Raw genomic sequence first — 144179 nt, forward strand, 5'->3', positions numbered from 1 at the left:
AAAATCCAAGGAGGCAACTGGTATTTATTGCAACCTTCCCAGCTGGCTCCAAGTAGCAAAGTCAATGGCGAAAGTCAGATTAATTTAATGATTGTGTGATTCACTTAACAACCAAAGGGAAAAAAGGATTATAAATCTTTTATATTGAATGCAATCACTTGTATATAACCTTGCATATAATCACTTAATAACCACCTCAATTAGAAATTGAATTCTATCCCAATTGTGGTGGTGAGTATACCAGTCTTGATAATTCAAAGACGGGCTACAAAAAAGGTGGAAGGTCTTAAGCATAAAATTTATCAGGAAAGACTTAATGAATTCAATCTGTATAGTCTGGAGGACAGAAGGGAAAGGGGGGACATGATCCAAATATTTAAATATGTGAAAGGGTAAATAAGGTTCAGGGGGGAAGTGTTTTTAATAGGAAAGTGAACACAAGAAAAAGGGGTCACAATCTGAGATTAGTTGGGGGAAAGATCAGAAGCAACGTGAGAAAATATTATTTTACTGAAAGAGTAGTAGATTTATTGGACTTCTGTGCCGCCCGATCCCAGCGGGACTCAGGGCGGCTTGCAACGATAAATAGTACATACAATAAACAAGGAGGGACATGATCCAAACATTTAAATAGGTGAACGGGTTAAATAAGGTTCAGGAGGGAAGTGTTTTTAATAGGGAAGCGAACACAAGAACAAGGGGGCACAATCTGAGATTAGTTGAGGGAAAGATCAGAAGCAAAGTGAGAAAATATTATTTTACTGAAACAGTAGTAGATCCTTGGAACAAACTTCCAGCAGACGTGGTTGGTAAATCCACAGTAACTGAATTTAAACATGCCTGTGGGTCATTCTGATCATTGCATGATTCACCTTGTACCTGCTTACAAACAAAGATTTAAAGCCACAAAACCAATAATTAAATCAGTGAGGACTTGGACTGAGGAAGCAAAGTTAAAGCTACAGGCTTGCTTTGACTGCACAGACTGGAATATTTTTAAAGACACCTCTGCAGATCTAGATGAACTCACAGATATTGTAACATCATATGTCAGCTTCTGTGAAGACCTATGTGTACCAACCAGGAACTTGAAAATATACAGTAACAATAAACCTTGGTTCACAGCCAAACTCAAGCAGTTACGTCATTCCAAAGAGGAAGCCTACAGAAAAGGTGATAGAATGCTGTACAATCAGGCCAGAAATATATTAACAAGGGAGATCAGAGCAGCAAAAAGGAACTACTCTGAAAAGCTAAAGAATCAATTCTCAACAAATGAACCAGCAAACATGTGGAAAACTCTCAAAAACATCACCTGTTACAGCAAACCACCTTTCCAGGCTGAAGGAGATCAGCAATTGGCAGATGACCTGAATGTGTTCTACTGCAGGTTTGAAAAGAAACCTCAACCACTTATGTGCACAACCTCCATCCCAGACACACCAACAACAGCTAAATCTTCTACAATTGAACCCATCCCATTGTGTTTACAACCCCTAGTGATCACAGAAAAGGAAGTGAAAGATCTATTTCTCAGACAGAAGCCTGGAAAAGCACCAGGCCCAGACAAGATAACTCCTTCTTGCTTAAAAGTCTGTGCTGACCAATTGGCCCCCATCTTCACCCAAATCTTCAACAAATCACTAGAGTTGTGCTATGTTCCTTCCTGCTTCAAACGCTCGACTATCATCCCAGTGCCAAAGAAGCCCTCCATCAAGGAACTGAATGACTACAGACCAGTTGCTCTAACATCTGTAGTTATGAAAACCTTTGAAAGGCTAGTGATGTTGCATTTGAAAGCCATCACGGATCCATTGTTAGACCCCCTGCAATTTGCATACCGAGCAAATAGATCAACAGATGATGCTATTAATTTGGCTCTACACTACATCCTTCAACATCTTGAATCTCCAATGACCTACGCCAGGGTCCTCTTTGTGGACTTCAGTTCAGCATTCAATACCATCATACCGGACATTCTCTTAACCAAACTAAATCAGCTAGCGGTACCTGAACACACTTGTAAGTGGATCACAAGCTTCCTAACAGACAGGAAGCAACAGGTGAAGCTAGGAAAAATCACATCAGATATATGTACAATTAGCACAGGTGCCCCCCAAGGCTGTGTACTTTCACCACTTCTCTTCTCTTTATACACTAATGACTGCATCTCATACGATCCATCTGTTAAACTACTGAAGTTTGCAGATGATACAACAGTGATTGGACTCATTCGAGACAATGATGAATCTGCATACAGACGGGAAGTTGAACAACTATCCTTGTGGTGTGACCAGAACAATCTAGAACTGAACACACTCAAAACTGTAGAAATGGTGGTAGACTTTAAGAGAAACCCTTCCACCCTTCCACCTCTCACAATACTAGACAACACAGTATCAACTGTAGAGACCTTCAAATTTCTAGGTTCTATCATATCTCAAGACCTAAAATGGTCACCTAACATCAAAAACATCATCAAAAAAGCACAACAAAGAATGTTCTTTCTGCGCCAGCTCAGGAAGCTCAAACTGCCCAAGGAGCTGCTGATTCAGTTCTATAGAGGAATCATTGAGTCTGTCATCTGCACCTCTATAACTGTCTGGTTTGGTGCTGCAACCCAACAGGACCGACACAGACTTCAGAGGATAATCAGAATTGCAGAAAAAACAATTGCTGCCAATCTGCCTTCCATTGAGGACCTGTATACTGCACGAGTCAAAAAGAGGGCGGGTAAAATATTTACTGACCCCTCACATCCTGGACACAAATTGTTTCAACTCCTACCCTCAAAACGTCGCTACAGAGCACTGCACACCAAGACAACTAGACACAAGAACAGTTTTTTCCCAAACGCCATCACTCTACTAAACAAATAATTCCCTCAACACTGTCAGACTTTCTACTAAATCTGCACTTCTATTCTACTAGTTTTCCTCATCATTCCTATCACCCATTTCCTCCCATGTTGACTGTATGACTGTAACTTGTTCCGTATATCCTAAGATTTTTATTAATATTGCTTCTTCATTGCTTATTTGACCCCTATGACAATCATTAAGTGTTGTACCACATGATTCTTGACAAATGTATATTTTATTTTATGTACGTTGAGAGCATATGCACCAAGACAAATTCCTTGTGTGTCCAATCACACTTGGCCAATAAAATTCTATTCTATTCTATTCTATATCCATCCTAAGATAAAATACAGGAAATAGTATAAGGGCAGACTAGATGGACCATGTGGTCTTTTTCTGCCATCAATCTTCTAAGTTTCTATATTTCTATGAAAATGAAATTGTTAGCTTCCAGTGAAATAGTTAATATAAAATCCTTTATTGTCTTTCTTAACCAAGATAGCTTTCCTGTCAAAAAAAAGAGTTAGATTTAGATTAGCATGAATATCTGAATAATTTATAAAATCTTTTATTTTATCATGGATTATGATGCAATACAGTACATCAGCCTTCAGCAAGATGCATTCCAGTTGTTTTCGGATGACAGTTCCCAGAATTCATAAGGTAATCAGGGGAAGTTATTCTATCCTGGCACAGGTATGCAACATAGGTTTCTACAATTGTTCTTTTAAAAGGCAAAAAATGTGAGCTATCTCGTCAAAAGGCTTTTAACAGAGGGAAATGTCATGAAATGTTATCATCATAATCCATCCCCTGGCTTTTATGAAGATCCACCTTTTTGCCACAGTCTAAAGCAGTGTTCCCTCTAATTTTTTGGGGGGGTGGGCGGAAAAGTATAGTGTCTGAGCGGCAGTCCCTTTGGGACTGGGCAGCACAGAAATAATAAATAAATAAATAAATAAATAAATAAATAAATAAATACTGTGTGTCTATAACAGTGAGCTCATAATAGGGCAACTCTATCAATATCAAAATGCCACTTAAATAGTTGAGCTAGTTTCAAACTAGATTTTGATTTTCTTTCTCTCTTCCTTACTCCCATTCTTTTTCTTTCTCTTTTCCTTCCTCTCTTTTTTCTATCTGTTTCTCTCTCTTCCTCTCTTCCTCTCTCTCTCCTTCCCTCTCACTCTTTCCCTCTCGGCTTCTGGGCAGGTTTGGAAAACTCTGAGTTGATGATGATTTTTAAGGGAGCGATTGCTCACTGCTCAGCTTAGCGGGAACTATGGTCTAAAGTGGCTGAGAGTCAACTTGTTTTCCTCTTGTTTCTAACTTCAGCCATGCATAGTTCTTGTTTTGCTCTTGGCAGCTTTGAAATGACATATCCTCATTCCATTTTTTCCATTTTTTGGGGACAGAACATTAGCTGACATTCCTCTGGGCTGCTGGCAATTTTTCTTCAATGTTTGTAGGTCAGTGGCTGGTGTTTCCAAAAGAGGTCCCTTCGGCAGTCAAAAAAAGATACTGCTGACGTCAAGGTGTACTAAGCCTAAATCAAAACATGTCTTTGGACAATATTTCATAACTTATAGAATAGTGATGGCTAACCTTTTTCTCATCGTGTGCCGAAAGCACGTGCACTGGTACCCATAATGCAACGTTTGCCCAGGTTCGCCTGGTGCACCAGTTGCGGCCCTATCTGGACCGGGACTCACTGCTCACAGTCACTCATGCCCTCATCACCTCGAGATTCGACTACTGTAATGCTCTCTACATGGGGCTACCTTTGAAAAGTGTTCGGAAACTTCAGATCGTACAGAAAGCACCTGCGAGAGCAATCATGGGCTTCCCTCGGTATGCCCATGTTACACCAACACTCCGCAGTCTACGATCAATTTCCGGTCACAATTCAAAGTGTTAGTTACGACCTATAAAGCCCTTCATGGCATCAGACCAGAATATCTCCGGGACCGCCTTCTGCCGCACAAATCCCAGCGACCGATTAGGTCCCACAGAGTTGGCCTTCTCCGGGTCCTGTTCACTAAACAATGTTGTTTGGCGGGTCCTAGGGGAAGAGCCTTCTCTGTGGCGGCCCCGACTCTCTGGAAGCAGCTCCCCCTGGAGATTAGAGCTGCCCCAACCCTCCTTGCCTTTTGTAAACTCCTTAAAACCCATCTCTGCCATCAGGCATGGGGGAATTGAGACATCTCCCCCAGGCCTATACAATTTATATATGGTGTGTTTGTGTGTATGTCTGTTTTAATAATGTTTTTTTTTAATGTTTTTAAATTATTAGATTTGCCATGAATTTTTTTATTATTGTTGTGAGCCGCCCCGAGTCTACGGAGAGGGGCAGCATACAAATCTAATAAATAAATAAATAAATAAATAAATAAATAAATAAATAAATAAATAAATAAATAAATAAATAAATAAATAAATAAATAAATAAATAAATAAATAAACATGCATGCCACCAGGCAGTATGGGGTGGAACACATTTCCACCAGCGGAAATGAAGATACGTGCGCAGCTCCAGCTGATCGGTGGCTGTCACTTCCCGGATTACCGGTCTTGGCTCAGCTGCTGCATCTGAGCTCCTTGCTTTTTTCCTCTTTCCTCCTTCCTGGCCTCGGATGAGCTTCCTTCTGTCCTGCTTGGCTCCTCTCTAGCCTCATGCGGCCACCTCCCGCCTGAGGTGCAAGCAGAAGGCGTGGGTGGAAGCGACGCTGGCAGCATTTATGCTTCTGGCAGCACCTGTTCGCCTAGCTACCCAGCCTGAGACGGGAGGCTGACCCAGGAAGGAAAACGCGGGAAACGTGAAGCTAATTGTCACCCCAGCGAGCGACACTCGGAAGGTTGTAAGTCGAGGGCTTAGTAGTTGACTTGAAGGATGATGATCATTCAAGCTACTCCCACCTGGTCACATGGCCGGCAGTGTGGCTTAATGGTCACATGACCATTAAGCCACACCCACAAAATAAGCCACACCCAGTGTGGCAGTAAAATTTTTGGCTGCCCTTTACTGCATGCCACACACACTGCCTCCCCCCGTGCATGGACATGGGCCCCCCATATGCACGCATGACTAGGGTGGGATTAAAAAATCCAGAATTTCCAGAGAAGTCCCTTTTTTGCCATCTCCAGGTTCACAGAGTCTGGAAGTTTGGGGTTTTGTAAAAAATAGACGAGGTCAGGAGTTTGAAACTCCCCAAGTTCTATGTGTTTTATTTTATTTTTTAAAAAATTTTTAAATGCAAGAAAAGGTTGGGCTCGAATCACGGTAAAGAGATTTACCAGAAAGAGGTGGTTGCAATAATTTTAAATTGAAATGTTTTAATACGTACAGTACATATGTATGTATGTACGAACACATGCATGTGTGTGTGTGTATCACATGTTTTTGCTGAATTTTTAAAATTAAGGGAGATAAGGATAGCACTATTTTGGCCTTGTTCTGGCCTCATCAGCTAGCCATACCCTTACTGGGATTTGATCCTATAGCTTCTATATATATTAGATAGATAGATAGATAGATAGATAGATAGATAGATAGATAGATGATAGATAGATAGATAGATGATAGACAGACAGGAAGGAAGGAAGGAAGGAAGGAAGGAAGGAAGGAAGGAAGGAAGGAAGGAAGGAAGGAAGGAAGGAAGGACACTCTGACGGAGCTTCTTCCCACAGCCCGGGGGGGGGGGGCGGTTCGAACTCTGTGAGAGACCCCGCGCGCGCAGAGGGGCGGGCTCTGTGAAGCAGCTTGTAGGCGGTACTTCTCCCGCCCTCGGTTGCCATGGAAGCGGCAGCAAATCACTCGCCGTCTCCCGCCCCGCTTGTGATTGCTATGACAGCGGGGAAGGGCGGGGTTGAAAGATGAGGCCTAGCCATCCTGCACGCGTTTAGGGGGCGGCGCATGCGTGGGAGCCTCCTCCTCCTCCTCCTCCTCCCCCCCTCCCCGCAAAGCCGACCCGGTCGGTGCGGACTCGGAGGAGGAGCCGCTGCCGCCGCCGCCGCCTCTGCCTCTGCTACAGTAAGAAGTCAGGCCGGTCGTCGGAAGGGCAAAGACGGAGCCAGACAGCCGCCGTTGCCGCGCCGGCACCGCCGTGAGTGAAGGGAAGGCGGTTGGCGGCGGACGGGGGGGGGGGGGGGGGACGGGCAGGACCACAAGAGACGGAGATGCTTTCCCGCGTCGCCTGCGGGCATCGGGGGAGGCGGAAAGTGCCCCGTCATGACCCCCCTTTGCAAGTTCGGGGGAAGCTTTTCGGCCCCCCGTTTCCTGCTGCGGAGGCAAATTCGGGGCTCTATTCGAGGCTGCGGGGGCCGCCGCCGCTCGCCTTTCATAAGCGGCCCGGCGTGCCGTGGCTCCCCCCCCCCCCTTCGCGAGGGACCGGCTCGCCCTCATCCCGCTTCTGCTCCTCGGAGGCGGCGAGAGGAGCAACCATCCCGGCCGCCTCCTGGTTGGTCGGTCGGTCGGTCCTGCTGGGTCGCCAGGTGGGACCTGCTTTGCGCGCTGCAAGGCCGCCGTGACTCGGCAGAGCGTCCTCGGGGACGGGGAGGTGAGGATGCTCCATCACCGAGAGGTGGCAAGGCGCGATCTTTCCCGGGAAGAAGCCTCGGCTGCCAGGGAGAAAGGGGAAGAAAAGAAAACACCAAACACCCACCAGCAGCTTTCTTTGCTGCGCCACGGATGTCGCTGCAAGAATTTAATTTATTGGACTTCTGTGCCGCCCGATCCCAGCGGGACTCAGGGCGGCTTGCAACGATAAATAGTACATACAATAAACAAGGAGGGACATGATCCAAACATTTAAATAGGTGAACGGGTTAAATAAGGTTCAGGAGGGAAGTGTTTTTAATAGGGAAGCGAACACAAGAACAAGGGGGCACAATCTGAGATTAGTTGAGGGAAAGATCAGAAGCAAAGTGAGAAAATATTATTTTACTGAAACAGTAGTAGATCCTTGGAACAAACTTCCAGCAGACGTGGTTGGCAAATCCACAGTAACTGAATTTAAACATGCCTGGGATAAACATATATCCATCCTAGGATAAAATACAGGAGTATAAGTGCAGACTAGATGGACCATGAGGTCTTTTTCTGTGGTCAATCTTCTATGTTTCTATGTTTCTAAGTCAAATAATGATTAGTAAGAAGGTGGCAACCAGACTTAGTAAAAAGTAATAAGAAAGGGACACCTGGACTTCTTGCTCGTGGAAGCTGGGAAATGGAGTCTTTGCCTGTCTGCATCTCCCGCTCTCAGCCTCTGTTTGGCAGGTTCAAAAATTTGGGGTGTGGACCATGCGGGGATTTCTAGTTTTGTGTCTCTTTGAGTCTCGTCTGTCTTCCTGCACTGACTTGGTCGCTGAGGTCTGAGAGAATTTAGAAAGATTGAAGTTGGCTGGAAAACAAAAGTCTTGTCAGTAAAAGTCAAAAGTCCCAAGTCTGGCATTCCTGCAAAACTGGGTGCAAATTAATTTGAGTAGGTTCTGAACATCCCAGTGACGACTACTACTATTACTACTACTACTACTACTACTACTTATTATTATTATTATTACTGTTGTTGTTGTTGTTGTTGTTGTTGTTATTATTATTATTATTATTATTATTATTATTATTATTATTATTATTATATGTGATTTATATGCTGCCCAACTCCCAGAGAACTTTGGGCGGCTTACATATTACATATCATCTAAAAAAAAACCAATGTAAAAGATAGTTTAAAACCCCCCAATAAAAACATTCACACTTTTTGTGGCCCGATCTGGAAGATGTATTATTTACTCAATGGCCTCAGGCCTGGTCCTTAAGGCTTTCCGGAAAGCCAGTAAGGTGGGGGCAATACAGATCTCAGGATGTAGTTGGTTCCAGAGAACCGGTGCTACCACAGAGAAGGCCCTAGGTTTTTTTACAAGGCCGTTTGTGATGATTTTTTAAAGCAGCAAGTCATTGATCACCGGCTGAGATATATATGATTATATTCCTAGCCTTGATTATTGATATGTGAATATACTACATGCAGAGCCATACCTGCTGGCACGGGAGCTGTTGCCCTAGCTCAGCTCCAAGGTGCATGGGTGTGCATTGGCAAGCTGATTTTTGGCTCTGGGAGAGGGTGTTTTTGGCTTCCAAAGAACCTCCAGGGGATGAGGGAGGACGTTTTTCCTCCCTAGGCTCGCCTTTGGCACCTGGGAAAGGCGAAACCCAAGCCTACTGGGCCCACCAGAAACAGGCTATTTCTAGCCTCCAGAGGGCCTCCAGGAGGCGGGGAAAGCTGTTTGCCCCCTCCCGAAGCATTGAATTATGGATGTGAGCACTCGCGCATGTGTGATAGCGCACTTGCATGCTCTTTCGGCACCCAAGGAAAAAAAGGTTCACCATCACTGATCTAGCCTGTAGGTACAGAGGTGACTGAGTAACTCTGGAGACCTTGGGAATGCAGAATGGCTAGTCCACTGGGTTAGATGGCCTCACTCATCAAGATAATGCTACACAGATACAGACAGACGATTCATATATGGTTCAATTAAATCCATCCTAAAGTTTTTTAAAAAATCCCGTTTCCCCAAATTTAAGTTAATACATTCCATCTTCTGCGTGGAAAATAGGTACTTGCATTAAATTGTTATAGGCATGATAGTTTTATTTAAAAGACACATTTATGCACGCACACATACATCAATAAAATATTCAGAGCAATGCAACATCTGGAAATTAAGTTCTTTGATGAAGTATTCTGGGTACATATAGTAAATACTGTATAGTCTGGTTATGGAATGAATACATTTTCTGGATTCTCATGCATTAAATCATAAATTGACAGGTTGGAATAGATTAATATGCTAAATCATACAAACCCTGAAGCAAGTTAATTATAATTTTTGTGAATGACTGATGCATATTTATTGTAATTTTAAGTTTAGTTTAAGTTTAATCAGATTTGTATGCCGCCCCTCTCCGCAGACTGTTGTTTTCACATAAACACAACCTCTGGGAATTGAGGAAAATCAAGTAATCTGTTGACAAATTTACCCAATGCTATTTATACTGTTTTCTACTTTTTGATAAAGTAGTGTGTGTGTGTGTGAGAGAGAGAGAGCGCACACACACCTTCAAATCTGTATTGACTCCTGGTGATTGCCTGGACAAGTTCCTGTAAAATTGAAGAAGTTGTTCGTAATTGTCTTCTTCCTACGTCTGAGAGAGAGAACTGGCCCAGAATCACCAGACTGGCTTTGGGGTGGGGGTGGAGGTGTATTTCTTACCTATTTGTGGCATATTTTGGCAGATTGTGAGCTGGAGCACCATTACAAGCTGGGAATTGGTCACTTCTGGACTGTATTTTAATACTGTATGGCTAGTCTTTATGATCACAGTTTCAACTGGAACTTCCATCACTAAGTGATGTGGTTGTTAAATGAACCATGCCTGACTTTTCAACCTTTTTGCCTTGATTGTGAAGCAACTGTTCTTAAGTAAGTCTGGTTTGTCCCATTGACTTTACTGGTCGGAAGGTTGCAAATAGAATTGCATGAAGTTGGGAGGTGAAAAGTTCATAAGACGAAACAATGTTTCCCATAGGAATCAATGGAAAAGCGATTACAGTGATCCCCCGAGTTTCGCGATCTCGATCATTGCGAAACGCTATATCGCGATTTTTCCACCCGATGACGTCACTCCCTTCCTTTCTCATCTTTCTTTCTCTCTCTCTTTCTCTATCTTGCTTCTTCCTCTCTCACACTCTCTTCCTCCCTCTCTCATCTCTTTCTTTCCTTCTCTCTCTTTCTCTATCTCTCCCCCTCTTGCTCTCGAGCGGCAAGCGAGCGGCCGGGCGGGCGGGCGATCTTGGGGTTTCCCCTTTGCCTGGGCGGCGGGAAGACCCAGGGAAGGTTCCTTCGGCCGCCCAACAGCTGATCTGCTCCGCAGCCTGGGCAACGGGGAAACCCCATCTTCGGCTCCTCGCTGCTGCCGCGCTGCGGAGCAGATCAGCTGTTGGGCGGCCGAAGGAACCTTCCCTGGGTCTTCCCCGGGTCTTCCCCGCCCCCCACACGCAAACTCCACCATCTGCGCATGTGCGGCCATGGAAAAAGGGGCGCGCATGCGCAGATGGTGTTTTTACTTCCGCACCACTACATCCTGAAGAATCGATTATCGCGAGGGGTCTTGGAACGGAACCCTCGCGATAATCGGGGGATCACTGTAATGTGTGCAAGCCCAAAATTCACCCCTTTTGCCAGGCCGAAGCGCCCGTGTTTGCACTGGTGGGATTCCCCTGAGGCTCTCCTCCATGGGAAACCCCACCTCCAGACTTCTGTGTTTTTGCGATGCTGTAGGGGAATCCCAGCAGGGGAATCCCAGGATCACAAAAATGGGCGCTTCGCTGGCAACAGAAGTCCGGAGGTGGGGTTTCCCAGTGAGGGAAGCCTCAGCGAAATTGCAGCATCGCAAAAACATGAAAGTCTTCGAAACCCCACCTCCAGACTTCGGTGTTTTTGCAATACTGCGATTTTGCTGAGGCTTTTTTCACAAAGCGCAAAAACAGGCGCTTCGTTTGCAACGGAAGTCCAGAGGCGGGGCATCCGAGCGATGGCGGCGGGTTCATAAGGTGAAAAAAGTTTGTAAGAAGAGGCAAAAAAAATCTCAAACCCCGGGTTTGTATCTCGAAACGTTTGTATGATGAGGGTTCGTAAGAAGAGGTATCACTGTACTAAGTGCAAGGACTGGTCATAAGTTACTTGTATTTATGCCGTCATAACTTCAAACAGGTCTTAAACAAATTATCATAAACAAATGCTACATATGCTGGTCAGTTTGACAGTGTACCTGATGTACGTGGTAAGTAGATGAGGTTTCATGACAAGAACATTGTTTCTCATAAATTCTGCAAACTTACTTGAGTGAATGCCCTATTTTAGAATTCCAGCGCATCTTCTCTGTCCTTGCTGCAGAAAGCAAGAAAAATCATGGTCATGATTACCTGTCAGATCCCACTTGATGTGTCTCTAGCCTTCCTATAGATTTCATTTAATTGTATTTTTCAGGATCTCTCGCTCAGTTCTTGCCTGGTATTCTTTCTGGGACTTGTTTTTCTTTGTGCTGTGTCATAAGATACCCTATGTTCTCCTGATAAGGCTGATTTAGTCTACCCATTTCCCTACTGGACAGGGGAATGGAGGTCAAGAGGTCTTTTGAATCCTCCTTGGGTGGAGGATGTAAACTTATCTTTTAGATACAGTATTTGAGTTAGCCAAATAAATCTCTTATGTTGAGTGTCTGTAATGTGACTCTATGAATTATATGAACACACTACTGAAAAAGTGATATGAGCGGTCTGCAATGGTTTCATTTATATGTGTGGCTGTTATATTTCTCCTTTGGCTTCTTGCTATCCTTTGATAATGGGTTCTTGCTTCAATTATGCTTAAATGGTGAAAGAGAAAGACTTTTTACCCTGCTGTGAAATGTTACCGACTATTCTGTATGACCCGTCTAAACTCCGTCTTCATCACCCTAGTATTGAGCTGCCATAAATATTTATGAGACTGGTTGATGGAATAATTGGTATTTAAAACTGTGGTGTTTCCTAAAGGAGCCTTCCTGGATTTTTCTGACTGTGCATGGCATTTAGTGTTTTGGAGAGAAATAGCTCTTGTTTATATTTGGCTGGTTATTTTATTTATTTATTTATTTTATTTATTGGATTTATATGCCGCCCCTCTCCGCATTGGATCCAAAGATGTACCCTCAATTGAGACTAAGAATTTCCATTAACTTGATACAGAACAAGGTTAAAGAAAGAGAGGAAAAAGTGGAGGAGAATTAGGTAGGTTTTAAAAATGTGGATATCAGAGATATAGTTGCTTGAAAAACTAGTGTTTGCTGCACTACAATAAACTTATAAAAAGAAGAGGAAACTGGAGAAAGGAACAGAAAATTTTGAAACAATTTAAAATACAGCTTGGAAAGTACACGATGCTTCTTGCTGAAGTATATATCTTTTCAAGAAAGTAACATAAGAGTTGTATGCTCTATGTTTGAACAGGCCTTTGTAATTTCAGATTTGAAGGCAGCTGTAGATTTTTTAGTTCAGACTTTAAACAGCTGCTAATGTATATCTGTCTGATCTTCTTTTGAAAATGTTTAAGAAATTTCTCAACCTCCCTTGGCAGCTGCTTCAGCCAATCCTCGCCTCATCCTCAGTTTCTGCCTCTTTTCCAGCAATGTTTTCCAAACTTGGGATAGGCAAAATTAAGGGCATCTTGCAATAAAGAATTTGAATTTTGGAGGTAGTAATTAAGTGCAACCTAATGGGAAAGGCAGTGAGAGATGAACAACTCCTAAGGAATGTGATTCATTTCTACTCTGTGCTGACCTCAAGAGAGAACTGCTGACAGTATAAATTGGGCTAAGCTGTCTACATGCTTTACTGGTGCTGGATATATTTCCTCCCCATCTTTCTTCAAGCTGGTTGCAAGTCAGTTCTGACACCCGGGCAGTGATGTCATTGTGAAGGACATATTCTGGACTACATGAATGTGGAGTCTATTAAGGAGTGATCTGAAGACTTATTTTCTCAAGCTATCATGCAAGACTGGACAAGAGGCAGAGCACAGAAGACCCCCAGTAAAGAATATCTAGATCAGTGATGGCAAACCTATGGCACGGGTACCACAGGTGGCACGTGGAGCCATATCTGTTGGCATGCGAGCAGTTGCCCTAGCTCAACTCCAACCTGCATGTGTGTGCTGGCCAGCTGATTTTTGGCTCACATAGAGGCTCTGGGAGGGCGTTTTTGGCTTCCAGAGAGCCTCCAGGGGGGTGGGGAGGGTTTTTTTACCCTCTCCCGGATCCAGGGAAGCCTGGGGAAGGCAAAACACGAGCCTACTGGGCCCACCAGGACTTGGGAAACAGGCTGTTTCCAGCCTCCACTGGGAGTGGGGGAAGCTGTTTTTGCCCTCCCCAGGCATTGAATTATGGGTGTGGGCACTCGCATTTGTGCATTAGTGCATCCACACGCTCCTTCGGCACCAGAGGGCAAAAAGGTTCGCCATCACTGGTCTAGATCCACGAGGCCATTGCTGCTATGGTAAAATATGCACTATTTGTGCATATAACAGCTAAGCATCCTTTTCAATTTCACTTCGATTGAATTATATTGCAAAGTGTAACATTCTAAATTTCTACTTGGTAGATTAATAGCTGGGCAATTCACTTGATTGTAATAAGATAATGTTGAGCGATAGTTGGAGATCTACTTGAAAATGTTAATGTAATTTTGGAATCAATGATTACAATTTGTTTAAATATGATGACACTTAGTTTAATTCTAAGACTAATTCAAAGCAGGACAATCAACTATCAATCCCAAAGGTGCCTTTTCTAGAGGCAACTGGACTTTCTGATTTTTTTCTCCCTTTGAAGACATTTTGCTTCTCATCCAAGAAGTTCCTTCAGCTGAAGAAGCTTCATGGATGAGAAGAATAATGTCTTCAAAGAAAACCCCCGAAAAAGTTCAGTTGCCTCTTGAAAAAACACTTTTGGGACAACCATGACCTGCATCATTGAAAATCTCCATAGACAACCAACTACCAATGTTATGTATTTGTGGCAAAAGCTGTTGTTTCAGGCCTCGTTTTAAGATATGGCTGCTCACCTGTAGTTCCATATGAAAAGAACTACAAGTTACAACCTTTGTTTGAAGGATGGTAACTCAGCAATTTCTGAACAAATCCAGCCAATGGTTTGCAGACACCATTTTGGCCATGGCAGTTGCTTAGTTAAGCTTGAGGTTCTGTGGCCTTATACAAAAATTCTAAAGACAGCTGCATGGGTTGGGAAAATTCCTCTTCCTTACTGTTACTACTACAGTTGAGTTATTTATATAGTCTTTTAATTACAAGATGCTTGGTCTTAGCCCACAGTCCTGTCTGAGAACATTTTTCCTCTCCCAGCAGTTGAAGAGAGCCTGATAAATCACTTACATGATAAATAGAATTACATTCTGGATTAGGTTAATTTGCCTTCATTCTTAAGTCAATTTAATTTTAGCTATCAATTGTGACCCAATATCTGTTTCCAAGAGAGTCTCCATCAGCTCAGATTCAGAGCATAAGCAGCATCTCTCTTATTTTATTTATTCATTCATTCATTCATTCATTCATTCATTCATTCATTCATTCATTCATTCATTCATTCAACTTCTATGCCGCCCAATCCCAATAATAACCAACCATTTATTTTTACTCTACGTCTGTAATAATAATAATAATAATAATAATAATAATAATAATTTATTAGATTTGTATGCCGCCCCTCTCCGAAGACTCGGGGCGGCTCACAACAATAAACTAATTTCCCACTAAAGAGACCTGTTTGTTCAGAAGTCAAAATGTTTTAGAAGACCAAATAAACAACCTGTGTTATATCATTCCACTATACATACTTTTGCCTCTAGCGATACTTTGCCTGGAATTTCAAACCTAGGCTAATTCATTGTTTCTTTAGCTATCATCCCTTCAAAGAGATGTAATTTTTCTCATTTCTAAAAGCCTTGTCCTTCAGTTTCTCTCCTTATGGGGTGTGGGTGTGTTGGGATACATAAAGAGATTTTATGTTTTGTGTGTGTGTGTGTGTGTGTGTGTGCTGTGATACATAAAGAGATTTTATATGTATGTAGTGTTTGTGTATATATTTGTACAGTATGTATGTATGTATGTATCTACCATATTTTTTGGACTATAAGACACACCGGTGTATTCCGAAAAGTAAGCAAGGAAAAAAGAGGGTTTGTCCTCTCCCAAGGAATACTCGGCAGGTATGCCAAACCTGTGCGTGCTCCATTTTTTGCCCACTTTTCATCTGTTTTTGTGAAAAATGGGATCCACAGAGGGTTTGGGAGGCCTGTAGGGTGCTACCAGGGGATGGCAAAAAAGCCCCCCCTTGCAACAAATGGCATATTTTTCACCCGTTTTTCACAAAAGGGAGTATTTTGCCTTCCCCAGCACTCAGAAACACTCTATAGGCCTTCCAAGCCCTCTGCGTACCCCGGGGCCACTTTTCACCTATTTTTGCAAAAAACGGGTATATAAAGGGGGGAGGCAAAACTGCCCCTGCTTTTCACAAAAATGTGGACATTTTTATTATTTTATTTATTTATTTATTATTTGGATTTGTATGCCGCCCCTCTCCGAAGACTCGAAGACTGCCTTCCCTCAGCCCCTGAGAACATTCTACAGGCCTTCCAAACCCCATTTTTGCTAAAAATGGGACGCAGCGGTGGGGTTTTGTGAAGCCAAAAATGGTTGTACAGTGGTACCTCGTCGACATACGAGTTTAATTCGTTCCAGATCCGAGCTGGTAAGTCGATCTAAAGGCATCTTGAACGAATGCCTTTAGACTTTGTTTTTCACGCCGAGATAATTGGAAGCAAGGAGATTCTTGCGCCACCTAGTGGAAGCTCGGCTCGTATCCCGAATTTGAGCTCGGGAGTTGAACAGAAATTTCGCTCGTGTCGCGGCTCGTAACTTGGAATACTCGCACGTGGAGCAGCTCGTATCTAGAGGTACTACTGTATTCGGTATATAAGACACACCAACATTTCCTCCCTCTTTTAGGGGGGAAGGGTGCATCTTATACTCCAAATGTTGTGGGGAGTTGGTGTGATGTTGGCAATTGCGGGAACAGCGACAGTGGTTGGCAACAGATAGCTGATCGGTGGTATTCCGTGAGACTGTTTCAATTGCCAATCAGAAAGGTGAAAAAACCATTGGCTGAGGACACCTGCCACACCTTGCTGCCTCAAAACTGCATCTCTCCTGACCCTGCCTCAACTGCCACCTAAGCCACTCCATGTCCCCTCATATGCCTAGGAAAGAGGTGCTGTTGCTATTCCCGCGCAAAGCCTGAGAGGAGCCGCAGCTACCATTGAGAAGCTGCCGCCACTACTGGCCGCTGCCAGACCACATGAGACATGCTGCCATTGCGGAGCCATATCTACTTGCACACGAGCCGTTACCCTAGCTCAGCTCCAATGTGCATGTGCGTGCCAGCCAGCGGATTTTCGGCTTGTCCGGAGGCTCTGGGAGGGCATTTTTGGCTTCCGGAGAGTCTCCAGGGGGGTGGGGGAGGGCATATTTGCCCTCCCTAGGCTCTAGATAATAATAATAATAATAATAATAATAATAATAATAATAATAATAATAATAATAATAATAATACAAGCATAGACATGATGCTGTGGCACAGATGATCCACTGGAACTTGTGCCAGAACTACCATTTACCAGTGGCAAAGAACTGGTGGGATCATAAGCCCGAAAAAGTGGTCGAAAATGAGCAAGCAAAACTACTGTGGGACTTCCGCTTTCAGACTGACCGAATTCTGAAGCGTAACACACCAGACATCCTGATTGTGGAGAAAAAGAAAGTATGGATCATCGACATCGCAATCCCAGGGGACAGCAGAATTGAGGAGAAGCTGCTAGAGAAATTAGTGAAATACGAAGATCTAAAAATCGAGCTGCAATGACTCTGGCATAAGCCAGTGAAAGTGGTCCCAGTGGTACTTGGCACGCTGTGCGCAGTGCCAAAGGATCTCAGCGGACATTTGAAAACCATCGGGATTGACAATATCTCCATCTGTCAATTGCAAAAGGCCGCTTTACTGGGATCAGCAAACGTAATTCGCCACTACATCACGCAGTCCTAGGTGCTTGGGAAGCGCCTGACTGGTGATGAAATACGAAATCCAGCATAGTGATCTTGTTTGCTGTGTTGTATTGACATAATAATAATAATAATAATAATAATAATAATAATAATAATAATAATAATAATAATAATAATAATACAGTGTTCCCTCGATTTTCGCGGGTTCGAACTTCGCGAATAGCCTATACCACGGTTTTTCAAAAATTATTAATGAAAAAAATACTTCACGTTTTTTTTCTATACCATGTTTTTTCCCGCCCGATGACATCATACGTCATCACCAAACTAATAATTTTTGCAAACAAATAACAAAAACAATAATTATTGTTAATAAATAATTATGTTTATAAATATCAGGATCACTAAGTGTCTTTTTCAATTGTGAGTACCGGTAATAATGGTGAATAAATGGTTGTTAAAGGAATGGAAAATGGTAATTTAGAGGTTTAAAGTGTTAAGGGAAGGCTTGTGATACTGTCCATAGCCAAAAATGGTGTATTTACTTCCGCATCTCTACTTTGCGGAGATTCGGGCGGTCTCGAAACGTATCCCCCGCGAAAATCGAGGGAACACTGTAGTAATGATAATGATAATAATATATAATAATAATAATAATAATAATTATTATTATTATTAATTAGATTTGTATGCCGCCCCTCTCCAAGGACTCAGAGCCTGGGGAGGGCAAAAAACGGGCCTACCAGGCCCACCAGAGGTTGGGAAATGGGCTGTTTCAGGCCTCCAGAGAGTTTCCGGGGGACGGAGAAGGCCATTTTTGCCATCCCCAGGCTCTGGATTATGAGTCTGGGCACTCGCGCATGCTTTCGGCACCTTTGGAAAAAAAGGTCCTCCATCACTGCTCTATGCTATGCCAATCAATTTCATGTCTAGTGAGGATGCCCACAGTGCATGGAGTCGAATGTACTTTGATCTGAGGCCCTGTTGGCATCTAGTTTGTGTGCAGATCAAGTGGTCACACTGTACAGTATTCTGACCTGAGATCTGCAGAGGTTGCTTTTTTGAGCATAATGTTAGTCTTTTCCAGACATTTCATGAACGACACTGATTGGAAACACGGCAGGTCATTATTTTCCAACTGCCTGACCTGAAAAACGGCTGAGAGAAATCTATAGGGAAAATGATTGAAGGTTACAGTCTTCCTTCTAAATCTGCTATTGTCTTGTCCTGCACCCCTTCACGAGCTTTTTATCGGAATAACTGTGTAGTGCTGCATGGTCTCCCCTATGAGATTGATTCCTGGCATACTGCCAAATTCTGTTTGGTTTCCTTTGTTAAAATGCATTTCTTGCTTTGTGCCACCCAGTTGAATGTTTCTGTCTTGGGAGTTGCATAAGCAGGACAGAGCCAATTATGTGACTGCTGACCAGTAAAAAAAAGGACTTCACCATTGTTGGGTGGAAATGAACATAGAAACTGTGTGAGTGGCTTTGAACATGAAAAGCCTCTGTTGGGTGGCACCTAGCATTCTCTTGCTTTTATGATGCTTTTTATGAAGACAAAGGTAAGGGGGTAAAGCTGTGCTAATAGACACCATTCAGTAGCCTCTAGCGCCAAACCAGTGGGTGCCTGGGATCTGGATTGAAAACGTCACTACAGAGCACTGCACACTAAGACAACTAGACACAAGAACAGTTTTTCCCCAAATGCCATCACTCTGCTAAACAAATAATTCCCTCAACACTGTCAAACTATTTACTAAGTCTGCACTATTATTACCACTAAACATCATTCCTATCACCCATCTCCTTTCAATTATGATTGTATGTCTGTAACGTTGCTTGTATTCTTAAGATTTTTATTAATATTGTTTCTTCATTGCTTATTTGACCCCTATAACCCCTGTGTTGGATCTCATAATTCTTGACAAATGTATATTTTCTTTTATGTACACCGAGAGCATATGCACCAACGACAAATTCCTTGTGTGTCCAATCACACTTGGCCAATAAAGAATTCTATCCTATTCTATCTATGTCTTTTTCCAAGTTGTTTCAATAAAAATAAAATTCTACAGACAAATTTGTTATGAAACCTTTATGGAATAGAATCTACTCCATAATTTGGCAAATGTCCAAAATAAAACAAAAGACCTAAATTCCTATTAAATGAAACAGATGAAAGTTCTATGAACTGCTGCAGGATTTATACATAGTCCTGTTAAATGCCAAATCCAACTTCTATTTCTGTCCCCATAATAATTGAATAGGCAGCACTACTATGGTCAGGAATTAACAATTGTTTTTCACAAGGAAAGATTCATTTTGCTACTTGTCTTCCAGTGTGGTACAGTACACGTTGTCATCAGTCATCAAAGGCTCTTTTAATTTCAACATAAAATTCTGCTTTCATCAGTTTAAACTTGAATGTAAACAGAATAGGTTTCAGGACAGATTGAGGTCTAGTAGCAGCAAATCGCAAAACAAGCATTTTTAAAAATATAGTTAAGAGAATATTTCCCATTGTTTTGAACATTTATGGTAAGATATATTCAAGGCACTTGTAGGACTTGTTAAGGTGGGCAGATGTTGTCCACTATAAACAAAAATGACATTCGGTTTTTTGCCACTCCCATTAATCCTTAGATCAGTGATGGCGAATCTTTTCGGCACCAAATGGCAAACTGGAGTGTGCATGCAAGTGCATGTGCTGGAATGCCAGAAACCAAAGACCAGCTGGCTGGTGCATGCATTCCGGTTTTTGGGCCATTTTCAGGCCATTTTTCCAGGCAGTTTTGGAGGGCTTTTTTGTGCCAATTACAGGACATTTTTCAAGACGTTTTCCAGTGCTCCGGCACCTGCAAAGACAAGCTGGCCAATGCACATGTGCACGCTGGAAACCAGAAGAGCAGCTGGCGACAGCATGCATACCCACAGAGAGGGCTCGGTGTGCTATCTCTCGCACGTGTGCCATAGGTTTGCCATCATGGCCTTAGATGTACCTTCATGTCCTGGGAAAACATCATTTATTTATTTATTTATTAGATTTGTATGCCACCCCTCTCCGAGGACACGGAGCGGCTCACAACAAAAACAGTACAAATCCAATACTAAAACAATTTAAAACCCTTAATATAAAAACAGTCATACATCTCATACAGACCATGCGTAAAGCGGAAGCAGCCCAGGGGAATCAATTACCCCATGCCTGACGACAAAGATGAGTTTTGAGGAGTTTGCGAAAGGCAAGGAGGGTGGTGGCAGTCCTAATCTCTGGGGGGAGTTGATTCCAGAGGGTCGGAGCCGCCACAGAGAAGGCTCTTCCCCTGGGGCCCGCCAGACGACATTGTTTAGTCGACGGGACCTGGAGAAGGCCAACTCTGTGGGACCTAACTGGTCACTGGGATTCGTGCGGCAGAAGGCGGACCTGACGATATTCTGATCCGATGCCATGAAGGGCTTTATAGGTCATAACCAACACTTTGAATTGTGACCGGAAACCGAACGGCAACCAATACAGACTGCAGAGTGTTGGTGTAACATGGGCATACCTAGGGAAGCCCATGATTGCTCTCGCAGCTGCATTCTGCACGATCAGAAGTTTCCGAACACACTTCAAGGGTAGCCCCATGTAGAGAGCATTACAGTAGTCAAATCTCGAGGTGATGAGGGCATAATTGTTGAGCGCTGATATCTTGCTCCGGCCGAATACTGTGACTTTGATGAGATGAATGTAGATTGAATGATTTTAAATGTTTCGGGGTTTTAAGAGTAAGTTTTAATTATTTGGATTTTCAAATGTAGCTTTTAGAGTAGGATTTTATATTGTTGATTTTGTATTCTTTTTATGCCGTAAGCCGCCCTGAGTCCCCTGGAGAAGGATGGCCTAGAAATCCAAATAATAAATAAATAAATGGTCATCTGAATCGATTACTATATAGAGGTAGTTCTCTTTCAACTGCAATTGAGTCCAGGATTTATGAGGCTAAGTAAGAAATTTGTGGTTTGTTTTGCCCCATTTTATATCTTTTCTTGCCACGTTTGTTTAGTGAATCACTGCAGCTGTTAAACTGGTAACCCAGTTGTTAAATGACTCGTGCTGTCCCATTGACTTTGCTTGTCAGAAGATCGCAAAAGATGATCTACCCCAGGACAGTGCAACTGTCATAAATATGAACCAGTTGTCAAGCATCTGAATGTAAATAATGTGATCATGGGGATGCCTCAATGTCCCATAAGTGAAAAATGGCCATAAGTCACTTTTTTCAAGTGCTGTTGTCATTGTGAGCACTCACTAAGCAAATTGTTGTAAGTAGAAGTTCATCTGTACTTCCCAATTATGTATAGGATTACATATTGAGATGGGTGGCTAGAGAAATAAAATAGAGATACAGTTTTGTAAGTTTGTATGTATATACAGCGTTCCCTCAATTTTCACGGGGGATGCGTTCCGAGACCACCCGCGAAAGTTGAATTTCCGCGAAGTAGAGATGCGGACATAAATATACTAATTTGGGCTATGAACAGTATCACAAGCCTTCCCTTAACACTTTAAACTCCTAAATTACAATTTCCCATTCCCTTAGCAACCGTTTAGATTATTACTCACCATGTTTGTTTATTAAAGTTTATTAAAAAAAATATTTATTAAGGATGGACAAAAGTTTGGCGATGACATATGACGTCATCGGGTGGGAAAAACCGTGGTATAGGGAAAAAACCAGCAAGTATTTTTTAATTAATATTTTTGAAAAACCGTGGTGTAGACTTTTCGTGAAGTTTGAACCTGCGAAAATCGAGGGAACACCGTACTTTTGTTTGAAGGGAAAAACAGCAGGCTTTATCTATGATGGGGCAGGATATCTCCATAATGAATGACGACGGATGGTTGTATGTTTGTTTTATATCAGTTTTTAAATTTTGTATTCATTTTTATATGTATTTTGGGATATTTTTAATTTTTGTGGTTATTGCTGTACACCTGCCTGAACCCATCAGGAGGTTGACAGCTTATAAATTAGATAGATAGATAGATAGATAGATAGATAGATAGATAGATAGATAGATAGATAGATAGATAGATTCATAGATGGATAGGATAGGATAGGATAGGATAAAATAAAATGAAATAAAATAATTTGAGAATCTGTTTAGGAACAAAGCACTAATCCTTCTGTATATCAGAAATGCTTTGTGGAAGCTTTCCCCTGGAAATTTCACATTGTTGCCAGATGAGAGCAGGCCTCTTCTATTCTCCCAAAAAGATGTAATAACTTCATCTTTCCTCTTGACTGAACATTTCTGCTTGGTTTTCACAAAGGAAATCGGTGTGATGAATTAGGTCTCCCCTTTGCTTTTAATAGGAGGGAGAGAGAGAGAAAGAGAGTGAATGAGGAAATGGGAACCACAGAAATTCTGAGTCCACAGCTGGGAATAATAGTGGCAAAATTCCAGCTGTGGCAATGTCTGCAGCTGTCCAGTACAAACAAGCACCAAGCTCGTCTTCAACCCATTATGTTCTACAGCAGCATGATTGGACCAGTGGTGGGCTGCTAGTTGGGCTCATCTCCGCGGCTCTGGAGGTACCGTGAGTTCATGCGGAATTATGCTTCTGCACCCGTTCAGGTAGCAAAATCGCGCACGGAGACGCAGGTGCGCCCGTGTTCCGGTGAGGTTTTTTGCTTCCGTGCACACTGGATTGGACAAGGTGGATTCAATCAATAATTCGATTTTCAAGTTAATAAATGGTTGATATAAACTAAGGTGCCTTTCTTTCAGGGGTTTGAGATGTCATATACAGCACTCCCTCCTCCAATTTCCCCTCATAATATAGGTAGTCCTTGACTTATAGCTGTTCATTAAATGGCTGTTCGAAGTTACAATGATGCTGAAAAAAGCGACTTAAGACCATTATTCACAATTACGACATTGCAGCATGCTTATAGTCACGTGATCAAAATTCAGACACTTGGCAACTGGTTCATATTTTTGATGGTTGCCAGGGTCCCAGGATCAAGTGAGCCACTGTTGTGACTTTCTGACAAGCAATGTGGTCTAGAGGTAGAGCTCTTGCCTTACAAGTTGTCAGTTTGATCCTAGGTGTAGGATCTCCTGTTTGGGCAGGAGGTTGGACTAGATCAACTGTAGGCAAAGTTGGCTCTTCTATGACATGTGGACTTCAACTCCCAGAATTCCTGACCTAGCGTGATTGGCTCAGGAACTCTGGGAGTTGAAGTCCACAAATCACAGAAGACTAGATGACCTGCAAGGCCCCTTCCAACTTTGTTAATCTGGTAAAGGTCGATGGGGAAGCCAGATTAACAATCCCATTACTAAATTAAAACTACAGTGATTCATTTAATCACTATGGCAAAAAAAGATCATAAAATGGGGCAAAACTCACTTAACGAACGTCTCACTTAGCGTCAGAAATTTTGGGCTCAGTGGTTGTCATAATTTGAGGACTAGCTATAATCATACAGTGGCAGTAGCATGCTGTGAAGTGACTAGTCCAGAATCACCCAGGGAGTTCCTGGGGCTGAAAGGATTTGCGTTTGGATTTCCAAAGTCCTACTCAGACATCCTAACATCTCCACTGCAGTATCTAGCCTACATTAATGGGCTTTAATATAATTTGTTTAAAATTTTCATAATCCAGCACAAGTGTTAATGCCTATTTTCTTCTGAAGTGTTAACTAGAATCAATTTTAAATAGTGTCAGATTTCGCTTCGTATAATCTGGGTTCTTTTATGAAAGAGAAGCAGTATACATCTGTTCATCGTTTTGATAACTGCTAATTCTTTTATCAGTGTGAAAAATAATCCTTACAAAGAGCCCTTTAACAGCATCTTTGCCTAGTCTATGGTTTTCATAAAACGGCACTGTTTTGGCGCAGATACTGGTTTTAGAGAATTTGTAAAAATTAGTAATGTCTAACTTGTTAGTAAGTAGTCTGGTAATTTTTAAATAGTTCATAATAAAGAGAAGGGGCATCTAAGATATTGATTTTGTAACAGTGAAAATATGCTGTCATAAACGTTTGATTTGTATGTTATTTTGAAGGTTGCACATATTTGTCTTTATATACAAACTTTCAATAAAAATTCTATATTAAAACGGATGCATTCTAATTTTCCTTTCTATTTTTTATTTTAAGGAAATCGTTTTTATCTGTTTTTAAATTCCATATCATATGGGTCAATGAAACCCCAACTTTTTGCATCTCCAACAAAGAAAATCTGATGTCTATGAAGTACATTTTTGGAGGCATCTAATATCTTTTGAATACATTTTAAAATAAATCAGCTTTAACCTTAAGTCTGTTGATACATTTTAAAAGAGATGAAGTTATTGATGGGGCATTATTAAAATTTTACAAATGTCCACTTTAAAAATCCTCTTGAGCTTTTGATAAAATATGTTACAGGTTTTACTTCTTTCATGAATACCATCATGGATTGCTTGGGTTTTGGTTGCAGAGGTCCAAGCAGGTATGGATAGATAGGAGCTCTTTTTGCAAAGACTAGAGATGAGAGGGAGGGGGTATTCTTGGCAGGTAGCAGCAGCAGCTTGTGAACCTGCTGGCTTTCCCATTGACTTTCTGGGGAGACTGGCAGAGAAGGTTACAGGGTGGCCATATGATTACAGGGCACTTGGCAATTGGTTGTAAATGTACACAAATTTCCAAGCAACCTGATCAGGATCACATAACTGCAGGAGTGTGTGGGCAATGTGATGATTCTGAGCAAGGGTGAAATAAATGCTCCCGGGTTGCTCGTGCCTGTCGGTTGTCGGAGAGCCAATTGTGAAGGGAGCGTGAGGTTCCGCCCACCTGCCTGGAACCTGCTATTTGGGTTCTTCTACCCTCTGTACATGTACAAATCATGTACATAGGCTTATAAAATGTATGCATGGTATGTCTGCCGCCCCGGGTTTTCGGAGAGGGGTGGCATATAAATCCAATAAATAAGTAAATAAGTAAGTACGTAGATTGGGGTCTTCAATTGGGGTTTTGTTTTTTTTTACATTACTTTTAGTATTAGATTTGTTCATATTGTCTTTTTGCTGTTGTTAGCCGCCACGAGTCAACAAATCAAATAAATAAATAAATAAATAAATAAATAAATAAATAAATAAGTATGTACGATTGGGGTCTTAAATTGGGGTTTTTTTGGGTTTTTTTAACATTACTTTTAGTATTAGATTTGTTCATATTGTCTTTTTGCTGTTGTTAGCCGCCACGCGTCAACAAATCAAATAAATAAATAAATAAACAAATAAATAAATAAATATGTACGATTGGGGTCTTAAATTGGGGGTTTTTTGGTTTTTTTTAACATTACTTTTAGTATTAGATTTGTTCATATTGTCTTTTTGCTGTTGTTAGCCGCCACGAGTCAACAAATCAAATAAATAAATAAATAAATAAATAAATAAATAAATAAGTATGTACGATTGGGGTCTTAAATTGGGTTTTTTTGGGTTTTTTTTAACATTACTTTTAGTATTAGATTTGTTCATATTGTCTTTTTGCTGTTGCTAGCCGCCACGAGTCAACAAATCTAATAAATAAATAAATAAATAAATAAATAAATAAATAAGTATGTACGATTGGGGTCTTAAATTGGTTTTTTTTGTTTTTTTTACATTACTTTTAGTATTAGATTTGTTCATATTGTCTTTTTGCTGTTGTTAGCCGCCACGTGTCCACAAATCTAATAAATAAACAAACAAATAAATAAATAAGTATGTACAATTGGGGTCTTAAATTGGGTTTTTTTGGGTTTTTTTTAACATTACTTTTAGTATTAGATTTGTTCATATTGTCTTTTTGCTGTTGTTAGCCGCCACGTGTCAACAAATCTAATAAATAAATAAATAAATAAATAAATAAATAAATAAGTATGTACGATTGGGGTCTTAAATTGGGGTTTTTTTGTTTTTTTTTTACATTACAGTGTTCCCTCGATTTTCGCAGGGGATGCGTTCCGAGACCGCCTGCGAAAGTCGAATTTCCGCAAAGTAGAGATGCGGAAGTAAATACACTATTTTTGGCTATGAACAGTATCCCAAGCCTTCCCTTAACACTTTAAACCCCTAAATTACCATTTCCCATTCCCTTAGCAACCACTGAGATTATTATTCACCATGTTTATTTATTAAAGTTGATTAAAAAAAGGTTTTTTAAAGGCAGACGAAAGTTTGGCAATGACATATGACGTCATCGGGCTGGAAATATTTTTTAATTAATATTTTTGAAAAACCGTGGTATAGACGTTCCGCGAAGTTCGAACCCGCGAAAATCGAGGGAACACTGTACTTTTAGTATTAGATTTGTTCATATTGTCTTTTTGCTGTTGTTAGCCGCCACGTGTCAACAAATCTAATAAATAAATAAATAAATAAATAAGTATGTACAATTGGGGTCTTAAATTGGGTTTTTTTTGTTTTTTTTTACATTACTTTTAGTATTAGATTTGTTCATATTGTCTTTTTGCTGTTGTTAGCCGCCACGTGTCAACAAATCTAATTAATAAATAAATAAATAAATAAGTATGTACGATTGGGGTCTTAAATTGGGGTTTTTTTTGTTTTTTTAACATTACTTTTAGTATTAGATTTGTTCATATTGTCTTTTTGCTGTTGTTAGCCGCCACGTGTCAACAAATCCAATAAATAAATAAATAAATAAATAAATAAGTATGTACGATTGGGGTCTTAAATTGGGGGTTTTTTTGTTTTTTTTACATTACTTTTAGTATTAGATTTGTTCATATTGTCTTTTTGCTGTTGTTAGCCGCCACGTGTCAACAAATCCAATAAATAAATAAATAAATAAATAAATAAGTATGTACGATTGGGGTCTTAAATTGGTTTTTTTTGTTTTTTTTTACATTACTTTTAGTATTAGATTTGTTCATATTGTCTTTTTGCTGTTTTTAGCCGCCACGAGTCAACAAATCTAATAAATAAATAAATAAATAAATAAAATAATAAAATAATAAATAAATAAATAAATAACAGAACCCAAATGGCATCCGGGCAGGTGAGCGGATCCTCACGCTCCTTTCACGACCGGCTCTACGATGACCGACAGGCACAAGCAAACCGGGAGCATTTCACCCCTGATTCTGAGGCCATAACTTCAATTAGTCATTATGCAACCAGCCATTAAGGAAAAAATAGCTGTATCATTGTTATTCATTATCAACATATTTCCTTTTGCCAACTTATTTCTTCCTTCTGTTTTGAAAGATTGCGCTATTAACCTAAAGGACAGCCAAATATGCCTAAATAGTTTGCTCAGGTCCCAAAATAGTCTCATCTGCAACAGATTCCGGAGTAAGCGACCTCCTTTCAAAAAAATAATAATAATCAAAAAACCTCAGGCAAGCAGCTGTGTCATAGTACTTCTCATTGGAACCTAAAAGACTCTGCACAAATGCCTACAATACATGTAATGTTCTTAAGCTTGTATGCTGTGTGGTTTGTTCCAACCTTGGCAACTTGAAGATATTTAGACTTCAACTCCCAGAATCCCCCAGCCAGCATTTGCTGGCTAGGGGTTTCTGGGAGTTGAAGTCCAAATATCTCCAAGTTGCCAAGGTTGGGAAACACTGCAGTGGAACATTTAACTATTTAAACTGTCAGAAAATACTATTCACCTTTAATTTCCCCCCTTATCCTCACTACAGTAAGTCAAGGTTGCATAGTGAACTTTCACTGCCAAGACTGACAGAGCAGAAGACAAAATTGAAAGGAAGTTTCTTGTACATGCAATACAGTAATTGATAGGGAACCTCTTACAAGGTTCTATTCTGAGTTACCTCCATCTCATTTTAGTGGGCATGCACAAGTGGAAATCCAGGATTGGATCTTAATATAATTTAGAACCAAAGGTGGTATTCTCCATAGTGGGTGGAGCTAACCTCCAAGAATGGGATGACACCGCCCCCTCAGCCAATGAGGACTGAGTCTGACAATTTGTATCTTCGTCCTCCTGCCAGTTCGGACCAGTTAGGACGAACCAGTAGTGTCGACCTGCTAGTGGGACTACCCGCCCTGCAGTGAAGGGCTGCTCATTGCGCGCGCTACCGATGCGCTTCTGGAGGTGGGTGTGCACACACCCAGAGCACGTGTGCTCACATGTTGGTGCAAGATTCAGCTTTTGCGCATGCACAGAAGCCGAATCTCATGCTTGCGAGCATGACATTTCGCCAATTTTTGGCGATTTCTTTGATGCCGTACATCCGTGGAAGCAAACCCCCCCCAAAATTGGCAAAATCTCACACATGTGAGTGTCCTTGCATAAGATTTGGTTTCCTGCGCATGCACAGAAGCTGAATCTTGCACCAACGTGCTTGCTCGCCCACCACTCAGCTGGAGCTGCACATGTAGTTCCATTTCTCCAACTGGGACTGCGCATCTGACTGTACCGGCTGCAGCCCAATCCTGCTGCCCTGGCGTTATGTCGTCCTTATTTCTGCATGTTTTGAAGCCGCATGTGAACTGGTAGGGAAGGTGTTGTGGTTAGCTCTGGCCCAGCTCCTGCCCCAAGCAATGTGGAGGTGGATGTGGGGGAGACATCCACATGCCGCAGGCCTGTTTTGCTTCCAGTAGAATCTGTCTTCTCTGACCAAGGAAGCGTGAGTGACAGGGAAGAGGGGAGTTTGGCAGACAGCCCAGGAGGAGATCAATGATCTGTATCATCCCTGGATTCTGAACAAGAATTAATGACACATCCTCGCACGCATAGAGTGATGCATAGGAGACAACAACTGAAGGATTATTACAAGAGAAAATGAGGCCACCTGTGGTTGGGTGGGGCTGCTGTAATTAGTGCTACAGATAAAAGTGCATCCTGGTGTTTTAGCCTCATGGCAGTTTATCTGATTCATTGTTTCGTCAAGATCGTGGTTTTTTGCTGTTCAGGATTGTGTGTGTGGACTCTCTGGACTTTAGAATTGGACTCAATTTCCCAGTTATTGGGTGAGCAATTGGACTGCATTTAACCTGTGCCTTGTGTGTACCAGAAAATCCCTTTGACATTTAAAAAGGGAGCTGTTTCTGTTTTTCTGTTTATAAAAACTTTTGGGTTTTCCTTTTATCGTGTGGTGTGTGTCTTCCTGGACTAATTACCCTGTAATTACGGGCGGTTGAAACACACCGGCAGAACAGAAGGTAAGTGAATACCACCTCTGTTTAGGATATATGTGAACATATATGGATACTTTTACCAAACTAGGTAACATCATCAGTGCTGTACTAGTCTGGGTAATAAAACATGTGCAGGAAAAAAAACAAGCACTCTGAGAACACCAAGGACTCCTCATAACATTGCTTCCTCCTCCTATTTTTTGTAACAATAGCCTGTATTTTACCAGACAATATTTTTTACTTTATTTCTTACCAGACCTTTTACCAATGGCCTGTATTTTACCAGACTTAATATGTTTTGTGCCGAATCTATTTAACCAGGAAACAATATTGAAGCGGTGTGAAAGTGATACTGTACATCCTTTTTGCATAATGGCATTCTGTGGAAGTACAGTAAGCCTTTTACAGGCTAGATAATGGTGTCCAGGGAATTGTTTATATTGTAGCAGTTATCCCTTAGTGATTTCCCCTGGCTTTATTCTCCTGGTGTGGAAAAGCTTGGGTTGAACTCTCCCAAACTGCTGTTTTTTCCCCTAGAATCGCTTGCACGGAACAGACGGGCTTGTGTTACGACTCATTGTACTTTGTTTCACCTGATATATTATTCTGCTGATGCTGCCAAATTCCAGTTGCAGAAAAATACCGTTAGCAAGAGATATCTCTATGCTGCTTCTAACCATCCTGGAAGAACCTGACTGATGAATGAAACCATCTTAAATTCACACCTGATAGCCACCTCATGTATTCAGTTTACTCTACCCTCATCCCAAGATTATCATCCGACTTCCCCACCCTTTGTAACAAGGAAAGTATTGACTGAGTCAATATTGGTGCAATATGTTCAGTAACATTAAGATATTGTACATTGTCACGTATACCGGTAGTTTAATTATAGGATGCAGAGGAAGTTCAGATAGTAGAAATCTTAGACACAGAGACTTCATTTTCTGAGCAAAGCTTATCGGAGCTAGGAAGATCTCTCTGGACATGAAGCCTCTATTGTTCAGATCTCTCTCTCTCTCTCTCTCTCTCTCTGTGTGGTTGCTCACGACTTGCGCTTATTTTTATAGAAACTTCTTGTGCAGACAATTATAATGATTGACTTAACCCAAAGGCATTTAACTAGTAACAGGTTAATATACAGTATACAGATAGATCATCTCAAGCAAGCAAGCAAGCAAGCAAGCAAGCAGGTGAGCGCATGATTGCTAGTTTAACCTTTTTGCTCTTAGCTAGAACAATAGAAGTAGAGCAAGTAACCGTTAAACTTAAATAGAACAGAGGAGCAGGATATTTGGTCAATATAATGACAAGATGGGTTTTTCATATCGTTGGCAATAATTGACAATAATCTACACAGATCACACTGCATATTACAGTACTGTGGAATTACAAGTAGTTGTAAAGTGTTCATAAAATTATTTTCATCATAGCAGGTGACTTTAAGATTCTTTTGCCTCTGTTTTCTGCTTTAATTTGTATCCCTTCGTCTATGTCAACCATCATGTGTGAAAACTGTTGTCTTATGTGACAATCTTTCTAGAGTGAGCTTTTAAAGCATGGTGAGGATAGGTATGTACTTTGGACTTAGCCAGTGGCTTTCTTTCATTGCAAGCCAACTTGTGTTTGGAGTTTGCCCTTACTAGAAACACTAATTATAAATACAGGTATGTCCTCACTTAATTATGGTAGTTGGTACTGATATTTCCATTGTTAAGCCATGCAGTTGTAAAGGGTGATGTCAAGTGACCGCACTGCTTAACAATGGATATTCTGGCACTTCCAGTCCCCATCATTAAGCAAATCACCATCAGTTGTTAAGTGAGGACATCACATGGTTACAATTTGTGATCTTTTGCCACTTCCCTATTGATTTTGTTTGTACAAAGCCATCACATATAGCAATCATGTGACCATGGAACTCTGTGATGTTTTAATGATGAGCTACAGGGTGCGTCCCAAAAGTAATGCAATTATTATTTTTAAAGTAATTTATTGAACAGATTTGCACAAACAATTAAAATTCTTCAAAGTACAGTGATACCTCGTCTTACCAACCCCTCTTCATACAAACTTTTCGAGATACGAACCCAATGTTTAACATTTTTTTGCCTCTTCTTCTGAACTATTTTCACCTTACGAACCTGAGCTGCCGCCACTGGGATGCCCCATCTCCAAACTTCCGTTGCCAGTTGAAGCGCTGGGATTTCCCTGGGAAACCCCACCTCCGGACTTCTGTTGCCAGCCGAGAATCCCAGCGAGGGGAACCTCGGGAATCCTAGCCCTTCGCCTGGCAACAGAAGTCTGGAGGTGGGGTTTCCCAGTGAGGGGAGCAGCAGAGGTGGGTTTTAAGAAGCTTACAAAAGGCAAGGAGGGTGGGGGTAATTCTAATCTCTGGGGGGAGTTGGTTCCAGAGGGCCGGGGCTGCCACAGAGAAGGCTCTTCCCCTGGGTCCCGCCAAGCGACATTGTTTAGTTGACGGGACCCGGAGAAGACCCACTCTGTGGGACCTAACTGGTCGCTGGGATTCATGTAGCAGAAGGCGGTCCCTGAGATAATCTGGTCCGATGCCATGAAGGGCTTTATAGGTCATAACCAACACTTTGAATTGTGACCAGAAACTGATCGGCAACCAATGCAGACTGCGGAGTGTTGGTGTAACATGGACATATTTTGGAAAGCCCACGATTGCTCTCGCAGCTGCATTCTGCATGACCTGAAGTTTCCGAACACTTTTCAAAGGTAGCCCCGTGTAGAGAGCATTACAGTAGTCGAGCCTCGAGGTGATGAGGGCATGAGTGACCGTGAGCAGTGAAGTGGGTACATCAGTTGTGAAACTGATGAGATCATTAAAAAGGGAAGTGATAATTTTAAAGAAAAAAGAATACAGTGATCCCCCGTTTATTGCGTCCCCAACCATTGCGAACAGGGTACTTCGCTATTTTTCAACCCGGAAGTCAAAAATACCATCTACGCATGCGTGCCGGGCACGCATGCGTAGATGGCAGCGGCTTCCCTGGGTCTTCCCCCTCTTGCTGGCGTCAGCGAGGAGTTTCCCCACCGCCCACGCAAACTCCTCGCTGCCGCTCGCCCGCCCTTCGCCTGCCCACGCCGTTCGCTCCCCCCTCTTGCTGTCGGGAGGGCGAGAAGCCCTCCCCAGCACCCGCTCGCCCGCCCTTCGCCCTGGCGGAGAAATTCCAGCCCCCACCTGGTCCCGCCCGATCCTCCTCCCTGAGGCAGCTCGCCCTCCCATGGCCGCTTCCTCCACCCTCTATTGCAAGCCTCTCTCCTCCCATATTCTGCCCCCCTCCCAGCTTCCAAGCCGCATTCGCCTTCCTCCGCCACCACCAGCATCCAGCTCCCGGCCAAGCAGCCAGGAAAGCCGAGCCGGGCGTGGCGGGGAACATCGGCGCGGGAGGCAGGAGACGGCCGCCGTCACCGCCATACGCGGCTCGGCTTCCCTGGCTGCTGCTCCGGTCGCCCGATCGTCTCCTGCCTCCCGTGCCGATGTTCCCTGCCAAGCCTGGCTCGGATTCCCTGGCTGCTTGGCCGGGGGGGGGGGGCTCGGCCGAAAGGAGCTGGAGACGCAGAGCTGAACACACCCCTTCATCCCCAAAGGCCGGCCTTTTTGTCTGGGAGGGAAGATGACGTGCCGGTGGCACAGGGGCGAGGGGCGGGAGGCAAATCGCTGCGTCTCCAGCCACTTTTGGCCGAGCCCCCCCCTCCGGCCAAGCAGCCAGGGAAGCCGGACTGGGCTTGGCGGGGAACATCGGCACGGGAGGCAGCTTCTGCCGGACATGGGCAATGGGCGGGACAGAGAAGCGGGGAGAATCAGGAGGCTCCTTTGGCAGCTGGGGGCTGCCTGGCTTTGTTGTTTTGGCTGCAGCGGGTGCCAGGCAGCCTCCAGCCGCCAAAGGAACCTCCTGATTCTTCCCGCTTCTCTGTCCCGCCCATTGCCCGTGTCCGGCAGAAGCTGCTGCCTTATTGCTCTTTGCCGGCGGGATGCAAAGTGCTGGGGTGGGAGGGTGTCCTGACAGCCCCCCCACCCATATGCTTCGCCTCCCGCCGGGCAAGAGCGCTCGGGTGGCAACTTCTTCTAGATACGGGCGATGTCCACGCTCTCTCTCGGCGCTTTCGAGCCGAGTCCGTGAGCGAGTTCGCTCCCGGACTCGGCTCGAAGGCGGCGAGAGACAGCGGCAAGGAACGGGCCTGTCCACGCTCTCTCTCGGCGCTTTCGAGCCGAGTCCGTGAGCGAGTTTGCTCCCGGACTCGGCTCGAAGGCGGCGAGAGACAGCGGCAAGGAACGGGCCTGTCCACGCTCTCTCTCGGCGCTTTCGAGCCGAGTCCGTGAGCGAGTTCGCTCCCGGACTCGGCTCGAAGGCGGCGAGAGACAGCGGCAAGGAACGGGCCTGTCCACGCTCTCTCTCGGCGCTTTCGAGCCGAGTCCGTGAGCGAGTTCGCTCCCGGACTCGGCTCGAAGGCGGCGAGAGACAGCGGCAAGGAACGGGCCTGTCCACGCTCTCTATCGGCGCTTTCGAGCCGAGTCCGTGAGCGAGTTCGCTCCCGGACTCGGCTCGAAGGCGGCGAGAGACAGCGGCAAGGAACGGGCCTGTCCACGCTCTCTCTCGGCGCTTTCGAGCCGAGTCCGTGAGCGAGTTCGCTCCCGGACTCGGCTCGAAGGCGGCGAGAGACAGCGGCAAGGAACGGGCCTGTCCACGCTCTCTCTCGGCGCTTTCGAGCCGAGTCCGTGAGCGAGTTCGCTCCCGGACTCGGCTCGAAGGCGGCGAGAGACAGCGGCAAGGAACGGGCCTGTCCACGCTCTCTCTCTCGGCGCTTTCGAGCTGAGTCCGTGAGCGAGTTCGCTCCCGGACTCGGCTCGAAGGCGGCGAGAGACAGCGGCAAGGAACGGGCCTGTCCACGCTCTCTCTCGGCGCTTTCGAGCCGAGTCCGTGAGCGAGTTCGCTCCCGGACTCGGCTCGAAGGCGGCGAGAGACAACGGCAAGGAACGGGCCTGTCCACGCTCTCTCTCGGCGCTTTCGAGCCGAGTCCGTGAGCGAGTTCGCTCCCGGACTCGGCTCGAAGGCGGCGAGAGACAGCGGCAAGGAACGGGCCTGTCCACGCTCTCTCTCGGCGCTTTCGAGCCGAGTCCGTGAGCGAGTTCGCTCCCGGACTCGGCTCGAAAGCGCCGAGAGACAGCGCCCCCCGGACCCCCAACCCGGGTTTGGGGGGCTGCTAGGAAGCCCTCCATGCCGGCAGCAAACAGCCGCGCCGCCCCCAATCTTCGGCTCCTCGCTAGCGCTGTGGGAGTAAAAACACCATCTGCACATGCGCAGACGGTGTTTTTACTTCCGCATCGCTACTTCGCGAAAACCCGCTCGTTGCGGGGGCTCCTGGAACGGAACCCTCGCAACGAGCGGGGGATCACTGTATATGAATCAATGTAAGCATAGAGGAGGTCTGTTTATTATGGTTGCTTAAGAGTTGACACCAAAGGTAAAGAATCAGTCAATCAATTAATACAAGCAAGAAAGGTCCTAAGAATTTTGTTGGTACATTAAAAAGAATTTTCCTACTTATTAGGTTGTACCTTATTGATTGCCTCTGGACAGAGATGTTCTGCATGTGCCCATAGTAATTGATTATAGATTTGAAGTGCAGTCAGTGCCTTACACTCATACCTATTGATGCGCTTCCTGACACCCTACGGAGTTCACAGCAGATATTTTTTCTTTGTGCCCTACAAAAGAAGCATCTGCCACTACCTAGGATTGAACTTTCAAGTTTCCAAGTTGGAGGGGGGTTTCTAGGCTACTATGCCACCGAGGAATGAGAATACTGTTTGTGTTAAATACTGCTCCACCAGACTTGGTGTTTGACCAGAGGCAAAAACAGCAAATGTACTTCTTTTTAGACGTAACAATATGGTTTTTTGTTGAACTATTTCCAAATCAGTAACAGGGATCAACTTTTCATTACATCATGTTCTTGATTTTTTAAAATCATTTTTATCATTTTAAAGGCTTGGTCACACATTTCTGTCCAAGAATGGTTATAGAAACAATTGTGTGCTGGGATGGACTTAGACTAAAAAAAACCCCAACGCTTTGATAACAAAAGAGCTGCTAGAAAATGTGATGAGCTGCCCACCCAGGAAAGTAGTTGCTGGTTTTCTGCTGCTATAAGCTATTTGTGGAGGACCAGAACATTGCTTGTTACTGCTAATGATGGTGGAAAGCCAGCAGCCTAAAGTTGACCTGTGAAGATAGGGAGGAAGTTAGAAGGAAAGACGTAGTATAATGAGGCTCTGCCCAAGGGCATTTTGGTACATAGTTGTTGGCTTAGCACTGTCTGCAGACCCTAGGCTTAAACTTGTTACCCATGGCTGAATTTCAGATCCTATGCTTCCAAGAAGTAAGGGCTAATTCCCCTCCCCTTTTTTTTGCTTGGGATAGAATGATGTTGCCAATTTTGCCAATACAGTAGTACCTCTAGATACGAGTTTAATTCATTCCAGACCCGAGCTCGTATGTCGGATCAACTCGGATCTCAAACAAATGGCTTTAGACTTTGTTTTTCCCCCGCCGAGATAACCAGAAGCAAGGATTCTTGCGCCACCTAGTGGAAGCTCGGCTCGTATCCCAAATTTGTGCTCGGGTGTCGAACAGAAATTTCGCTCCTGTCGTGGCTTGTAACTTGGAATACTCGCATGTGGAGCAGCTCGTATCTAGAGGTACTACTGTACTGGGACAACAGAAATGGTGCCTCTGTAGAAATTTGGAATGGGATCAAGCAGCATTATTTATCCTGCTTTACTTGTGGAGTAGCTGCAAAGAGGCAGCTGTTTGTACTGGGGCATAGCCAAGTTACCAGTAATGTTTAGTCTGCTGCAACTTTGGAGAAAGACTTCCATTTATTCTTGGAAATTAGGAATCTGAAATGGCAAAAGAGAGAATTCCATCTTACTGTCAGATTTAGAAGTCTTTCCTGATTAATGAAATGGACACCCATTCCTAGGATTTATTTATTTATTTTTTTGCTATTCCAGAAGTAAAAGAAACTTGTTTGCTATTTTTGAGTGTTTAGTAGTGAGGTGTCAGTTCTGCCATTTGATTGGCTAAGCAGGTGGAAGGCTTTATGACACACCCAGGAATTTGCTATCATTTTCCTACTAGTCTTGCTCGAACTTCATGGTGATTGGAGATAGGCCTGGTAAGAACCTCTGTATAGGTAACTAAATAGGTTTTCTTGAGCCAATTTCAAGAGGGATAAGCGGGCAGAGGGTAATCTTTCACCTGTAATAAGACCCCTCTGTGTTTTTCTAGCCACTAAACATTAACTGCTATTACTACTTCACTCTGCAGGACAGCCTAAACATGCCTTGTATTTGATCTCAAAGAACAACTGTGCGCTCTTCTTCAGCCTCATTGTATTCATACCCTGTGACAGCAGACCAGCATAGTACACACTAGTGCCTTCTGGTGGCACAATTAATGTGTGCAGACAAAAACTGGGCAATGCTGGCCCGAGGTGTGTGACTCCGTGGGATGCATCAGCAGTTGTTTGCAAATCTACAGAAGCAGCTTCCTTTATGAAAAGCAGAAGAGTAGAAGCCTTCTCATGTTGAATGGTCAAGTGTAAGTCTGATGAACAGAACTTGCACTGAATCAGAGGTGTTAGTGGTGATTGCTACAGTTTTGAAGAACACAAACTCACCTTTAGTGTTCTGATGCGTTCTGACTTCCATATTGTATGTTCTGGGATGCAATCTTTCTGTTTTATTTTATCTGGGTTTTACATGTAGTGGTTAAAAAAATAAACTGGCCTGTCTTAAAAGGCTGAATCTTGATGTGATCCTTTTCAAGCTAATCTCCCTCTGATTACCTCTTTCTCTGGTTGTTTTTAAGTGCTGCAGCCAAGAAATAAGGCTGTGAAATGGCATGCAAGTAAATTCTTCCAATTTTCCCTTAGGATCAATATATTAGTCACACGGCATGGATGGGAAGACTTTGGGACACTTATTTTTCCTTTCCTCACTTTTTTGTTTCCCTATGTTAAAAGTTCAGAGACTAGTGCAGAGACCTCATGGCATACTGTATTTTTCAGAGTATAAGACGCACCCCCACCCCCGCCTAAGAGGATGGAAATGTTGGTTCACCTTATACACCAAATACAGCCATTTTCAGCTTCCCAAAGCCCAGCCCCCACGTCCCATTTTTGCAAAAAAACGGGGTGCACAGAGAGTTTGGGAGGCCTGCAGAATGCTCCTGGAGGCCAGGGAGGACAAAACCTTTGGTGCGTCTTGGTGCGTCTTATATACCAGTGGTTCTTATAGTCTGAAAAATACGGTAAATTGTGCTTGTCTTTATGGCAAAGCTTAGGGCTTTAGTTTCTTACTCCCTGATAAGCCTGTGATGAATTAACTCCTGCTTTCCCTTCTTTTTACAGTTGGGGCATGGCCGTCAATGTGCATTCCACGTCTGTGACTAGCGAGAACCTGAGTCGTCATGACATGCTAGCATGGGTCAATGACTCCCTACAGCTCAGCTACACCAAGATTGAGCAGCTTTGCTCAGGTACTGTGACAGCAAAGAAACACACTAGTGAAATATTTTATTGGAAAACTGTTTCACTGGAACCAAGTTCATAATAGTTTAAATGTTCCCTGGTAGGGAAGGGCAGGATTTATTTATTTATCGAGCCTATAGATTGTTGCACTACCTCTTGTATATTTTTGCAGATCTGGGTTGCAAAAAATCTGGATGATCTCCAAATAGCAGCAAAGAAGTAATTAAAATAATGGTTGTGGGGAGGAGTTTGCCAATTTCTAGTGTTAGTCTAGATTTTTGCAGCAAGACATATTAGCCTTAAGTATAAAAATACTTGGGGTGTTATCTACTGTCTAATTTAGGGAGGAAATGACAAAGTCTTAAAACTACACTTCTACTTAAAATGCACATAATGCATACTGCCTGTAACTCTCAGTGAAAAGAGTAACACAGCTGTTGGGTTGCACAACTTGAAAGTTCAGTTGAACAACAAAATATTTAATGTATATGCACAATGCATATGCATTTGGAAACCTTCCTGAGAATGAAAGCCCACATCAGAGAATATACAAATACACATTATATGACATACACCAATCACCCACTAACAAGAAAATTTAAAACTAGCTACAAACTTACATAACAGGCAGGTTTCATCTTTTTTTTTAATGTCCAGTTTGTTGTCAACTTAGTGTTATATCAATAGTCCCATTATGAAACTAATATAGGCGCCTGACGTTACTAAGTTAGAAAAGTCCAACACAAATATTCAGGTTGATACTTCATACTGAATCCCATTCCTAGGTTAAGAAAATACTATTGTTACATAACATGCTACAACCAGACAAACCAGAATATAGCAATTGGATAGTTTTATTTATACAAAATAGATACGATGGGGTCCCATTATATATTGAAATGCAAACTACAAACCAATTTTAGCTTAGCATGTTGTATAAATCTAGTCAGCATGTTAGTATATGCGTGAAGCAGAGAGTGATGTACTTCACATAACTACACTCTCAATCTAATTGATATAAGGCAGGGGGTTGGACTCGATGACCTAACGGTCCCTTTCAACTCTATTAATAAAATAAAATAAAAAAATAAAAAATAAAAGTCAATTCTCCCCCAATAAAACATGTAGATTTTAATTGGGGTGGTGGTGATGTTTTGTTGAGAGAGAGGGAGAGTGCGGAGAGAGAGAGAGAGAGATTGCATTTAAGGAGATGAAAAGTTGAAGTACCTTTCTCTCCTTTCAATTAATTCCAATACTGCATAACTAAAAATATACAGTATTATTAAAATCAGGCAATACTTGAATCTGTATGTCTTGTCATCTCCAAGTGCTTTTCTCTCCATGAGAAAGTAGTTCAGAATTATTCTTTACATCTCTCAGCATGAGCTTAGCTAACTCTTTTTGGTCTGTATTATCTCCTCGATTAACTCCAGCCCATAGGAAAGGTGATAGAATCTCTACCTATCACTGGATAATGCAGTCATTTTTTCTCCATAGCTTAAAGCCCATTCATTTTGTAAGAATTTTTTTTTTAATGTGGGAGATAACTGGCCATTTTATTCTGAGCCTGGATACACTAAACACAAAATAGTCTTTGTGAGCTTTGATGCCTGGAACATTTTCTCTTATCTGTATTTTCTGGGATTTTTGCTGGCCAGGCAATTCTCTGGCCCCCAAGAAATTGACTAGTGCTCAAAAAGCCTGGGTTGTGCTTGTTAGAATTAAGAGAAAGGGAGTTGAAAATCCAATCGTTGTAGAAAGGATTCTGTTCTAGTTGTAAGAGGCAGCAGGTGTGGGTGGAAACTAGTTTGTGTGTGTCTTTCTGTCCTTGACAGGGGCTGCCTATTGCCAGTTCATGGACATGCTATTCCCTGGCTGCATTCACTTGAGGAAGGTGAAGTTTCAGGCCAAATTGGAGCATGAATATATACACAACTTCAAGGTGTTACAGGCTGCATTCAAGAAGATGGGTGTGGACAAGGTGGGTTTCTGCTAGACAGCAGGCAGATAAGAGTTTTCTTTTTGTATCATCAGTGTGTGGCTGAGGTTCCCCCACATAGGCTAAAAGAGACCTGCCTTTGCATAGTTAGATAGACTAAATCACTAGAGGGGAAGGCTTCTGTAGTGGCTCTTTCTTTCTCTTGCTTCAAATTTGGGCTGGCTTGTTCAGTAACTAAATGTACTGTGTCTTTTTGCTGTCCCGTGTAGAAATAGATACAGAAGTACCCCTAGATATGAGCATAATTGGTTCCATAAGGGAGCTTGTATCTCGAGGCAACTCGTATTCTGGAACAAATAACTTTTTCCCCCTCCGAGATAACCAAAAGCAAGGATTCTAACCAAAAGCAAGGATTCTTGCGCCACCTAGTGGATGCTCGGCTCGTATCCCGAATTTCAGCTCTGGAGTAGAACAGAAATGTCTCTCCCCTCCTAGCTCGTATCTGGAAATACTCACATGTAGAGCGGCTCGTATCTAGAGGTACTACTGTACTTGGTGTCCCATAGTTTCCTAGAAGTCTATCTTCCAAAGTAGGAATTGCCAGTGCGATGCATTCCAGGGAAAATGAATGTTCTTTCTCCAGAATAGCAACTTTTATACATTCCTGGAGTAGAATCTCAAGTGCTGTTGGCCAGCTTGTTGCTTGAGAGCACAAGATATATAAATGTAGAAAATAAATAGGCAACTTGGCCTGGTCTCTCAAAATACTTTAAGCTTCAACTGAACTCTGAATATAGTGATGTGAGAAGTGATGGGCATGCCTTGGTATGCCCGCATGACACCTCTGCTTTGTGAGCTGTGCTGGTTGCCAGTTTGTTTTTAGGTGTGATTCAAGATGCTGTTGTTAAATACAGTATGAAGTTCCACAGGGCATAAGGCCTGACTACTTGAAGGACTGCCTATCTAATATAGCATCTACCTAGCCAATTCAATTTTGCAAGATAGGGGTGCTCTGGCTTTCTTCAATTAAAGCCCAGAAGCAGCCCTTCTTTGTAGCAGTGCCTGCCTTCCGGAATGAGGTCCTCACTTCCTAAGATCTGGATGTCCCTCACTTTCCTTTTGTTGAAAAGAGCCATGAAGATTCGGCACTCTGAAGCTTTTGATTTGTTTTATTCCTAGTGGTCTGTTGCACTTGCCATCTTTTCTTTTATTAGGCTGGCAGTTTTTTCATACATGCTCAAAATTTTTAAACATAAAAATAATTAAAGTTATACATAAACATAATAATACAGTAATAGCTTGTCTTATGAACTTAATTGGTTCCAGGACGAGGTTCGTAAGGTGAAAAGTTCGTAAGACAAAACATTGTTTCCCTTAGGAATCAATGTTAAAGCAAATAATGCGTGCAAACCCATTAGGAAAATCCAAACTTTAAGGCTTTAAAAAAAACCCTGCAGGCGGACAAAGTGAAGGCTAACGGAGTGGAGACAGACAGTGAGGAGAAGTGAGGAATGGAGGTCCTAACGAAAGCTAACGCTGCCCCAAATCGCTCCCCCAAAAGCTTCGTATCTTGCCCCAAATCTCTCCAAAAATCTCTCCCCCAAAAGCGATTTTTTGAGAGATTTTGGGCAAGATACGAAGCTTTTGGGGGAGAGATTTTTGGAGAGATTTTGGGCAAGATACGAAGCTTTTGGGGGAGCGATATTTGCAGAAATTTGGGGCAAGATACAAAGCTTTTGGGGGAGCGATTTTTGGAGAGATTTGGGGCAAGATACAAAGCTTTTGGGGGAGCGATTTTTGGAGAGATTTGGGGCAAGATACAAAGCTTTTGGGGGAGCGATTTTTGGAGAGATTTAGAGCAAGATGCAAAGCTTTTGGGGGAGCGTTATTTGGAGAGATTTGGGGCAAGATACGAAGCTTTTGGACTGGTGATTTTAGCAGCGAGATGGGGTGAAGGAAGCGGCAGGCTAGGGGGGATTTTGGCAGCAGGGACAGCTGCGGGGAGCAGAGGAAGCAGAGGGCTAGAGGGGAAAGTGGCAGGGAAATGGGGCAGCTCCGGCGTTCCCCGCCTCAGGTGCAAGCAAAAGGGGGTGGGGAATTCCGGCGGGGAATTCCCATGCAAACAAATGGGAAATTCCGGTGGTCACAGTCACAAGGCAGGGGAATCCCTTTGGCAGTCAGATAGCTCATGCGCAGTAGGAGAGGGCAGGCGCAGTAAGAGAGCCCACGGACCCTGGCTCAGGTTCGTAAGACAGAAAGGGTTTTTAAGACGAGGCAAAGAAATCTTAAACCCCGGGTTCGTATCTTGAAAAGTTCGTATGACGAGGGGTTCGTAAGATGAGGTATCACTGTATATATATAGCAGGAGAGTTAGTTTCATTTCAGCAGAGGTGACAGGCACAGAGAGTAGAGTGCAGAGTGGGCTGAGCCACGCCCAGCCTTAAGCTTAAGTTTTTCCATTTTGATTCTCTGCACAGACTCACATGTGTTTAGCTCCCATTGGCTGACTTAGTTGCTGTGCCTATTCATTGGCTGACCTTGTTAACATGGCTCTCCCAGTCATGAATAACAAAATTGTAGTTTACAAACATTGATAGAAAACAAAAAGATGCAACCATGCTAAACAATCTATTTCTTTAGTCTTTATATAATAATTCATTACATTTGGATTCCATTTTGCATGAACTTTCTTAATCTCATGTGTTTCTGGATTCACCTCCTATCTTTCCTTAAATTGTTCCTCTCAAAACAGTACTAAGAGTTCTCTACTCTGTTTGTAGAAGGGAACTTCTACTGATTCTAAGAAACTAGCAGCTTGTACTGATAGGTATACTGTACTCTTGTCATCCTCGTTTGGAAGAAAGTCATCTTGAATTGGGAAAGTACTTTCTATAGTCAACATGCCAAAATTTAAGGGATGATTTGAAAACATGATTTATTAGCAGCAGATGTTAAGGCCAAATCTGTTTTTATTCTCGCCCTTTCTGATATTCATTCCACCTCTACAGCTGTGAGATTGATATATGCTCCAGTAAATATTTTATTTACCCTCCTTCTGTAGAAATCCTTTTCAGTCAAATTAAATATTATACCATAGGTAATGCAGATCTTAAGAAATCTTTTGGAATATAGACATCAACTAGAGCTTTGATGCACTGTTTGAATCTGTTGCACTGTTAGAATCCCCTTTTTGTTTAGTTGGCACGAAAGTTTTTTCTAGGAACATTTATTTTAGTACGCTAGCTGCTTATTGTTCCTTATGTGGAACTACTGTATATGCCATGTTGGGGAGGTGGGGGAGCAGGTTGCTTGAGAGTTATTAAGGTTCTTGAAGTGTCATATAAACAGGCACACAACCTGCCACTTTCCTGCTGGAAATATTGGCATATTTCACTCTCATCAGAACTTCTAAATTGAAGAATGGATCTAAAATTAACCATCTGAAGATGTTGGTAGGCATTGATGAAAAGCCTTGCTGTAGCTATAAAAAGTTTCAAGATAAGATGGTGAGCAAATATAGAATGCATATGTGGTGATGCATACTTGGTGATGCATATGTGGTGATGCAGCTTACCACCAAATCTGCCAATTTTGATTGATATAGTTGCCCAGGATATTAAGTTATCCTTTGCTTATAATTTTCACAAACTGATGCTCCAACACTGGAAGTTTTTAAGAAGATGTTGATAACCCTTTGTCTGAAGTAGTGTAGGATCTCCTGCCCAAGCAGGGGGTTTGACTAGAAGACCTCCAAGGTCCCTTCCAACTCTGTTATTGTTATTATTATTATTAATTAATTAATTAATCCTGTTACCCTAGTAGTAATTTTGGTTCAGGTGGGTCATTTATCTAATTCAATGGGCATGAGATTCAGGATCCCAACCTGGCATATTAAGCTTTTAGGAATATCAATCCCTTTGTCTGGATCATACCTAAAACCTATGTAATCACATATCCTGTTTTCCATGGTAGCCAGTTCCTGGGAGGGAGTTGGCCCTTATGGTTGGCCTGTTTTAATTTTAAGGATTAACAACCAGAGTTGCAGCTAAGGGTCATGGGTTTTCCTAAGTCTTTGAAGAACTATGCAGCTGATGAAAATCAGGTAGCCAGGGCATCTTATTTTCATACCTTTTTCAGTGATACAATGATTCAATTCTGGGCTGCAAAGATTTCTCTATCACTCAGTGATTATCTGGATTTTTGCATTCCAGAACTGCTTGTCCTAATACAGCCATTAAATATAAGTTCATGAAAGATCATGTACAATGTTTTGAAAGGCACCATAAATTAAACAGAGATGTTCAGCAGCTTTTTTACAAATTGAAGCTTTTTATTGATCAGTTCGTTTACTAAATATAACATTTTATAATTCAAATGAAACCATCATATGTTTATAGTGTAAAATATATGCTATATTATAGAATAATTAAATTGAACTAGACGGTTAAAACAAATCATATGCCAGTAATTGCTGACTGTTGAATGATCCCAAGAAGTTTGAAGAAAGCTAATATTCCAAAGAAATTGTGATGAATCTGTTTGAAAATTACATCCACTCCAGCAATAGGCAAAGAGAAAAAGTAACTTACTCTACTGGGGTTTCAGTGTCCTGTATAACTAGAGACTTTTCAGTTTGTTGCATGAGAGGTCAAGAAATAAGCATCTTTAAATGAAGGAACTACACGCACAAATCATTCACTCTTAAGTAGAACAGTTTGTTAGACTAAAAGTATGACTTGCATACTTTAATATGCTTTGTATTATGTAAATTCCATTATGACATCTACTTAGATTTATACATTATAATAACGAGCAACTTCCCATTTTAAAGTTCTATTAAAATAAATCACCTGTATTAGCAGTGTTGGATTTCTTGCTAACACATTGACCATTCTTCAAGGATGCCTATGCTCCGGCCCACTAAATATCTGTTATGTTATACTGTACAAATACTGAAAAGTGAGGGAAATATGAATTTTGCAAAGAACGTTACTTTTCATGGACTTTTGCTGTTACAGATCATCCCAGTGGAGAGGTTGGTAAAAGGGAAGTTCCAAGATAACTTTGAGTTCATTCAATGGTTTAAGAAATTCTTTGATGCCAACTATGACGGAAAGGAGTACAATCCATTATTGGCGAGGCAAGGCCAGGAAGTGGTACCCGCTCCAAACCCAGGTGATCAGATCTTCAACAAACTCAAGAAACCCATTGGCACTGCAGGTAATGTTGCTAGAGACAGTTGGGACCCCAGGATCCCGCCTCTAGCATGACCTCAGCTTCATGGCATCCAGCTTGGCAACTCGTGGGTAGCAGTGGGAGGGAAAGAGAGAAGAGCCAAACCCTTACTGATTTGAGAGACAGCTATGTGCTTAGTGGAAAAATACATGGATTTTGGAATGGCAGTAAGTAAAAGCAGAAATGAGCAAAGATCAAACCAGTTGACAAGATCCTGCGTTCTTGTTCCCATGAAAGTGACACATTCCAGCATACAGATGGGATTTTGATGGGGACTGGGCTGCCTTGCACCGTAGAACCTTTCATCTCAGCAAATACTATAACCAGGCAAACTAAGGGAGCATAAGTGCTTTTTTCAAAAGAAAATTGCTACCAGGATTTTGCCTTCATAGGAGAAAGCTATGCAAATCTGACCAAAAAGGTTCATTCTGGCTTAGAATTACTTTTGGCTCACTCCTGTTCTACTAGTTAAATAGGGCCTTCCTAGGATCAGTAATATAAATCCAGATCTCCCATATCCCAAGTTCATCCGATCATCCCACAGAGCCTTGGAATCATATCACATCCTACCAGTGATGGGCTCCTACAGGTACGGTCAGGTACGCAGAACCAGTAGAAAAACTTTGATTTTTTTTTTTCTTTTCTTTTCCCTTTCTGGGCTCTGGCTATGTTTTTCCTATCGCAGTAAATGAGGTTGAATGTGTATAATTTTTGAAGAGCTGTGCGTGGGTGTGTGTACATACACATACAGTTTATATAGTAGATAATGTATATTTTTGTGTGCTTGTGTGTAATATGTATGTACACATATGGCATATACATTAAATAGTATATTTTGGACGTTCGGTAGTAGTAAATAGTGTAGGGCGAACCAAACTTGCAAAGTTCGGGCTAGTGCCGAACTTTGCAGTGTTCGGCATGCCGAACCAGAACCCAAACTTTTTTAAAAGTTCAGGTTCAGCGTTTGCTCGAATACTGCGAAGTGCCGCCGCCCAGGAGGAGAGTGGGGAATCCCATTGTGGGATTCCCCACCTCCTTTTGCTTGCGGCGCTTCAAGCAAAAGAAGGTGGGGAATCCCACGATAGGATTCCGGGGGCGGGGCTTTAATGTCACGAAGACTCCTTCCTGGCCGGCCGAAACGGGGAGGAAGGAGTCTGTGATGTCAAAGCCCTGCTCCTGGAATCCCATCGTGGGATTCCCCACCTCCTTTTGCTTGCAGCACCACTGCGGCATCCTTTTCCGTAAAAATAAAAGGAAGCAAAAGGAGGTGGCGAATTCCCCACCTCCTTGTTTATTTTTACGGAAAAAGACGTAGAAATTTTTGCAGCCCTTCACTGCATCCTACATGAAAAAATTAATCTGATAGTTATTTGAGGGGGACTTCCCATTTTTGGCCAGTTAGCCATCTTGTTTCCATCCTCCTAACAGTCTGGAAGAAGATAATTTGTTCACAAGAGTTTTACTTGCGTTGCAAGGATTACAGATCTGTATAGGTAGTCCTTGACTTACAGCAGTTTGTTTAGTTGAAAGAAGTGACCTACGACCGTGGTCACATGACCAAAATTCAACTGACTCGTAGTTACGACCACTGTAGTGTCCCGGGGTCACATGATCTCCTTTTACGACCTTCCGACAAGCCAAATCATTGCGGAAGCCAGGTTCGCTTAACAAGAGCAGTGATTCACTTAACAACTCTGGCAAGACAGGTCGTAACATGGGGCAAAATTCACTTAACCCTCTCTCTTGGCAAACAGAAATTTTGGGCTCAATTGTGGTTGTAAGTCAAGGACTACCTGTAATTCCTAGCATGCCCCATTCTTGGCCATATTGATTGGGGCTTCTGGAAATTATAGTTTATTAGATTATAATCCCATTTTTATACCTTCCCCTCACCCCACCCCCAAATTCTGAATCTGGCTATTTGCATTCAAGATCCCCTTGTCTTGAAAATGCTTGCTGGTAGAGCTATTTAGGAAGTGTTATCTTTCTGGATTTTTAATCCAACTCCATGCTTTCAGCAGAAGTCAGAAAAACTCTCATTTCACATTAGTATTAAACTCCTGCCGGATTTCAAGAGGGGCTATTCATCTTGATGTCCTACTGAAGCCAATTCTGATGTATCTGCAATCAGATTAAAAAAAAATAGTTTTAGAAAGAATTTAGCAGAACAATGAGGAATGAAGGCAAATATCCAAGACACAGAATAATGTTGCGGTATCCAATCTGGGTCAGCCACTGGGACCAGAAATTTAATCTTCTGAGCTTTTGGACTCATGCTGGACTCATGCATCCTTAGAAAACTTTTCTCAACCAGAATGTGTGCTTTTGCTATTCTATGCATAGCATTTATGGTGCCTGGTTTTATGTGTCTTTTTAGTTGTTGATTGGGTTGTTGATGGCTGGCTATTAAGTAATGTTAATAGCCAGTCATCAACACCCCAATCAACAACTTAATAGTTGCCATCAACACTCCATTAAACTATTAAAAAGCCACACACAATCAGGCACCACATAAGTACTACACAGAGAATAGCTCAAAGCGTGCATTCTAATAGAGAGGAGTTCCCTGGGGGTGGGCTTCAGCACAAGTCCAACTAAACCTGTCATCCCGTTGACTAACCCAGTTTGGGTGCAATGAGGGTTCTGATAGTTAACTTTCTTCTAGCTGAATCTCTGTTCAAGAGGGAGGTGAGTTACTTGCTTATCAGTCTAAGCCAGAGCATAGTTCCCTCTAAGCTGAGCAGTGAGCAATCGCTCACTTAAAAATCATCATCAACTCAGAGTTTTCCAAACCTGCCCAGAAGCCGAGAGGGAAAGAGTGAGAGGGAAGGAGAGAGAGAGGAAGAGAGAGAAACAGATAGAAAAAAGAGAGGAAGGAAAAGAGAAAGAAAAAGAATGGGAGTAAGGAAGAGAAAGAAAATCAAAATCTATTTTGAAACTAGCTCAACTATTTAAGTGGCATTTTGATATTGATAGAATTGCCCTATTATGAGCTCACTGTTATAGACACACAGTACAGTGATCCCCCGCTCGTTGCGAGGGTTCCGTTCCAGGACCCCCCGCAACGAGCGGGTTTTCGCGAAGTAGCGCTGCGGAAGTAAAAACACCATCTGCGCATGTGCAGATGGTGTTTTTACTCCCACAGCGCTAGCGAGGAACCGAAGATTGGGGGCGGCGCGGCTGTTTGCCGCCGGCATGGGGGGCTTCCTAGCAGCCCCCCAAACCCGGGTTGGGGGTCCGGGGGGTGCTGGCAAGCCCCCCATGCCGGCGGCGACATTTTAAAATAGCCGCGCCGCCCCCAATCTTCGGCTCCTCCGCGCTGGCTCTCGGCGCTTTCGAGCTGAGTCCGGGAGCGAATTCGCTCCAGGATTCAGCTCAAAAGCGCCGATAGCCAGCGCTAGCGAACGGCTCCTCCGCGCTGGCTCTCGGCGCTTTCGAGCTGAGTCCGGGAGCGAATTCTGTCCAGGACTCAGCTCAAAAGCGCCGATAGCCAGCGCTAGCGAACGGCTTGTCCACGCTGGCTATCGGCGCTTTCGAGCTGAGTCCGGGAGCGAATTCTCTTCCGGACTCAGCTCAAAAGCGCCGATAGCCAGCGCTAGCGAATGGCTTGTCCACGCTGGCTATCGGCGCTTTCGAGCTGAGTCCGGGAGCGAATTCGCTCCAGGACTCAGCTCAAAAGCGCCGATAGCCAGCGCTAGCGAATGGCTTGTCCACGCTGGCTCTTGGTGCTTTCGAGCTGAGTCCGGGAGCGAATTCTCTTCCGGACTCAGCTCAAAAGCGCCGATAGCCAGCGCTACCGAACGGCTTGTCCACGCTGGCTATCGGCGCTTTCGAGCTGAGTCCGGGAGCGAATTCGCTCCAGGACTCAGCTCAAAAGCGCCGATAGCCAGCGCTAGCGAACGGCTTGTCCACGCTGGCTCTCCGCGCTTTCGAGCTGAGTCCTGGAGCGAATTCGCTTCAGGACTCAGCTCGAAAGCGGCGAGAATGAACCGCGTGGGCGGGCGAAGGGCGGGCGGCAGCGAGGAGTTTGCGTGGGCGGTGGGGAAACTCCTCGCTGACGCCAGCAAGAGGGGGAAGACCCAGGGAAGCCGGTTGCCATCTACGCATGCGTGCCCATAGAAAAAACGGGCACGCATGCGTAGATGGTATTTTGACTTCCGGGTTGAAAAATCGTGAAGTACCCTGTTCGCAATGGTTGGGGACGCAATAAACGGGGGATCACTGTACAGTATTTTATTTTGAAATTCTCTGAGGCAAAACAGGGTGGGTTTTTTGTTTGTTTGTTTATTTATTAATTATTTCTGTGCCGCCCAGTCCCAAAGGGACTGCCGCTCAGACACTATACTTTTCCGCCCACCCCCCAAAAAAATTAGAGGGAACACTGAGCCAGAGGTAGGCAAAGTTGGCTCTTCTATGACTTGTGGACTTCAACTCCCAGAATGCCTGAGACCAACCATGCTAGCTCAGGAATTCTGCCTACCTCTGGTCTAAGCTATATAGAGCTGAAAGTTCCACAGGAAAGAACTAGAGCAGTGTTTCTCAGCCTTGGTAACTTTCAGAGGTGTAGACTTCAACTCCCAGAATTTCCCAGCCTGCATGGCTGATTGAGGAATTCTGAGAGTTGAAGTCCGCACAACCGAAAGTTGCCAAAGCTGAGGGAGATTGAATTGAAGGCGCCAAATAGAATGATGAGGATTACCACCCTGACTGTTTTGCGAAGGGAGTGGGGTTACCTCCAGGCTACCTCCTGGTTCTGCATGTCTCTCGCCAGCTGGGCTTGCTTGCTTTGCTGTAGAAGGGCAGCAACACATGCTAGGATGGCTTTGCAACCGGCCGAGGGAAAGCTGCATGTAGCTTTATGCTGCTGCCATCATTGTTTGAGTTGTGTTCATAAGTAGGAAGGCTTAACTCCTGGCTTCTCCAGAGTCTGCCTTCCTCTGGAACTACGAAGCACAAGAACTCTGATCTTGGAGCCGTCCTTTCTATGTCCAGACAGCCCTGGGACTCCAGCTGTGCATATAAGCTCATTTGTTGTGCCTTAGGCTTTCGTTTGGCCTCACTGCCTGAGCAATGGTGGGTGGGTCCCTTGATGAGTGGACTTGAACTGAAGCTTTTTTTTTTTTAACTTCATAAAGTTCCACAGAGAACCTCCCCAACAGGCCCCAAGAACGTACCGAATCCAGCCCGAATGAACATCACTTCCAGCAATATTTTACGGAAAAACCCTTCTTTGGCCCGGAATGGGGGCAGTGAAGCTGATACCCAGATCCTGGAGCTTAACCAACAGGTGGGGCAAGTAGAAGAAAAAAAATAGAATTTATTCCTTTGGTAATCCCAATATTTACAAAGATCTTTCCTGCACTCATTACTATCTTGTTCACAAGCTTGGAGGGTGGGGGGTTTCTGCCTCTTCCTCTGCTATGGTGTGTGTTGTGGAAGCAGATTTGCTTTTTTCTTAGGAAATTCACGTTCTGAAGAAGGATCTATTACTCTGAAGTACAGTGATACCTTGTCTTACGAACTTAATGGGTTCCAGGACGAGGTTCGTAAGGTGAAAAGTTCGTAAGATGAAACAATGTTTCCCATAGGAATCAATGGAAAAGCGAATAATGCGTGCAAGTCCAAAACTCACCCCTTTTGCCTTATGCTGTTGCCAGCCAAAGCACCCATTTTTGCGCTGCTGAGATTCCCCTGAGGCTCTCCTCCCTGAGAAACCCCACCTCCAGACTTCTGTGTTTTTGCGATGCTGCAATTTCACTGAGGCTCCCCTCCCTGGGATTCAAAGCAGCGCCGGCGAAAATGAAGGGAATCCCAGTGAGGGGAGCCTCAGTGAAATCACAGCATCACAAAAACACAGAAGTCTGGAGGTGGGGTTTCCCAGCGAGGGGAGCCTAAGGGGAATCCCAGCAGTGCAAAAATGGGCGCTTCGCTGGCAATGGAAGTCCGGAGGTGGGGTTTCCCAGTGAGGGGAGCCTAAGGGGAATCCCAGCAGTGCAAAAATGGGCGCTTCGCTGGCAATGGAAGTCTGGAGGTGGGGTTTCCCAGTGAGGGGAGCCTAAGGGGAATCCCAGCAGTGCAAAAACGGGCGCTTCGCTGGCAATGGAAGTCCGGAGGTGGAGTTTCCCAGTGAGGGGAGCCTAAGGGGAATCCCAGCAGTGCAAAAACGGGCGCTTCGCTGACAATGGAAGTCCGGAGGTGGGGTTTCCCAGTGAGGGGAGCCTTTGGCTGGCAACAGAAGTCCAGAGGCGAGGCATTCCAGCGGCAGCGGCTTGGGTTCGTAAGGTGAAAATAGTTTGGAAGAAGAGGCAAAAAAATAGGGTTCCTATCTCGAAAAGTTTGTATGAAGAGGCGTTCGTAAGACGAGGTATCACTGTAATCTGATTTTAAAGGGATGCGGTGGCTCAGTGACTTAAGACACTGAGATTGTGGATCAGAAGGTCGACAGTTCAGCGCTTTGAATCCCTAGCGCCGCATAATGGAATGAGCTCCCATTACTTGCCCCCCAGCTTCTGCCAACCTAGCAGTTCAAAATCACGTTAAAAATACAAGTAGAAAAATAGAGACCACTTTGGTGGGAAGGTAAAAGCGTTCCGTATGCCTTTGTCATTTAGTCATGCCATCCACATGACCACGGAGACATCTTCGAACAGCACTGGTTCTTTGGCTTTGAACGGAGATGAGCACTGCCCCCTAGAGCCAGAAGGACTAGCATGCATGTGTGGAGGAACCTTTACCTTAACTGGCACACAGTAAACTTTGAGCATACAACATGACAAATGTGATTTAATGAAATACATTTGTTTACATAACATGCTATGTCCAAACAAATCAGTCATATTTTGACATAATATTTTTATCTGTTTTTATGTTTGCTCTGGTTTTGTATGCTGCCAGTTGGGCAGCCAATACATTTAATTATACATACGCCCAAGTTTCATGTTACAGAAAAAAAATTGTTTGAAGGCCAGTTGCTTTTAGAATCAATGAACAAATATGCTTTATTAGTTTGCTTTAGTTTTCCAGTTGCTTTAGTGAAGGAATGTGGCAGAAACTGAATTGTTAAATAGGAAGCATCTTGTTGTGTTTTGAGCTATGTATGTATATATATATATCTGAGATTGAGAAGAAATCCAAGTTCTATCTGTCTTTTTTAATGGGCACTTAACTGCATGGTATTAACTACTCTCTTAGTAGTTAATACCATGCAGTTAAGTGCCCATTAAAAAAGGCAGATAGAACTTGGATTTCTTCTCAATCTCAGGTATATATATACACATACATACATACATACATACATACATACATACATACATACATACACACACACACACACATATATATATGTCACATGTTTTTTGTGTGTGTTTGTTTTTTTTGCTGAATTTGAAAATTAAGGGAGACTAGTATAGATCTATTTTGGCCTCATCAGCTGGCCATACCCACTGGGACTTGAACTTGCAACCTTTGCCTTGTAAGGCAGAGAATTATCCTCTAGGCTACAGTATCCAACCCCTTCAGCTCTGCACCAGTGTCGAATCACCCTGGTGTATTGAAGGAACATCACACCTTATTTGTCTCCTTATTTACACACATACATATATACATACATACATTTAAAACCTGTAACATTCTGATGAGGTTGGGAGGCTTGATGTTTTATTAAAGCAGATCCTGTTGTGCAACCTATTTTAAAACAGTCTTTCCTTTGCCCCATACCTAAGAACTTCAGGAGAAAAATTAGTTGTCTACAAAATGAGTCATATTTTTCTCTTTCAGAATAGAAAATGAACTGCCATTGCTTCCAAAGGCTCTTGCTGCTTCCACACACCACTTAACAAATCCTTTTTGCCCAGACATTAGTGTCGCAACGGTTGGGTACCTCTCAGTTGCAGAGTTTGCTTGCCTGGTGTGCTGGATCCGGGTTAATGAATGACACATATCAGGGCTGTGTCATTACGATGTTCATTCTCTTGTTCAATTTTTGTTGTTTGTCTTCATTTCGATAGTTGATGGATTTGAAACTGACAGTGGATGGGCTGGAGAAAGAGCGCGACTTCTACTTTAGCAAACTGCGGGACATTGAACTGATCTGCCAGGAGCACGAGAGTGAGAACAGCCCCATCATTTCAGGCATCATAAGCATCCTGTATGCTACAGAGGTCAGTGCAGTGTGGGACCAGCCTTGATCACTACTTCCAGGGAATTGGGAGTTTCTGGCTCGCTTATCAATGTCTGAAGCACGAGCCATGTGGTTCGCATTTATTTATTTATTTATTATTTTTATTTATTAATCAGATTTGTATGCCGCCCATCTCCACAGACTCAGGGCGGCTCACAGCAATAATAATACAATGTAAACAAATCTAATATTTAAGTTAATTTAAAACCCCAATTTAGAAACCAATCATACATACTAACATACCATGCATAAATTTTATAAGCCTAGGGGGAGGGAAAGTCTCAATTCCCCCATGCCTGATGACAGAGGTAGGTTTTAAGTAGCTTACGAAAGGCAAGGAGGGTGGGGGCAACTCTGATATCTGGGGGGAGTTGGTTCCAAAGGGTCGGGGCCGCCACAGAGAGGGCTCTTCCCCTGGGTCCCGCCAAACGACATTGTTTAGTTGACGGGACCTGGAGAAGGCCAACTCTGTGGGACCTGACTGGTCGCTGAGATTCGTGCGGCAGAAGGCGGTCCCTGAGATAATCTGGTCCGGTGCCATGAAGGGCTTTATAGGTCATAACCAACACTTTGAATTGTGACCGGAAACTGATCGGCAACCAATGCAGACTGCAGAGTGTTGGTGTGGCATGGGCGTATTTAGGAAAGCCCATGATAGCTCTCGCAGCTGCATTCTGCATGATCTGAAGTTTCCGAACACTTTTCAAAGTTAGCCCCATGTAGAGAGCATTACAGTAGTCGAGCCTCGAGGTGATGAGGGCATGAGTGACTGTGAGCAGTGAGTCCCGGTCCAAATAGGGCCGCAACTGGTGCACCAGGCGAACCTGGGCAAACGCCCCCCTCGGCACAGCTGAAAGATTTTTCTCTAATGTGAGCTGTGGATCGAGGAGGACGCCCAAGTTGCGGACCCTCTCTGAGGGGGTTAGTGATCCCCCCCAGGGTAATGGACGGACAGATGGAATTGTCCTTGGAAGGCACAACCCACCGCCACTCCGTCTTATCAGGGTTGAGTTTGAGTCTGTTGACACCCATCCAGACCCCAACAGCCTCCAGGCACCGGCACATCACTTCCACTGCTTGGTGGCCTGCATGGAGGGAGAGGACACACCATATAATGACGATAATTTCACTATTTCTCACTCTGTTCTTACAGGAAGGCTTTGCCCCTCCAGAGGACGATGAACTGGACGAGCAACATCCAGAAGATCAGGATGAATATTAGCTGTGCGAAAGCACACTTGGTTTCTCGCTGTCTAGCCATGACAGATCACCCCATGCTCCTCACTTACCATGGACATTTAAGGTTTTGCATTGTACAGCCTCATCCTCCACAGTCACACATTATAACAGGTTTTCTACCGACAAGAGGCCCCCAGTGGTTTCTGTAGGTTGTGCAGAGCCCACAGGAAGCCCAGAGCTATACGTAGGTGGCAAAGATCAGCACTATAAATACTTTATAGTGGGGCAAAATTCCTAGATTGGTGGCCTGGCTCCTTTTCCTCCTCCTCCTGGTCCATCCCATATACCTCTATTTATTGATTTCAGTTGTCTTGGGTGTGAGTGCTGCAATCCCTTGTATTATATTGAGAGACAAATTCTTTGTATATTTTTCCGTACTGGATTTCACTAGCACTTTGCCTGTCATATTCATGCAGAGCCAAGCTCTGGCCCCCCTCCTGGCTTCAGAAAAAATTGGGAGCACGTGAGCCTAAAGGCCAGGCTCAGTACTGGAAGCTCGCTCAGTGGGTGGGTGCAGAGGGAGGGGGAAGAGAATGGACTGGAATATTTATTTGGGGGTAGGGGGGATTTTAATAATGCTGCTGAGAATATGAGTTTTCCAGCCACTTTACCTGATATATCAGGTAGACCCAAGAAGAAGAGAATTTACTAATTTTAGGTGGCTTTTTTCTTTTTTGGGGGGGCTTTTATGGGAGATAATTTTGGAACATGGCAACATTGTTGTTTGGAAGAGAAGCATGAAGGGAACCTCCCCAACAATGTTCTGTTTTCCACAAGCACCACAGGTTACAATGGAGCCTGCTATTGGGACGGGCTCAGACGTTTGCTCTTCACTTATCGTTCTGACCCTACCAATGTTTATTTCATGCTGTTTGGATAAGTTTGCCACACAGACTCTGCCTTGACCCACTCCCTGTTTGCATTGCCTGTTCAATCAGACACCGGTGTGCAAAGCCTGCATCTGTGTTGCATTTTATTTAAAATAAATTTGTGTGGTTAAAATCTGTCCTGACGTGTGTGCCATAACCCCCATCTCCACCTGAATGGATAGATACTGTGGCTGCCAAATGAACCAAGTCCGGAAGCACCAAACTGACGAGGAATCAGATGAATTCTGAGCAGAGCAATAGTCCCTGACTTTGATAGGTTCTTTTCTAGTTTCTTATGTAGGGAGATTTTTCTTTTGGGCAACTAAGCAACTGAGGACTGCTAGATAGGGAAGAAATGGAGGAAGAAAAAAGAAAAAGAAATGAAAGGGAAAGAACGGAGGGAGGGAGGGAGGAAGGAAATTAAATCTCTTTCCCAGGTGAGGTGACCTGTTATAGCTCACCAAGTACAGTAGTCCCTCGCTATACCGCGCTTCACTTACTGCGGGTTCACTTCATCGCGGGTTTCTGAGGAAGTCGATCGGCAGATTTAAACAGCCCGCCGAACTCGATCTAAAATTGTAAATACTGTATTTAAAAACTGTATCTAAAATAAATACTGTGTGGGAAGGGTTTATAAACACTTAAAACAATGAAAACTTACCAAACAATTACAATATAAATACTTAAATAAGTACTATCAGTCTATAAATTCCCCATCGCGGATTTCACCTATCGCGGCCAGGTCTGGAACGTAACACCAGCGATAGGTGAGGGACTACTGTACTTTCCTTTGAATAAATACCGGTACTTTCCATTTTCCCAAGTACAGCAGGTGCTTTTTTGTAACTACATATTGTAGTAATTTTTCTAGTTTTATAACAGAACTTAAAAGGTCCGTCTTAAAATATTAAGAGCTTAAAAGGTGGAAACTATCTCCAATGCCTGCATATCGGTCTTCAGCTCCCATGTCAACTGGCAGAACCAGGACTTAACACTCTTTGTGAAGGCCAAAGAATAGATGCCTGCCTCATTTCTTGGGGTAAACTGTTCCAAAGAGATGGAGACACACGTGTACACTGGATAGACAGGCAGTGTTCATTATGGGACTTTTGTGTGTGCAAAGCCTTTCCAAACCCACTCTGGATCAAATCACCCTTTCCTTTAGGACTCGCTGAGCCTAAATATTATTTGAACAATATTCTACATTTACAAATGCCAATTTGTCTACTGCTTGTAAAAAGAGCTGTGGCAGCTGCAACATTGTGCAATTAAAACTGTGGCCACTGCTTGAAGACTGATGATCATAGAATAAGTGAAAGACATATTATGAGATGTGTCTAATACCCAAATAAAGGTGAATCATAACAATAAGCTAAATACAGGTAGTCCTCAACTTACAACAGTTCGTTTAATGACTGTTCAAAGTTACAACAGCACTGAAAAAAGTGATTTATTATCATTTTTAACACTTAGGACAATTGCAGCATCCCCCTTGGTCACGTCATAATTCGGATGACTGACAACTGGTTCATATTAATTACAGTTGCAGTGTTCCAGGATTCACAATCATCTTTTTGAAACCTTCTGACAAGCAGAGTTAGTGGGGAAGCCAGATTCACTTAACAACCATGCTACTAATTTAACAGCTGCAGTGATTCACTTAAGAAATGTGGCAAGAATTCATAAAATGGGGCAAAACTCACTTAACAGATATCTCAGGAACAAATTCTGACCTCAATTTTGGCTATAAGTCGAGGAATACCTGTAATGTACTCGGGAGCCTAGAGAAATTCCTATATGGGGACATTTATGTGATATAGAGCAGAAAAAAGACATGATAAGATATGCAGAGGAAAAGTTATAAACACTCTCATGGTGAATACCATTTTCCCTTTCATAAATCCTTAAATGCAGGATGATTGAATGAAACTCAGTGGTGGAAGTTAAGACAAGGTATTTTATACAGAGCTCAACTGGAACTTGCTATTAGAAGCTGCAGCAATGGTTACCCTAATAACTTGCTTTAAAAATAATTTAAATTATTTAAATTTAAGAGCGTCCACGGCACAGTGATTAGAGTGCAGTACTGCAAGCTGCTTTTGTTAATCACCAGTTGCCAGCAGTTTGGCAGATCGAACCTCAGTAGGCTCAAGGTTGACTCAGTCTTCCATCCTTCCAGGGTCAGTAAAATGAGGACCCAGATTGTTGGGGGCAATAGGCTTACTCTTTGTAAACTGCTTAGAGTAGGCTGTAAAGCACTGAAGCGGTCGTTAGCCGCCACGAGTCTACGGAGAGGGGCGGCATACAAATCCAATAAATAAAATAAATAAATAAATAAATGCTAAATTCAGGGAGAATAAGGATAAAATACAGCAGTTACAGAATTTGCATATTATTAATCTGCAATGTAGAGGTCTTGGGTAACACACAAGTACGCTATTGCATATACACCACTTTGAGACTTGCAATACATCTCTGGAGGGTCCCCTAGGTTATCTCTTGACTAATTAACCACAAATCTCATAATTTTTGCTGAACCAAATTGTAATTCTGTAATTTACTTATTCAATTTTTTTAATGCCGCCCTTCTCCTTAGACTCGGGGCGGCTTACAACATGTTAGCAATAGCACCTTTTAACAGGGCCAGTCTATTGCCCCCACAATCCGGGTCTTCATTTTACCCACCACAGAAGGATGGAAGGCTGAGTCAACCTTGAGCCGGTGGTGAGATTTGAACCACTTACCTGCAGATCTAGCAGTCAGCTTTAATGGCCTGCAGTACTACACTCTACCCACTGCACCACCTCGGCTCACCACCTATTATAGAAGAAAGCGATTGAAGTCAAGTTGAATAGTATCACCTATACAAACTGTTTAATGCACCTTTGCTAGGGCTCTTTGTTAGTCCACCTTTAATTGTTTATGCACAGTGCTAAAGAAATTAAAATCCTGACTGTCCTTTGGAAGGACAGAAACTAAAGCTGAAGTGCAAATACTTTGGCTGCCCAATGCGAAGAGAGATCTCATTGGAAAAGACCCTGATTTTGGGAAAGATAGGGCTTACAGAGAATGAGGCTTGTTGGTGTCATTGGTGCAATGAACGTGAATTTGGGCAAACTCAAGGGAGACAGTGAAGGAGTGGAGCCTAGAGTGTCACAGTCCATCATTGCAAAGAGTCGGACATGCCTGAGAGACTGCACACCAAACAACACGGGAGAGTGGTCCAAAGAGTGAGTTTTGTTTTCCAGTCCAGCTTTTTGAAAAAATAATAGAACAAATAGAATAGAAATAGAATTCTTTATTGAACGCACAAGGAATTTGTCATTGGTGCATATGCTTGCAATGTACATAAAAGAAAATATACATTTGTCAAGAATCATGAGGTACAACACCCTCAGAATAACTTTGTCACTTTGAATGTACACATTAAAAGGAAATTTCATTGCATGCTGCTCTCAGAGTCACTCCCTCCAATATACAGTGGTACCTCTACTTACGAACTTAATTTGTTCTGTGACCAGTTTCTTAAGTAGAAAAGTTTGTAAGAAGAAGCAATTTTTCCCATAGGAATTAATGTAAAAGAAAATAATGCATGCGATTGGAGAAACCATGGAGGGTGGAGGCGTTGTTTTCTCCCAGGAGATTCCTAGAGAGGCCCCACAGAGGCTTCTGCCTGCCTTTTCCAGCCCTGTTTCCTCCCAGGAGATTCCTAAAGGCCCCACGGAGGCTTCTCCCCGCCTTTTCCAGCCCTGTTTCCCCCCCCAGAAGATTCCTAAAAAGGCCCCACAGAGGCTTCTGTCTGCCTTTTCCAGCTCCGTTTCCTCCCAGGAGATTCCTAGAGAGGACCCACGTAGGCTTCTCCCTGCCTATTAACAGTTTCAGAGGCTCGGGCTTGTAAGTGGAAAATGGTTCTTGAGAAGAGGCAAAAAAATCTTGAACGCCCAGTTTTTATCTAGAAAGGTTCATAAGTAGAGGCATTCTTAGGTAGAGGTACCACTGTATACTACATAAACATGACAATGAATGTCCCAAAGATGTTTTTTTCAAGAGGCAACTGGACTTCATTTTTTTTAAGGCATTTCGCTCCTCATCCAAGAAGTTTCTTCCGTTCTAATTCCATTCCCCATCATCCAGTTGAACCTGAAGAAACTTCTTGGATGTGAAACAAAATGTCTTTAAAGAAAATCCAGGTGCCTCTTGAAAAAAAGCGCCTTTGGGACAACCATGACCTGGATGACTAAGAATCGCCAGAGACATGACAATGAATGATGACAGACGTTCCCCAACCAGGAGCTGTTTGGCACGATAATCAAGGGTGATGCTTCATTATTCAGAGGCAATGTAGCTCTGTGTCACGGGCCAATGAACAAGAATGTCTCGGTTCTTTCTTGGGTCTTCTGCAGAACCGTGCCAATCCTTGTCCAAACCTCGCTTTTCAGGTGCCTCCCAAAGTGACTTTTCTCTAGCTCTGGGGTCTCCCAACCTTGGCAACTTTAAGACTTATGGACTTCAACTCCCAGACTTCAACTCTCAGCAAAGCTGGCTGTGGAATTCTGGGAGTTGAAGTCCACAAGCCTTAAAGTTGCCAAGGTTGGAAATCCCTGCACTCTAGCTCAGAGATCTTCAAACTAGGGAACTATAAGACTTGCGGACTTCAACTCCCAGACTTTAACTCCAAGCAAAGCTGTCTTGAGGAATTCTGGGAGCTGAAATCCACAAATCTTAAAAGTTGCCAAGGTTGGAGACCCCTGCAGTCCAGGTCTTCAATTTAGGCAAGTTGTGGACTTCAACTCCCAGACTTCAAATCCCAACAAAGCTGGCGGAGGAATTCTGGGAGTTGAAGTCCACAAGTCTTAAAAGTTGCCAAGGTTGGAGTCCCCCTGCTCTACTGAATTCTCTCGACTGCCGAGACGCTATGAAGGTAGTCGGCCCACCTGTCCTGCTCCATCGAAGTGCTCGCCCCTCCCGCCCCTCACGTTCGACGGCGTGGCGAATGACTCGAGACGCAAGGAAGAGGCTTCGCATCCCGGGGAGGAAGACGCTCCGGCCGTCACGTGTCGGGGAAGGTAGGCGAGCTTTAGGACGTGGCAGAACCAACGCTCGCCTCGGCGTCGCGCGGCAAGGGCGTCTCGCCCAATCAGCGTGGCCCGGAGGCCGAAAGGGGGGCGGGCCGTAAATGCGCGAGCCGAAGAAAGGCGCGCGTGCCCGTCTTTTTCTCCCTTTTTTTCTTTTCCCTCGCGGGGCCGCGCGTTCGCGGAGCGAAAAAGGCAAAGGCGTCGGAAAAACGGGCCGGGGAGACTGATGGCTGCGACGGGGCGTTGGGAGGTGGTGCGGAAGCCTTCCCGCAAGGGAGCGGGCGGCGGCGGCGGCTCCGTGGGGCGAAAGGCGCTTGGAGAGGCCAACAGTGGACGCGGTCTGGCCAAGCCCAGTGAGTGAGGAGGAGAAAAGACGCGCGCAGTTGAGCCTCCATATGCAGCGGTAGCCTAGCGTGCAAGACCGTGGAAGGCAGGCAGGCAAGGCGGGTCGAACTTACCTGCCCCGGTGACATAGACCTCCGCTTTAAGGGACCCCCCCCCCCCATCCCTGAGGTGACAGACAAGGGAAGGACTCGTCAGTTGGCAGAAAGAAGAAGGCTGGCCACGTGCTGGAGGAACATATGTTATGCTTTTTTCCCGTGGTTTTGCTTTGGGGGTTTTAAGCCCAGCCCTGGAACAGATTCCCTGCCACCGAATGGACGGGAGGCCTGGAAAGGCAGGAAAGCCAGTGGAGAGTTTAGAGCTGGGGCGGGGGTCCTCCAAACTTGGCAGCTTTTACACTTGCGGACTTCAACTCCCAGAATTCCTCAGCCAGCTTTGCTGAGAATTCCTGAGCTAGCTTTGCTGCCTAAGGAATTCTTGGAGTTGAAGTCCGCAAGTCTTAAAGCTGCCAAGGTTGGAGACCCCTGCAGTCTAGCTCAGAGGTTCTTCAAACTAGGCCAAAAGGCAAAGTTGGCTCTTTTATGACTTGTGGACTTCAACTCCCAGAATTCCTCAGCCAATCATGCTGGCTCAGGAATACTGGGAATTGAAGTCCATATGTCATAGAGGAGCCGATTTTGCCTACCCCTGAACTAGGAAACTTTAAGACTTGTGGACTGCAACTCCCAGCAAAGCTGGCTGAGGAATTCTGGGAGTTGAAGTCCGCACGGTTGGAGACCCCTGATCTAGAGACCCTTGCAGTTACAAAGTCCATGCTGTGCTGCCCTCCCCTCTCCTAGTGTGGATCTTGATGGCACATGACTCTGAAACATCGGATCTTTATTTGGATATTCAGAAGCAAATTTCCCCCTCTGTTTAAAATTGGCTATACTTTTCCCAGATTTGTTCTTTCTACAGTGAGCCCAATGGGGAGATATTCTGGGATCGGTAGAAGCATGTTAATAGGCAGGAAGCTAGGTAACAAAAGCACTTTTTCAAACTGGATCTTTTAAAAGATTTATTTTATGCAGTCAAGATCCAGCCATAAATGACATGCATGGTTTTTAACTGTGGGGTTAAATTGGTTTTAAATTGCTTTTTAGAGATTTTAATATTATTTAAATGTTTTGATTTTTGTTGTGAGCCACCCAGGGTCCCTTTGGAGATGGGTGGCATACAAATGGAATGAATGAATGAATAAACAAATAAATATTTTTAAAGCCATGTTCATAATGCATTTAACAAATTAGATGGTTACTTGAGAAAAGTATTACATGCAAAGTTAGTTAACCTTATGTCCCACTTTGTGGCTTAGTTTATGACTACTTCCTTTTTAAAAAAACATTGTGTGTAAATCTAGAAAGGGGGTTAATACTGTGTTAAATGTGTTGCATCAACACGGGCCATTTCAGCAGTCAGTCTTCATGTGTCTCTCTTCTATTCGCATAGCTCCCCTTGCCACTTCAGAAACTCTCTTTGAACTTGGCTTTGAGAAATCAACAAAGAGGCAAAATAAAGAACAGGTGCCTCCACCACCTGGACGCTGGCAGCAGAAAAAGCAAAACCCTTGGAAAAATGCCAAGAAAGGGACAGCCATAGACAGCGGACAGAACAAGCAACTCAAAAACCGGACTCTGGAGGAGGCATTGAAAGCAGTCAGTATCATTTTTCCAAAAAATGACGCTTTGTATCTTTGTATTATATTGCAAATTAAAGACTACTTCTGAAACAGGGAAGGCAATGAATTGAAAGTTTATTCTTCATCTAGTAGTGTTATTATCTATATTCTATAAGTCTTTAATTGCAACTATGTACAGTAGAAACAACAGTAGTTGACCCAAGAATTATTGAATGCAATTATTTGTTGTGTAATTTAAGTTGAATTTAACATCGATCTTTTCCTGCAAAGGGAAGGTAAGTTGTTATTTGGAGTTACTGTATGGTTACCAGTACTGTATTCCAGGTCAGGGTAGCAAGAATTGCAAAAGGACGTGACTTTTCTTTCTCAGACAACTGTTATTTTGGGGGGTGGGGGGTGGGGTGTAGTTTTAACATTGTGTATTTATAGAAACATAGAAGTCTGACGGCAGAAAAAGACCTCATGGTCCATCTAGTCTGCCCTTATACTATTTTCTGTATTTTATCTTAGGATGGATATATGTTTATCCCAGGCATGTTTAAATTCAGTTACTGTGGATTTATCTACCACGTCTGCTGGAAGTTTGTTCCAAAGATCTACTACCCTTTCAGTAAAATAATATTTTCTCATGTTGCTTTTGATCTTTCCCCCAACTAACTTCAGATTGTGTCCCCTTGTTCTTGTGTTCACTTTCCTATTAAAAACACTTCCCTCCTGAACCTTATTTAACCCTTTAACATATTTAAATGTTTCGATCATGTCCCCCCTTTTCCTTCTGTCCTCCAGACTATACAGATTATCTTATTGTTTTCAGAAGAATCCATCCTCAGACTCACACACATTTTAAACTCCCCTTCTTTCTCCATGGAGTAGGTTACATACTTAAGAGCTGTATAGCCTGCATGACCCACAGCTGTTGACTGCTGTGTATAATTTGGACAAAAGAACATTGGGTCATTCTTTGTCAAATGGACCAGGTGAAATTGAAGTCTTAAACTGAAATCTTGTTGTTTTCAGAAGAATCCATCCCCAGAACAAACTTCCAGCAGACGTGGTTGGTAAATCCACAGTAACTGAATTTAAACATGCCTGGAATAAAACATATATCCATCCTAAGATAAAACACAGGGAAAAGTATAAGGGCAGGCTGGATGGACCATGAGGCCTTTTTCTGCCATCAATCTTTTATGTTGCTATGTTTCTTATTTTAAAAGAAACCATCACAAGAACAACATATGATAGAAAAAATGTGTTATTTCTAATGAAATAAAAATGAGGATATTGAAGGTGATGAAACAGAGCGATAGAAAAAAACACGCTCTTTCTAATGAAGATGATTGAAGGTAATGAAACAGAGCTCTCTGTTTTCTCACCTTCAATCATCTTCATTTTTGTTTCATGAGAGCACGTTTTTCTATCATATACCGGTATGTTGTTTTTGTGATGGCTGCAAAAATTAGTCAAGTGGACACCTGGTCCACTTGACAGAGAATGGCCCTATTATTACTAATCACATGAAATCCTAATTAATCTTGTTATAATAATATATACATAAATTGTTCTTTGTCCAATTCCTTTTGTTTTTAGCTTTATGCTAGTTATAATTAAGAAGTTTTAATAATGTAAATATTCATAGGGATTTTTTTTTTGCTTTGTTGTACTTTATCCAGCCAGTTGTTTGTCAGATGGGCTGCAGTATAAATATGACAAATAGAGTTAAGATTGGTTTTTGTTCTTGCCCTGACTTTTTAAAATTATCACCTCCCGATAATATTCAAAGGTCACACATAGTTCTCATTCCATAAAGCAGTTTTAGCTGCTGCCAGTTTGCATTATAATTTTAGCTCCCACCCATCTGCAAATGAAACTGAGATTAGGTTGACAGTTCTCACCTTTCCAGTTCTTCACTGTACTTTTTTTTTTAATTCCAGCTGGATTTATCAGAACTTCAGAAAGAGCTTGATAAAAGCTTGACCTTGTTCCCAGAGAGCCCTTCGGTGTGGGTCAAAGATCTAGCTGGATATTTGAACTACAAGTTGCAGGCCGCGAAGAGTGAGCCCACCCTCAGTCAGCACCCTCATGGTTAGTAGCACCAATGGGAATAATATTGCTATCATTCAGGAATGGGCATATTGTCATTAGAATAAGAATGCATATACTAGAGGTGTTCTGTCGGGCTCTCTGGTAGACCCCTCCCAAAAATTCACAGGTACAAATTTCAGACACACACATGTTTGAAAATTCAAAACAATGTTCTTTATAATGAAAATTCACTTAAACTAAGCCCTCTTTTGGTATAGCCAAGAGCACTCGTCTCCAAACAAACTGGTGATTTATACAAGTCCCTTATCAGTTCTGTGATACTTAGCTTGCAGCTGTGAGGCAATTCACAGTCCTTCTTCTTTCAGAAAGTGAAACACACTTTGCTCTCCTTTAGTTTCAAAGCGGGGGGGGGGGGGAACAGCACACAAAAGGTCAAAGTCAGTAAAGCAGTCACGAAACACAACGATCAGATAATCCTCCACAATGGCCAAACCCACAGGCTGCTCTTTATAGCAGCCTCACTAATTACCACAGCCCCACCCAACCACAGGTGGCCTCATTTTCTTTGATAATAATCTCTCAGTTGTTGCTTCCTATGCATCGCTCTCCGCATGCGTGGCTGTATCATTAACTCTTGTTCTGAATCCAAGGAGGAGAGAGATAATTGATCTCCTTCTGAGCTGTCTGCCACACTCTCCTCCTGCCTGTCACTCGTGTCTTCTTGGTCAGAGGAGCCTTCATCATCAGATTCCATGGGGGGGGGGCAAAACAGGCCTGCAGCATGTGGATGTCTCCCCCACATCCACAGTCCTTGGGCAGGAGCTGGGCCAGAACTAACTACAACAAGAGGTAGCCATTTAAATTGTTCTACTTGGAAAAGTTGCCCTTTCTGGGAAACAGCAGCTATTCCTTTATTCAGTCAGATCACTTTAGGCCACATAGAATTATCTTTCCATCAACTTTGTTTGGCTCTCCAGCTCTTAAAAGCTCTCCAGCCTGGCCAGAATAGTTAATGCCTTAATATACTTGCAATTGAATTGTTTTGCTAGCCTTAGGGGTATACAGAGGAAAGTGGAACACAAGAGGTTTTCAAATTGCAGAGGAAAGGGGAGTTGGGTGGGGGAACGCCACTTGGTTCACTCTGCCTAGATATCCGCTGTTTGTGGTGAGCTGCTGGGGCTGCGATATCTGAGATTGAAACCTTGGGATATGTCGGTGGTCTTTGCACTTGCAGCAACAGCTCATGCAATGGCCTCAACCTGCCTTTGAGCACCACACAAGGTGATTTGGCCAGAATCAAAGCATTCTTACCTGGTTTTACCTCTCAAGAGCAGCTGACCCTGGAGCTGGTGGAAATGATGTGCCAGTGCCTGGAGGATGTTGGGGCCTGGATGAGTGTCAACAAATTCAAGCTCAACCCAGACAAGACGGAGTGGCTGTGGGTCTTACCTACCAAGGACAATTCCATCTGTCCGTCCATTGCCCTAGGGGGAGAATCACTGGCCCCCTCAGAGAAGGTTCGCAACTTGGGCGTCCTCCTCGACCCACAGCTCACATTAGAGAAACATCTTTCAGCTGTAGCGAGGGGGGCGTTTGCCCAGGTTCGCCTTGTGCACCAGTTGCGACTCTACTTGGACCAGGAGTCACTGCTCACAATCACTCATGCCCTCATCACCTTGAAACTCGACTACTGTAACGCTCTCTCTACTGTAACGCTCTCTACTCTCGACTACTGTAACGCTCAAAGGGGCTACCTTTGAAAAATGTTCGGAAACCTCAGATCATGCAGAATGCAGCTGCGAGAGCAATCATGGGCTTTCCCAAATATGCCCATGTTACACCAACACTCCATAGTCTGCATTGGTTGCCAATCAGTTTCCGATCACAATTCAAAGTGTTGGTTATGACCTATAAAGCCCTTCATGGCACCGGACCAGAATATCTCCGGGACCGCCTTCTGCCGCACGAATCCCAGCAACCAGTTAGGTCCCACAGAGTTGGCCTTCTCCGGCTCCCGTCAACTAAACAATGTCGTTTGGCGGGACCCAGGGGAAGAGCATTCTCTGTGGCAGCCCCAACCCTTTGGAACCAACTCCCCCCAGATATCAGAGTTGCCCCCACCCTCCTTGCCTTTCGTAAGCTCCTTAAAACCCACCTCTGTCGTCAGGCATGGGGGAATTGAGACTTTCCCTCCCCCTAGGCTTATAAAATTTATGCATGGTATGTTAGCATGTATGATTGGTTTCTAAATTGGGGTTTTAAATTAACTTAAATATTAGATTGTTTACATTGTATTATTATTGCTGTGAGCCGCCCTGAGTCTGTGGAGAGGGGCGGCATACAAATCTGATTAATAAATAAAAATAATAAATAAATAAATGCATGCGAACCACATGGCTCGTGCTTCAGACATTGATAAGCGAGCCAGAAACTCCCAATTCCCTGGAAGTAGTGATCAAGGCTGGTCCCACACTGCACTGACCTCTGTAGCATACAGGATGCTTATGATGCCTGAAATGATGGGGCTGTTCTCACTCTCGTGCTCCTGGCAGATCAGTTCAATGTCCCGCAGTTTGCTAAAGTAGAAGTCGCGCTCTTTCTCCAGCCCATCCACTGTCAGTTTCAAATCCATCAACTATCGAAATGAAGACAAACAACAAAAATTGAACAAGAGAATGAACATCGTAATGACACAGCCCTGATATGTGTCATTCATTAACCCGGATCCAGCACACCAGGCAAGCAAACACTGCAACTGAGAGGTACCCAACCGTTGCGACACTAATGTCTGGGCAAAAAGGATTTGTTAAGTGGTGTGTAGAAGCAGCAAGAGCCTTTGGAAGCAATGGCAGTTCATTTTCTATTCTGAAAGAGAAAAATATGACTCATTTTGTAGACAATTAATTTTTCTCCTGAAGTTCTTAGGTGTGGGGCAAAGGAAAGACTGTTTTAAACTAGGTTGCACAACAGGATCTGCTTTAATAAAACATCAAGCCTCCCAACCTCATCAGAATGTTACAGGTTTTAAATGTATGTATGTATGTATGTATGTATGTGTGTGTATGTATGTATATGTATATGTGTGTAAATAAGGAGGCAAATAAGGAGCTGTGATGTTCCTTCAAAACACCAGGGTGATTCGACACAAAAATATGTAACCCTTCCCTGGTGCAGAGCTGAAGGGATTGGATACTGTAGCCTAGAGGATAATTCTCTGCCTTACAAGGCAAAGGTTGTAGGTTCAAGTCCCAGTGGGACTTGAACCTGCAAATCAAATAAATAAATAAATAAATGTCGGTGGTCTTTGCACTTGCAGCTCATGCAATGGCCTCAACCTGCCTTTGAGCACCACGCAAGGTGATTTGGCCAGAATCAAGGCATTCTTACCTGGTTTTACCTCTCAAGAGCAGCTGACCCTGGAGCTGTTCTATGTGGCTCCGATGAAAAGCTCACTCTAGGCAGCCTGAGTGCCAGCCTTACCCCACAAAATACCCAGGAGCAGCTGCTCTTCAAAGAGGAAATAAGCGAGATTAAATGGAGGCACTTTCAAAGTGCATACTGGCAGTTTTAATTCGGAAGAAGCATTGTAGATACTATTTTAGGGGATCAGGAATCGCTGTAATTGAATCTCTCTTGTGGTTGAAGTGAAAATACTGCACAGCTTTCATTTTGGACTCTTTCCTTGACTTGTGCCATGATCCTGCTGAAGTAGCAACTTTACTCACAGGTTCTACTATAATAATCTGTATTGTAACATCCTAACACACTTAGGGATGTGCTGCTGTTTTTCAGAAGCACCCACCTTGGATGCTTGTTTTAAGCAGATGCATGGAAATGTTGTGGTAACAGTGCTGTGACCAAAATGGATGTTGACTAAAATCTTGATCTTGCTATTATTTATATTTTTGGCTACAGACTATCCCTACTGTCTGGTGAATAAAGAACTGAGGAGCATTATCAAGTCCCTACTGTTGAAAGCTGGAGGTGTCCTGGAGCTTTTCTTTGACCATTGTATTTACACAATGTTGCAAGAGTTGGACAAAACTCCTGGTAAGATAAGGGTAAAGTATAGCTCAGATAATACATCCTGGAATCAAAGCTTCTGCCATGTAGGCAGAGGACCCTAAGCAAGATTAAGAACGGGGTGATGGTTTCTTTTATATGTAGCTAATGGCAAGCAGGTCGTTTCTTCAAGAACTTTGCACTTTGAAAATCAGTTATAAAAGAAATGGAAGCATAAAGTTAACATCCTAACAAAGAATTGCCATAATGGAGGAAGAAAGGGCACAGTGAACCCTTAAATTAAATAATGATCATTTAGTGAATGCAGTTGATCAACTTTCTGTCTGCACATCTCACCAAATGATAAGCATTTTATATGCTGCATTTGAAGAAGTACAAACAAGATGATTGAACCTTGATTTTATGAAATCTGCAGCTGTTTACATAATTTCTGTAATGACAACACAGTAAATGTATAATTTTGTCACGGTGAATGATATTGTGGAACTGGTGTAAATTTGTCTGCTAAAATCATTGTGCAAATGACATCATCTACATTCTTTTGCTTAATGATGCCATTATAAAAATAATAAAAATTTCCACCATGACATGTGTGGCAGTCCATCAGATTCGAAGAAGACATGTTGTCATGCGGTTCATCTGTTGACACGAGGGTGGCTCTGCAGTCCCAATCTGGGAGTTCTAACTCTAGCCCGATAGCACCACTGGAAGTCCAGTATTGCAGTAATTGTGGATGATATTCCGTAATTCTGATCAGGGTTTTCTCTGACTCGAGGAACACCTGTTTTCAAAGCTAGTGAAACATATGGCTTGTTGGCAGGTTCTGACAGCAGCTGCAATGTGTAGTTCCCTTGGCTGGATGTCACAGTGCCATAGTTTCTTTCACAGCACCTTGTAGTGCTTCCATGCTCAACCTCAAGGTTGTGGGGGAGGGGGACTCAGCAGATTTGCAGATGACACCAAGCTGTGGGAGCAGCCAACAATCCAGAAGATAGGCTTAAGATCCAGAAAGATCTGGACAGGCTTGAACGGTGGGGCCTATCTAACAAAATAAAATTCATTAGTGAGAAAAGTAAGGTTTTACACTTAGGTAAAAACAACCAATATTCTAGCCCTCATCACCTCGAGGTTCGACTACTGTAATGATCTCTACATGGGGCTACCTTTGAAAAGTGTTCGGAAACTTCAGATCGTGCAGAATGTAGCTGCGAGAGCCATCATGGGCTTCACTAGGTATGCCCATGTTACAGCAACACTCCGCAGTCTGCATTGGTTGCCAATCAATTTCCGGTCACAATTCAAAGTGTTGGTTATGACCTATAAAGCCCTTCATGGCATCGGACCAGAATATCTCCGGGACCACCTTCTGCCGCACGAATCCCAGTGACCGGTTAGGTCCCACAGAGTTGGCCTTCTCTGGGTCCCGTCAACTAAACAATGTCATTTGGCGGGACCCAGGAGAAGAGCCTTCTCTGTGGTGGCCCCGACCCTCTGGAACCAGCTCCCCCCAGATATCAGAGTTGCCCCCACCCTCCTTGCCTTTCGCAAGCTCCTTAAAACCCACCTCTGTCGTCAGGCATGGGGGAATTGAAATTTTTCCCTTCCCCCTAGGCTTATAGAATTTATACATGGTATGCTTGTATGTATGATTGGCCTCTTAAATTGGGGTTTTTTAGATTGTTTTTAATATTAGATTTGTTACATTGTCTTCTTTATTGTTGTTAGCCGCCTCGAGTCTTCGGAGAGGGGCGGCATACAAAACAAACAAACAAATAAATAAATAAATATTATAAGATAGGATAGGTGGTGCCTAGTGGACAATCACTTATCAGCCAGCAGTGTACTGCAGCTGCCAAAAAAGCTAGCACAGTCGTAGGCTGCATTAATAAAGAGATAGAATCAAGATCATGTGAAGTGTTAGTACCATTTTATAACGCCTAAGTAAGACCACACTTGGAATTGCATCCAGTTTTGGTCACATAGCAGATGTTGAGACTCTAGAAAAAGTACAGAAAAGAGCAACAAAAATTATTAGGGGGTTGGAGGATGAAGCATGCAGGAATTGGATGTCTAGTTTAATGAAAAAAAGAATTAGGCATGACGTTGTAGCAATGTTCCAGTATTGGAGTGGCTACCACAAAGGAGAGGAGGTCAAATTATTTTCCAAAGCACCTAAAGGTAGGACAAGAAGCAAGGGATGGAAACTAATCAAGGAGAGAACTAACCTAAAAATAAGAAAATTTCTAGCTTTAAGAACAATTAATCAGTGGAACACTTGCCTCCAGAAGTTGTCGATGCTTCATCACTGTAGATTTTTAAGAGGAGATTGGACAACCATTGTCTGGAATAGTATAGGTTTTCTGGTTGAACAATAGGTTAGACTAGAAGACCTCCAAGGTCCCTTCCAACTCTGTTATTCTGTTAACAAAGATTTCACTCTTTTTATGGTTATGACAAATTCATGGAGGAAGAATGATGGGAGAAATAGCACATTTCACATATTAGGAAAGTAAGATTCACATCCCAAATTCAGACAGATTTTTTTCTGCAAGACTCAATATGGGTTGTAAGGACAATGTCCAAGTTAATATATCCTATGTGACAGTAATCTAATTGCCTTACCTTTCAGGAGAATCACTACACAGTTATAGGATCTGCATACAGGCTATATTACTGGACAAACCTAAAGTTGCTACAGCAAACTTGAGCAAGGTAAGTTGACAGAGGGCCTACTCTTCTAAAATTAAGTTTTGAGTAACATTCAATATCATCTCTGTAAAATTGAATATTGGAAAACTAATTGCACTGTGGTCCATAGAATGCCAAATGGATTAATTTTATTATTATTATTATTATTTATTAGATTTGTATGCCACCCCTCTCCGCAGACTCGGGGCGGCTCACAACAGTGATAAAAACAGTATACAATGACAAATCTAATATTAAAAGTCTATAATAATAAATCTAACATTAAAAGTCTAAAATACCCCATTGTTTAAAAATCATACATACAACATACCATACATAAAACTGCATAGGCAAGGGGAGATATCTCAGTTCCCCCATGCCTGACGGCAGAGGTGGGTTTTAAGGAGTTTACGAAAGGCAATCCTAATCTCTGGGGGGAGCTGGTTCCAGAGGGTTGGGGTCGCCACAGAGAAGGCTCTTCCCCTAGGTCCCGCCAGCCGACATTGTTTAGTCGAGGGGACCCGGAAAAGGCCAACTTTAATTTTATGTCTGAGGATGCCATGTTGAATAAGACCAGTTATCAAGGAGCCCTGGGAGGCAGAAAGCTTTGCGTATTTTCTTGCTACAAAGGTTACATTAAACTATCTTTGTCTTTTCTTTTTCAGTATCTTGATCTGTTGAGATCCCACCATAATCGCCCAGCCAAATGTCTCACCATTATGTGGGCCTTGGGGCAAGCTGGTTTTGTTGACCTCACAGAAGGGCTTAAAGGTGAGAACAACAGGATTTTTATGTTCATTGGGAATGTTTGCTTTTTAATGCCCTGAAATTCATGGCAGCCTTTAAAGTTTTGATATTTTCCATTTGCCATTATTTTACCACTTACTGTACATTTATGTATTGTGAAACTCCTGCTTGCCTACACATTCTTAAAAAGTACCTTATGTCGACCAAAATAATAAAAAGCAAAATTGACCATTTAAAAAGAGTCTGGGAATGAATCTTGAAGAATTTTGCATGCTTAATTCAGAGATAAAAAATAATAATAATTCAAACAAGCTAAACTAGTTTTTTAAGTAACAGCCAAAGCGCAGTATCTGATAAGGAATCTGATAAATAGCTGAGTTGATATTTCTCCAAAGAAGTATTCTTCATGCTCATAAAACATCTTCCCACACACCGAGTGGGATAATCCTATTAAAGTTTTTCATATGTTAGAATAAATGTGGGAAAGTTTTGAGTGTTCCCTAAGTTTGGCCATAGGTTGGTTTCTGAACGTTTCATTACCAGGCTAGGTAACACCCTCAGCGGAATTTAGAGAATGTCAGTGTTGGTGATAAGACCGTCTTATATTCAGCCTCTTTCTTTGGCAAGTAATCTGCTGAATGAGGGTGAAGCAGCTGTCTTTGGAAACAGAATTAGTCTATGCCCGGGAGGGAAATTGCTTAGGCACATCCCACTTTTTTTCAGTGGACAGTGCTCAACTCTTTCATGGAGGAATGAAAAGTTATGAGTGTAGCATGCCCGCCCCCCCCCACCCCCCCCCACCCCAAAAAAAAAGTACTGTTATGTCTCTTCTCTTCCTAGTGTGGCTTGGCATCATGCTTCCGGCTCTGGGCATCAAATCTCTCTCTCCATATGCCATCAGTTACTTGGATCGGCTGTTGATGTGAGTTCATGTGTAATGGGAAGTTTTGTTATTGGGAAACATTTGTGCATGTTGTTGTTGTTGTTATTGTTGTTGTTGTTATTATTATTATTATTATTATTATTATTTATTGGATTTGTATGCCGTCCCTCTCCGCAGACTCGGGGCGGCTAACAAAAATGATAAAAAACAGCATGTAACAATCCAATTAATAAAACAACTAAAAACCCTTATAGTAAAACCAAACATACATGCAAACATACCATGCAAACCTTGTAATGGCCTAGGGGGAAAGAATATCTTAACTCCCCCATACTTGGCGATAAAGGTGAGTCTTGAGTAATTTGCGGAAGACACGGAGGGTGGGGGCCGTTCTAATCTCTGGGGGGAGTTGATTCCAGAGGGCCGGGGCTGCCACAGAGAAGGCTCTTCCCCTGGGGCCCGCCAAACAAATTGTTTGGTCGACAGGACCCGGAGAAGGCCAACTCTGTGGGACCTTATCGGCCGCTGGGATTCATGCGGTAGAAGGCGGTTCCGGATGTATTCTGGCACAATGCCATGTAGGGCTTTAAAGGTCATTACCAACACTTTGAATTGTGACCGGAATCGGATCGGCAGTCAGTGCAGGCCGCGGAGTGTTGCAGAAACGTGGGCGAATCTAGGGAGCCCCACGATGGCTCTCGCGGCCGCATTCTGCATGATCTGATCTGAAGAGTTCTCGGAGAGGGGCGACATATAAATCCAATAAAACTTGAAACTTGAAACATGTTGAGTTTGCCATCATTTTTTTTTATCTTTCCGATTACCATCAACACCCTAAAGGGGTAGAGTATAATTCATAAATCAGTTTAACTTTCCAAGAGGCTTTGCAAGCTGCAAACTAACTGAAAAACTGTTAGTTCATGTTCCCTTTCCTTATTTTAATTTCAAATACAGATTTAAAATAGTGTGTGTTTGAGCTTTTAGCAATTCCAGTCTACTTATTTCTTTTTCCACCATGTTTTGTCTGTTTTGTCACAGCTTAAATGGTTGTCATCTCTTTCTCTGTAGGGAGTTAAGCAGGGGTTAAACCCAGCAGATTCTGACAGGTTCTGGAGAAACAGTAGCAGAAATTTAGAGTAGTTTTCTGACAGGTTCTTGAGAACCAGGAAATACCACCTCTGGCTGGTCCCAGAGTGGGGTGGGAATGGAGATTTTGCAGTGTCCTTCCCCTGCCCTGCCCACCACACCACCAAGCCACACCCACAGAACCGGTAGTAATAAAAATTGGATTTCACCACTGGAGTTAAGTCTTACTCCTGTATTAGTAGGGCTAGGACAGATTTCATAGATAGAGGTGAATCTTAGTGATGCAGAAGGACGGGGACCAGGATACTAAAAGCTCTGATAATTCATCTACGGATTATTAAAGCCTTTCTATATATGTGTTGCTGAAATAATTCTGATCATGGAAGAATTTAGATGCAGAAGAAGAATTGGGATGAGATTCACTTGACACTGATATTCAGGAATCTGACAACATACTAACCTTACTTTCTTTTTGGCAGGATGCATCCTAATTTGACAAAAGGGTTTGGGATGATAGGGCCCAAAGACTTCTTCCCTCTTTTGGACTTTGCATTCATGCCCAACAACTCTTTATCTTCCAGGTATGTCTGCCAAAAGGAGAATCGTATGCAATCAATCCAACTGCCCTGTATCAGAAAATATGGCTGTGGGAATGCCTCTTCTATAGATGGAGGAACTTTGGGATAATAATGGGGAGAAAAAAATTGGGACTGGGCAAATAATGGCTGGGTCAGGGCAACATTTGTCCTATATACAGTAGGAGCAGTCATGTGTTCCACCAGCCAGCCAGATATGTAGTATTATTTATTTAATGAAAGTTGCTTCTTTGGTAGATATGGTAAATCTCTACCATCAGTATGTAAGATAGAAGTGCAAGCAAAAAAGCCACAATATTTGTACAAATGCAGCAGTAATAAGTAGTTAATAAGAGTAACAAAAAATAAACAGGACACAAGCCCATCATTTTCTGCAGTCTTATGTGTCTGGTGTTTTTCTTTTTGATAGTTTTTTCATAACAAGATGAATTCTCCCAACTTCAGTTTTGACATAAAGTAATTTTACACCATCTTCTTTAGGTTTTTTTTAAATTGTAAAATACATTACAAGCACAAAGGTGGAAGGAGTTGTCAGGTGTCAAATAATTTATACTACTGATGATTTTATAATCCAGCAAACCCAGTTCTTTTTACAGTCATTTGTTTCTTCTTGCATTATTCTTATATGAACTTTAAAAATTGGAATGCGAAGGGAGCAACAGTCACTGAGTTTTGTTCTTTAGCACCTGCCTGTTTTCTTTTCCCTCCTCTTCCTGCCCTTGTTTGACTTGTTTCAGTTTGTTGACAGGTATTTCTATGCCTTACACCAATGGTGGTGAATCTAGGGCATACGTGCCACAATTTGCACGTGGAGCTATATCTGAGGGCATGTGACACATTGCCCAATGTCAGCTCCTGTGCGCATTGGTCAGCTGATTTTCAGCCTTCTTTTTGGCTGTTTTCATTCTCCCCAGGGTTCAGGAAAGCCTCCTGAAGCTTGGGTATGGTGAAAAATCGCCAACCGGAAGTTCATTTCCAAACTTCTGGTTGGCCCAGTTTTTTGCTCTCCCCAGCTTTCAGAAGGCTTTCTTGAACCCAGGCAATGGCGAAAAACAGCCCAACAGGCCAATTGGAACTCCAGAGGCTTCAGTGAGACCTGTGTGCATGTGTGTGGGGGCATTATAGAAACATAGAAACATAGAAGACTGACGGCAGAAAAAGACCTCATGATCCATCTAGTCTGCCCTTATACTATTTTCTGTATTTTATCTTAGGATGGATATATGTTTATCCCAGGCATGTTTAAATTCAGTTACTGTGGATTTACCAACCACGTCTGCTGGAAGTTTGTTCCAAGGATCTACTACTCTTTCAGTAAAATAATATTTTCTCACGTTGCTTTTGATCTTTCCCCCAACTAACTTCAGATTGTGTCCCCTTGTTCTTGTGTTCACTTTCCTATTAAAAACACTTCCCTCCTGGACCTTATTTAACACTTTAACATATTTAAATGTTTCGATCATGTCCCCCTTTTTCCTTCTGTTTTCCAGACTATACAGACTGAGTTCATTAAGTCTTTCCTGATACGTTTTATGCTTAAGACCTTCCACCATTCTTGTAGCTCGTCTTTGGACCGTTCCATTTTGTCAATATCTTTTTGTAGGTGAGGTCTCCAGAACTGAACACAGTATTCCAAATGTGGTCTCGCCAGCACTCTATATAGCGGGATCATAATCTCCCTCTTCCTGCTTGTTATACCTCTAGCTATGCAGCCAAGCATCCTATTTGCTTTCCCTACCGCCTGACTGCACTGTTCACCCATTTTGAGACTGTCAGAAATCAAAATAGGGAGGATTGTGCACATGCACAGGGGAAGGGCATTGCATTATGGGTGGGGGCACATGCACAGAAGCTATTGCACACATGCGAGTCTTTTGGCATCCAAGTCAAAAAAGGTTCACCATCACTTCCTCAGACAGTGGAGCACAGAACCCTAGCGCTTGCTCTTGAATACCATTTCTGTAGCCTTTAAAAGGTATTTCTGGAATTCCCCAGCTAACATGGCTGGCAAGGGAATGCTGGGTGTTGAAGTCCACATCTGTTAAAGTTGCCAAGTTTGAGAAACACCCCCTTAGAACAACGGAGGCCATGGCAATTTTCCAACATTCCTTCACGCGCGGGAATGATCGCACCATTGTTGAGCACAAAATACTTTTTGGCAGGGTTGACGAACGAGGGAAGGTGCAACAAATGAAGGTGCAACCAATGAAGCCTGTTATCTGGTTTTTCTTCATGGTATTTTTGGAAAATGTCTTTAGCAGAAATGCACATTTCTCATCTTGAGACATGGTTGGACTGATATAATTGGCTTTTTTCTTCAGTCTGCAGGAGCAGCTCCGGCAATTGTATCCCCGCCTGAAAGTGTTGGCCTTTGGCGCTAATCCTGAAACTTCCCTGCATACTTACTTCCCTTCATTCCTCTCCAGGACCACACCCAACTGTCCCCATGACATGAAGAAAGAGGTGAGGCTGGGAGGGAGACAGGATCAGAAGGAACAAACATAGTTCTTAAGCAGTACGGTGGGCTGCAATATTTAGCCAACAAATAATCTGCATTAAAAAGTGGCACCCAATTAATTAGGGCACAATAGCATGTTAACCTGAAACGCCTTCAGTGTTAGTTCTCTTCATACAAGGGGCAATTGTTCCCATGACAGAGTGAGCCTTATAAAGAGGAAATCTACTGTTTCTGCAGAACTAATCCAATAAGTTTAGAATTGTTGACTTGAACATTTAAATAATCAATTATCTTAGTTCTATTAATGTGAGTATTTTATTAACATTTGATATCTCCGTTCTTCTGAGTATCTAATTCTAATTGTTTAGATCTATGTATGTATGTGGTAAATCAAGAAAGAAAGAAAAACTAAAATCAGTATTGGGCTGCCTCCGGTAGGCCTGGATTCGCCGATCCAGTGGTGGAAACAGCGATGCGTGCGCATATGCATGTCTGCCATATTCCCTGTGCAAGAATTTGCTTCCTCACATGCACAGAGCAAAGAAATTGGTAGAAATCATTGAAATCTCACGCGTCTGAAGGTCCTTGCGTGAGATTTTGGTGATTTTCACCGATTTCTTTGCTTCTGCCCATGTGCAGAGGCAAATTTTTGTGCAGCAGTGCATGCGCCTGCTGCCGCCCATGGGCACGCCCGCACCGGCCTCCAGGACTTTTCCCAACAGGGAAGGGTAAGTGCAGCCCTTCAGTGGCTAAAATGATTTGTGATTTGGTAATAGTTGACATAACTGATATGGCTTATATAGAGGAACTTCTATTGGCATGCTATCCAGCGGTGTAAATGAGCATGGAATACTGGTAATTTTAGTTCATATGAATGAATTATCTGTTCCAGAAATTTTGTCAGAGCTCAGCCTTATGGAATCTGTGACCTTGAAAATAGGTGCATGGAAAATAATAAATATATAAATGTAACCTCTATACTAGCTACTTCCCAGTCTTGCAAACCCCCTGGCTCAGCTGAGCTGACCAAACCAAGCTATTAAGGCAAGGTGATTTCAGTATTCTACTTTGAGCTTGGCTTGCCTGGTGCAGCTCATACATGCCGTGTTAGATTTAGAATAGTCATGATTCTAGGCCAAACACAGTTGATCTTAGGTCTCATGCATGTTGCTGGTTACATACTTTTGTTCTTTAGCTGTATCTGGAATAAGCTGTATTTGCTGTTGAAACCCTCTGGAGTAACCTAATTATCTTGGACCACTGCTTGGTGAAAGTTGGACTTACACAAGCCCTCTTTATCTGGGTAATAGTTCTTGTATTCATTCAAATCAACTCAGAGAGGTTCAGAGCAATAAAGTAACAAAAACAGCAAAATACAAAAAAGTAACCAAAACAAACACAAAAAATAATTCCAAAAGGATCTCAAGATAGCAAAGCAAACGTCACAAACAGATGCTCTCTTGTCGGCTTCTCTAGGCAGAGCAGACCAAGAAATTGATTCCACAAAATGGCTAAAACTATTTTTCTTGAGATTGATTACAATAATAGAATCTTGCAAATGTGGTTGTGTTGTACCTCTTCCCTCTTCTCATGCTTCCGTTGAGTTAGGAAAATGTTTTGTCTGAACTTCTTATGAATTCTTTATATCTTTTGCTGTGACTTAAAATATATTTCAACTCTCGTCACTCCAGTAATAGAATAGTCCACATCATCTTCCTTACTCTGTACATCTGGATAAATGTTTTTAAGGTTTTCTAAATCAACAGCCATTTCATCCTGCTGGGATTAAGCCTGGATTTGTGGTTCATTTTTTCCTCCCTTTTCCAATCCTGATAGCACCAGGGCAAGGAGTTCATCTTATGCTCAAAACCAAATTGGGAGATATTTTATCCCATACAAGCAGTTGACTTCCAGCAGGTTCACACGGATGTTGATAAGGGAGGGAGAGCTGAGTCCAGGACTATTCTAACCAGACTGTCTGATGAGTTGACCTGTTCTCCTCTCATCATAGTCTGGAAAGGAGGTTGACTTACAGAGGGGAAACCTGACTTCAGCACAGTGTCCCCCATTCCCATCTTTTTAAGGTTTTGAAGATGCATCTGTCTTAGTTGGCCTGCAATATGTAGTTCATTTTTATTTTTATAGCCCACCAGCAAAATAGGTTAGATTTGAGATTTGCCCAAATTCACCCAACAGGTTTTCATAGATGTGAGTGAATCTTTCTGTTCCTGCTGCTGCTTATACACCTTCACTACTGTTACACTGGCTTTCATTTTTAATTGAAAATTATGTTATTTTAATTTAGATTTCACAGGTTTTAAAATTCATACAGATGATTATCCCTTCTTTTGAATCAGAAAGAGCCCCAGGGAGATTCAAGACAAGCTTATAATATGAAGTGTTTCATTCATTCATTCCATTCAATTTCTATGGCCACTCATCTCAGTCAATGACTCTTAACCTTAAATGAAGTCAAGTTGTTCCAGCCAGACTGTTTCATTTACTCAAGTGGTTGTGCCTTGAGAGTTCAGGGCTGTCATTCTTTTAATTCAAGATGTTCATGGGGCAAGGATCTTCTCTTGGTGGGAAGTATTTGCTGTTCTTTTCAAGCTATGACTGTTTTCTTTCGCTGGTAAAATCAAATAGCTCTGAGCCTCGCTTCCTTTGTTTCCACAGAGAGGTAGATCTGTAAGAATAAGATGCCTGCCAAAAACGCAGGATGATTGCACAAGCTCCATAGCTGAGTTCTCCTGATTCAAATGTATTTTTTGCATCCATAAGTTCGGAGCAGGCATTGGCATGGAACTTTAGACTTGGGAAGATATATCTCTGAAGCTCTGATGCATACATGAGGCTTCCCGTGTTAAGAGTAGCCCTTTCAAGAAGTAACATTAAGATACCGTGTCTTTTTCAATATCCCAAAGGTAGAGAAGATTTTTTTTCTGTTAAATGTGGAAAGAGTGGAGAAACTTGATAAATTAAATCTGCTGTCTTGAAACCTGTCGTAGTATGACTGCACTATCGCTGCTGTTTGGAAATGCCCAGTGTCTAATCTTTAGTCCTCTGAGAAATATTCTGACTTGCCCTCTGCAGCTCCTGAAGTGTTTGACCGAGTGCCTCAATCTTGATCCTCTCAGTTTCAATGTGTGGAGACAATTGTACACCAAACATCTCCCACAGTCAAGGTAAGAATGTAAAAAGTGCTACTTTGATCACATGGGCAATTTAGCCATCTTGTCATGTATTCAGTGGGGAGGGAGGCCGGGAGGAGATTGGAAAATCCAGTAATCATATTCACATGATACAATTAGATTTTCTTGCTGAATGGATTAGGATAATACACTGCAAGGTAAACTAATATGGTGGGATGATTTAACATTGTGCCACAAAATCAAATAAAATCAGTCAAATTAGATGGTAAGCAACTGACTTTAAGGATTTGTTAAGATGTGTAGCAATTTCTTCCTTTTCATATACTGTTGTGAATGGCCCTTCCCTGTTTCCACACTTTTTCTGTTACAATAACTAACTTTATTTTTTATTTTATAGCCCACCTTAGGAGACAGTAAAACACCTCATTGTTAATATTTTTGCTTTGTTTTTTCAGCTTGCTCCTGAATCACTTGTTGGAGACCTGGGGCAACACTACCAAAAAGGTTTGTGTCTCCTCCCCCCTGCCCCCCCTCAAGAATAGATTTTTCATGGGAAACTTGAGTAAGCAAAGCCAGAAAAAGGCTAATTAATATCAAGAGAATATATATGTGTGTGCACCTGAAGGGCAGATTGATTCAATGCAAAGAAAGTTATCTATTTCAGCATACCAGGAACTATTTGTTGAGATATTAAAATTTAACAGATTAGAAACAGATTAGAAAATGAAAAGATATATTCTCTGTAGTTTGTGACTGAACTAAACTGAAGGAGTTCTGTTTGTGCCCATTTTTGAATGTGATTTGGAGACACTAAGATCAAATGAAGTGATGAATCTTGAAAGCTTTTGCAGATGAGCTTTAATGAAAATACATGTTTGTTTGTTTGTTTATTATCTATCAAATTTATATAGCCTCCCATCTCAATCAAAGTGACTCAGAGCATTGCTCAACAGTCAAAGACAGCAACAAATATAAAAACAAAAGACATAACAACTATAAAAATAAATCCTATATAAAAAATAAACCCTAGAATGATTGCTTCTGTACTTTACTGGACTTTTTCTTTCCTAGGTGCGAAAATCTTTACAGGAAACAGTTCATTCATTCAGTGTCACAAATGTAGAGCTGGCTATGAAAGGACCAAACAATGTTCAGGATGTAGCAGTTTGTACAGTCGCGTGCAAGGTAATTTATTAGCTTATGGAATGGCGCACGAATTAGCAAACCTATATGGATGTTTATTTGCTTCATTCTGCTTTACAGCACTGCTTCTTTGGTTCTGTTCTTTAGAACCTGCTGCTCAAGATGAAAACCAGTGGGTTTCGTTGGCCATGGCTGATTTTAGTCCTCCTGGTAGTTACTGCTGGATTTCTGACATATGATATCAAGACTCATGGCTCCTTCCAAGGTTAGGATTTGTTTCTGGAGGCATGTGAGATGGTGCTTCTTTCCTCCCCACAATAAGGCTGGAAAATCGGCTTCACTGTAATGGAAACTTTCCCTCCATTGTTTTGTTTTGTTTTGCAGCTTCTGCCTCCGGACATGTCCTTCGTTCTTCTGGCATCCTGTCTGCATCTGAGCAAGCCTGGAACAAAGTTTCCCATTTCTCTATAAAAGGATACAGGTCGGTAATAGGTTTTACCTCTTTTAGCAAAGGGAGCACTTTAAAAGAGCATTCAGAAGAGATCTGTATTGTATTCAAAACCACAGACAATTAAGAGATTATTCCATTTGGTTGGATTTGAGGGCAATTTCTTTTTCATTCCATCCCCCACCTCTCTCCCTGCAGCTGGCTAGAAGCAAATATCCCGATCTACTATTCCCAAGTGGCAACAGTGCTCGGACCCAATTTGGAGCTGGCCTGGACCAAGACAAATGAAACTGCTATCTACCTCTCTGGGAAGTGCTCTACTCATTTAGCCTGGCTCAGCAGCAACCTCCTTAGGCTTACTGAATGGGTAAGAATGCTGCTGCTTTTGGCTGGACAGCCAAGTTTTGTTAGGTGGAAGCTGGAAATTAGGAGTTCATTCATTTAACATTAAGAATTTCAGAAGTTAGGCAGGAAAAGTTGTGCAGATCAAACTGCAAAAGCCACATAGAAGTTAAGGAGGAAGCATCAGGGGAAGCAATTAAAAGTCCATTGCCCTGTCTATGCTTAACAGAGGAGTTACAACCTTTCATGCATCTTGAAGGAAACATTGGTGTCTAGTGTTGGGCGAACCCAACGAAGTTTGGGTTCAGTGGGTTTGGACGAACTTGACGGCGGAGTTCGGATAAGTTCTCCGAACCCGAACCTGAACACTTCTGGTCCCGCCCTCCTGTCTTCTGCCAAAGCAGCCCGCGGCCGCCTGTCTCCTTTTATTTCTTACAGAAAAGGCTCGGACGCCGCAGCCACACCTTTTCTGTAAAAAATAAAAGAAGACAGGCGGCCGCAGGTTGCCCTAGGCCAGGGGTCCCCAAACTTTTTACACAGGGGGCCAGTTCACTGTCCCTTGGACTGTTGGAGGGCTGGACTATAAAAAAACCTATGAACAGATTTCTGTGCACACTGCACATACCTTATTTCTTTCTCTCTCACTCACTTTCTCTCTCTCTCTCTCTCTCTCTTGCTTTCTTTCTCTCTGTCTTGCTTTCTCTCTCTCTCTTGCTCTCTCTCTTTTGCTTTCTGTCTCTTGCTCTCTCTCTCTCTCTTTCTCACTCTCTCTTGCTATCTCTCTTCCTCCCTCCCTTTCTCTCCCCCTCTTTCTCCCCCTTCCCTCCCTCCCCTCCGTCCTTCCTTCCTCTCCACTTCTTTCCCTCACTCTTTCCCTTTTCTTTCTTTCTCTCCACTTCTCTCTCTCTTTTCCCTCTTTCACCCTCCCTCTTCTCTCCCCGTGGAGGACTCACCCAACAAGCCTCTACCCTCCGACCCCGGACTCCCATTCAATCCCCATTCAGAAAACAGGACCTAGCAACTCAAAGAGGAGGCGGGTGTGTGCTTGTATGTGTGTGTGTTGTGCCCAGCTTGGCTTTCGGCAAGCCTTACTTTACCTCGGGTGAGATGAGATTGAGGGGGACGTTCTCACTGCTTTTCCAGTGCGGCCTTGGAAAAGACCCGCGGGCCAGATAAATGGCCTCAGCGGGCCGCATGTGGCCCGCGGGCCATAGTTTGGCGACTGCTGCCCTAGGCAATGGGCGCAACAGTGGGGGAGAGTTGCGCCGCCTATGAGCCCAAAATTCCCCTCAGGAATGGTGCTGCAAGTTAAAGGAGGTGGGGAATCCCATTTGCTTGCCGCCCACAAGGAGATTCTGGGGGCGGGGCTTTGATGTCACGGAGACTCCTTCCTGGCCGGGGCCAAAACAGGGGAGTTGAGGAAAAAATAAAGCCACGGGCCAGGAAGGAGCCTCCCCTTCCCGCCCACCCCAGTGTTCGAGCGAACGCCGAACCTGAACAAGGACTTTAAAAAATGCTATGCAAGTTCTGTTTGCCCAACACTATTGATGTCTTTGCCACCCACCCCCCCAAATAATTTGCAGGTTGTGTTATATCTTTCTCTGTTTGATGTCCCCAGAGTGTTGGCCGCTGATAATATTAACTGCAAATGATGGAATTTATAGCACTCTTGTGGACCTTAGGTTGTGGTTGATTTGTATTTTGTTACACTACTGAGGAATATTGGACACAGTAACCATCTGTTGTTCATTGCTCTATGTCATTGCTGTATAAATCTAAATAATGGATTTTGAGCAGCTTGTTGCACAATAGGAACCTGGCACATGGTCATTTTCAAACTTATCAAGTGATGAGTATTTTAGTAGCATGTTAAGCCAGTGAGGATCTGGTTGATTAGAAGCCAATCCTGTAAACTGCTCAACTGAGTATCTTTATTTTCTCCGTAGCTTCAGACACAGCTGCCAGATTCTGTGCTACATGCTGTTGAATACCTCAGAGAATTACTGCTATTCCTCATACGAAACTGCCTTCTGCCTGCTGTGGACTATATTGCTGTGTCATTGGATGGAGCCTGGAAAATGTGGTTAGCTTTCTGCAAGTATGCATTGTCTGCGTATCTTTGGGTCCCGGGCAGAACTGAATTTAATTCACTTTGACATGGTTAAGTTATCTGTTTGCTAAAGCTAAATAGGAATACAAGAATATTATAGTCTGTATGCATATGCCGAAAGAGAACTATGAGGACCCTTAATTAGAGGACTATCTGCTTAGTGATGCACAAGGCAGATCAACGATATATCCCAAAAGAAGCACTAAGAAAAAAAGCAGTTGAGGAGAAACAACAGGTTGATTATACCTATAATATGACAGTGACTAATGAATTCTTAATGTGCACAGATTCGTGAGTTTCTTGTTACAGAACCTGAACACACACTGTGGATTTAGTAAAATAATCTGGTATCTTGTGCATTCCCATGTTTAATTATTTAAAGTACCCTAGTTTCTAAGGCTAGAAGTTTGCAAAGTTTGGAGATGTGTGGGCAGGGCCTCGGAAGTCTCTGGAATCCCAATTATTAGGGATGGCCTTCGGTTTTTCTTTGCATTATTTCCTTGCCATGAGAGGAATAAATGGTGCAAAATGAACATAAAGAAACAGATTTCCATTGTTTTCTGTCTTTCTGTCACCAATCTGTTCAGCCATATGGATTAGTAAAGTTGAGCTTCTGGCCTGTTAATTTATCAGGATGGTACCCAGACATTCCATATTGGCTTGTGGGCACATAATCTCACTTTGTTTAGCAGAGGTGGTCAATTTATAGTACTCCAAATGTTAAATTGTCAATTCTTATTAGTCCTAACCAACATTGCCCATTGATAAAAAAAAATAGGGAGATGGAATCCAATGTCATCTAAAAGTCTACAAATTACCTACCCTGTTAAGGTAACAATATGTTTCTTTTAATTATAGTACAGAAACGCTCTTAGAAAGGAAGCATTTTCTGATTTCAGAAATGAAGTGTACATTTCTGAGGGAGGCTCTCCATCTCTGTCTTAAAATATAGGAGTTGTGTAAGCTTGCAACAATCTAATATGCAGGCTGCGGAATTCATGAAGCATCTAAATTTCACCTTACTGTCACTTAAATCAATATCAGCAGTTATTTCAGTTCTTTGAATGGCTCATCCTATGTCTCTGTAGCCTCCAATCATTTTTTGTTTCCTTTTTTAGTGGTGAAGGGTCCTGGACCTGCTTGAAAATTCATCTGACCAACCTCATGCAATCTTCTTGGACATACTTGCAGGATACAACTGTGGCCGTTAAGGACTGGGCTGTTTCCATCATCTCTAGGCACTAGCGGTGATCCTAGGCTCAGAAAGCAGGATGGCTAAAGCAGGATGTGCCAATTTGCTTATTCTTTAGTCTCAGCATCAAAACAGAGAACAGCACAACTTTGACTTGTTGCAGAAGCCCAGAGCTTCCCAGACCAGATGTCTCCAAGTTCCCAATTTGTTGTGCTGTCAAGCTTGTTCTCAGCTGAGCTGTTGGCAGGCTGTTTTCTTGATATGACTGCCCCAGGCTACAATGGTAATAACAGTATTTTAAGAGAGCGAGGTGTATCCCAGCAATGATTTTGGAAAAGCACTTCCTCTTTCAATAATATTTCAAATAAATTGGTTTCTGGGTCAGGGTCTTCCTACCATTTTATCCATGGATCTCTACCTTTTATTCTTAGCTTTTATCATAAATGTGCCCCCTGAAGTTTTGGGCCAGTCCTACAGTCTTGTTCTCATACTGAATGCTACCTTATTAGTTTACTTCCCATCTTTATTGGATCTGAGATATTTCTGGTACATTTCCTAAGATTGCAGTATTATCACTTATCAGAGCAATTAATACACTGGTCAAAAAAATAAACGGAACACTCAAATAACACACCTTCTACCTGAATGAATGAAATATTCTCATTGAATACTTCGTTCTGTACAAAGTTGAATGTGCTGACAACAAAATGAAATTGATTGTCAATCAGTGTTGCTTCCTAAATGGACAGTTTGACTTCACAGAAGTTTGATTTACTTGGAGTTATAGTCTGTTGTTTAAGTGTTCCCTTTATTTTTTTAAGCAGTATATGTTAATTTCTTTATACAAAAAGCAAAGGGTCTTGGCTTTTCCCCCAAAATGTGTTTGCCCTACTGTATTGCTGGACCACATAATGCAAATGGGGTGGGTGCTTCACTTTGAAATACACATTTACTGATGTGGAGGGAGTGGGACTTTTCTTCTCTTCGGAGCCACATTCCTCTGAGAATAATGTGTAGCAGTCTGAAATGGATGAAACTAGTAGTAGCCCTAGAGAGTAACATAGGCAGGCTACTTCTTATCTTCTGACAACACTTAACTTCTGGCATTATGTTTCTATTCCCATTCCCATTCAAGACATATTTTTCTTGCAAGAAATCTGGATGAGGTACAGTAAAATCGTTCAACTGAGGTCTGAATTCTGAGGTATATGGAGGCTGAGGGCCAGATATTCCTCACCTTCTGGTCTTAGTTGAAACTAAAAAAAAAGAAGTGATAGATAAGCTAGGTCAGTCTTTCAGCCAGTCTTTGAGTGGCATTTTGTTATGCTCACTCCTCCCCCAATGCTTTGTTTTGCTGTAGTCGCTTCAAGTGAAATCAGTAGCTTGGAAATGCCATTCTAGCTTTGAAATAGGATACACATCCTCTGCCCTAAATATCTTGGTGAGCCATTGGCTCTCTTTCAGCTGAGAGATTTGATATATCTGTATGTGCGAAAGTATGAAATGGGGAAATAATAGGTTAGAGATTGGTTCTTTTTGGCCTGTTGCTCCTACCTACCAGTTGGTATCTCAGCCTTTCTTGAACTGATTATCTTCTGGATATACATTTCCTTTTGTCTAGAACAGAGGGGCACATCTTTTTTGGATGAATGGCCAAGGCCTTTGAGTGCTGAGTGGTGTTCCCAAAAATATTCCAGACTAGGAGAAAGAAGTGATGCCACCAAGGCAAAGACACTATTTGGTTTTATTTAGCTATACTTAATATGTCTGCTTGTATATTTAGTCATTGTTTTTAATGAGTTTTATGGTCTATAATCCCCAAGGTTTCTGAGCCCCATGAATCAATTTGCTATATATTTCTAGTCAAAATATGTTGACTGGAGCTGTAATCAAATACCATATATCTGGGATACACAAAGAAAAGCTGGTTGTGCATTCATAATTCAGTTGTAAAAATGAGTCAGTTGTAAAAGTGAGTTCTGTGCAGTACATATCTCCCTTTAGCTCAGCAAGCTTATAATGGTAGACCTGGTCAAGACAATTGTGTGAGGCTCTTATCATGAACAATAAAGGAATAAATTTGGTTTAATTACTTGCTTTGTCTGTCTATACCATCTACCCCTTTCAAAATGTCTTATAGGTCTATATTAAGATTTGTCACTGCCTTAAGATTCTTATGAAGAAAGGGTAAATTTGGGTAAATTTTGGTATAAGGCCAGATAAAACCTACAATGTAAAGCACATGTGTAATTCATTTTATTTCCTCCACACAGAAGGCACAAGCAGCCAGTTACAGGAATTTCTGCTGTATTGGCTATGTATCAGCCCCAGAAGAAAGAGCATTGCACATTCAAGGGGTAAAGAAAAAAGTAGACATGCATAAAGATAAATACTAGGATTCTGATAAATATAGATGGGCTCCCACAGAAACTGGGTAATTAATCTGCAGGATTAATTAAATAACCAGGATATGATAGGTTATCTGGCCTGATCCTTATATAATGTGCATAAATTAACTGGGAGGTGATGTCAAAATGCTCAGGAGCCGCCTTCTTGCTGGGTTGAAAATGATCACTCAGAGTGAGATGGGGCCACCTAAAAATAGTTAGGTTTAATTGAAGTTAATTGCTGGTATCCATGCTGCAGTTTCCATTGCAATAAGAATGAATTTTAAAAAGCAAATTTAGGAGTGCCCGATGTAACTGAGCAACCATGATTGTATGATCTCTAGTGGGTCTGAAGTTACTATTTGGCCCAATGCTGGTCTAAATAAAAGTTGGGCTAGAGCTTTTTGTCTGAAAAAGTTTGATGACAGCAGGCAACAAAGTACTACTGAGCATACAATGAAATCACAAAATGGCTGACATACTCCTTGTGTAAGATGTATACCATAAGCTGCATGAGTGATTCTCCTTGCTTTAAATGTAACCCCAAAGTATTTGAAGGTGCTCAATTATGTAATTGTTGATAGTTTACTTATGGACTGTGGGTCTTTTAGAAAAATCATTTTCTTAGGATTTTTTTTAAAAAAATGATAAACTCTTCCTTTTAACAATGTTGAACCAAAGCCCTCTTCTGAATAGACTAAGAGCGTTATCTCCCTTTAGTAAAATTGGGAGGCGTCTTTTTGTCAATTTAAGGGCACAAATGTGCATTGTCTTGGATTAAAAATATAGGAGTTGAACATAGTTGGATCTAGTATACAGTACAGTATTTATATGGAGAGCTGTCCTGCTGATCAAGAAGGATCATGCAGCAATGAGCAGCAGAAAACATTTACCAATTAAGTTATTCAACTTGGACCATAATAAACTCTGCCATACTGAATCAGAAGCCATCCTGAAATTAATAAAGATGCATAAAACTGACCCCTTGGAGCAAAATACACATTTTTCCAGGGAAGTCCAAAACCAATTGATCTAGCTAGCTGATGTAAAACTAGTTTGTTCTTTATTTAGGGTGTTCTCTTGGATAATCCAATCCTTCAACATTGTAGTTGGAGCATTATCTCTCCCCCCCTTTTTTGAAGATGGGAACCACTTCAAGCTCTTTTCCAACCCTTTGGTAATTTCCTGGTGCTCCAAGATCTTTGAAATATAGGGTTCAGTGGTTCCAAGATCACATCTGCCAGCTCCTTTAGCAATTTGGAATGTAACCCATCTGGTTTTGCTGATTTGTACTCATCTAGAGTGGATAGGTGTTGCTTTTCCACTTTCCTGCCCATTTTAATTTGCATTCCTATCCTAATCTATCTTTTACAATACTGTACAGCTTTTGATAGGCTGGGCTATTTTTTCCTTTAGTCCAAGCACCTTCCAAAATTGGTCTCATCGGTCTCCCAATTCTAGCAGACAACATATGAGCTGCAGAAATCTGGATGAAGGATGAATGGCACCAGTTTCCTATATTGTTTTGCTACCATCTAGTAATTATTCAGCTCTTTGCAGCTCAGCTACTGTAGCCCTAAGTCAGTGCATAAAGTGCAATCTTTTTCTCACCGATCATTAACTTTTGTTGCTTTCTGGGTGCAAGTAGCGTTACAGTTTGAGTTCTAGCACTTTCTTGCTTGGGGATCTCAGCATGCAGCCTTGTCCAATGTTTTCTAAATGCACAGTTTGGCCTCATGTACCTAATGTTTGTGCTACTTCCAGATTCCAACTATTTTCTGCCAATTGGAGCAGCTTAATTATAGATCTCCAAAAAGGAACAAAGTCTGTAAAAAAAACCAAAACACATCACAAGCCATAATTCTAAATTGCATATTTAAGAAAGACCTTACAACGGAGCAATTTCATGATTATAGTTTCTTTACTAAGAGAAAAAGAGAATTGCAACAACAGGGGGATTAGCTCAAATGGTAGAGCGCTCGCTTAGCATGCGAGAGGTAGCGGGATCGATGCCCGCATCCTCCACTCCCAATTTTGATGCCCTTTAAAAAAAGGAAAGCCCCTATTTAAAGTAAATAAATAAATTGCCTCAAGGTCTGGCGTTTGAAGGGAACGTCTTCCGTTTATTAACGGTGCGAATCTTTTTTTTAACTACATCTTTTTACTGCCCTTCAATCCGGTTCCCAAAGCGACAACGCTTTTGGAGAACGAGGCTGGGAGGGCTATGGAAAAATCAGCTCTAAGGCAGGAGGTCTCCAACCTTAGCAACTTTAAGCCTGGAGGACTTCGACTCCCAGAATTCTGTGGAATGTGGAATTCTGGGAGTTGAAGTCCTCCAGGCTTAAAGTCGCCAAGGTTGGAGACCCCCTGCCCTATGGCACACCCAGCTCACCCAATGGGAAGGATTTCACCAACGAGCGACCTCTCAGAAGGCAAAAGCGAAGGAGGATCGCAGCCTGAGGCAGCTTTTAAAATTTTAGATCTTTTTGCGCTGAAATGACAAGACTTACCTACGAACTACAGAATAGTCGAGATAGGGGTTTTTTTTTTGCCATATGGGAAATTTTTTTAAAATAAGTGGCTAGAAAATAAAACAAACAATTAGTATTTGTAAATATTAACACCAATGGGAAATTATTATTAATGATCTAGTAGATATATATGCATAGAAATTTCTTTTTTTCCGATGTTGCAGAAACGTAAAATGTAAAGATGTTCGTGTGCTTCGTTATTGTCTTTTGTTTTTGTATTGTTTTTAAAACTCAATAAAAACTATTTAAAATATTTTTTTTTAATTAAAATTTTAGATCTTTTGATGTCTTCCTTGTGCGATTCAGGAAGTAAATCAAAACTCGGGGCTTCTTTATGTGGAAGCAAAAAACCTCGTTCTGTCAGGTGCCTGAAAGGACTCTCCGAGGGGAGCGGAAGACGCTCCATCGCGTTCCTAAAAACGATCCGGGATATTAGAGATATTAAGATGTTGTTTGTTAGAGATGTTGTTTGTATTATGCTTGAAGGAACACTAATGGTGAAATTTAAATAGAAGATAATTGGATATCTGGGTGACAAAATTAGAAATGTTGGCAGTGAGGAGAAATGATTTATACCGAAAGTAAATAGGTTTAATTTTTATTGTACTAAAAATAGGTGTATTGCATGAAATTATGTGGATAATTTTTGTAAAAAAATTACACCCCACCCCCCAAAAATCCCGGGAATATCACACCGCGCACCACCCCAGGAAGTCGCGTGCAACTGAAGTCGCTGAGGGGGAACAACGACCGAACGGCTTTGCTGAGGCCGTTACGGGGACGTTTTTCGGCGGCCGACGGCTGGTTCGACTTATTTTGCGTTGTCGCGCCGGCCCTGAAGTATTTTTCACTTCATTTCTCCCACTCTACACACCGCAGTCCCTGCGGGTTTGTGAGTAGCGAAATCTCCTTCCAACCCCGTCCCGCCAAAAAAACCCTGACTATTCGGGCCTATCATGAAATCACCTCACAAGCCACATAGAAGTAAGGGGGGACCTACCCGTAGCCGCGCCCACCCGTGAGATTGGCCAATGGCTTCGGCAGGTCACCCACTTTACAACAACAACGAGTTAATTGGCAGCGCTCCCGCCCCGTCGGCTGCCGTAGCAACCGTGTCACCATGGCAGGGACGCGGCTAGCCAATGGTGCATCGTGTTGCTATGGAGAGCTACAGCGGACCAATAAGGAGCCGGGTTGCTCCAGCTAAAGAAGCGTAGCCTATGATAAAAAGCGTTGTTGTTACCTGGGCAACTGGCCGAAGGTAGGGCTGGCCTGGCCCCAGTGCCCCTGACGGCGGCGACGGGAGCAGGTTGGTGGATTTGAGGGGAAGGAGGGAGGAGAGCGGGCCGCGTTGGGGCGATAGTTCCATCCGTTTTTACCCTCCTGTGTGTGTCCAATACAGTATATACAATTAAAAAATAGGAAGTTTATGGACCTTCCCTTCATTGCCTCTCTTTCAAAGCTTCGGTGCCGGAAAGGGGAACGGAAAGAATAAAGGGGACAGTTAAAATAATGGCCCTTCTGCGTCTACCTGGCTGACTTCTGACTCCGTGTCCGTGTGGTAGGCGGCCCCTACCAACGGGAAGGGAATGGAGGGGGCGTGACGCTCAGGTATCCACTGAGCCATTAGGCAAAAGATAGTAATAGCCCTACGGATTAATCTGTCTCCTCCCACTCTGATTAAAAACATGCTCAGACTTTGTTGTTTTGACAGCCTTTAACTACTCTACTGTATCAGTGTTCTACTATAGAAACATTCTTCAGGAATGTCGGGTCCCGATATGAGCACAATAGCAGCCTCTTATATCTCCCAATCCAGAGTAATATTGTGCCTGCTTCACACAATTAACCAATTATAATTATGGCATGATAGCAATAGCATTTAGACTTATATACAGCTTCACAGCCCTCTCTAAGTGGTTTACAGAGTCAGCATATTGCCCCCAACAATCTGGGTCCTCATTTTACCCACCTCGGAGGGATGAAAGGCTGAGTCAACCTTGAGCCTACTGAGATTCGCTCTGCCAAACTGCTGGCAGACGGTCACCACCGAGGCTTTGTATGATGCAAGGAGTGGACTGAACCGTGATATTGTTTAAAATTACAGGATACTATATACTACATTACATTACTGTATACAGTACTGTATTACAGTATATATTTGTATACTGTGTATTATATGTTGTGAGCCACCCCGAGTCCCCAGAGAGGCGGCATAGAAATCCAATAAATAATTTGTTGCATACTATGTGGTGTTGAAACCTAGTTTAATAATTTAAATAATTTAACTTTAATAATAATTTAACTTTGGCATGTGTGACTTAACCTGGCTGGGGTACTTTGTCAGCAGTTCTAGTACTATTTAATTTTGTGCATGTATTTATTAGTTTTATACCTGCATCTCATTTGAAAGCTTAAAGTTTACATGTAGCATTTCCGCCCCTTAATCCTCCCCCCCCAAACCTAATGAGATTGGACTCAGAAATTGTGAATGTCCCAAAGCCATCTAGTATCTTCCCAAGTGGCAGTCCAACACTTTCATCACTACATTCTACTGGATCTCTGAAAGAGTGAGAAAAAAGTCTTCAGAACATTTTCTTAAACTACTGCATTCCCCTTATTTGCTTTTTTTTTTTTTTGGTAAAGTAAAACCCCTGCAAATATTGCAAACTTCTCTAAATATATTTACTTCAATATGGTAGGTTTGTGTTGCTCTTTGCTCCAAATGTTCCAAATATCAATCTAGGCATGGTATTTCTAGAGTTTTTATAATTTGGGTATTTCCTGAATTCTCCAGATCAAAGCCAATAACAATAACCAAAGTTATTCACAAGTAACTGAATTTAAAGCTAGTACTGTATAAAGCAAGCTGGAACCTGACAGCCAATTAAATCAAGTAGTATAACTTGTATCAATCCTGTTCCTGCTGCTTGTGGAAGACTATGTATGAAGTAGGATATCTTATTAGGTAAATGACTGTAGTCATTTCGATTACATTCAAGCTGCTAAAATCTGGCAACTTTTGGGCAGGTTTGGGGCCAACTTTCAATACTGGGTTTGGCAAAAATGATGTTGGTAGTCTGGGTTGAATGAGAAAATGTTAAATGTTTCCACATCAAGGAATTTGAATGATCTTCTTATAGGAAGTTCAGAATATAGGTTTTGTGATCCAGTAGGTTGTTTTTATAAACTTGGGCTCAGTCGGTCTTGACTGAAGAGTTTTTGTGTGTGTGTGTTCTTATCAGTATGATATGATAGGTAAAGATAAAGAGGAATTTTAGGTAAAAATATCAACATTCCATTTTGTTCTTTAGGAAGTACTTCAGACAACATATTGTAGGAGGATGAAACCACTCTGGTCACCGAGATTACGATGGAAATACGCTGTGGTGGCCTATTGTTCAGCTCCAAATTTGACTCTGGCAATTTGGCTCATGTTGAGAAGGTGGAACACCAGGAAGGTGATGGTGACAACAGCTTGAATGGCAGTGGCAGCATCAATACTTCTTCTGTCTCGGTGGTGTTTGGGAACTCCCTCCCCACTGCAGACTATGAATTCAATGTGTGGACCAAGCCAGATTGTGGTGACACAGAATATGAGAATGGGAACAGGTAAAAGGAGCATTGAAACAACAACCATTTTTCTATTATATCTACTGATTGTAGGAATGGAATTGTCAAGGAAGCTATTCCTAACTCTCTTTATCACACAAGCTTTCTATCATTTTTTCCCCATTTAGTTGTACTTATCATCTGAGATCATTACTTTAGAAGTCTATTCTGAACAGAGATCAGAAGTTATCACTTTTAATTTGATTTACATATTGATATATATATTTATGCACAGAGACACACGTATATACATGCATGTATATATTCTACATATATACATACAGTATAACAAAATCTTACTCAAATGGTGTGACAATTTAAAATCAGCATAGGAAAATATCAGAGAAGGGGAAAAGACAGAAAAAGTATATGACTTTCCGTTGGATATATTGTACTCTGTTCTTTAAACAGACAGCATACTAAAAAGCAGAGACATCACCCTGCCAACAAAAGTGTATATAATTAATGCTATGGTTTTCTCAGTTGCAATGTATGGCTATGAAAGTTGGACCATAAGAAAGGCTAAGCACCAAAGAATTGAGGCCTTTGAACTATGGTACTGGAGAAGACTCCTGTGAGTCCCTTGGACTGCAAGGCAATCAAACTGATTGCTCTTTAGAAGGCCAGATCCTGAAGAGGAAACTCAAATACTTTGGCCATTAATGAGAAGGAAGGACTCACTGGAGAAGAGCCTAATGCTGGGAAAGATTGAGGGCAAAAGAAGAAGGGGGTGACAAAGAATGAGGTGGCTGGATGGAGTCACTGAAGCAGTAGGCATCAGCTGAAATGGAGTCCAGAGGATGGTAGAGGACAGGAAGGCCTGGAGGAACATCTATGGAGTCACGATGGTCAGACACAACTTTGCAACTAGCAACAATTTTTTTAAACAGAAGAGGAATGAAGGTCAACTCTAAAAAAGACAGTTCTCAATTCCAAGTGTGGTCTTTTGGGCAGAAATGCAGTTTCTGGGATCTGAATTGTAAATGACGGGTGGCTTTTATCTAATTCTTATTTGTCTTTCCCCTTTCTTCTTTCTTCCCCAGATCCTGGTTTTATTTTAGTGTGAGGGGAGGAATGCCTGGCAAGTTGATCAAGATTCATATTGTGAATATGAACAAGCAGACCAAACTTTATTCCCAGGGAATGACACCTTTAGTCAAGACAGTACCTATCAAACCCCGTTGGGAACGCATTCGTGAGCGACCTTCCTATGAGGTATCTGCACAACATGTATTTTGAGGAAAGATATGCTGAGGTTGGGCTTAAATGTACTATTGTATCCTGATAGCCTCCAGAAACAACATATAACATTAACCTGGTTTTCTTAAATCTGGGAGGGGATGGAAAAGTGAATTTATTTGTGCCAACTTTGGGCTTCAGAAAAGAGGAATGGCAAAGGTGGTATCTAATCATCAGAAAAGGGAGCCTCGAGTGCTGATTAAGAGATCCAATTTTGTTATATGCATGATTTACAATGACAATAAAGGTTATTGTTATTATTAGGTCCTGATACTACCTGTTTTGTGTTTCCATTGAACTGTTCCTTCCATGTTAGAAAAGTTAGAATACACTACATTTATTTTCTCTTCTTCCATCTCTAGGATCCAATATCAGTTTGGTTTAATTTCAGGCTCTTTGGCTGAGTCACAAATGCATATGTACTGTATATGATTCTTCTTATTGCTTAATAATATTTTTAAAAATGCATGTCTACTTACACTGTAAGATCCAATCGGGCTCAGTCACTAGGACCAGAGGTTTAGTCTTCTGAGCTTTCAGACTTATGCTGGACCCCAACCTCATAGAACTTCTCCCTCACCAGAATGTGTGCTTTGGGCTATTCTATGCATAGTATTCTATGCATAGTATTTATGTGGTACCTAGTTGTGTGTAGCCAGCAATAGCAGAGTCGGACCAATAATCTAAGATACCGTACTTTATTTTAGAAGCCTATTCTGATTATTACTTTAGAAGCCACACATAATCAGGCACTACATAAATGCTATGTATAGAATAGCTCAAAATACACATTCTGGTGAGAGAGAAATTCCCTGAGGATAGGCTTCAGCATGAGTTCAAAAGCTTGAAATACTAAATCTCTGGTCCAAGTGACCAACTCAGATTGGATTCGGCAACATTATGCTGGGACATGTATATTTGTCCGTTTGTGTGCTTACACTGCCCAAAAGAATAAAGAACTTAGTCTACATATCAGAGTCTTTCTAGATTCTTATTTCGACATCATGGTGCAAACAATATTTTAGGCTTATTTGCCTAACAGATCACAACAGAGGAGTTGTGTCATCAGTAAAGATGATAAAGGCAGTGATATATCTGGCAGAGCTGAACATCTGATCCAGGTAATACTAAGAAGCTAAGGATCTTGTGCAAACCAGAATTGCAGATCCTGGGAAGAGTGTTGTATTTATTTGTGTCCTAAATTGTAATGCCTCAACTTACACTGAAGATCATCCTTGGGCATTTTAACTCATGCAGATGGCGGATACTCAGTTTGTCCTATCTTTTGTGCACCGATTCCTGGATTGTCGAGGAGCCACCACATACTTTGCCTTCTGCTATCCCTTCTCATACACAGACTGCCAGGACACGTTGACACAGCTGGATGTCCACTTTGCAGAGTGCAGACATCTGTCTCCTAGCAGGTAATTCTAGTTTTGATACACTGCTACCATTCCCTTCCTAGCAAGTCTTATATGTTGTAGAGTCAGGTAGGAGAAATGCTTTGTAGATTAAACATATATACTGTATAAATGATTGTTTATCTGCAGTTACCTGTGTAAACAATAAGGAGGAAGAAACCATTTGGGAACAGTGGGTAACATTGTTTTCTTCAGACCAGGTCTTGGTGATATTCAAGCCTTCCTCTGTGATAGTACTGGAGTGTGATCACCAAGCTTAGATTTGGGGATGGTTGAGAAACCTTTCCATCTCATTGTTTACTGTTGTGGGTTTCTAGTATACATAAAAATGTCCAATCAAGAGAGTCCAGAGTTGTTATAGAGACTATTTTAGGTGTTACATCAGTCACTCATATCTCTTAGACTGTGTGCATAAAGGCAGTTTATATGCAATTTGAATGGACAAGTAGATACAGTACTGGATGCTATGCTTTTTCCTATTTCCTGTCCATTAGCATAAAATGACTCTATTACAGTAATTCTCCTTAAGCCCAGAACCTAAACTCAGATATGCAGGGATCCTCAAAAGAAATAATGAATACAAAATATCAAAAATGGACATCACCTTATAATACATGTAACCATGGTGTAGCATGGTTTAGAATATCCTTGCTCTCATTCAGTTCTCAAAAAAGCCATCAAGAAGAGCTACTTAGAAAGTGCTTTTGTGTATATGTTTCTAGTTTAGGTTTTTTTTTTGTTAATTAAGAGTGTTTTTCTTCTCATATAAAAATCAATAAGTGGCTCTCTTGAATCTAACCAAGGGTGTCCCCTATTTGCTGTTTGTTACAGTGAGTGGGAATGTTCCAAATGGTTTCAGAATGATTTTTCCAGTCCTATTGGAGTTGCTAAGGCTTTAATGTGCTATCTTCTTTATACAAAACTTTTGCTGTATCAATCACTTACAGTCCTGTCCCTGAATCATCATTTAAGAACTTTTTAACTCTAGAAGGCATCTCATGACTTGTAACATCAGTATTAAAAGTCCTACATTATTATAAAAGCCAGTTATAGAACCAGGTCCATCTCTTCTCTAAATAGAGTGTGTATTTGCCAATAAAGCATTCAATTCAATTCAATATAAATTAAATACAATAAAGGTTCTAATCAGAAATGAAGCTTTATTACAGAAAAGGTATGGCAGATCAGATTCACTTGTATACAAATACTTCCAACCAGGTCATTTAAAAAGCTTGTGGTTGTATTTGTATATGCTGAACTTATTTCATTTGTTTATTGCTATTGTACTCTATTTAGTTTAGTGTATCGGTTTATCCTACAAATCTCCAAAATGGGTTAACTTAGTGACTAAATCATGCAAAACTATTTCTTTGGTGGAAGAAGCCCCTTCTTAGAATACCCTCTTTCTTATCGGACACACTGGGTTTTCTGCTATTCATTGGGTTCTCTCCCATCTTTGTACCAAGGAATGATTGCCAGATATGTTTTGCAACTTTTCCCCAAAGAGATCTATTTGGCCCCTTCTCTGTTTTCTTGGCATTAAAACATAGTTTTTCATTTTGCTGGAGAAGAGTTTGGCTCTTCTCTGTTTTTATCTGCATTACTTTCTACTGTGATCATTTCCCCCTTTATTACCTGTTACTTAAAATAGTTTCATTATATTTTTACTGCCTCATTTTCTGTAGGATAATGTGGATAATATTAAATAAAGAATAGGTAAGCACGTTTTAAATACATGGCAATTAGGAATTCTTCTGGTGCATGATGAGATTGTGTTCTTAGTGGTTAATTATTTTTCCTCAATTGTTGTCTCCTATTGTTGCGTGTACTTGCAGATATGGCAATGATAAAAAACCAAAAATAGCTTTTTCGGAATCCAATTAAAAATCTCTAGGGAAGAAAATAAAAAAAATGAAATATCTAAATAAAAAGAATTCCTCACCATGTTAACCTTATTCTTTCCAAAATATTTTGATAAAAACCTTGCCTTTTATTTGGTTTTTCTTATTTTTCTGTCTCTTTGGAAACAACTGGGTTTGTTTATTCAAAGGAGCTGGGATGATAAGATTTAATTAATGAAAAGGATTTGGCTGGGGGAATGGTCTGGAGCGGAATGGTCTGGAGTGGAAAAGAAAAACTTAGCTAGACCCTTCTTTGCCCATCTAAACTAGTGTCCAACATTATGGCACAATTAGTCGGAGGGCAGGCGCAGACTCTAGAAAAGCTGAGGGGAAGCCGCGCCCCACCACCCACAGAACAAGAAAGTACTCTAGAGGACGTGGAAAAGGGAAAAAGGAAGCATCCCCACCCAGGGGTACACCGTAAGTGACTGCTTTGATTCCCTTGCCAGACTTAGGTGATCTCAAGTGGGAGGTAGCTGATGGGCAAGATTTTTCATCGAGCCCCCTGGGGGACAGCCTTTGTGAAATAATTTGATATGCTTTGGGAGAATTTTTCAAGATCTAAGTGGTCAGTTTTTCCTTCTCTTGTCTCTTCTAGAAATAAGCTTATTTCAAAATGAGAGGCTGAGGCTATCAGAAAGTTCCTCTGGCCTTCTACTTCGTATCAGTTTTCAGAACACCCAATAGAAAACTGTGGGAATGGTTCTTTATTGCACAAGGATAACAACGTGGCCCAGATAGCTAAAATAGTTCCTCCTGAGTGTTGGAATGATTCTTGGATCAAAGTCCAACAGAAAAGTGGACAAAGATGAGGAATGAAAATTGGCAAGAGAGAGTACTCTCTAGACCATTGGTTCTTAATCTGAGGGTCGGGACCCATTTGGGGGTCGAACGACCATTTCACCGGGGTCGCCTAAAACCATGGGAAAAGACAAAGTTCCTATGGTGTTAGGAACTAAAGCTTCTATTCTGGCGCCTTGGAATATACTTTTACAATCCAACCAATCAGGCGTTTACAGTGGGTGTGTCCCTCTGACCTTTCTGCCAATCAGCTTAATGCTTTGTTGGGAGAATATGGACTAGACTTATGGTTGGGGGTCACCACAACATGAGGAACTATATTAAGGGGTCGCGGCATTAGAAAGGTTGAGAACCACTGCTCTAGACAGTCCTTCTCTCTTTCAAAGTAAAATCCTTAAACGAAGATTATTTGGGGATGGGGGGGAGGGACTTATGTGAAGTTCTTTTTGGGGAGGAGGCAGAAGTCAGAATGTGGATCCTTGGAGAGAACGAAAGGGTGGAGTAAACTGGAGGAAATTAGAAACCATACTGCACTTATTTGGCCTGCCTATTCTTTTAATCTCCAGCTATCTGGATGCCATCTATTACCATCGAGAATTGTTGTGCTATTCCCTGGATAAGCTACGTGTGGACTTGCTCACCATCACATCATGCCATGGGATGCAGGAAACGCGGGAGGCTCGATTGGAGAAGTTATTCCCAGACAAGAATACACCCCGACCACACTGCTTTGCGGGGAAGAGAGTAAGTTAGTTGATGCATGTGAGATGTAGAAAATGCTGCTGTAGAAGCTGCTGAAGTGATTGTAATGTAATAGATTATTATTCAGGACTATAGGTCTACAATTGCTGTGGATGAGATAGAAAGGCAGTTATGATTGCCCATCCCTCATTTCACTGGGAGATAAACCATCAAGTGTCTTCTGACATTGCTTTGTCTACATCCCTGGTTCCCAACGTGAGACGTACACCTCATGGTGGTGGTGGTGGGGATTTGATTTTAAGAGGGGCAATTGGAACCTTGTTTAAACCAAGTTAATAGCCTTTTCGGCTTCCTCCACATGAGTAGGAGTTCATTTTTTGAATAGTAAGAATGATATGTCACGGGGGGACGGGGACATCAGGATTTTAAAAATGCTTAGGTGGGGCATGGGCAAATAAAGGTTGGGAACCACTGGTCTACATCAATCAAGATAACCCTTCCCCTTAGTTTGCTTTCTCTTCTTGTTGCTCTTCCTCTATTTTATTCACCAGATTTCTCCTCCCTGATTTTTCATATTTCACATTGCTTTTTTCTGCTCTAACTGAAAAAAAATTATCTTAGCAATTGCTTATGTATTTTTCTCTCTCCTGCATTTATTTCACATTATTTATTCTTCTGGTGGTCTGTGAGTTTCTATTTGTTTTTAGCAATGCCTGTTTTTAAGGCTTCATCCTGCTCAAATGATTTTCCCAATAACTTTAGGGTTCAAACTATTTCCTTTTGCTTCCTTTTTTCTGTTTGTATCTTAGGATGATCCTGAAGATACTGGCAGGAGTTCTCTCTTTTTAATTTCTGTGCTGTGACACTTAACACTAAAACAGTACAGTATACTGATATAATAATTATGACATAAACAGATGGGGAACAAAAATATTTGCAGGGCTTGTGGCCTGTAAGGAAATCTAGAAAGCTTCCAATTTTGAAAAATCACTAATATTTTTGCATTTCTCTTCTTCCTGACCCCCTCACCCTGTGGCAGGTATTCTTTCTGAGCAGCAGAGTACATCCTGGGGAAACACCCTCTAGCTTTGTGTTCAATGGATTCCTGGAATTCATACTGAGAGAGGAGGATCCTCGGGCCCAAATGCTGCGTCGTATGTTTGTCTTTAAGCTCATCCCTATGCTAAATCCAGATGGAGTGATGCGAGGACACTATCGGTAAATATCCTGCAGACATTTAGGTTTTGGAGGATGGGTGTTGGACAGGAAGAAGCTCTGGTTCCTTGTGGCTGATTGTAATCTATCCACATTTAGATTCCCATTGCTTTGGGGAGGTTGAGAAAGAGCAACAGGCTAAGGCCTATAGGCGTGGAAGGGAGTGTAGATCCTTGTTTCTCCTCTTTGCCCTCCTCCAGTTATAAGGGAATTGTAGTAGATTAAAATCTAAGACTGAAAGTGTTCACATGAGATCGTTGAGTTTATCAAGCAATATCTGCTCTGCTCTCAAAACAACAGCCAGTCCAAATCTGAGTCTGTGAGGCTGCCTAGCCATTGAGCTAAAGAGCAGAAAATATTGACTAGGATAATTTGATGGTCAGCAATATCTGTTCTGATTCACAGATACATTATAATTGCCTCCTAGCTTCATATGTGTAGGAAGCAAGGACTGCTTGGATCTCTGGGATAAACATATAATTGAGCAGTCTGCAAATAATGTGAGACCTGGAAATATTGGCTGTACATTATGCACACGGCAATGGTTGCAATTTCTTTTCCTTCACAAGTGGGAGAATGTCTTAAATTTGTTCACCACCTTGAGTTATTTGCAAAAATAATAAAAGCAGGAAATAAAGACAGACAGACAGAGTGAGTAACTGTGTTCAAGATCCACAAGAGACATCTCTGCCCAAGTCCCATTCATCATGTTTTATTCTGCTTTCCACAGGACAGACGCTCGTGGAGTTAATCTGAATCGTCAGTATTTGAACCCTGATGCAGACCTGCATCCTGCTGTGTATGGGGCCAAGGCTGTCATGCTCTATCACCATGTTCACAGCCGGATGCAGCCTGGGCTTCCTGATTGGCGAACCCATGTCCCTCCACTCAACGCAAAAATAGCCAATCAGCGTTGTGCCCGCAAATGTTCCCATAGTGAAGACATCCCTCTTTCTGAACTGGAGAAAACAAACAACCTTCGCAACTGTTCTGGAGATTCCTGCATCACCTCATCTCAGGACCTTGAGGCTTCAGAGGTACCAAGAAGCAATGACTCCAATGTCTGGATCCTTTCAAAAGAACTGTTATCTGAACACTGTGAGAATGAAGTTAAAAATCCTCCACCACCAGAAACCATCCCACCTCAACATAGTGGTCTGGCTTACTATGTTGATCTGCATGGACATGCCTCTAAGCGTGGCTGTTTCATGTATGGGAACAACATTTCTGATGAGAATGGCCAGGTGAGACTTATTTGACCCCTTTAGCAATGCTCTGGACAACCCAGGCAATATTGAGCTTGTATAAACCCCAAACCAAAGGCAGTAGGGATTAGAGTCAGATAAAATAGTCCCATATTTCGCTCCTCCAAGATGAGTTTAGACTTACTTAAGGATGTTACTGATAGAGATGAAGTGGCTTCAGGGACAAAAGACGTTTGTATGTACAATATGTCTGTCTTCCTTTTCCCTCTAGTTAACTTGTTTGTAGGACTAGGTCTGGAGGGTTGCAGAAGACTCAACTGAGATTCTCTGCTAAAGTGCTAAATATTTTCTTCAGGTGCCTTTCAGACCAAAAGATGACATCAAGTTCCTATGTGTGTTGGTTTTCTTTTATAACTTCCATGCTGCTGCTGATGTTTGACCATGACACACAGTCTTCCGAGCATTTCATTTACTGTGTTTGTTCTATTCAGTTGTTAAACCTAATCACCATGAATTGCTTTCTGTAGTAGTCTGAATCTCTTTATTACTATCTTCAGTTTCTTTGGCTAGATTGTTGCTTCCCAGCCAATGTGTCTTGACAAGAAGCAATACTGCCTGTTTCTCTACCATGTCGAAATAGGAAGAGCTTTGAGTCTCTAGTCTCTTAATTGCTTTTACAGGTCGAAAATATGCTATTTCCTAAGCTCATCTCAATGAACTCTGCTCATTTTGATTTCACGGGGTGCAACTTTTCAGAGAAGAATATGTATGCTAAAGACAAGCGAGATGGACAATCAAAAGAGGGCAGTGGGCGTGTGGCCATTTACAAGGCCTCAGGCATCATTCACAGGTATGTGCTTCAATTAAATGATAGCAACCATTGATTCTGCAGGTCTGTTCCTTTTCTCTTGCCTCCAAACCTCCAACATCTACAAAGTTCCTGCTACCTTAAGACTCTGCTAGATCAAATTGAAGTCAGAGAGAAGAAATTCCCACAAGTGGTGTAACTGTTGAGAGGAAGCTCATTAAAGAATCCTGGCAGCATATGCAGAACTCTAGTAACATGGAATGAATTTCCCAATGTTAAATAGTTGGCCTTCAAAGGAAGGCTAGAATTTGTATAAACATTTGGCTTTGTACAAAAATAAGTTCTATCTAACACAATTTGACAGGAGTTCATATTTGAGCAGAGGCATAGGTTATTGTTTAGGACGATTTCATGCTGATCCTTTTGGTACTACAGTAGTCCCTCACCTATCGTTGGTGTTACGTTCCAGACCCGGCCGCGATAGGTGAAATCCGCGATGGGGAATTTATCGACTGATAGTACTTTAGGGGGGACGCTCCCTGCTCCCTTTCTCCTCCTTCCCACCAGCTCCAGATGCCTGGAGGCGAGCAACGGCCTGCTAACCTTTCCCCCCCACTACTACTTACTCTGCGCCTGAGGAAAAGAAGGGGAGGAGGGCAAAAGAATCACCGCCCCCGAGCATTCCCGACCCACTGCTATTCTTTGCAGCAGTTCGGCCAAATGTTGTCTTTTTTGCCTTGCCCCGGCTGGAAAGTCCCTGGTGAGCTGCCCCGGGCTGGTTCTTTCTCTCTCTCTCTCTCTTTCCTTTTCTTTTTTTCCCCCCCTCCACCCGCCCAGCACTTCCTCTCCCACCCTCGAGCCCAGTCTGGAAATCCCCGCCGCGTTGCGTTCCTTTCTTTGCTCACGCTCGCTCGTTCGCGCGCTGCCGGGAGCTCTTTCTACAACCCCAAGCACACCGCCGCCGCCGCCAACCACTAAGCGCGCCTCCAAAGACTGCCTTCTCGGCACTGGCGAGGCGGGTTGAACAAGGGGACGGGCCTCCGCCGGAGCTCAGTCCCCGCCCCGCTCATCATTCGCCCAGCCACGGGCTGGTTGGCTTGTCCTGCCCTTCCAAACTTCTAAGCGCCGTATCTGTGCCAACGCTGACTTCAAAACCCGCGATGAAGTGAAGCCGTGGTGGGTGAAGCGCGATATAGCGAGGGACTACTGTACCAACATCTCTTTTTCATTTAGGAATAACATGAGGCCAAGGGTCCTTTCATTAGCATTTTGGTTGTTACAGTATTTTCAAACTTCACAACTTTAATATGTGTGGACTTCAACTCCCAGAATTCTCAGCCAGGTTTCTTAAAAGATTCCCTGTAAAAATATGTATAATATATATAATAGATTGCTACCAGTTAGATTGATTTTTCTGATACATTCTAATCTGTCTATTTGGGGTATTTTTAGCTTTTCCACCTAGGATTTCTCTGTTAGGCCTAAGAAATCCAGAAGGCAGAGAATTTAACAAATCAGTGCTAAATACAAATAGCAGCTAAGCAGCACTGTGACCAGGCAGATGAAAAAAGTTGAAGAAAATTTCTGTGGTTTTTTTTTTAAGTTACTCAAGCCAAATATTTAGTTATAAAAAGAAGCTTACTGGAAAAAGAGGAATACAGAAAAAAGAAGGCTAAGGAACAACCATGAGTTCACTCAATCTAGCTGAATTAACTACTAATAATTAACTACGCAAATCAGAGCTTGGATTTCAGCATATGATTAAAATTTGCTGCAAAGAGAATACCGTGATACCTTGTCTTATGAACTTAATTGTTTCCAAGACGAGGTTCGTAAGGTGAAAAGTTTATAAGACGAAACAATATTTCCCATAGGGATCAGTGGAAAAGCAATTAATGCATGCAAAATTCACCCCTTTTGCCAGCTGAAGTGCCCGTTTTTGCGCTGCTGGGATTGCCCTGAGGCTCCCCTTCATGGGAAACCCCACCTCCGGACTTCTGTGTTTTTACAATGCTGCAGGAGAATCCCAGCAGGGGAATCGCAGCAGGAGAATCCCAGCATCACAAAAACGGTCGCTTCACTGGCAACGGAAGTCTGGAGGTGGGGTTTCCCAGTGAGGGAAGCCTCCACGAAATCGCAGCTTCGCAAAAGCACCGAAGTCATTGAAACCCCACCTCCGGACTTCGGTGTTTTTATGATGCTGTGATTTCGCTGAGGCTTCCCTCGCTGGGAAACCCTATCTCCAGATTTCCGGTGCCAGCAAAGCGCCCGTTTTTGCAATGCTGGGATTTTCTTGCTGGGATTTCCCTGCAGCATCACAAAAACGCGGAAGTCCGGAGGTGGGGTTTCCCATGGAGGGGAGCCTTAGGGGAATCCCAGCAGTGGAAAAATGGGCAGTTCGCTGGCAATGGAAGGTCTGGAGGTGGGGTTTCCCAACGAGGGGAGCCTTCGCCTGGCAACAGAAGTCCAGAGGCGGGGCATCCCAGCAGCAGCGGCGGGTTCGTAAGGTGAAAATAGTTCGGAAGAAGAGGCAAAAATAATCTTAAACCCCGGGTTCGTATCTCGAAAACTTCGTATGACAAGGGATTCGTAAGACGAGGTATCACTGTAGTTGAAAATAAATCATTGGGGTTCCTTAAAGGTATTCTCTTTTTCCTTCTGTTGCTTGAATGCTATTCCAGGTGTATGGAAGATACAGTGCAGAGAATAAAAGAAAGCTGACTTCTTTGTGAATTGCAGACTTGGAAGAGATTGCAAAGATCACCCAGTTCAATCCATTGCTCTGTTCAGAGAAATTGATGTTTTTCCTAATAGATCAAGCAAAATGTTCCATTTTGGGCACCTTTGGTGCCCGAATCTATCTTTTACCAATGCATAATGGAATAATAAAAACATCAGCTATTTTTTTTAATCAATTACGCTATTTCATGAAAAGCTATCTATGGGAACAACTTTTGGTAGGAAAAAAATGTATGAATTCAGTGTATTGAGACCTTCCATCATGGAGTTACCTATCAGAAGTTTACAGAATGTGTCATATTAAAAACTAAGAATTAGTTCATAATTTGCATTAACGTTGCTAACGTTTTCCATCTGTTTCCTAGTTACACACTGGAGTGCAATTACAACACGGGAAGAGCAGTCAATACTGTTCCAGCAGCATGTCACGATAATGGGCGGGCAACGCCTCCTCCTCTCCCAACCTTTCCATCCAAGTACACTGTGGAGCTGTTTGAGCAGGTATCTCAGGCCACCCCCATCCCAGATTCAGTGTTAGATTAAATCACCATGCTCCAGAACATGTGGAAGAGTAGTCTAAAATGGGAAACCCCCTCCTATCAGGGAGATGTGGAATCAATATTTGCAAAGAGCCTTTAGGACTATTTGTTTAGTCTATATGCAAGGGAGCGTGACATCCTCACTCTATCTTGCTCAAACCCTAAACACACAGACAATTCCTCATACCATAATTAATTCAGAAGGAAGCATCCATGACCTTTGGATTGTGGGGCTATAAGGTTTGCCAAGTGGCAAATTTTTACATGGCAAAACAGTTAGGAATTTCCCATAATTTCAGGGAGCTGTGCTGAGGATGTGTTTTGAGACTTTCTTGTTCTGGCTCTTCAGAGGGGAGTTTATGCCTGCTTAGATACTGTTCTTTCTTGGATGTCACCAAATTGCACATCGTGGACTGAAAATCATTTATCTGGCAGCCATTGATCATCATAAACTCATTGTGAGGTGGTCTCGAATGCTGGCAGGTGATGGAAATTGCCCTGATGCTGCTGTAAAATTTAAATGATTTATTTTGATTTACTGCTGTTATGAAATGTAAAGTGATTCACTTTGGGATTATCCATTCTCAGGCAAACATAACAATAGCTCAGCAGTTAAAGACATGGATTTTGCCAGCAGGAAAGCTGACAGCCCAGGTTCAAGACCTGAGCGCCACATGACAGACTGAGTTCCCATTACTTGCCCCAGTTCCTGCCCATGTAGCAATTCAAAACCATGCAGATGTAAATAGATAAACAAGTACCACTTTGGTGGGAAGATATCAGCATTCCATGCAGCTCAGCATATAATCATGCTGGCCGCATGGCCATGGGAATGTCTCCAGACAACACTAGCTACCTCAGCTGAGAGATGTGCACTGCCCTCTGAAGTTAGACATGACTGGAAAGGGGAAACCCTTGCCTTTATCTTAAAATTGGGGAAATTGAGCAATGTCATGCCTTTGCCAAGTGGAAAACTGATTTACAATGAACAGCACAGGAATCACACTATGTCTGTTAAAGTGTTCTACCCAACATTTGGGGGTTTTTTTCTCCCAAGTTTTTGCTTTGGTGTATTCTTTGAAACATATAAGCCAAACATGCAGTACACAAAAGAAATCATGGAACTGGGACACAAATTGGTAATCAAAGAATCAGCCAGACTGCAGATTGGCTGGACTTATCTTCAGGTTAATTGATGCCAGTGACAGGATGCCTCAGTATTGTATTCTCTTCTTAGCTCATTGATCAACATGATCTCAATATAGGAAGCATGTCTGATTAACATATTTGAGGCCTTTGATAAAACTTTATTTGTAGGGGTATACTTAGCAATTGTTTAAAATGAGGGTCTTTCTGTTTTATTTTTGTTGAATCGTACTCTAGAGTTAAAAACACGAATAAGGCCTGAATTTTAACTATCTACTGCCATCCTCCATATACAGGTTGGAAGGGCTTTAGCAATCGCAGCACTCGATATGGCAGAATGCAACCCCTGGCCCAGGATTGTCCTCTCTGAACACAGTTGCCTTAGCAATCTGCGTGCCTGGATGCTGAAACATGTGCGCAGCATGAGAGGAGTAACAGGTTACTCCAGGAGGAAGGGTACCAAAACCCCACCCAAGGGGGGCAAGTACGTGACTGCATGGGGATGTAGTTTCTATGAAAAAAGTAAAGCTCATAGGAAACTCAGCTGGGACAGACAAAGGGCTATCTGTAGGAATTTAGCATGGCTTTCCACAAATCTTTTCCTGACTTTAGTCTTGGATTGCTGCAGCCTCTTTATTTGCAGCTTTGCTGCATAGAAAGAATATCTGCCTGCATAAAATATTCTGGAGAGTTATTATATTCTTCTCTTATGTTACATTCAGTTAGTCCTCAGAATAGAATCTTTCTACCTGTAGCTTACTTTGTCACAAAAGCTTTTAAGAAATATAATTATAAAGAAGAGGCGTTTGTGGTATTTGAAACTGCACATACTATCTTGCAGTTCTGATCCTCCATACAACTGGAAGGAGAATAGAAGGAAAGCTAATATTCTGAAAAGAGAAGGTTAAATGATAAACCTAAAATCCCCACTGATTTATATTCAGTTTGGAAGAATGCCCCCCTCCCCCCTCTAACTTAAGAACATTTCCATTCAGATTTCAGAGAAAAGGGCCTAAGAACAAAGAAACAGTACTTTGTTCTGGTACTATTTTTTCTTATGTTGTTTTAGGAAAGGATTATATGTGATCAGTGTTATTTTCTTCTAATATGTACATTGGAGAGAACAGTGCAGTACAGTTTTAAACAATAAAATTAATGGAACTACAGTGGTACCTCTATTTAAGAACGCCCCTACTTAAGAACTTTTCTAGATAAGAACCGGGTGTTCAAGATTTTTTTGCCTCTTCTTATGAACCATTTTCTATTAAGAACCCGAGCCCGGAAAAAATTCCCAGGAAATTTGAGAGCGGCACGAATGCCTGGCCAGTTTCCTACCATTCCCCCTTTAATCCCCACCATCTCGGGCTTTTCTGGGCTGCCAGAGGAACCTTTCAGTGGCGCGTAAGGAGGCTGTGACAGTCCAGAGCGATCAAAGCATTTTCCTTTCTCTGGGCGCCTGGAGAGGGAATAAACCTCTGCCAGCGCCCATAGAAAAGAAACGCTCCCTTCGCTCTGGGCAGCGACTGTCCTTCTCCTCTTCTTCCTCCTCCTCCTCCCACCCAAATTCCGAGCTTTTATTTCTTTCCTAATGAGTTTGTATGCATTTTTTGCTTTTACATTGATTCCTATAGGAAAAAATGTTTCTACTTACAAACTTTTCTACTTAAGAACCTGATCACGGAACGAATTAAGTTCTTAAGTAGAGGTACCACTGTACATTTAAGAAACACGACAAATTTATGGAATGGAATAGAATTCTTAATTGGTCAAGTGTTATTGGACACACAAGGAATTTGGCTTTGGTGCATATGCTCTCAGTGTACATAAAAGAAAAGATACATTTGTCAAGAATCATGAAGTACAACACTTAATGATTGTCATAGGATACAAATAAGCAATCAGGAAACAATCAATAAGTTACAGTCATGCAATCATAAGTGGATGGGTGATAGGAACAACAATATAATAATATTATGCAGCCTTAGTTTGACAATGGTGAAGGAATTATTTGTTTAGCAGAATGATGGCGTTCGTTATTCTATGTTAACAGATAGGTTGCTTTGTATTTTGTTTTGTATCTGATTCCTTTTGACTCCTGGTGATTGCCTGGACAAGTCCCTGAACTTTATTGGCAATACTTTTGGAAGTGGTTTGCCCTCTCCTTCTTCCTAGACTGAGATTGAGTGACCACCCCAGCTGGCCTTGTGCCTAAGATGGGATTAGAATCCAGTCTCACTGTATATTTTATTTTATTTTAGGTTTTGCTTTTTTCAGCCACATTCAGTTGCTCTGACTCTACCCTGAATTAAGAGATTAGAGTTGTTGTTTTTTAAAAAAACAACTACCGTAAGGTGATATGAAAGATTACTTAATAGACTTTCTGCCTATTTCCCCCACAAACTATGAGATGAGTTGGACTGAGAGAATTTATGTTAATTTTTTGTTTATATGTCTGATATGTCTCATCTTAAAACAGCTTTGGGTAGCTCACAATAAATATAAAACCCAAAAATCAACCTCCCAGGAGCCACTAACAACCCTCCTGAAGCTCTTATCCCAGTGCCTGGTTAAAGAACCAGGTTTAATGTCCTTTCAGAATGAAAGGGAAGAGAAAGGAGGTGAACAGGAGAGCAATAAACTAACAGTTACGGTTGAATATGGGAACTAAGACATTATGCTTAAGCCCCATGTAAAAGATTTAGAAGGACTCTGTCAGCGTTCTAAATAGCATCTGAGAAATAAAACAAGTCCCAGTCCAATTTTCTCAATCAGAGCTTGATTTATTAACAGAACCATGTTAGCTACGCCATTGTCATTCTGATTCTGAGTACTTCCCAGAATCCCACCTAGGATAAGGTTCATCTTACATCCCCCACACCCACAAGTTCATCACAAGAGCCAGTCTGTGTGCAGGGGCTTATCAATTTCCTCTTCTCTTCAGTTGAGGCAGAACAAACATTGGCCTTGGCTTGGAGAAAGGAATCTTTGATTGTGTCTAGTAACTTTCCCCTCTGACTACTCACTAGCCCTCCCATCCCCCCTTGTGTTGTGTCAGGCTGAACTCTCTAACCCCACGTGAAGGCTTCGGCCCGACAGACTACTTTAGAATAAGTCTTCATATCTCAGATGCAAAAAATAACTCCTGCAGGGGCATCGTGAAAAGAGCTGCTCTGTCTCTGATTCTTTTCTTTTATATTTTCTCCCAGTGGGATTTCTGCTTCCAGCTCAGAGAATTCCCTCTGCCGAGCCAGAAGCTTCAGTAATGGTAGCGTCAATCAACAGGCTATCCCTCAGGTCAAGATCTCGCCCAGCTTCACCTTCAGTTCCTCTCACACCCCTGCCTCCTCGGGGGGGTTGGGGCAGAGCCCTCGGAAAGGTGCCTCAAGGGTGCTGGCCCTCGTGCGAGGTAAGCTGCCTAACGAATCTGTCGTGGGAGCATTCAGATGGAGCTGGGAATGGCTGTGCTGTGGAAAGAGGCAGCCTTAACAGAACGTTATTTCTTCCTAATTTTTGAAATAAAATATGTACAAGAATCTTGCACAAGTTTCCCCTCTGTCAATCCAAGCCCCTTTTCAACTTTCACGGACTTCAGATGGCCTCTGTGATGCTGCATATAGCACTGGACAGAGATGTCACTTGACACGTTGTGAACTACTGCCTCATGAGACAGCTGCAGGAAAATGGTGTTCTCTAGCAATATGGTGGGTACTTTGAAAAAGGTTATGGAGCCTCCTCTTTTCAACCTCTCATGAGATATACTCTGTTCCAATCCTTCAGGCTGTTGTTTTGTAGAATTGATTTCACGCTACTGAGAAGCTTTAGGGTAGTGTCTGTGCCAGTAAATTTTGTCCTCTGTACAACTTATTAAACTAAAAGGGGATAAAGTTCATTAAGAGCAGGGGTGTCAAACTGGTAGCCCATGGCCCGGATGCGTCACACACAGGCCACACCCACCCTAGCTCCGTGAAGGGAGAAACCGTCGTGAAGTATCATGTGACTGCCAAGTGACGCCGTGAGTTTGACACCCATGATAAAGAGTATTTGTTCATAAAACAAGGATCTGAGTCTGAATTCCTCAACTCTAAATCCCTACCAGTAATATATATAATGAGGGGTAGCAAACTGTATCATACTAGATGTTTACGAATAGCCCCTTAATATGAAACCAGGTACAAGGTGACCCAGTCAGTGGATGAAAACTGCACTCATGGTCTTTTCTCTTGGGTGAAAACAAATATTTGAGTATATAAACATTATTCTGCCTAGCATTGACGAACAGTATAAGCATAGATAATTTGTAGTTTAGTGTATTAAGCGAACACAGAGGATGGGTTATTTCCGTAACAGTGTTGAATATGTTATGTGAGTGCATCATCGGTATCAATTAAACTGTTGATAAAATGTAGAGAGGACAAATAGTCAGAAGTTCTACTTTATTGGCATCTTTAACTTTCTACTGCTGCAAAAGAAAAATGTCAACATTTGACAGGTCTTAAGGAAGAAAGAGTCAGTGAATATATTATAAACTTACATTTATATCTTACAGGCAGATATGCCTGTACCTTCTATAACTGACTCCCTTCCCCAAGCAACACCCTGCTGACTGTAACGTAGAGTGAAGTTGGCCCACAGGCTCCACAAACTCAAGAGCCTGCAGTACAATATAAGCACCAATCTCTGCATGTGGTGGAGGGCAGAAGAAATTGACATCCTTGCAAGGATGAAATGTTGTCAGCTCTTCTGAAACTTGACCTTTCTAGCAATACTTTGTGTTATTCTGCCTTGTTCCTGAAAATATCAGGACAGCCTGTCCTAATTTTGCACATTTGTCTGGGCATATGCCCATGCACATACACACATTGCAGCTATATTTTCCAGTAGCACTGAGTATGCAATCAATTCTCCTTTTTGGTCATAGTGTAATTTTCTGTAGCAGGGATCCCCAACCCCAGGGCCATGGACAAGTACTAGTTGGCAGCCTGTTGGAAACCAGGCCACACAAGCAATGGGTAAGTGAGCAAAGCATCCACGCATGCACGAGATCTAGGTTGCACACAAAACCTCCCCACCGGTCCATGGAAAATGATAGTACAATACACTCTTAAACAATGGAACTGGCCTTAGCTGAAAAGAAGATAACCGAGTCCTCTCATCTTCCTATGCTACTATAGATAAGCTGAGGGATAATGCATAGATAATTTCTGTAAAGGAATAAGAACCTAAGGGATGGTGATACCAAGACCTTTCAGAGCTGGCATTTTGCTTGTCCCTCATCCTACTTAGAACCTCGAGTTCAGGAGAAGAGACGCCAACAGCACCAGACTTTGCTACGAGCTGCTGTGAGCAGCATCCAGGCACCCTCTCTCCCTTGTACCACCAGAAACACCTCTCATCTCCAGCTGGGTCCCAGCCTAGGCTCCTGCTCCCTTCCAACTACTATCAACATACCAGGTTTGTATGCCATTTTGCCTCTCCCCCTTTGCCAAAGAGTGCCTCTGCAACAGAAATGAAATGGACTATTGGAGTATGCCAGCAGAAAAGATGTAAGTGATATAACAAGTCACATACTGTTGACCTCCTTCTAGAGACCAGTTGCACCTATATAACTGAGTAATTAAAGTATAAGCATAGGCACTGGATTCACAGTAGGCCACAGCATGAAGATTCAGGGAGTTTCTTTTTGAACTAATCTCTAGCTATCCTTTTTCTTTCTTGCAAGGTTGGTTGGAAAAAAGTTAGCTGACACTAAACATAATTTGATGAAGAGACAGATATTTGACATTGAAGTTGGAATAGTGCAGACCGTTCCATTTATAGGGGCCTATTCGTATTCTTCCCATCCACCCACTCAGGCTGTTCCAATCAAAGAAGAAAAAAAATCAGATAGCGAAGGGTGTTATTCTTGAGCAGAAGTTGTTGAATGCTGCTTTCAAACCGTTTTTGTACTTAAACTGGAACTAACATTTCTATGATTTTAATGGTGGGTAAAAGCAGCATGATTTTAAAAAGTTCACTATATGCTGCCAGGTCAATTTTACTGATTCAATTTACTCTGTATGTCATTTGGAAGAAATATTAGTCTTTTTCAAATAGACCTTTGCTTATACAACACAACTCAGAATGAGTAATATATATATTTAAGCTCAAAAAATTAAAAATCTTGGAAGGAAAGAAAGAAGTAGAGGCAAAAAAGTTTTGTTTGAGCCAAATCTACATCAGATTGTAGTTTTAGGTGGCAGTAATATATAGACAAACCAGCAAAGTAAATCCAATCAGTGATGGAGGTGTAATAAGCTATATCAAAGACTCAATTTGAGAAAAAGAAACAAGCAAATCATTGATGAGCACTTGTTTTTTTAAAATACAACACTGAACTTTTGCATTCTGCTTTGACTGAAAATAATATTTATTCAAATCTGCTTCTATCTTCAGCTTTTTTAAGGATTCCATCAAGAAATTGACTTGTTTTTATTGCTCACTAAGGAAGATACAGCATCTTCCCAATTTCTTGACTCCATATGTATAAGCATTAATTGCCACCTTTAAAAAATATTCATAGTACTTTATTTGCAGATAAAATAAATATGAAATCATGAACTTTGATACCTGAATAGGAAGAATTAACATCTGAGAAATCCAGTATCCAGCCAAAATTTTAATATATTTTCTTTATAATAATAATTATTATTATTATTATTTATTGGATTTGTATGCCGCCCCTCTCCGTAGACTCGGCTGTATTTGTATGATACTTTCCCACAACTTAAACTAATTTATTCAGTTTATTCTTTTTTTGTCAACACATTAAACTATAACCTTATATAAGCAGAAATTACATAACATGCCAGGTTAAGGACCACCTTACTAGTTTGTGGTTCCATGGGGATGGAATTAGTGTGTCTAAAATGAGCAGCTGTCCTGATTTCAATAAGTTCTCTATGAAAATTCAATCACAGTCCCTTTGGAACTTGACTGAACTCTGCCCAAAACAATACAGCCAACCCAATATTATCTGAGGGATCTGATACAACAAACCTCTAAGTTTCTGTTAGGAATATCATTCCATCACTGCTAAGTATTAGGGATCTCATTGCTTCAAAGAAGCAAAGTCTGTTGGAGTTTTGGTATTAGCATTGCTTTTTCTGCAACTGATTGCCAATCAGATCACATCTATGAGAATCTGGGGAGTTCAGTGCAAGCTTGTATTACCTCCCTCATTTACCTTTCTCTCATTGATCATGCAGGACCCAACTGCAACGGCCTTCATAAAACTGTCAAGACTAGAACTGAGCATGTCCCCGAGGAGCTGAAGCATCCACCTTGTGGCCTAGCCTTGCTACAGGTAAAGGGCAGTGATTACATTGGTGCGTAGAGCTCAGCTGTCCTGGGTAAATACCCCCCTCTCCCCGGGCTTCTAGTCCTATAGGGCTTTCTTTACACTAGAGATCAATCGTTGGGCTGTTAGTTGTCTGGCATTACCAAACTTTAAAAACACATTGCAGGACCCCACTAGCAGAGTGATTTCTTATCAATATCTGCTGTACCGATACTACGGTAGCATTGGACTATACATGCAATCCTTCTCTTACCAATAATATCCCAACTGGTTTCTCTTTCTCCATGCAGAACTTTTCAAGGCGGCTGAACAATGAAAAACTATCAGAAACTACTAGGTAATAGCAACTAGAAGATAACAAATAGTAGTTTTATAAACTAGATTGGAAAGATCTGTATGATTCCCCCTTTTGTGCCTACTAATATGGAAGGACCAGATTTGGAAGAGTTTCATATTAGTCGTCTGTAAGCAAGAAAGCTGTTCTAGAAATTGTGCATTCTCTTAGTGCTGTCCAGCATTCTTAGGATTCCCAAGGTTCTTTATTACTGGTGGACTATGGATTTATAACTACAAACCAAATATTTCCCTTGTAGTTTAGATATACTGCTGCCTCGGCCAAGCCGGATCCCCATACGCAGGAGACCAGTAGGACAAACCCAGCACTTACTCAGATTTCATAGCTGCAGTGATGACTCTTCCCTCAAGGTGTGGAAATATGCAGCCCCAGAGATACCAGCACAAAGTTCCTTGCCAGGTAGGTTCTCGCAGGGCATTCTGCACTGCTGCCGAGGCTGCCGTTTGTCCTTTTCGGACAGTCCCTCAGATTTTCCATACCCAGATAGTGCCAACAGATACAACCTTGTTTCTCTCCCTACAGAATTTCAACTGGAAATGCCAGTAATGAGTCAGAGGGAAGAATCACTTTTTCTGTGCCCTCCCAAAGTTTTGCTGGACGAGGTATGGGGAGGAGGGAGCTCTGCAAAGCCAGCTGCTGCTGCAACCCTTACCTGCAGCCGCTGCCACCCCCTTGAGCCCTTGTCTTGTAGACAGAAGAAGAAGAAGCCACGCCTTTACCGTTGTATAGGCAGTAGCCACCCTCCTTATTGAAACTTTGGGGCAGCCTAGCTGCACTTGACATCACTAGTCCTCTGAGCCAGCTCTCTCTGTTGCAGCGTCTCCCTGGGCGACCAGATTCCCCCCAACTCACCTACCGAAAGATCCTGTCTTTCTGCACTGAGGCCTGACTTGCCGGTGGGGGCACAACAGCTGCAGCCAGCGTGCTCCAGCTCCTCAAGTGCCACCACCCCACAGCATGCCAGCTGACTCCAACTCATCCTTGGTGTGGAAGAAACCTCTTGGCACTTGATGAGCTCCAGATCCAATCGCCCCCTTCCTCTCCTCTCCTCCTCTTTTTAAACCAAAGCTGCTTTTTTAGGTCAGCAACCAGTAGTTCTGACTTTTGAGACTCTGCCAGGAATAAGGGCCTCAACATCGCCTCCTTTTTTGTAGGCAGCTACACAAGACATTGAAGGCTTAAGGGAAGGCTTCAGGTTTCCCAGCAATCCTCATCTAGATCTGGAAATCCATCTATATTTGGTGTGTTTTTTTGTGAAGGAGGTGCCTTTCAAAAAAAAGAAGCATACCAGGCTAACCGCAAGAAGCTGTGTAAGGTACATGTGTGACAGGTGGAAACCATAACACAACCAGCTCCTCCTGGTGAGACTACAACCCGGAGCGGTGGCCAGGACCCCTTCCTCCAATGTTCTCTCCACCACTGTACATAATTGGTTACTGGGTTGGAAGCTATTTTTGAAACAAGTTTGTCTTATAACATGTTTCTATTAATAAAGTTCATTTGTGAGAAAAAAACCAAAAGAAAATCTGCTTTTTGAAGTGTGTGTGTGTAAAAGAGACCCCCATGGCTAGAATGGGAAGTGATGTACACGTAACACGTCTCCGGTACATTAAAATGAAAGTGTATTCTTTAATCAATTTATGATCTTCAGGGTTTCAACAAAGCCGAGTACAGCTATAGCATCTGGGCCTTCATGTGCTGATGGCTCTGCATTCTGTCAAAAAGAAGAGGAGGGGTGGGTATGAGATAATTCACCGGGGAACAGCAATTCCGTTGTCTTAAATCTGTGACTTGTTTTCAACTAACTTTTGGCATCTTTTGGATCCAAAAATAACCACAGTTTTTGTTTATCACGTCAGCTTTTTAAGCTACAGGATACCCGCAAAAGTCATACAAATTATGCATGTAAAGGAAAGTAAAAAATTACCAAATATACTGTTTACAAAGAATAATTTTATTCATTCAAAGGCTATAATAGTTACTGCAAGTTAAATTGTGTTCATACAAATGTAGTTGGTTTTTTACTGAATGGTAATTATACATATTAAGGTAAAAAAAATTGTTTATAGCTTTTTCTGGAGTGTTTAATCTGTGGACATTCTCGCTTGATGCTCCAACAATTGTCAGCCATCAGATGTACATCCCACCAAATCATAATAATAACAGAGTTGGAAGGGACCTTGGAGGTCTTCTAGTCCAACCCCCTGCGTAGGCAGGAAACCCTACACTACTTCAGACAGATGGTTATCCAACATCTGTTTAAATACTTCCATTGTTGGAGCATTCACAACTTCTGGATCAGTTGTTCCACTGATCAACCGTTCTGACTGCCAAGAAATTTCTCCTTACTCCTCAGTTACTTCTCTCCTTGTTTAGTTTCCACCCATTTCTTCTTGTTCTACCCTCAGGTGCTTTGGAGAATAGGTTGACTCCTTCTTTGTGGCAGCCCCCGAGATATTGGAACACTGCTATCATGTATCCCCTGGTCCTTGTTTTCATTAAACTAACCATGCCCAGTTCTTGCAACCTTGATACCATCCCTTCAAATCTTGGTGGAATCGCTCACCCTGCTCATCACTGACTGCACCAAGATTTTCTGAGAAGTTAGCAAGATGGCTATGTAAAAAATGCAATTTGATGCTCATGTTGGAACCTCATAATTCTCATAAGGCGTAGAGAAAAAATTTGATGTGATAGAAGAAAACTAACTACGGTTTTGAAACCGGCATTCCTAATTAAATTTAAAAAAAGCTTATTGATTACATATGATTCACTCACAGAGAAAATGGAGGGGGGGGGGAAATGTAAATCGTATTATTAAGACTCAAATAACTATGTTATATACCAGTGATGGTCAACCTATTTTTCCTCGGGTGCCGAAAGAGCGTGGGCACATGCTATCACGTATGTGTGAGTGCCCACACCCATAATTCAATGCCTGGAGAGGGCAAAAACAGCTTTCCCCCACCCCTGGAGGCCCTTTGGAGGCCAGAAATGGCCTGTTTCACAATTTCTGGTAGGCCCAGAAGGCTCGTGTTTCACCCTCCCCAGACTCCAAAGGCTTCCCTGGAGCCCGGGGAGGTTAAAAACACCTTCCCGCATCCCCCCTCCCCCTGCGGCTCTCAGGAAGCCAAAAACTCCCTCTCAGAGCCTCTGTGCCAATCAAAATCAGCTGCCCAAAGAAGGAAGGCGGGAAAAAAGCGCGAAGAATGGAGCTCTCCTTCTTCCTGCCTTCCTTCTTTGGGGCCCAGCAGGAGAGCGCCGAAAACCGTGGCATCGAGCAGGAGCCGGTTGACAGCTGCGAGCGGGAGCCCCAGGACGGAAGTACCGGCAGCGCCCCGCCCAGCTGGAGCTTGGCGGCACACCTGGCCATGTCTCGCGGCACACTAGTGTGCCGCGGCACACCGGTTGGGAAACGCTGGTCTGGAGGACAGAAGGGGAAGGGGGGACATGATCGAAACATTTAAATATGTTAAAGGGTTAAATAAGGTTCAGGAGGGAAGCGTTTTTAATAGGGAAGTGAACACAAGAAAAAGGGGACACAATCTGAGGTTAGTTGGGAGAAAGATCAGAAGCAACATGAGAAAATATTATTTTATGGAAAGAGCAGTAGATGCTTGGAACAAACTTCCAGCAGACATGGTTGGAAAATCCACAGTAACTGAATTTAAACATGCCTGAGATAAACATAGATCCACCCTAAGATAAAATACAAGTAGTAGTATAAGGGAAGACTAGATGGACCATGAGGTCTTTTTCTGCCGTCAGTCTTCTATGTTTCTATGTTTTCAAACCTATATTTAATAGTTGTTTTTTTTTAAAAAAAAAGCTCAAAAATCAAACTCAACAGAAATTGTGTTACAAATTTTTCCCCAGTGTAGTCAGTGCCTCTGGATCAGGGGTTTCCAACCTTGGCTACTTTAAGACTGGTGGACTTCAACTCCCAGAGTTCCTCAGCCAGCAACTCTGGGAGTTGAAGTCCATCAGTCTTAAAGTAGCCAAGATTGGAGACCCTTGCTCTGGATCCATGGGGAGGGGGGTGTTGCAAAAAAGCAGCCGAATTACCTTTTGGGGTGGGGTTGGGGCGCTCCAGCCATTCGCTCACTCCTGCTTCTTCGGGTTGTTGACGGCCACGTAGTGATAAAGGACCACCAGGAGAAACAGCGAGACGCCGAGCATATTGGCGAAGATGGCCAGCTGCACGTCCGTCACCATCCTGCGGGAAGAAAAGCAGCGAGATTGAGTCCGCCTCGGCCAGCGACTTTGTGAGGGCCTGAATAGGCCAGGGGTAGGCAAAGTTGGCTCTTCTATGACATGTGGACTTCAACTCCCACAATTCCTGAGCTAGCCTGGTTGGCTCAGGAATTCTGGGAGTTGAAGTCCACAAGTCATATAAGAGCCAACTTCGCCTACCCCTAGAATAGGCCAACGGGCCTTGGGAGTCGCTCGCAAGGAAGCCGGGAAGAAAGCGACGTGGACAAAGGCCGATCCGCCTGGGAGACAAGTCCGCTCACCTCTCGGTTTCGGCAGCGTCCCCGCCGTCCGTCTCTCTGCCTGTCTTGTCTGTCGCGAAGACTGCAGCCGGCGACCTCAAGGCACGCCGCTCTCGCCTTCCGCGCTCTATAGAAAAACTGCGCGGGGGTGGGGGGAACAGAACCGATAGAGTTCCGGAAGTAACTGAAAAGACGCTGCTCTCTTTGGTTCCGCCGCGCACCGTCCTCGGCGCAGGGAGTCTAATTGCGCCGGGACCACGTGACCGGGCGGCCTTCTGCGGCTGAAATCGAAAGCGTCCTCTCCCCACCCCATCCTGTAATCTAGGGCAGTGTTTCCCAACCGTGGCAACTTGAAGATATTTGGACTTCAACTCCCAGAATTCTGCGTGTTGAAGTCTAGATATCTTCAAGTTGCCAAGGTTGGGAAACACTGATCTAGGGTTCTCCAACCTTGGCCGCTTTAAGACTTGTGGACTTCAACTCCCAGAATTCCTCAGCCAGAATTTCTGAGGGGCTTTATTGGCGGAGGAATTCTGGGAATTGAAGTCCGCAAGTCTTAAAGCGGCCAAGGTTGGAGACACCCCCTCCCCCTGCTATAGGCAAATCCGGTTGGTGTGTCTGCTCCGCCTCTCCTTGACGTTCCCCCCATCTTTCCGATCCTTCAAATGCGACCAATGAAAACGCAACACGCGCGTCTAAATTTACTTTTAAAAGGCGTGTTATTTAGAGGAGACATTTACATACTCTGGGCAGCTTACAGAAACCAGCCAGTTAAAAATAAAAGCAAATAAACTAAAGCAAAACTAGGCAGTAAGGATAGTAGAATCTTTCTCCAGGCGAATACAATACAGGCCCCCAAGCACAGGAGGGAAGAACCGGGCATTTCGTGCTTTTTTAAATACCTGCAAGCTTGGCCTCAAACATCCAATATTATAGCATTTAAATCTATATACTGCTTCGCAGTGCTTTCACAGGCCTCTCTAGGCGGTTTACAGAGTCAGCATATCACTCCCAACAATCTGGGTCCTCATTTTACCCACCTCGGAAGGATGGAAGGCTGAGGCAATTTAGAGCTGGTGGTGAGATTTGAACTGCTGAACTACAGCTAGCATTTAGCTGAAGTAGCCTGCAGTGCTGTACTCCAGTGTTTCCCAACCTTGGCAACGTGAAGATATTTGGACTTCAACTCCAAGAATTCCACAGCCAGCATTCGCTGGCTGTGGAATTCTGGGAGTTGAAGTCCAAATATCTTCAAGTTGCCAAGGTTGGGAAACACTGCTGTACTCTAACCACTACGCCGCCCCGGCTCTCGGGGTTTGTGAGGAGATGTGTCGTTCCAGAGGTCTCCTCGGATGGCATTGTTTTGGAGAAGGGAGCTGCAGGCACTTGTCTGCCCTGTTGAAATGAGAGATGTTTATTATAAATAAATAAATAAAATCACTGTGCTGAAATGGACGATGACAAGTCACAAGAAGAATCTGACTATTACAAAATTTAATATAAGTTCTATGAGTGGCTGGATAAAAGAATGCTATTGTAAATATTGTAATGTATATCAGATGGTACAAAACTCTGCGGACTTTTGTAAATAGTAATTAGTGATAGTTTTCACTACAGTATTTCTTTTTATTACCTTTTCTTAATATGATCTACAACAGGGGTCCCCAACCACCGGGCCGCGGACCAGTACCGGGCCGCGGGGCATGTTGCACCGGTCCGTGGAGTCAGCAGCTGCCAGTCCTCCTGCCGCCGCCCCTCCCTCCAGTGCTTCATCTCCCGCTGGGAAAGAGGCCTCGGGAGGCAGGTTCTGCCGGCCACAGGGCGATGGACGGGACAGAGGGGCGGGAAGGACCGGGAGGCTCAAGCCTCTTTTGGCTTCTGCCGTGGCACGCCTTTGCGTTTTTGGCTGGGGGGGAGGCAGGAGGGCCGGCCTGACCCCCTCCCTCCAGCGCTTCACCTGCCGCCGGGCAAGAGGGTTTGGGAGGCAGGTTCTGCCGGCCACAGGGCGATGGCGGGAAAGAGGGGCGGGAAGGACCAGCACCCCCATGCTTAATCCCGCCCCTAACCACACCCCTTTCCGCCCCCACCGGGCCATAGAAAAATTGCCTTGCTGAAACTGGTCCCTGGTGGAAAAAACGTTGGGGACCACTGATCTACAAGACTTGCATTTAATTTTCTAAGACTTCTGAAAAGTACAGAGCAGCTTGGGCTCCTTTTTTATGTTATGTGTTTTTGTATATGTCTTTGTCTTGTCTTGGAATTAAAAATCAATAATTTTTTATTTATTTTTTTAAAGAGTGAGATGTGCAGTTGTCACTGGGAATAATCTTGACGCATTCCTATCAGATCCCATAGAAAACTACATGGCCTTTCTCTTTTTTATAACTATACAACATAGTGTTTTTTAATCGTGACAACTTTAAAAGGTGTGTGGGCTTCAACTCCCGGAATAACTCAAACAGCATCCTTTTACGCAGTGAAGGGCTACCAAAATTTTTACTACCACACTGTGGGTGTGGCTTATGCAGGACGCCCGGCATTTTCTTTCAACATCTTTCAGTGCAAATTGGGTGCTCTGGAGTGGAGCTCCATTTTTGTTACCTCACTGCAACCCCCCCCCCCCCGGTCCGGGCAGTAGCTTTAAGTAACTTTAAGACTTGTGGACTTCAACTCCCAGAATTGGCTGAAAAATTGTGGGAGTTGAAGTCCATAAGTCTTAAAAGTTGCCAAGTTTGAAGATCTCTCCTCTATTAAAACTTTTCACAGATAGTCCTTGATGTCGTCATTAAGTGAGGCAGGAGGCAAGAATCGCATCATCTGGGGAAGGCATCTTGTTGTGGACAAGGCCTTGCACCTCTTTTTATTATCATCCATTAGCCATCAAGTTACATCTCATTGGGTATCAGAGAATACAGAATCTTACTGGCTAGTTCAATTCATGGGCGGGCCTCATGATTGCCTCTTGGACAGTGAATGATCAATTATGTTTATGTTGTTTCATAGCCTACGTGCAGTTTTGGGGGTATCTCTTCTCTCCAGGGTTGATCAAGGAGGAAGTCTGTTTTTAGAAAAGGTGGTACCTGTGGAATGCTACTAATTGTTATCTGATGCCTTATCACACAATTTTAGCCATCTCCATGGTATGCCAGCCAGAGACAGCTTTTAATCCTGTCTCCACAAGTCCTTGATTTACAACAGTTCGTTTAGTGACCGTTCAAAGTTACAACGATACCAAAAATACAATAGAATAGAATTCTTTATTGGCCAGGTGTGATTGGACACACAAGGAATTTGTCTTTGGTGCATATGCTCGCAGTGTACATAAAAGAAAATATACATTTGTCAAGAATTGTTCTGTTTTAGTGCTGAGCTCCAATAATCAGATGCACATAAATTGTCTAACTACTAAAAGGATTTTATATTTACAAAAGTCTCAGTATTGTAAGAGTCTTTTAAAGGGCTTTTCAATGGAGAAGCAAATCTAGCAAAGTCTTATCGGTTGTCCAAAATCCTAGAGCGAAGATAAACACAGTAATAATTACAAGCTGCAGCAAGAGTTCCAAGATGTATTTCTCAGAAATTAAGTGGAAGACCAAAGCTCATTACCAAAGCTAAGAATGTGCTCTTTTGAAATACAAACTGAATTCAAGAGTCAAGACGAGATGATTCCAAAATGAACCACATTATTTTCTGCAATAAGGTGGGGCATGACCTCAACAAGGCGGGGCATGACCCAATAGCCAACAATACTACTCATGGGTCAATCTCCTCTTAGCCAACCATTTGTGTCTCCTAGATGCTCTCCGAACTTTGGCATCCAGAAGAGGCTCCTTCTCTTCCCCTGAATCACTCAGCATGGGAAACACTAAATCATTCCTTACAAGAAGTGCTGACTCACTCATGCCTGGTTGTTCTGGCGGTGACCCCTCATCTATTTCACTGTCACTCTCAGGTGCCAGGAATACAGGATGCCTGCATCGCCCCTCCACAGTCTCTGCATCCTCTGAGTCCATAACTATTTGAGCAAGATGTGTTGTGGTTGGCTCTGGGCCAGCTCCTGCAACAGGGAATTTGGATGAGGCTTTTGGAGAATCCTCGGGATCACAGAGATTTATTTTATTGCCAGCAGACTCTGATAGTGAAATTGATTCACGGCCAAGGACACACAATGGGGGAGAGGAATGACACGGAGAGATGGGTGCAGCCAGCCCATCAGTCAGCGCTCCAATTAGTGAGACGTCAGAGTCAGAGGAGGATCCACTTGTAGATGCCCCCATATGCAGGCTCATGGCAAGAAGGGACCAGCTGCACAGGCGTCGCCGAAGATAAGGGAGAACACCTGTGTCAGAGGCAATTAGGTTAAGGTGTTTGGGGATAAATTACAGACGTTGGGGAGTGTGCGTGTGGGTGTTTATCCGTTGGAGAAAGACCATTGCTACTGTTTGAATTATTCCAGGGCTTCTACTGGGCGGCATACAAATCTAATAAATAAATAAATAAAATAAATGTTTCACTTAGCAAAAGAAATTTTGGACTCAGTTGTCATAAGGATGACTGTTGCAGGAATGACAATGTTCGCTGAAATTCCTTGAAAAGAAATAATCAGTCAAAGAATGCTTCGGAGTAAGGAAACAAGGTTTATTGAAACACAGAATTGCAGAAAAAACATTTACTGCCAACCTGCCTTCCATTGAAGATCTATACACTAAACAAGTCAAAATGAGGGCCATGAAAATATTTACTGACCCCTCGCATCCTGGACATAAATTGCTTCAACTCCTACCCTTAAAATGACATTATAGAGCACTGCACACCAAGACAACTAGACACAGGGACATTTTTTTTCTGAACCCCATCACTCTGCTAAACAAATAATTCCCTCACCACTGTCAAGCTATTCACTGGCTGCATTATTATTACTATTAGTCTTTTCAATGTTCCTATCACCCATCTCCTCTCACTTGTGACTGCAGGATTGTAACTTGTTGCTTGTATCCTTCGATTTATATTTATATTGATTATTTCCTGATTGCTTATTTGTACCCTTTGACAATCATTATGTATTGTACCTTATGATTCTTGATGAATGTACCTTGTCATATGAGAGCATATGCACCAAAGACAAATTCCTTCACATTTGGCCACTAAAGAATTCTATTCTATTCCATTCCCCATGAGAAGAAAACAAGACTGCATTGTTTTCCAAAACAGGAAAAAAGGAACATATGATATTGAACCACAAGATGGTGCTGCCATTACACGTAAAGATTTCAGTATACACTATAAGTTTATTTTGCTGACATTTACTAGGAAAAAATTGAAACAAACTCCATTAAAGTACCCAGTGACTATCGTAGTTATGCCATGTAACAAAACACGGTGACATAATAGCACTGTTCCAATTTTGAGGGCTATCACAAAAAAGTCAACCTCTTTTCCAAGTACCCGAAGGCAAGGCAAGACTCAATAGATGGAAACTAATCAAGGAGTGAATAAACCTAGAACTAAGGAGAAATGAGGAGCCGAATTGTGGGGGCAATAAGATGGCTCTGTTAAAAAGTGCTATTGCTAACATGTTGTAAGCCGCCCTGAGTCTAAGGAGAAGGGCGGCATAAAAATCGAATGAGTGAATGAATGAATGAATGAATGAATGAATGAATGAATGAATAAACAAATAAATAAATAAATTTCCTGATAGCAAAAATGATTACTTATAATCAGTGCAACGACTTGCCTCCAGATATTGTGGGTGCTCCCAAACTGAAGGCTTCTAAGGAGAGATTGGAATTTGGACAACCATTTGTATGAAATAGTATACGGTAAAGTGACCAGATTATAAATTCAGTAAAACGGGACGCCATCGTCCCAGGGAGGGGGGCGGAGATGGATGGATGGCTAAAAAATTTCTACAGAACTTTACCTCAGCGTTAGTTTAATGTTAGGGTGGGGCTACTAACGCCGGAGAGGTGCACGCTCGGTCGCTTCCAAAACCCACTGATCTCTCTCTCGTTGTTGGGCATGCGCTAAATAACTCATAACCTATCGCGCCAAAAACGTTCTGGGAGAAAACGGGGGGGGGGGGAGGACAGCCGGCTCCCCCCTCTGTTTCCCCTCACTGGGTACACTCTCACTTTCCCCTGCCTGTCTCCACTTTTTTTATTTTATTTATCTATCTATATCTATCTATCTATCTATCTATCTATCTATCTATCTATCTATCATCTATCTATCTATCTATCTATCTATCTATCTATCTATCTATCTATCTATCTATCTATTTATTGTTAGAGTTGAAAGGGACCATGATGGCCATCGAGTTCAACCCCCTGCCCAAGCAGGAACCCTATAGTACACCAATCAAGTGTCAGTTCAATCTTCTCTTTAAAATGTCCAGAGTGTTGGAGTTCACAACGTCCGCTGGTAGGTTGTTCCATTGGTTGATCGCTCTGACCGTCAGGAAGTTCCTCCTTATCTCCATGTTGAATCTCTCCTTGGTCAGCATCCAGCCGTTGTTCCTCGTCCGGCCCTCTGGTGCCCTGAAGAATAAAGTGATCCCCTCCTCTCTGTGACATCCCCTCGTATACTTATAGACTGCTATCATGTTCGCTCTGACCCTCCTTTTCTCTAGGCTATCCATGCCCAGTTCCCTCAGTCTCTCTTCGTAAGTCTTGGTTTCCAATCTCTTAATCATCTTGGTTGCTCTTTTTTGCACCTTCTCCAGAGTTTCAATGTCTCTTTTGAAGTGTGGTGACCAGAACTGAATACAGTACTCCAGATGTGGTCGGACCAGGGCGTAGTAGAGTGGTATTAAGACTTCCCTGGTCTTGGAGTGTATTCCCCTGTTGATGCAGCTTAGGATTGTGTTGGCTTTTTTGGCTGCTGCTGCACATTGTTGGTTCATGTTTAGTTGATTGTCCACCAAGATTTTCTTTCAACTCACCTCCTCCGCTTCCCCTCGGCTCAATTCTTCACCTTTAAACTCCCCACAACAACTTTTTTTTAAACCAGCGCAGCTCGGAACAGCCAAGACGCGTGTGCAGAATAACTGGGATGCCCACTTCATTTCTTCATCATGAGCTGTTTGCCGGGCGATCCCTACAAGCCACGTTATTGCCCGGCAAGCAGCTCACAATGGATGAAGAGCTGGTCATTCTGGCTCCAACGCAATCTCCAGCTATTTCGTTCAAAAAATCAGGACTTTTTGAAAACGCCGCAGGGCGCGGGACAAATTGCTCAAAAGCAGGACTGTCTCGCTAAAAGCGGGACATCTGGTCGCCTTAGTATAGGGCAGTGATGGCAAACCTTTTTTGGTTCGTGTGCCAAAAGAGGGTGTGTGCGTGTGCTAGCATGCGTGCACATGCCCAAATCCCTTCCCTCACACCCATGCTGCCCCCGCGCATGCACACAGGCCTCACTGAAGCCTGGGAACTGAAAAAAAAGGCAAATGGGCAAACCGGAAGTTCGGAAAAACGAACTTCCAGTTTGCCTGTTGTGCTGTTTTTTCCAATCTGGATGGTTCAGGGAAGCTTCCTGAAGCCCCGGAGTGCAAAAAACAGCCCAATGGGCAAACCGGAAGTTTGGAAAATGCACTTCCGGTTTGCCCACTGGGCTGTTTTTTGCACTTGGAGGGTTCAGGGAAGCTTCCTGAAGCCCTGGAGTTTTTATGTTGTTTTTATGTAGTTTTTATGTTGTTTTTATGTAGTTTTTATGGAGTTTTTATGGAGTTTTTATGGAGTTGGTAGAAATTTAGGCTTTATCAAGGATAGGATAAGACTGGGTTCCTGGAGCTCCAGCCACAGGGAGGAATAAACTTTGGAATATTTCCTTACACTGCCCTGTTCTTCCATCAGTGGATTCTGAGCCTCCTGCCTTTTGGAATCTGAGCATAGAGAAACTCTGCATTTCCTCTGAATTTTGCTCTCGTTTCTTTCTGTGGACTATGGGGCCCCTTCTCTCTATAAACTTGTCAAAAGTAAGCAAGCTGCAGCTGTCAGCACAGGCAATAATTGTGGATCATTTCCCTGCCTCGTGGGATGTGATTGTTTCAGACACTCAAAACTGCTAAGAGTTTTATTAGTAGTAAAATTTTAATACTAAATCCAGTGGTGTGTATCTTATTTTGGAGGGGGTCGATGCTGGGACAGAACAAGTTTATTTACAAAATACAGAATAGCAGAGTTGGAAGAGAACCCTGAGGTCTTCTACTCCCATCCCTACCAAAGCAGGGGACCCTATGCTAAAGTGACAAGATTTTAGCATTGGTAAAGAGGGACACCGTTGAGCGGGGGGGGGGGGGGGGGGGGTGTTGGCAAAATAATTTCTCTTTCATTTCCCCTGTCTCTCTTCCGTCATCCCTCCCTCCCTTTCTCTCTATTACTCTCTCTTTCTCTCTCCCTCACTCCTTGTCTCTCTTTCTTCCTTCCTCTTTCTTTCTCTCTCTTTCTGTCCCTCTTTCTTTCTCTCTTTGTTCCTTCTCTCTTTTTTGCTCTCTCTTTCTCTCTCTCCCTCCTTCCCCCCTCTCGTTCCCTTTCTTTCTTTCTTTCTTTTTTCTTCCTTTCTCTTTCTCTTTTCCTTCCACTTTTCTCTCTCTTCCTCCCTCCTTTTCTCTCTATTTCTCTCCCTCCTTCCCTCCCTCCCTCCCCACTCTCTTTCTTTCTTTCTCTCTTTCTTTCTCTCCCTCTCTCTTTTCTCTCTCTCTCTCTCTTTCTCTCTTTCTCTTTCTTTCTCTCTCTCTCCTTCCCTCCCTCTCACTCTTTCTTCCTCACTCTTCCTTCCTCTTCTATCCTCCCTCCTCTTTCTCCATAAGGGCGCCCCCCCATGAACCCAGCCCCCTCCCCGGGACTCAGTAGGCGCTCCGGCTTCTGGAAGAGAGACACAAAGACAGCCTAGTCCGGCCTCCCCCACACTTGCCCCACCTTCGGGCCAGGCCCTTCAGCGGGACATCTGGTCACTTTACCCTATGCCAATGATGGCGAACCCATGGCATGTGTGCCACAAGTGGCAAGTGGAGCCATATCTGAGGACACGCAAAGGCATTGCCCTACGTCAGCTCTAGGTGGCGCGTGCGTGCTGGCAGCTGATTTTCGGCCATTTTTCACTCTCCTCAGGGTTTAGGAAAGCTTCCTGAAGCCTGAGGAGAGTGAAAAACAGCCCAGAAGCCCACCTAGAAGTTCATTTCCAGACTTCCAGTTGGCTTGTTTGGCCATTTTTCACTCTCCCCAGGCTTCAGGAGGCTTTCCTAAACCCTGAGGAGAGTGAAAAACAGCCCAACGGGCCTACCGGAAGTTTGGAAGCTTCCGTGAAACCTGTGTGCATGCCCAGGGAGGGGGGAGCATGGGGGGATTGTGCGCATGCGGGGGGGCAGCACACACACACAGGGGGGAGGGTATTACATTATGGGTGTGGGCACACGCGCACAAACTATCTCACAAGCGTTTTTTTTTACTTCTGAAAAGAGTGGAGCAGTATGGACTCCTTTTTTTCTGTTGTACGTTTCTGTGTACGTCTTTGTTTTGTCTGGGAAAATCTATAAATAAAAAATTAAAAAAAGGATTCTGTTCTATTCTATTCTAAATTCCCCTAAATAAGGAATTCTGCTGCCATCTAATCCATTTCAAATATTCCAGCAGGAGAAATGAATGGACATTTCCATTCATAGTCTGGAGGACAGAAGGAAAAGGGGGGACATGATCGAAACATTTAAATATGTTAAAGGGTTAAATAAGGTTCAGGAGGGAAGTGTTTTTAATAGGAAAGTGAACACAAGAACCAGGGGACACAATCTGAAGTTAGTTGGGGGAAAGATCAAAAGCTTGGTGAGAAAATATTATTTCACTGAAAGAGTAGTAGATCCTTGGAACAAACTTCCAGCAGATGTGGTTGGTAAATCCACAGTAACTGAATTTAAACATGCCTGGGATAAACATATATCCATTGTAAGATAAAATACAGGAAATAGTATAAGGGCAGACTAGATGGACCATGAGGTCTTTTTCTGCCATCAGTCTTCTATGTTTCTATGACATTCGTAGCAGAGATCGTGTCACTACAATCCTGTAAAAGGAGCCCCCAACCTACCCACCCCTGAGCCCCAGGTTGGAAGGTGTCCATTGAGCTACTGGGAATGAGTGAGCAGAGGACGAGGATGTGTTTACAATGTGGCTGAATTGAAATCAAAAGACGTTGTCTAGTTGCTGATGTGGCCACTGGCAAAAAGCAAAACCCTGTGTTGCAGCGCAAGATCTATAAATAAATATGTCAGCATGTGTGTACCCACACACACTCATGCACACACACACATTGGTTTGTGGAATGTCAGAACTATCCTGGCAACTTTGATGTGGTCAGAGAGAGAAAAAAATGACAAGAATGAAAATTGACATTCTGGGAATAGGTGAACTGAATGGGCTGGGCTAAGCCACTTCACATCAGAGCAGAGGAACATCAATTCCTCCACTTCCATCAAGAAAATAAGATAAAATGGGTAAACTGTAATCAAGCCTGCGAGGGTTCTTATTTTCCAAGAATAGCATGGACGATAACTGCACAAAATGCTTTATTGTATTCTGGGTTAACTCCACCCTCCTAGGGTTTTGCAGGTTGATGGAGCCACATGAATAAGCCTTTGATGGTTAATCTTTAAATAAAAGTCTTGTGCTTGTGGAGATTAAGTGCTGCCTCCTCATGATGGCTCTTCTGGTTGCTCTGAGCTCCAGGCCACTTCTAAGCTAATCTCCAGGCAGGAATCACATCATAATGGGCTGCTTACTGTAGCTTGTAGTCTTGGCAGTAGCTTGTAGTCTTGAACTACGGACGGTACTTGCCTGAAAAAGTTATACATTCCCAGATGTCATTTCCCACTTCCTTGGCTGCTTGTTGTGTTCTTCTCTTTTGCACACCCAGACTTTTGTAGGCTACAGGACTGAGTAGAGCGAGGTTACTTCTAGATATCAGCAATATGAGTAAACTGTGAGTGATGGAATAAATGAATGAATGAAAGAGCAAATGAATGAATGAATGAAAGAGCAAATGAATGAATGAATGAAAGAGCAAATGAATGAATGAATGAATGAGCAAATGAATGGATGGATGAGCAAATGAATGCATGAATGAATGAATGAATGAAGGAAGGAAGGAAGGGAGGGAGGGAGGAAAGAAGAATGAAGGAAGGAAGGAAGGAACAAGTAAGCAAGGAAAGAAGAAGGAAGGAAGGAAGGAAGGGAGGAAGGAAAGAAGAATGAAGGAAGGAAGGAAGGAAAGAAGAATGATTGAATGAAGGAAGGAAGAAGGAAGCAAGGAAAGAAGAAGGAAGGAAGGAAGAAGGAAGGAAGAAGGAAGCAAGGAAAGAAGAAGGAAGGAAGGAAGGAAGGAAAGAAGAAGCAAGCAAGCAAGCAAGGAAAGAAGAAGCAAGGAAGGAAGGAAGGAAGGAAGGAAGGAAGGAAGGAAGGAAGGAAGGAAGCCATCTAGGAGAAGGGCCTTCTCTGTGGCAGCTCCAACCCTCTGGAATCAACTCCCCCCTTAGATTTGTACTGCCCCGCCCTCCCAGCCTTTCATGAGGCTCTAAGAACACACCCCTGCTGGCAGGCCTCGGGCTTTTCAGCATTGCCACCAGCTCCGGCTGACAGTATGAATGAATATGTGTGACTGGCTTTTAGCTGAATGGTCTTAATGGTTGGGTTTCTATATTAGATTTATATTGGGTTTCCTACATTTTGTATTTTTGTATCGATTTTACTGTGTAAGCCGCCCTGAGTCCACTGGAGAAGGACGGCCTAGAAATCCAATAAAAATAAAATAAAACAAAACATAAATTTCAGGTTTCTGGAACTGTAAACTTTTATTGCCCGTTGGGAGAAAGAAGGAGTGAGTCTATTCTTGGGAAGTGGAGGTGGGTTTCAGCAGGTTCTGACCAATTCTGGAGAACCAGTAGCAGAAATTTGAGTAGTTCGGAGAATCGGTAAATACCACTTCCGACGGGGTCCCACCCAGGGACGGATTTCCGATTCCCCCGCTACCGGTGTGCTACGTGTGCAGCTTTGCTTCTGCTGCAGATGGGTGCATTTGTCCCAGTGGGATTTTGCTCCTGCACATGTGCAGGAAGCCAAATCTCCCGAGGGGACGCGCACATGCGAGATTTCAGTGCAAGAAATCACCAAAATCTCTCTCACGCTTGCACCCGCAGAAGGTATGGCGTCCTTATCCGTACCAGTAGCAACCTGATACTGGCCCCGCCCCCTCTGTCTCAGGAGTCACAGCTGATTGGAACGAAATGGGGATTGTGCAATACCCTTCCCCTGCCATGCCCACCAAGCCACGCCCACAGAACCGGCAGTAAAACAAATTGAATCCCCACCATTGGCATAGAGACAGAGCAGAAGGGGTGAGTGGCAAGCAGGCAGAGGTGGGTGGGGCCAAGTAGGGGTTGTATTTTTCCGGTTTGGTGAACCACTTCAAATCACTGCTACTTCTACTCGTAATCTGGTTCGAATCAGTCACATTTCACCTGATTATTTCTGTGTTCCAAGCCTGTGTACAGGGGTACCTCTACTTGCAAACTTAATTCGTTCTGTGACCAGGTTCTTAAGTAGAAAGGTTTGTAAGAAGAAGCAATTTTTCCTATTGGAATCAATGTAAAAACAAATAATGTGTGCAATTGGGGAAACCACAGGGAGGGTGGAGACCCTGTTTCCTCCCAGGAGATTCCTAGAGAGGCCCCACAGAGGTTTCTCCCCGCCTTTTCTGACCCTGTTTCCTCCCAGGAGATTCCTAGAGAGGCCCCACGGAGGCTTCTCCCCACCTTTTCTGACACTGTTTCCTCCTAGGAGATTCCTAGAGATGCCCCACAGAGGCTTCTCCCCACCTTTTCCAGCCCTGTTTCCTCCTAGGAGATTCCTAGAGAGGCCCCACAGAGGCTTCTCCACGCCTTTTCTGACCCTGTTTCCTCCCAGGAGATTCCTAGAGATGCCCCACAGAGGCTTCTCCCTGCCTTTTCTGACCCTTTTTCCTCCCAGGAGATTCCTAGAGAGGCCCCATGTCGGAGGCTCAGGTTTGTAAGTGGAAAATGGTTCTTGAGAAGAGGCAAAAAAATCTTGAACACCCGGTTCTTATCTAGAAAAGTTCGTAAGTAGAGGTGTTATTAGGTAGAGGTATCACTGTGTTAGATGAAGAAGCAGACCATAACTAGTTTCATAGTAATCTGCAACATCTTGTTGACACTATCAGCCCTGGAGGCCATGTTTTTCTTTGGCTCTTCAGGGCTGCCACACTTAATGCTGGAGATTGCATGGAGCTGAGGAGATACCTAGCCATTTATTTATGTATTTTATTTATTGGATTTGTATTCCGCCCCTCTCCGTAGACTCGGGGCGGCTAACAACAATGATAAAAACAGCATGTAACAATCCAATTCAATCCTAAAATAACTAAAAAAGCCCCCCTTATTATAAAACCAAACATACATACAAACATACCATGCGTAAATTGTAAAGGCATAGGGGGAAAGAATATCTCAGTTCCCCCATGCCTGATGGCAGGGGTGGGTTTTAAGAAGCTTACGAAAGGCAAGGAGGGTGGGGGCAATTCTAATCTCTGGGGCGAGTTGGTTCCAAAGGGCCAGGGCCGCCACAGAGAAGGCTCTTCCCCTGGGTCCCACAAAATGACATTGTTTAGTTGACGGGACCTGGAGAAGGCCCACTCTGTGGGACCTAACTGGTCGCTGGGATTCGTGCAGCAGAAGACGGTCCCTGAGATAATCTGGTCCGGTGCCATGAAGGGCTTTATAGGTCATAACCAACACTTTGAATTGTGACCGGAAACTGATCGGCAACCAATGCAGACTGCGGAGTGTTGGTGTAACATGGGCATACTTAGGGAAGCCCATGACTGCTCTCGCAGCTGCATTCCTTTCTCTGAAAGCCAAGGACATTCGGCCTGCACCTAGAGTGGCTTGATTGTGAAGCATCTCCAGTTGGCATGGTGCATTGATTGGACAATGTGATGGACATGTGGGTGCAGGCAGTGAAGGGCCGCTCATCTTTGGTGCTATTGGTGCACCCTCCGAGGCCATCATGGGTGCATGTCCAACGGGACCACAGGCGCCCATTGGCACGAAGTTCCAGCATGCGCAGAAAAATATTTTGTGAGGACATATGCATGAGCGAGATTTTGGCAATTCTGCGCATGCGCAGAAGCAAAAAATCGGTGAAAATCACCAAAATCATGATCGCGCGAGCATCCTCATGTGATATTTCACTTGCTGCGCATGTGCAAAAGCCAAATCTAGTGTGGGGGTGCACATGCATGCATCAGGGATGTGCAGCTGCACACACAGCTCCCATTTTTCCAACTGAAGCTGCGCAATGTTCCGCATAACCAGCAGCCCATGACTGGGTGCAGAGACCTGTGCTTTCTTTGCATGGGGGAAACCTGGAAGCTTTCAGATTCAGCTTTATCCAGATGTGCCAGTATGACATCTCCAGTAATGGGCAGCCGAATTTTTTACTGCCACACTGTGGGTGTGGCTTATTTTGTGGGTGTGGCTTGATGGTCATGGGACTGGGTAGGAGTGGCTTGCCGGCCATGTGACCAGGTGGGAGTGGCTTGAACGATCATCATCGTTCAAGCGAACTGTTATTGCTGCACAATTCCTTTTCATCTCAGCTGTAGGCAGAGTGAGGGCTTCGCGAGGGGAAAAAGACCGCAGCTCAGACTGCTGTGGAGCGCCGTCGCGCTCCTGGCCTTGGGAGGTGGCTGTGTGAGGCTGCAGGAGAGCTGGGCAGCAGAGAGGGAAGCTCGTCCGAGGCCGGGAAGAAGGAAAGAGGAAAAAAGTGAGGCACGCAGAGCAGCAGCAGCAGGGGAAAAAAGGAGAGCCGAGCTGACACCGGTAATCCTGGAAGTTACTGCCACCGGTCAGCTGGAGCTGTGCATACAGCTTCATTTCTGTCGGTGGAGAAAGTGCAAAAAAGAGCAACCAAGATGATTAAGGGATTGGAAACCAAGACTTACGAAGAGAGACTGAGGGAACTGGGCATGGATAGCCTAGAGAAAAGGAGGGTCAGAGCGGACATGATAGCAGTCTACAAGTATACGAGGGGATGTCACAGAGAGGAGGGGATCACTTTATTCTTCAGGGCACCAGAGGGCCGGACGAGGAACAACGGCTGGAAGCTGACCAAGGAGAGATTCAACATGGAGATAAGGAGGAACTTCCTGACGGTCAGAGCGATCAACCAATGGAACAACCTACCAGCGGACGTTGTGAACTCCAACACTCTGGACATTTTAAAGAGAAGATTGAACTGCCACTTGACTGATGTACTATAGGGTTCCTGCTTGGGCAGGGGGTTAAACTCGATGGCCTTCATGGTCCCTTTCAACTCTAACAATAAATAAAAAATAAAACTTTGAGCAACTTATAGCCTTGGAGTCTTCTTGCATTGGGAGGGAATTTGGAACCCTGACAGGCACTGCCTGAATCAACACACTTCATAATAATTGTAGGAGCCTGACATGCTAATATTGGAAGCAAAATTCTACTTGAAATTGTAGAAAATCTGCATATGAAAGGACCTCATTCCTTTCAGATGCAGATTTTCTATAATTCTAATGAGAGTTTTACCCAACAAATTATGTGCTTATACAAATACCATCTTCTGACAACCGTGTGTAGAGTCATTTTTCACTCTCCACATGGCTATCACTGAATGGAAAACACCAACATTACATTTACTATATTTTCTTCAAGCAAATGTTAAATCAATAAAAGCAAGACCTGATTCTGGCTGCAGCTCATATTGTGTGTTCCTTCTTGAAAAACTGCAGCTTAAGTCAAAGAAAATAAAATCATCAGATACCCAATATAAGATTATAAGATTATCTGGGGAAGAAAAATGTGTTTCTTGGATTAGATGTGATAAACAGAGAACCTGAAGAACTCCTGCCTGAAATTGCTAGAGAATCCTCCAGCTACCAAACAGTTGCATTTATTATTTATCTAAGTAAGGTAAAGCTCCGGATTTTGAAATTCAGACTTCAACGATTCATAGAATGGACACTGCTTTGCACGCTGGAGTAGAAGAACTAAAAATTGGAATTTAGATTGCTGGAAGGAGTATCAACAATCATAGACATGCTGACAAAATAGTGCCTCTACTATATTAGACTCAGTTATTTCACAGATTGATTGCACATTGAGTTGTAGAGATGGAAGAGAAGTGGTAGTGGTGGTGGTTGGTACCTTTGAGTCAATTTTGACTCCTGAAAACTCCTGAAGACTACCTGCAATTCTATTTGGAAAGTTTTTCAGAAGTAAGCTTCTGCTCTGGCAATCTCACACTACTCACCAGAGCCTACAAAACTTTTGCCAGACCCATCCTTGAATACAGTTCTTCTGTCTGGAACCCATACCACATCTCGGACATCAACACCCTTGAAAATGTCCAAAGATACTTCACCAGAAGAGCCCTTCACTCCTCCACTCGAAACAGAATACCCTACGAGACTAGACTTTCAATTCTGGGCCTAGAAAGCTTAGAACTACGTCGCCTAAAGCATGATCTAAGTATTGCCCACAAGATCATATGCTGCAATGTCCTACCTGTCAATGACTACTTCAGCTTCAACCGCAACAACACAAGAGCACGCAACAGATTCAAACTTAATATTAACCGCTCCAAACTTGACTGTAAAAAATATGACTTCAGCAACCGAGTTGTCGAAGCGTGGAACTCATTACCTGACTCAGTCGTGTGAACCCCTAACCCCCAACATTTTTCCCTTAGACTATCCACGATTGACCTCTCCAGGTTCCTTAGAGGTCAGTAAGGGGCGTGCATAAGTGCACCAGTGTGCCTTCCGTCCCCCGTCCAATTGTCTCTCCTTATCTCATTTATCTTTTCTCCCTTTCAAATATGTTCACCTATACTTTTATATCTTTTCTTCTATTCTTTTCTTTATTTATATTATTACATATCTATTCTCTTCAATGTGTATTATGTATTGGACAAAATAAATAAATAAATAAAATAAATAAATAAATAAATTTGCCACTGCCTCCTTCCTAGGGCTGAGAGGAAGTGACTGGCTTAGGTTTTATTCTTAAAGCGGGATTAGAAGGCATCCGGCAAGAACCTAGACGTAGGGGATGGAGGGAGGTTGAAAACGTAAAATTACATGAAAGCCGTGAGCGATGACCATGATGCCTCAATGCACTCTCAAACTCCCTTCAATCTTTTCCTGTCTATTCCACTCGTTCTGTTTTGTTCCTCCCTTTAACTTTTGGTGTGGTGAAGCTTGCATTGGCGTCGGGCGCTCCCAACCAATCAGAACCATACATTATATTCTCCAAAGCTATTGTGACTGGACATCCCATTTTTGAAAAATCGGGAGTTTTTTTAAATGCTGCGGGACGCGAGACAAATTGCTCAAAAGCGGGAGCATTGCTTAACAACTCCAGGCCTGCCAACATAGGTGTGTTTTAAGAGCTTTTCAAAAGGCAAGGAGTGGGGGCAGTATTCAAAGTGTTGGTTATGACCTATAAAGCCCTTCATGGCATCGGACCAGAATATCTCCTGTTGTGGTTGGCAGTCTCCGGGACCGCCTTCTGCCGCACGAATCCCAGTGACCAGTTAGTTTCCACAGAGTTGGCCTTCTCCGGGTCCCGTCGACTAAACAATGTCGTTTGGTGGGACCCAAGGGAAGAGCCTTCTCTGTGGCGGCCCCGACCCTCTGGAACCAACTCCCCCCGGAGATTAGATCTGCCCCCACCCTCCATGCCTATCGCAAACTTCTTAAAACCCACCTCTGCTGTCAGGCATGGGGGAACTGAGACATCTCCCCCTGGCCTATATAATTTATGAATGGTATGTTTGTGTGTGTGTCTTGTTTTTTAAATAAGGGATTTTAGAGACTTTTTAATATTAGATTTGTGATACATTGTTTTTTGCTATTGTTGTGAGCCGCCCAAGTCTGCGGAGAGAGGCAGCATACAAATCTAATAAATAAAATAAAATAAATAAATGAATCTCTGGGGGGAGTTGGTCCCAGAGGACTGGGGCCGCAACAGAGAAGGCTCTCCCCCGCGGTCCTGCCAGCTAGCATTGTTTGGCTGACAGGACCTCGAGGAGGCCATCTCTGGGTGACCTAATCCATTGCACGTGAAACAGAATCCTTATATGAATCCTTCATATAATGTTGAACTTTTGTCAGAAATTTGCTTTGGGATTGGAAAGGTGGAGAAAATAGGAGAGAGCTTTTTCAGTAAGACCCACAGAGGTTTCCCTGCGTTTCTCTTGCTCTTGTCTAAAGATCAGGCGTGGGGTGAAGATCTAGTATCCTCACCCCAGGCCTTGTTGTACAGTTGATGATGAATGAAATTTGTGTGGGTGTGTATGTGTTTGTGTAGAAGGTGTTGGATGGATGGCTGTGGGGGGGCGGGTGGACCCAAAGTATGGAGACATAACTAAACATCTGGATAAATTGATGGTGGCTCCTTCTGGTTGCTTGCAGTTCAGCTGACTAAGTGGCAGGATATGTTAAAGTTGGACTTTCTGAGTGATTAAGGCTTCACTTCTCCCCATTCCTCCCACTCTCCTGAATTTCCCAGGAAATAGCCGTGTCAGCATCTCGCACAGAAAGAATTCCGTAATGCCCTATGACGTCATCTTTCTTGGATTGGAATCCGTCTGTTCAGATAACCAAAGTGCCCACACACACACACAAATCAGGAGCCTGCTAGCATCTTCTCTGACTAACACATTTTACTAAAAGGCATAAGCTTCCATGAATGACAGGCATATAAACTGTGCTTAAAAACACATTTACCAGTAAATTGGTTACAGAATATCAGAACAGAATAACCCGGTTGTAAGGGGCCTTGGAGGTCATCTAGTCCAACCCTCTGTTTGGGCAGGAAATCCTACACTACTTCAGACAAATGGTTATGCAATATCTTTTTAAAAACGTCCAGTGGTGGAGCATTCACAACTTCTGGAGGTAAGCTGTTCCACTGATTAATTGTTCTAACTGTCAGGAGATTTATTCTTAGTTCTAAGGTTGCTTCTCTCCTTGATTAATTTCCACCCATTGCTTCCTGTCCTGCCCACAGGTGCTTTGGAGAACAGTTTGACTCCCTCTTCTTTGTGGCAGCCCCTGAGATATTGGAACACTGCTTTTCATTTAACTAGACACACCCAGTTCCTGCAACCATTCTTAATAGGAAAGTGAACACAAGAACAAGGGGACACAATCTGAAGTTAGTTGGGGGAAAGATCAAAAGCAACATGAGAAAATATTATTTTACTGAAAGATTAGTAGATCCTTGGAACAAACTTCCAGCAGACGTGGTAGATAAATCCACGGTAACTGAATTTAAACATGCCTGGGATAAACAGATATCCATCCTAAGATAAAATACAGAAAATAGTATAAGGGCAGACTAGATGGACCATGAGGTCTTTTTCTGCCGTCAGACTTCTATGTTTCTATGTTTCTATTCTTTATATGTCCTCTAGTAAAGTGTTTCCCAACCTTGACAACTTGAAGATATCTGGACTTCAACTCCCAGAATCCCCCAGCCAGCGAATGCAGCGAATGCTGGCTGGGGGATTCTGGGAGTTGAAGTCCAGATATCTTCAAGTTGTCAAGGTTGGGAAACACTGCTCTAGTCCCCCAGTCATCTTTTTTGCTTTTTTCTGCACTCTTTCTAAGGTCTCCACATATTTTTTTTTACATCATGGTGACTAAGACTGGATGCAATATTCCAAGTGTGGCCTTACCAAGGCCTTATAAAGTGGTATTAACACTTCATGTGATCTTGATTCCATCCCTGTGTTAATGCAGCCCAGAATTGTGTTGGCTTTTTTGGCAGCTGCTGCACACAGATGGCTCATATTTAAATGGTTGTCCAAGATCCCTCTCACAGTTACTATTGAACGAGGTACCACATATATGTGCCTTTTGATTTCCTTGCCTAAATGTAGAACCTTGGGCATTTACAAAATGAACCATTTTTTCATGTTTGCGCAATATATTTCAGAGCTATAAAATTCCCAGCTAATTGTGCTCGTATAACATGCTAAGTCACAAAACAAAGCCAACTTAGCATATAGAATAAAGAGAGCTACTAGGTCTTTATATGAGTTGCTTAAGCTTTGCTTTAGCCTCTGTTTGAACCAGGTCTTGTATTAAGCTTCACTTTATGAGTTATAGTAGAACAAAGCAATTATATTTGTTAACCTTGGTTTAGCATGTTATATTAATCCAATCATAGTGTGCCAAAACCACATAAGAACGCTTCTACTTATGAACTTTTCTAGATAAGAATCGGGTGTTCAAGATTTTTTTGCCTCTTCTCGAGAACTTACAAACCTGAGCCTCCGAAACTGTAACCAGAAAAGGCAGGGAGAAGCCTCCATGGAGCCTCTCTAGGAATCTCCTGGGAGGAAACACGGCCGGAAAAGGCGGGGAGAATCCTCCGTGGGGCCTCTCTAGCAATCTCCTGGGAGGAAACATGGCTGGAAAAGACAGGGAGAAGCCTCCGTGGGGCCTCTCTAGCAATCTCCTGGGAGGAAACATGGCTGGAAAAGGTGGGGAGAAGCCTCTGTGGGGCCTCTCTAGCAATCTCCTGGGAGGAAACACGGACGGAAAAGGCGGGGAGAATCCTCCGTGGGGCCTCTCTAGCAATCTCCTGGGAGGAAACATGGCTGGAAAAGGTGGGGAGAAGCCTCTGTGGGGCCTCTCTAGGAATCTCCTGGGAGGAAACACAGCCGGAAAAGGCGGGGAGAATCCTCCGTGGGGCCTCTCTAGCAATCTCCTGGGAGGAAACATGGCTGGAAAAGGTGGGGAGAAGCCTCTGTGGGGCCTCTCTAGCAATCTCCTGGGAGGAAACACGGCCGGAAAAGGCGGGGAGAAGCCTCTGTGGGGCCTCTCTAGCAATCTCCTGGGAGGAAACATGGCTGGAAAAGGTGGGGAGAAGCCTCTGTGGGGCCTCTCTAGGAATCTCCTGGGAGGAAACACGGCTGGAAAAGACAGGGAGAAGCCTCCCTGGGGCCTCTCTAGGAATCTCCTGGGAGGAAACAGGGCCTCCACCCTCCCTGTGGTTTCCCCAATTGCACGCATTATTTGCTTTTATGTTGATTCCTATGGGAAAAATTGCTTCTTCTTACAAACTTTTCTACTTGGTCACGGAATGAATTAAGTTCGTAAGTAGAGGTACCACTGTACTTTCTATTCTCTCCACAGTGGAAATACAAACAAATAAACAAACAAATAGAAGAAAGTAACTAATATTTAAATCAATACAATTTTATTTGTTAAAATTTATACGCCACCCACCTTGCTCTCTAAAACTTTCCTAATCAATTATAGCCTAGCAACTTTGCCCTGCAATCTTCCTTTGAAAAGGAGATGTCGTCCTTAGTTTAAATTCACAGAACAACAGAGTGTGCTGGAAAGTCAGTTTTGGAATCCTTTGTGAGGTGAGCTTTGTGTTTTTAATCTTTTATGAAAAAAAGCTATGCTGGGGCCTATACAGAGTGCGGGAGGGCACAGTCGATAGATGATGAGTTATGTCATGGTGGAAACAGAGGAGAGAATAGGGAGCCCAACAATATTGTAGATGACATGATTGGTCCTGCTTGAATAGATAGCAGGAACAAAGGTTACAATAGCAGTAATTCGAAGAAGAAGCCATGTGAAAATGTATTTTCTACTTTTTCAGAAATTGCTGTGCTACAAAATGCAGTTTAATAACATTGACTGTATTCATTTCGCATCTGGAAAAAAATGGGCATTGTGGTGATTTGACTCGGAGCTTTTCTCAGAGAGAAGATAAGGTTCTTTGCAAATAAAAAAATTGCAGCAAAATTGACTTGCTGAAAACAGAGTATGCATAGCAACCTTTCCTTCAGGCAAACGCTATATTCCTCTCTCTGAGATGAACATGGCAGTTGCCTGAAGGAAATGTTCAACAGGTGCCTTCTCTACCAGAAGGAGAGAGGCTAATGGTGTTATCAATAATAAAGGTGTTCGGAAGGTTTACAAGTAGAAATATAGAAACATAGAAGACTGACAGCAGAAAAAGACCTCATGGTCCATCTAGTCTGCCCTTATACTATTTCCTGTATTTTATCTTAGGATGGATATATGTTTATCCCAGGCATGTTTAAATTCAGTTACTGTGGATTTATCTACCACGTCTGCTGGAAGTTTGTTCCAAGGATCTACTACTCTTTCGGTAAAATAATATTTTCTCATGTTGCTTTTGATCTTTCCCCCAACTAACTTCAGATTGTGTCCCCTAGTTCTTGTGTTCACTTTCCTATTAAAAACACTTCCCTCCTGGACCTTATTTAACCCTTTAACATATTTAAATGTTTCGATCATGTCCCCCCTTTTCCTTCTGTCCTCCAGAGTCCAGACTATACAGATTGAGTTCATTAAGTCTTTCCTGATACGTTTTATGCTTAAGACCTTCCACCATTCTTCCAGTAAGACACATCCAGCCTAGAAGCTATGGAGTATCTTGCTAGAATATTTGTGGGATCACTTCTTTTGGAGATGATCTGCCTACCCTACAGATTGGATAAGGTAGGCACAGGTCCTTTCCTTGAAATCTTGCCTTTTCATGAGACCTTGGAGGCAGTAATGGGCTGCTGCTCCCACGGGGGTGGGAAGTGGGGAAACACAGTGGGGCAAGTAAGTTTATGCACTATTTATTGAATACTTAATAGTTTGTTAATTGTCCTTTCTTCTCTAGTACCTTAATATGATCCTTAATTACTTTTAAAATAGGATATAATTAAATAGTAAGTTTTTACCCATAAACGCTTTTAATCATTTTAATCGTTACCTAGAACTGAACTTTTATTGCAATTAAAGAAAATCGAGCTACTTGCCTAATCTGTTATCGTACTGGACTTTGTGGGTTCAGTACAAAACCATAAAATGTTACTGTGCTCCTCAACAAATAATGCTTTTTGTCCTTTTTGCGGCTATTCAAATAATGTGACTCAATCAACTGGAAAAGAGTCCAAGCACCTATTTGAAAACTTATCTTGGTCGGTAAGCCACTCCCACCCAGTCACATGACCTTTAAGCTACCCCATTCACATTATTATTATTATTATTATTATTATTATTATTATTATTATTATTATTATGTCAGTACAACACAGCAAACGAGATCACTATGCTGGATTTCGTATTTCATCACCAGTCGGGCGCTTCCACAATTATTATTATTATTATTATTATTATTATTATTATTATTATTATTAATTAGATTTGTATGCCGCCCCTCTCCGAAGACTCGGAGCGGATGATTGTCAAGCCACACTCACCTGGTCACAAAGCCAGCAAGCCATTCCTACCTGGTCACATGACCATCAAGCCACACCCACACAATAAGCCATGCCCACAGTGTGGTAGTAAACTGCTCCAACTTCAGGATGGTTTCCTGTGTTCTGTATGTAGATGGCTTACGTTCTCTGCTCTTTAGAGAAAAGACACATATGGCTTCTATTTGCCAACCATGAGCAGCTACACTTGGGTGGAGGGCCTGCTTCATGTTCTGGCTCAGCCATCTGCCCACAAGTGACCACTGGCTCCACTTTTGGCTATCACCAGAAATCTTGTGCCTTCTATTACTTCTGTAAATTTTCCCCTAAGATTTTTTTCTGGGTTCAGGCAGTGATTGGAAATTATACCTTGTTGCAATGCTAGGAACCTTCTCTGACCAGGGACTGGAGCAATTGGTCTCTGCACTAGAAGTTCAGCCACAGAGGAGGAAGCATCTGGGGTAACACCCTGCTGAATTGTGCGAATGAGGACCTTCTGTCTTCTGCTTTCTGCCCTTTATCCTCAGCTTCCTTCCCTAGAAGGAAGTGAGAGCGAGGAGAAACCAACCAGACGACAGACCAACTAATAAATAAACAGAGAGAACGACAGTGTGATGGGGTTTGAAAAAGATGAAGACTTTCTCTAATGCCCAGAAATTAAGCATCTTGAAACCATCAACCCTATCCAAAATGAGAC

General features: G+C 42.8%; 4 protein-coding genes and 1 non-coding gene across 18 annotated transcripts; 4 read left to right on the plus strand and 1 right to left on the minus strand.

Moving 5' to 3' along the window:
• Positions 1-6719: 6719 nt before the first annotated feature.
• On the plus strand, positions 6720-55850 carry MAPRE3 (microtubule associated protein RP/EB family member 3). 4 transcript variants are annotated; one of them, XM_070734952.1, is made up of 8 exons: positions 6720-6964; positions 37049-37321; positions 38133-38260; positions 40088-40233; positions 45210-45366; positions 50562-50713; positions 53433-53585; positions 54759-55850. In XM_070734952.1, exons 2-8 carry the CDS (start codon positions 37305-37307, stop codon positions 54825-54827), a joined length of 822 nt encoding a protein of 273 aa, XP_070591053.1. In that variant the 5' UTR covers positions 6720-6964; positions 37049-37304; the 3' UTR covers positions 54828-55850. The 4 variants fall into 4 exon arrangements, with proteins under 4 accessions (XP_070591053.1, XP_070591054.1, XP_070591052.1 ...); XM_070734950.1 differs by having other exon boundaries at positions 6841-6964; positions 45210-45411; XM_070734953.1 differs by lacking the exon at positions 37049-37321 and having other exon boundaries at positions 6766-6964.
• A 4868-nt stretch (positions 55851-60718) lies between these two features.
• TMEM214 (transmembrane protein 214) lies at positions 60719-87808 on the plus strand. Its single transcript, XM_070734949.1, has 17 exons — positions 60719-61141; positions 62619-62824; positions 64740-64890; positions 68767-68901; positions 71504-71586; positions 72228-72333; positions 73150-73231; positions 74758-74859; positions 77196-77337; positions 80426-80517; positions 80940-80988; positions 81556-81669; positions 81775-81892; positions 82012-82108; positions 82274-82442; positions 84364-84515; positions 85646-87808. Exons 1-17 carry the CDS (start codon positions 61015-61017, stop codon positions 85770-85772), a joined length of 2052 nt encoding a protein of 683 aa, XP_070591050.1. The 5' UTR covers positions 60719-61014; the 3' UTR covers positions 85773-87808.
• Positions 87809-90058: 2250 nt separating this feature from the next.
• TRNAA-AGC (transfer RNA alanine (anticodon AGC)) lies at positions 90059-90131 on the plus strand. The gene has a single exon. It is a non-coding gene; the product is annotated as a tRNA-Ala (tRNA).
• A 1749-nt stretch (positions 90132-91880) lies between these two features.
• On the plus strand, positions 91881-117181 carry AGBL5 (AGBL carboxypeptidase 5). Of its 11 annotated transcripts, none has more exons than XM_070734955.1 (18): positions 91882-91946; positions 93952-94249; positions 95293-95464; positions 96746-96912; positions 99081-99230; positions 100178-100355; positions 101353-101531; positions 102259-102772; positions 103414-103583; positions 106646-106781; positions 108262-108449; positions 111172-111371; positions 113249-113416; positions 115210-115307; positions 115592-115638; positions 115895-116055; positions 116179-116258; positions 116474-117181. In XM_070734955.1, the coding sequence occupies exons 2-18, from the start codon at positions 94011-94013 to the stop codon at positions 116543-116545; spliced, it is 2919 nt and encodes a 972-aa protein (XP_070591056.1). In that variant the 5' UTR covers positions 91882-91946; positions 93952-94010; the 3' UTR covers positions 116546-117181. The 11 variants fall into 11 exon arrangements, 8 of the variants coding, with proteins under 8 accessions (XP_070591063.1, XP_070591056.1, XP_070591055.1 ...); XM_070734954.1 differs by having other exon boundaries at positions 116811-117181; XR_011557569.1 differs by lacking the exon at positions 115592-115638.
• Positions 117182-117261: 80 nt separating this feature from the next.
• Positions 117262-120381, minus strand: OST4 (oligosaccharyltransferase complex subunit 4, non-catalytic). Its single transcript, XM_070734963.1, has 3 exons — positions 120171-120381; positions 119722-119872; positions 117262-117370 (listed from the first exon to the last, which is right to left on the minus strand). The coding sequence occupies exon 2, from the start codon at positions 119869-119871 to the stop codon at positions 119758-119760; it is 114 nt and encodes a 37-aa protein (XP_070591064.1). The 5' UTR covers position 119872; positions 120171-120381; the 3' UTR covers positions 117262-117370; positions 119722-119757.
• Between the last annotated feature and the right edge of the window lie 23798 nt (positions 120382-144179).

Source organism: Erythrolamprus reginae, chromosome 1 (assembly GCF_031021105.1).
Source record: "Erythrolamprus reginae isolate rEryReg1 chromosome 1, rEryReg1.hap1, whole genome shotgun sequence".
Taxonomy (NCBI): Eukaryota; Metazoa; Chordata; class Lepidosauria; order Squamata; family Dipsadidae; genus Erythrolamprus; species Erythrolamprus reginae.

What these genes read in the sequence shown, in the direction of transcription:
- MAPRE3 (XM_070734950.1), top strand. An exon ending in GATTGAGCAGCTTTGCTCAG is followed by an intron (nt 38,261 to 40,087) that starts GTACTGTGACAG and finishes TGTCCTTGACAG; the next exon opens with GGGCTGCCTATTGCCAGTTC. An exon ending in GAAACCCATTGGCACTGCAG is followed by an intron (nt 45,412 to 50,561) that starts GTAATGTTGCTA and finishes AACTTCATAAAG; the next exon opens with TTCCACAGAGAACCTCCCCA.
- TMEM214 (XM_070734949.1), top strand. Translation starts at nt 61,015, where the DNA reads ATGGCTGCGACGGGGCGTTGGGAGGTGGTGCGGAAGCCTTCCCGCAAG. An exon ending in CCTCACAGAAGGGCTTAAAG is followed by an intron (nt 72,334 to 73,149) that starts GTGAGAACAACA and finishes TTCTCTTCCTAG; the next exon opens with TGTGGCTTGGCATCATGCTT. An exon ending in TCCTTAGGCTTACTGAATGG is followed by an intron (nt 82,443 to 84,363) that starts GTAAGAATGCTG and finishes TTTTCTCCGTAG; the next exon opens with CTTCAGACACAGCTGCCAGA.
- AGBL5 (XM_070734954.1), top strand. Translation starts at nt 94,011, where the DNA reads ATGGAAATACGCTGTGGTGGCCTATTGTTCAGCTCCAAATTTGACTCT. An exon ending in AGACATCTGTCTCCTAGCAG is followed by an intron (nt 96,913 to 99,080) that starts GTAATTCTAGTT and finishes CATCTAAACTAG; the next exon opens with TGTCCAACATTATGGCACAA. An exon ending in AAACTATCAGAAACTACTAG is followed by an intron (nt 115,639 to 115,894) that starts GTAATAGCAACT and finishes TTTCCCTTGTAG; the next exon opens with TTTAGATATACTGCTGCCTC.
- OST4 (XM_070734963.1), bottom strand. Translation starts at nt 119,871, where the DNA reads ATGGTGACGGACGTGCAGCTGGCCATCTTCGCCAATATGCTCGGCGTC.